At 39.3% G+C, this 144,179-nt stretch overlaps 10 protein-coding genes across 12 annotated transcripts; 4 read left to right on the forward strand and 6 right to left on the reverse strand.

Annotated features, from left to right (window-relative positions):
• The first annotated feature begins 5,083 nt into the window (after positions 1-5,083).
• LOC115927224 (collagen alpha-5(IV) chain-like) lies at positions 5,084-19,072 on the forward strand. Its single transcript, XM_030992760.1, has 6 exons — positions 5,084-5,195; positions 6,576-7,099; positions 8,599-8,798; positions 9,493-10,486; positions 12,025-12,219; positions 14,602-19,072. The coding sequence occupies exons 2-6, from the start codon at positions 6,682-6,684 to the stop codon at positions 17,394-17,396; spliced, it is 4,602 nt and encodes a 1,533-aa protein (XP_030848620.1). The 5' UTR covers positions 5,084-5,195; positions 6,576-6,681; the 3' UTR covers positions 17,397-19,072.
• Positions 19,073-26,987: 7,915 nt separating this feature from the next.
• Positions 26,988-31,716, reverse strand: LOC105438835. Its single transcript, XM_030992762.1, has 4 exons — positions 31,143-31,716; positions 30,079-30,260; positions 29,485-29,590; positions 26,988-27,182 (listed from the first exon to the last, which is right to left on the reverse strand). The coding sequence occupies exons 1-4, from the start codon at positions 31,710-31,712 to the stop codon at positions 27,138-27,140; spliced, it is 903 nt and encodes a 300-aa protein (XP_030848622.1). The 5' UTR covers positions 31,713-31,716; the 3' UTR covers positions 26,988-27,137.
• Positions 31,717-31,723: 7 nt separating this feature from the next.
• On the reverse strand, positions 31,724-36,888 carry LOC115927585. The gene is made up of 5 exons (XM_030993656.1): positions 36,766-36,888; positions 36,231-36,354; positions 33,356-33,676; positions 31,794-32,773; positions 31,724-31,747 (listed from the first exon to the last, which is right to left on the reverse strand). Exons 2-5 carry the CDS (start codon positions 36,259-36,261, stop codon positions 31,724-31,726), a joined length of 1,356 nt encoding a protein of 451 aa, XP_030849516.1. The 5' UTR covers positions 36,262-36,354; positions 36,766-36,888.
• Positions 36,889-41,824: 4,936 nt separating this feature from the next.
• On the reverse strand, positions 41,825-48,727 carry LOC105437088. Its single transcript, XM_030994072.1, has 3 exons — positions 48,633-48,727; positions 47,537-47,668; positions 41,825-42,279 (listed from the first exon to the last, which is right to left on the reverse strand). Exons 1-3 carry the CDS (start codon positions 48,700-48,702, stop codon positions 42,104-42,106), a joined length of 378 nt encoding a protein of 125 aa, XP_030849932.1. The 5' UTR covers positions 48,703-48,727; the 3' UTR covers positions 41,825-42,103.
• Positions 48,728-51,540: 2,813 nt separating this feature from the next.
• Positions 51,541-66,956, forward strand: LOC100890830 (very-long-chain 3-oxoacyl-CoA reductase-B). Its single transcript, XM_030992763.1, has 10 exons — positions 51,541-51,807; positions 53,465-53,511; positions 54,268-54,343; positions 55,006-55,181; positions 56,804-56,848; positions 58,721-58,755; positions 59,940-60,021; positions 61,277-61,342; positions 63,476-63,625; positions 66,655-66,956. The coding sequence occupies exons 1-10, from the start codon at positions 51,630-51,632 to the stop codon at positions 66,766-66,768; spliced, it is 969 nt and encodes a 322-aa protein (XP_030848623.1). The 5' UTR covers positions 51,541-51,629; the 3' UTR covers positions 66,769-66,956.
• A 5,287-nt stretch (positions 66,957-72,243) lies between these two features.
• On the reverse strand, positions 72,244-88,827 carry LOC100890369. Of its 2 annotated transcripts, none has more exons than XM_030992765.1 (4): positions 88,739-88,827; positions 87,751-87,971; positions 75,876-76,270; positions 72,244-72,601 (listed from the first exon to the last, which is right to left on the reverse strand). In XM_030992765.1, the coding sequence occupies exons 2-4, from the start codon at positions 87,968-87,970 to the stop codon at positions 72,452-72,454; spliced, it is 765 nt and encodes a 254-aa protein (XP_030848625.1). In that variant the 5' UTR covers position 87,971; positions 88,739-88,827; the 3' UTR covers positions 72,244-72,451. The 2 variants fall into 2 exon arrangements, with proteins under 2 accessions (XP_030848625.1, XP_030848624.1); XM_030992764.1 differs by having other exon boundaries at positions 87,673-87,971.
• Positions 88,828-97,868: 9,041 nt separating this feature from the next.
• LOC105442887 lies at positions 97,869-104,351 on the reverse strand. 2 transcript variants are annotated; one of them, XM_011675538.2, is made up of 4 exons: positions 104,247-104,351; positions 100,542-100,825; positions 99,108-99,400; positions 97,869-98,224 (listed from the first exon to the last, which is right to left on the reverse strand). In XM_011675538.2, exons 2-4 carry the CDS (start codon positions 100,822-100,824, stop codon positions 98,090-98,092), a joined length of 711 nt encoding a protein of 236 aa, XP_011673840.2. In that variant the 5' UTR covers position 100,825; positions 104,247-104,351; the 3' UTR covers positions 97,869-98,089. The 2 variants fall into 2 exon arrangements, with proteins under 2 accessions (XP_011673840.2, XP_011673846.2); XM_011675544.2 differs by having other exon boundaries at positions 104,192-104,351.
• A 23,102-nt stretch (positions 104,352-127,453) lies between these two features.
• LOC115927586 (protein enabled homolog) lies at positions 127,454-127,921 on the reverse strand. Its single transcript, XM_030993657.1, has one exon. The coding sequence runs from the start codon at positions 127,919-127,921 to the stop codon at positions 127,454-127,456; it is 468 nt and encodes a 155-aa protein (XP_030849517.1).
• Positions 127,922-129,539: 1,618 nt separating this feature from the next.
• On the forward strand, positions 129,540-130,597 carry LOC115927587 (zinc finger protein 420-like). The gene is made up of 2 exons (XM_030993658.1): positions 129,540-130,490; positions 130,565-130,597. The coding sequence occupies exons 1-2, from the start codon at positions 129,540-129,542 to the stop codon at positions 130,595-130,597; spliced, it is 984 nt and encodes a 327-aa protein (XP_030849518.1).
• A 16-nt stretch (positions 130,598-130,613) lies between these two features.
• LOC115927225 (zinc finger protein 91-like) lies at positions 130,614-138,013 on the forward strand. The gene is made up of 2 exons (XM_030992766.1): positions 130,614-134,891; positions 134,970-138,013. The coding sequence occupies exons 1-2, from the start codon at positions 130,620-130,622 to the stop codon at positions 135,027-135,029; spliced, it is 4,332 nt and encodes a 1,443-aa protein (XP_030848626.1). The 5' UTR covers positions 130,614-130,619; the 3' UTR covers positions 135,030-138,013.
• Positions 138,014-144,179: the final 6,166 nt, after the last annotated feature.

Raw genomic sequence — 144,179 nt, forward strand, 5'->3', positions numbered from 1 at the left:
AGTTACCTTTAGATTGGAAATATGGCATTATTTGTAAATCAATATTTCTGGACTTGGAGGCTGATCGAGGCCCGGCAGGGAATGTGTGTTTTGAGAGAAAATGTCAAAGGAGTTTGGTGACTCTGTGTAGGATGGGGATGGGAGAATATCGGAATGACCAAACATGGATATGCACATACGGGACTGTGGAGTGAATTTTTATATTAATCGTACAGTCTCGTTTACATTTCACTAGTTGAAGAACACAAATGTGAGACAGACCCTTTTGACAGAGTAGCACAGAATATTTTGAATCGTGTGAATCCCCTGGATAGTGTATTGTAGAAAAGGTGAAAAGGATAGAGGAGAGAGAGAGAGAGAGGGAGAGAAAGAGAGAGAGCAAGAAAGAGAGAGAAAGAGAGAGAGAGAGAGAGAGAGAAAAAGAGAGAGATAGAGAGAGGGAGAGAGGGAGAGAGGGAGAGGGAGAATGAGAGAAAGAGAGGGGGAGGGGGAGAGATATGGGGAAAGGGTGCTAAAAACTTTTTTTTCCTGTGGTATAGTTTTCATCCCTGCATATTGAAGGAGAGAGTCAGTAGTTAATATTCAAGATAAAAGGGAGGCAGACTGAAGAGGGAGGGAGAGAGGGGGAAAGAATAGGGATATAGAGACAGATAGACAGAACGAGAGAGGAGAGGAGAGGAGAGGAGAGGAGAGGAGAGGAGAGGAGAGGAGAGGAGAGGAGAGGAGAGGAGAGGAGAGGAGAGGAGAGGAAAGGAAAGGAACAGAGAGGGAGGGAAAGAGAGTGTAAAAATTGCATAGAGAGAGAGAGAGAGAGACAGAGAGAATGGGAAGGGAGGGAGGGAAAGAAAGAGTTAAAAAAGTAGAGATAGAGGGAGTCAGAGAGAGAAAGCGGAGGAGGAGGAGAGAGAGAGGAGAGAGAGAGGAAGAAAGAGGGAGATACAACTCGGTGACAAAAAAATCAAGTGTTAAAATATGCCAATACTTTGTCCATCCATGATGTCGCATGATAGTTTTGAATGTGATAATCCACGACGCAACGCAGGATGAAGAAATGCATACATGCATGGTTGGTCGGTACAAGCGTGGATGCATGCCCTCAGAGGAAAAAAGGGTCTGAATTACGTTTCATCCTGACTCATCTTCGGTTACTTTCTCCCGAGTCTCTCCCGGGGTCCGTTTCACAAAGCCCCTTTTCAATGACAAATGACCAAAATCAGTGACAAATCTGCTGATAACCAATCAGAAGCAAGGATTTCAGTAGCTTATAACAACAACTGGCATTTGGTCACTGATGACAAGTTTTGTGAAACGGGGCCCTGGTCGGCCGGCCCGCTTTGCATATAATTGTAAGTGTCGCTATTCCCCTTAACACTGCTTCTTCCTCCTCCGCATACAATGCGTAACTCGGTTGAGAATATGAATGCATAATTTGGAGGGAAATTGACTTGTAGTACGCTGCTCTGCATTGCTCCAAATGTCGTCGGATTTGAAAGATGATACTTCTTGGCCTTGGTATGCTTTTAATACTGAATGCTTTAATCAAGAAGTGAAATAACAGCATCGATGCTTCGAAGAGAGAAGCAACACATAATTTGGAGTGTACCCAGTAAATGTCCTCGAATCAGAATCAGAATAATTTTTTTTCTTGTCTATTGCTCTACTTGTCTACTAGAAAAGAAAGACAAAATTTCTTGTTCGTCCCATTTTTTCTCTTTCTTAGTGAATGTCTTTAAGCAGTGATATTACAGCATTTATATTTTGAATACCGCTGGAGAAGCGACATGGCTTTTCTTGTAGCGTTTCATTCAATATATGCCTTCAAATCAGAATATGAATGCATAATTTTGAGTTTTCCTTGTCTATGTTGCTCTACTAGTCTTTAGAAAAGAAAGGCAACATTTCTTGTTCATCATATTTTTCTTCTTTTTAGTGAATACCTTTAAGCAGCGATATTACAGCATTGAGATTTTAATTAGAGAAGCGACAAATACTTTGGAGTGTAGACTTTACTTTTCTTGTAGCGTTTCATACAATGCATGCCTTCGAATCCGAATATGAATGCATAATTTCGAGCTCTTCTTGTCCATTGCACTACTAGTCTTTAGAAAAGAAAAGACAACATTTCTTGTTCATCACATCTTCTTCTTCTTTTCTTATGCAAGGGTCACTCTGTGGCCTGGACCCACCCTCCTCAGAGGTCGCCAAATATCGACGTCGACTCGACGCCTAAGCCTGACCCTGACCTATTTGTTGTTGTAGTGAAGTCCTAACGTTCGTTTTTATTCATTGGGTGAAGCTTTACTATACAAATTGATGAAATGTGTGAAGCTTTGACGAGTAATTTGTTTTTTCTGGTGATGTGACATCGAATCCAATCGGTCGCCTTGTTTGTTCAGGTGATGTGACATCGAAGCCACTACCGGTCGCGTCGAAAATATGTCGAAATCATGTCGAAATCGTGCGTTTCAAAACAACTATTTAATTTTTATTCCGGTCACTCATGCACTCGCAGAGTGATCGTCCTGAGGTCACCGAACTTTTCTCCAGCGAAACTGATTTCGAGATTTCACGAGATCGTTTTCGAGTAGTCTACTAGTCTCCTACACATAACTAGTTGCGTGAGTATTCGCAGTATACGTGCCTGAAAGGCCAGCCTCAAGTCTGGAAACGAGACTAGTAGCCTACGAGCTGTCGGTATTGTACCCAGCATGCGCAGCGCAGATCGTGCCAAGTTTTGGCCCCAAGTTTTTGCGAGGCGAGTTGAAAAAAAATAGAAAGTTCAGAGTTTTCCGATCATTTTGAGACGGTACTGCTCCGACCCTGTTTTACGATTGATTATTAACGAAATCTGTGCATAAAACTTAGCCTATATTTTCGCGAGATTTCAATGTTGACGTATTCCACAAAGGTATTACGCCACAGCAGTGCCGTGCGCTCGAGTCGAAGCCTTACGAATTCTGCGGATATGCACTGTATACTGTGTACGTTTCATAGTAGTGACCACGACTAAGTAAGCAAAGCATTGAGTACACTTTGATCATGCATATTACTCTCTATAATTAATGCTCTCATTTCATAAATTCTCAGGTAATGAAGAGTTAACTTCTTTTTTGGTTTGCTTTGCTTGAATAGTTTCGGACCAATTATAATTAGTGTGTTATGGGCAAGGCTGAATTGTGTGGTCCATCATCAGGTGGTCGTACAATACCCGGCCAAAAGTTTCTTGAATTCAACTACAACAAATGAGGTGTAACCAAGCTATTGTGAATAGGAAATTTGATAAGCTAACATTTTATAAACCAGACCAAAAATGAGTTTTAGCTTGGTTTATCTACACTACAAAAATAATGTGACAGTACTGCATGTATAAAAAGAAATGTGCACTTGTGCAACTTCATTATTTTTATAGTGTAGTTTTAATGAACACAATGTCAAAATCTAACAACGCAAACCTGAAATTTGTCTGGAATGAACATTTTCTTTCATTTCCAAGTAACAGAGTTTAATAGGTAACAGGAGTTAGTGTTTATAGTTAACAAGAGTTAGTATTAGAAAACAAGACTTGTAGTTAAAACAACTTTTGTATAAACGTTTTAAGTTTCATAACAACATATCTGTAGAAACATTGGATTGACAAAATAAACATGTTACTGTATCTTTGAATTGAAACCTGGTTGACTTGGTACTTATTGAGCAGTATGGAATTACTATCATGACTATAGACCATTGCAGTCATGGTCTACTATTATAAGTAAACATTGGTGGAGCTTGATTTCAAAACGTGAAGCTTGAAATATCGATGTAATGGCCAATATGGTGAAACAGTGGTGAAGCTTGAACTATGCAAATGGCCAGTATGGTGAAACAGTGGTGAAGCTTCAGACCGGCCGAAAACTTACAAAAGTGAAGCCTCACCTATGGAAAACTGACACAAGTGAAGCCTCACCTATGTAAAACTGACAAAAGTGAAGCATCACCTATGCAAATAATTCAAAGGGTGAAGCCTGGACTAACACATTTGCTGATAAGAGTGATGCTTTGCCTTTGTTTTTTGTAAAGCACATGAAGTGATGGTGAAACCCTGAGGTTACAAATAATTGGCTCAGGTGAAGAAAGGTGATGACCTGAGGAGGGTGGGTCCAGGCCACAGAGTGACCCTTGCATTAGTGAATGTCTTTAGGCAGTGATATTACAGCATTTATATTTTGAATAGAGAAGGGACACATACTTTGGAGTGTAGTCACAGCATTCTTGTAGCGTTGCATACATCCAAATAATAATAAGAATGCATTATTTGGATTTTGTCCTTGTCTATTGCTCTACTACTGTAGTCTTTAGAAAAGAAAAACATCATTTCTTGTTCATCTCATTTTTTCCTTCTTAGTGAATGTCTTATAGCAGTGAAATAACAGCATTTTTCTTTCTTAAAGAGAAGCGACAAATACTTTGGAGTGTCAACATGGCTTTTCTTGTAGCGTTTCAAACAATGCATGCCTTCAAATCAAAATATGAATGCATAATTTTTAGTTTTCCTTTTATATTTGTTTAGAATTTTTAAATACGAAAGACACAATTTCTTGTTCATCACATTATGTTCTTAGTGAATGCCTTTAAGCAGTGAAAAAACACAATTAAGAAAAAAGAGAAGCGACACTTTATTTGGACTGTAGACATGGCTTTTCTTGTAGTGCTGCATACCATGCTTTAAAATCAATATTGAGTTTTGCTTGCATATTATTCTACATGTGTTTAGATAACAAAGACAAATATTTTTGTTCATTGTATTTTGTTTTTCTACCCCAATGTTTTCAAGCAGTGAAAATGAATGAATTGGTATCTTAAAATGGGAGGCAATACAAAATTCAGAGTTTAGACACAACGCTTTCTCATACAAAATCAGAATATGACATGCATCAAATTCAGTTTCCTTGTAAATGTATTACTTTAGATATAATATATATATATATATATATATACTGCGCCTAGTAACAAAGTATTAGGCGTGCTATAAACATGATCTACTATTATAATTACATATCTTTAACTTGAAAATCGAAATTCAGAAATTAACAATTTTCATTTCATTTTTCTTTGTATTGCAGATCCTTTTGATTGAATGAGAGGAATAAAGCCCAGCTGTGCATTGGATCCCATCGGATTAGCAAATAAACATAGACCATGCATTCTTATATTGAGTAAGTAAACTTGACATGACTAGGGGGGTGTTTCACAAAGATCCCAAGTCGAACTTAACTCTAAGTTGACCTAAACAATTATGGAGACGAAAGACTTCATGAATGGCTAATTGTCAACAAAACGGAGTTTTAAGTCTTTTGTCAATTCTGCTTGTTGCTATGGCAGGCAGCCAGTGAAAACGAATTTGTTTATTAAAATTATGGAAATGCAAGCATTACTTTAAACAGACGGGACTTTCTTATTCCTTTCTCATTTTTCCTGATTGAGGTGTCATATGAAAGCGCAGAAACTGAACTTTTTAGAAATGCAATTTTCTCTCTGAAATTCAGATACCGTCTGCCAAATGACTTTTTGGTTTTCTCTCTTCAAATTGATTTTAATCACTCATGCATGAAATATGCATCCATATGATTTGCATCACAAGAAAGAGGAGGATCTAAGCTTTACAAATATGTTTCATTTATTTATTATAATTGTGATTAAGTTATGATAAAATATAAAAAATTCTCAGTTTTTTTTTTTTTTTTTTTTTTTGGGGGGGGGGGGGGGGGATGCACTGTATAGGCAGTGAGTGACAAAAAGTGTCCCAAGAAATGACAAAACCTCCTGTTGCTTTGCATTACATAACTTTATTTCTCTTTCTTGCAGACATTTGCTTTGCTATTTACATCTCGTTGAACATGCATTCAGAAAGTGAACACTCAAACCGTAGAGTCATAGTGAGCGTCAAAACTGTCAAAAGAAATGACAAAAACTCTTGTTGCTTTGCATTTCATTACTTTATTTCTCTTTCTTGCAGACATTTGCTTTGCTATTTACATCTCGTTGAACATGCATTCAGAAAGTGAACACTCAAACCGTAGAGTCATAGTGAGCGTCAAAACTGTCAAAAGAAATGACAAAAACTCTTGTTGCTTTGCATTTCATTACTTTATTTCTCTTTCTTGCAGACATTTGCTTTGCTATTTACATCTCGTTGAACATGCATTCAGAAAGTGAACACTCAAACCGTAGAGTCATAGTGAGCGTCAAAACTGTCAAAAGAAATGACAAAAACTCTTGTTGCTTTGCATTTCATTACTTTATTTCTCTTTCTTGCAGACATTTGCTTTGCTATTTACATCTTGTTCAACATGCATTCGGATCTTGTTCAACATGCATTCAGATCTTGTTCAACATGCATTCAGATCTTGTTCTACATGCATTCAGATCTTGTTCAACATGCATTCAGATCTCGTTCAACATGCATTCAGATCTTGTTCAACATGCATTCAGATGATGAAAGTGACTCTTAGAAAGTGAAGACTTAAACCGTGACAGTGAGCGACAACAATTCTCGTTGCTCTGAATTTTAATTACTTTATATCTTTCTCTTGCAGACATTTGCATCGCTATTTACATCTTGTTCAACATGCATTCAGATGATGACAGTGACTCTTCATAGAAAGTGAACACTTAAACCGTAGACAGTGAGCGTCAAACATTATGTCTGAAGAACTGACAAAACTCGCCAAATTGGCAAACAGCGCCGCCGGGGACAGCGACCTGGAGCTAAAGCTCAACACCTCGCTCGCCTCGCCCAAGATGAGGGCGCTACACCTGAAGGATGAGATCGGGCCGCTCGGGCCCCCGCAGGGTCCGCCTCCGGGGCCGGGCCCGGGTGGGATGAAGATGGAGGACAAGATTCCGATGAAGATGGAGTTGGGGGGTAAGAACTCCTCGCAGCAGGGGATGATGAGAATGGACCACATGAAAGGAGGAGGAGGAGGGATGGATGGGGTCGTTGGCATGGTGATGAAGAAGGAAGAGGATGATTCAGTGTTTCTCCGGGATGGGCAGATGAACCAGATCAACAATCAGATGAATAATCAGATGATGAGCAATGGACCACAGGATGATAAAGGTATTGCAAAGACATTCCCTCAGGGTCTTACATGCTGTAGATGTAAACCCTTCAAAAAAGTTTGGAAACTTGAGTTTGATTGTGTATATCTCTCTTGTTATGGCACATATATTGCTATGATGTTTAGTATCATTAGAAAGTGTGTTTATTCCTCTTTAAAATGGTACCTCATTTGTTATGATATTTTAGTCATAGAATGTGCATTACATCAATATAAGGGGCAAGGTCAGAAGTGAACAGTTGCAGAATGCACTGCTTTCGGTTGGCTGTGCCTTTTTCTGTCGTTGAAGAGTGTAGGGCTGCTGTGCTAAACAATACAAAACAAAACAACCCTCCTGCCACCCTTCTCTCTTTACTCTTCTTCCCCTCCTTCTGTCCTTTACCTGAAATGCTTCATCAACAGGTCGTGGGTTACCCACACCCTCCCTGTTGGATATAAGGATCTCTTCTGCCCAATTCTTAGCTCCACCTCCCCTCGCTCTGTCCTTCATGCAACATACAGGCCTGATAAAAACCCGAATTAAATCGGTTCCCCAATTTTTTTTCTTCTTCCCGATTTAAAAAAAAAAAATCCAGATTTTTTTTTTTTCTTCTTTTTTTTTCTCTTTTTTTTTTACCAGATTTTTTTTCTTCCCTGTTTTATCATGATTTCCCGATTTTCCCCCTATTTTCTCTATTCTTCCCTATTTTGCCCTATTTTTTCCCAAATTTTCCCCCAATTTTCTTACTCGAAAGGGGGGACTGTTGTTAGGTGCCATTATTTCCCCGCGAATCCCTTCTTCCTTATCCTTAGCTTTGCAAGACATCCTTACTGCTCAATCTATTTATTCATAGGATCTTCATCATTCTTTTCAAAAACCATACCTTGCTCTAGTAGCCTCCGTACAGTACTTGTGGGTTTTTTTTTTTTTACAAAGACTAAGATCGACTTTAAGTTGGACTTAACTATGGCAGGTCGTTCATGCCACTGGTTGTTTGCTCTCACCATTTACTGGCATTGGTCTCTCAAGGGACATATAAATTGTCACAAATCTACAGAATTTACGTTCTTTGATAGTTCATTATTGAAGGACAAAATATTATCTAAAGATCATAATTGAGAGGCCAATAGTGAGAGCAAATAGTGGCATGAAGCACCCCCCTGTACTGCTCCATTTGTTTTTTATGTCACAAATATAAGAATCCAATCTGCCCATTTCTCCAACCACTTTGCCCATGTCTTCTCTCTCTTCTAGCTAGTCGTCTGAAAGAATCTTTGAAATAGAGGCCGAGTTCACACTTCAGCCTTAAACCGAACAGCCTTCTTCTTATCGAGTCGCTACACAGGTCCCGTCCAGTGGTCCACACAGGCTTTGGCATGGCAATTCACGGCTTCCAGGTCATCTTGGGTGCATGGCTCTGGCAGGGGTGGGCAGACTAGCAGGTGTTCCATTGTCTGTTCCTGGCCGCATTCACATGCTAATTGTTCAGTTTAATGATCTTTGACGTTTCTCTTGCAGGTATGAACATGCTTCATCGGCAGGTCGGGGGCTACCCCCAACATCCCAACTTCACCATGCAAGACTCCCAGCACATCTACACCTTCTCAACCCTCCTAGCGAACAGGGCAGCTCAGGCCGTCTACACCGGTCAGACCGACTCCATTCTGGCCTACCATCGTGTACAGTCCTGCAAGAGGAAATTCCTGGATCCAGAAGAGGTCTGTTCAGTAAATGATTTTATCATGGTAATATTTAAAAGGGAAGTCCACCCTGATAATCAAGTTTGTGTTTAAAAGAAGCAGAAATATTGGAGAAACGGGTCAGTGAAAGTTTGAAGGTGCAATCAGTTAAACACAAATTGGCAACTCTGTGCGGAGCTCGCAAGATACGTCACTGTGTTGCCAATTTGTGTTTCATTGATGACAATTTCAAAAATTCCGAATTTTCCTACTTTTAATCGGTTATTGCTCAGTTTCACTGACGTTTTACTCTCGTTTTTCTCCTTTCATTTAAACCAACCTAATATCAGGGTGGACTTTCACTTTAAACATTAAAAAAAAAATTGTTATAAATACCAAATGCTACATTTCCAATAACAAATCTGCTCTCAGCCAATCTAGTGTCATAATTTCAGTAGCTTATAACAGTTGTAGTAACTATCAATCATGCAATCCATTGGAACCTTGGCTGTATTTCATAAAACTTGTTATCAATAACAACTTCCACAGTAGCTTATAACAGTTATGGTACCTTGTTATTGATAGCAAGTTATGTAGAACAAGGCCCTGTTTTGCCCTTTAACCCTTTGCTTACTGGAACCAAGTGGTCCCTGTGTTAAGCCTATGGGAATGAGATAATTCAGTGGTCAACGGGTTAAAAATGAAACAGTATTTTTGTTCCTTCATTTCCCAGGATACCGGCGCAGCTCCCAACCACACTGGAAACACAGGTCCAGGCACACCACAACAGAACAATACACCACAATCAGTGGATGGGACAATACAAAGTGCCAATGGCCAGAATGGCAAGCCGGGGTCCATTGATAGTAGTATGGATGGTGCTAGGAAAAGCATTGATGGTATGAAGGGAAAGAACCCAGGAACACCACAAAGTGTCCAGGAAGGGGTAGAAGGGAGTGAGAACTCACGGAAGACACCGCAAGAGGGCGGCACGGGGGGAGGGGGTACAACCACGACCAAAGGCAACAAGAAACGCAAGAGACCAAATTCGTCGTCGCAACCGCTTCAGGCGAACCTTCAAGGTGGTGGCCCTGGGGGACCGATGCAACAGGGGATGCCACCGAGCGGGCCAAGCTTTGGACCGTATGGACCAGGCGCGTATCGACCTGGGTTCCCGCCGCAGAATATGCCGATGCGCCCGCCCATGTCGTCCCAGTCGTTCCACAATCAACCCTCCACGACGGAAACCGAGAACCTTGATCCCAGCGCGTTGTGGGAGAATCCGCCCAACGTGAAAAAGACAATGACCACCACCATGGCGCCGTCCTTCCCACCCGATATGTCCCACCCGTCACCGATGAGGATGGCATCACCTAACCCCGCCATGAGGTCGCCCAGTGCAGGACTCATCCTTGGGAACGATAACATGGTGTCACCAGGTATGCAAGGCGGTCCGCGCACGTTCATGAGTCCATCGCATCCCTCGCAGTCGCTCCCCGCGTCGCCGGTCAACCCGTACGACATGCCTAACTACAAGCCACCGCAGCAGATCGATAACCCCACGCCGGAGCAGTTGCGGCATCGGCAAGAGCGGCTGAGGACTCTCAAGGAGATGCAGAAGCTGCTCTTCCCAGAGGAACATGGCAGTATGTCTCCATCCCCTGGGCGAATGATGTCACCCCTCGGTATGCCTCCTCAACCGCAAGACCCCATGGGACAACCTCAAGGTAATTTCTTTTCCTTAAGTCCCACTGCACCACTTATAGCTATTTGTGCCATCAATATAGCAAACCATGCCTAATCATTGCCTCTTGGTCCTCCATGATCCCCTTTTTCTTATGCTAATTGAGAGCTGATTCGATGAGATAACCACCTGTCAGTTTCCTTGAAGGGAGGTCTGATCCCCCTAGTTTAACTAGTACAGACAGGCTTTAATCTCTCTTTTTTGAGGAGCTCATGTTATGTCCAGCGAAAGGTTTACAAGCATAGCTCCCAGCCATTCCTAATTGAAGAGTGATTTCTATATTGAGGCTTTCAGAGAGGTTACCATCAGCTATCCACTGGATAGGCTTGAACTGCCCTTGACAGTACATGGCCTATATACTTGCTGACATATAAACCCTCTCCTTTTCCAAAGTCTTCTTTCTAAATGCATACAAAATATCCTAAATCTTCTTTAGAAGGTTCGCAGGTACAGTTAATAACTAAGTTATTCATACCCTTCCCAAGTTTTGTAATTTGTTTAGTTATGTGAAAATTGATTTCTCCCAATTTAAGTATCTTGGTAATGTGACATGTTAAAGCTGACAAGTATTCAACTAAGTATTTCAACCAGTCCACCTTTCATTCTTGAGTTGCGAAAAAACCCACCCCCCCCCCCCAAAAAAAAATCAAATGTACAAGGGGTATGAATAATGTAGTTGTTCATTGTATGCACAATGAGGAAGAGAGATGTATCACTCTAGGAAGGCTTGAGAGAGAGAGATGGTCGTCAATTTCCATGTTAAGAAGGTCATAATTCACTGTCACTAGATTAATGAATGTAGAAGTCTAGTTTTTAGGTCGACAACCTCAGATTTTCGATGCTTTAGATTTTGAGTTTTCAGAGAGCTGTTTCCTCCTCTGACAGACACTAAAATAGCATATGATCGATATTATTGTAATCTATGTCTTTTATCGATATATAATTCAATTCAATTCAATAATGGTTTTATTAAAAAACAATGCCTCGCAGCCAAAATGCTGAATTGTGCATGTTTACATGTATACATGAGCTTCATTACATAACATTATATTTCATTTGTTACAATCATTCATTCAAACAGTATTGGTAACATTTAACAGTATTCATGTGTAGCATTTAAAACCAATCACTATATATTATTTACATTTTTTAAATCTATTAAACTTCACAATAGTAATAACAACAATTAATCAAAAGCAATACAATACATAACATACAAATAAGTAAAAAGCTAATACTGAAATTATTGCACCTGTGTCTTTAACAATTCATATTCATTGAAAATTAAAAGTCAGCAAAATGTTGCTCTATGTTGCCTGTTCATCAACGGTAAGTACATAATTATAAATTGATGTCTCTGTAAAACTTCATCTGTTTCACTTTTCACTTCTGATAGGGTCTTTAACGCACTCTACAACTTTATGAATGTAAGTGTCATATCAAGTCTAAATATAACATGTCATTTCATTGAACTTTCTGACAGAAATTAACACTCCCTTAAATTCTTGTTTACCCCCTCAGGCATGATGTCTCCAGGTGGGGGTCCTATGATGCGCCCCATGGGTCCGAGCGGTCCCATGATGGGCCCAGGTGGACCGGGGGGTCCACACCCTATGATGCACCAGGGTATGGGTCCTGGGATGCACCCCCGTATGCCCGCCCAGGATGGTATGAGGGGCATCAGTCCAGACCAACGCATGATGATGGCCAACTCTGGTAAGTCTTGCGGAACAACGAGTCCTAGAAAATAGTGGCATGAACAGCCTGCCATAGTTAAGTCCAACTTAAAGTCGATCTCAGTCTTTGAGAAACATTCACCGGGGGGGGGGGGGGGGGGGGGGGGGGGGGTGGATGTTTCACAAAGATCCTAAGTGGAATTTAACTCTTAGTTGGACTTAAACATTAAGGAGAGCCATTTGTAGCCTTAAAATAAAATATATTAAAAAGCAAAATTCAAGTATTTTGACTTTTTATAAATTCCAAATCAAGAACATGAAATTTCCTTGATAATAGAAAATATGAATGATTTGAATTATCATTTTATGCCTTTTAAAACAACTTTTACCAAATATTTCCAAAGATGCTAACGGCTTTCCATAATTGTTAAGTCTAACTTAGAGATATGTTGGACTTAGGATCTTTGTGAAACACCCCCCCCCCCCCCCCCCCCCCCCCCCCCCCCCCCCCGCCCCAGGGAGTGTTTCATAAAGCTGTGCGTAAGGTGCCACATGACTTTACGAATGACTTGAATATGAAGAGCAAAATGGGATTCTCAAATCCTTTTAATTGCATAAGCTTAAGTTGAATATGCAAATGTAGATTAACCTTATCATTATTTACAAAACATTTTAATGCAAAGTGTATTTCTGGCTACAATTTAATATATATTATCGGAAATACAGTCACATTTTGTTAAAATGTCAGGAATACTTTGGGTATTCCATTTGGCTCTTCATATTCAAATCATTTGTAAAGTCATTCGTAACTTTACACACAGCTTTATGAAACGCCCACCTGGGGAGTGTTTCACAAAGACTCGGATTGACTTTAAGTTGGACTTCACTATGGCAAGGCCGTTCATGCCACTATTTCTCTCGTTATCTACTGGCATTAGTTTCTCAAGGGACGTAACAATCGTGGTCACAAATCTACAGCATTTACATTGCTGCATTGTGCAGCATTTCATTTCTGACTTGCCCCATATTCTGGTGTACTGTACATTCCACAGGCCTGATAAAAACCCGATTTAAATTGTTTTCCCGATTTTTTTTTATTTTTCCTGATTTTTTTTCCCGAAAAAGAAAAAGAAAAAAAAAGAAAAAATTTTACCAGATTTTTTTTCTTGTTCTGCCCTCTTTTATTCTAATTTTACTGATTTTTCCCCGTTAGATTCTGTAATCTTCCCTATTTTGCCCTATTTTTTCCCCAATTTTCTTACTCAAAAGGGGGGAATGTTGTTAGATGCTATTTTTCCCCCGCGAATCCTCTTCCCTTTTTTTTACTCAAGGGGGGCGTGGTTGAGGGGAAAACAAAAAACCTATTTTATTTTTAGTGCTCACTATCACCCCATGATTACATGATCACTGCAAAGGGAAATAATCAGGCTTTTCATTGATACTATAGTCGAGTATGATAATAATGTATCAAGAGATAAAAACGCTCAAACTTTTTTTGGAGGAGTTTTATCTACAGTCTTCCCTCTTTTTCTCTATCTTTTCTCTCTGTATAGATTGCAAGTCATTCTCTCTCTAGATTATGTTTCATATATAATATAGGCTGTTAGTTTAGTTTAATTAATTGATAATAATAAGCCAGTTCACGGTTGCAGTCTGAGCATGAGCAGATAAAGGTCATTGCAGAACAAATTTTGAAATACATGGAGACGAAATACTGGATACGTGCTCATGAAAGTTATGTAACATTATTCATTCATGCACATTCAATGCACTCCATGGTACACAGGTGGAAGTATTCTTTGAAAAGGGGGAACAAAGGCTATTTAAAAAGCACCTCCATCGCTGTAGGAGTGATTATTTCAAAATGCACAAAGTGGGACCTCTTCATGTTTAGAAGATCTGTGGATATTCGGGGTCATTGCAGTAATGTGCTAACCGTGAACTAGTCTATTGGTTTAATCGAAGGCTGCAAGCATTTCAAGCTTCATGCTTGCGCTGTATCCCTCCTATGTCATGTTAATTGTAAAAATTAGTAATGTTCTCCTTTATATTGTCCATGTTCTATTCAGTATGAGTAGCATGTATTGTACTTTAATACTTAAATTATACAGTCAAACCTGCTTTAATGACCACCTACCTACAAAGACTACCTGTCTACAACAAGCAAATTTTTTGTTTCCCTTGAAAATTGTGTTTCTTGTTGAAACATTTACTAAAGGAACCTGTTTACAAAGGCCACTTTTTGTGTTTCCTTTGGGCAGTCGCTGTAGACAGGTTTGACTGTATCACAATGACGGACATTATGTATGTTTAAAATATATGTATGTTTAAAATATGATATAGAAATCAATAAATAAAATCAATTCAAATCAAATATTTATATTGTAGTTTTACTAATTGCAATTTTTTGATGTCTTTGCAGGTATGATGATGCCCCCACTACCTCCTGATTGGGAAAACATGTCTCCTGCTCAACGGGAGTGGTACAAACTACAGCAAGAATTCTACCTCGACAAACGACGCAAGATGATGGACGACCAGGGCAAGATGCAGGGCCGCATGTCAGATTTTCCACCGGGGGGCATGGGTCCGGGGCACGGACCAGGTGGTCCGATGCGAGGAGAACCGATGATGAGTCCGCACCATCCGGGCAGTGGGGGATTCCCCGGGGACGTGATGGGCATGAACATGGGCCCGCCTCCGCCTTATCCAGCAGGACCAGGACAAATGGTCGGGGGACCTCCAGGACCAGGTCCCATTCCGCACGGCATGCAGAGGAGAGCTAGTATGTCAGGGCCGATGCCGCCAATGGGACCGGGTGGACCAGGTCCGGGGATGGTAGGTGGACCAGGAGGGCCAGGCGGGCCAGGTGGGCCAGGTGGGCCACCAGGACCAGGAGGAATGGGCGGCCAGAATGCACCCTTCCCGATGTCACCGCATATGCCATCGCCACGCACGAACCGCTCCAGCTCGGTGCCTGGAATGCCCAGTGGAGCATCGCAGCCTCCGATGAGTGCAGGACCTGGACCCATGAATCCAAACACCATGCCTCCAGGGCCACAGCCTGGTCCAGGTCCTGTTAATTCTGCAAGCTCAATGTCCATGGCCAACACCATGTCACCTCACGCACCTGTTGGTAGTCCGATGAAACCAGTCTACAGGGCTCCTACCCCAACCAGTGTAAACACATCGGCTAACCAACAACCCCAGCAGAACACCGATCCCATTATGAGCTCCATGGTGCGAACGCCGGGAAGCGTTGGCCCCTTGGAACAGTCACCAAGGCCTAATCAAGGCCCAGGTACCCCTGCTGCTATGGACAATCCTGTAGTCCTGCCAAACGTCTCATCGGTCAACACTCCTAATACCTCCCAGCCTGGAACTCCAAACTCTGTCGTAAACAGCACGATGTCAACATCATCTGTACTGCCTCCTACAACAGCTCATAGTAAAGGGGCGCAGAGTAATGCAACAAGTGGGAATAGTAACGTTGGAAGTGCGCCACCTCCCCCAACCTCGAGTATTACCAGTGCGCCAACCCCTAGCAGTTCTGCAGGAAGCACAACCACAACAGCAAGTGATGCCGGGAAGCCCATGGATGTCCAATCCCAGCAGCGTCTTGTCAACTTTCCTCCAAGCCAACTGAACCGAGACAAAGCGCCAAATTTCCCGCCGCGTGGTGAAGACCTGCAGCAGTACGCATCGACGTTCTACCAAAAGACTCTTAAAGAGCCGCCCATGAAAGGCCCAGGGCGGTTACAGCATTTTGGGTCACCACCAATGAACAGTCCAATCAATGCAGACATGCCGACCATTGGCTCACCATCGAGTGGGATCATGTCTCCAGGCGTGATGATGACATCGCAGTCTGGGATGATGCCTCCAGGTGGGATGCCTCCAGGTGGGATGCCGCCGGGTGGAATGCCAGCCCAAAGCGGAATGATGCCTCATGGTATGGAAGGAGGACAAGGACCTCCACCTCCACAGCAGGGTGGTCCTATGATGGGCCCAGGACATAGTCCAAGTGGGCCAGTGATGGGTGGACCAGGACCACCACCTGTCTCGGCCTCTATGATGAATCCCCGTATGGCAGGACCGCAGCAGAGCATGCAGTCTCCTATGATGCAGCAGGGTCCAGGACCCATGATGACATCAGCGCGGATGCAACAGCCTGGCGGGATGATGTCGCCCCAGAACAGCATGATGCCTCATAACATGCCATCGGGCATGATGTCCCCCACCATGGGCCCAGTCGACATGATGGGACCGCAGGGGATCCCGATGTCTCGCGAGCAACAGATGATCATGAGACAGTCGCGTATGATGTCCCAAGGCCACCCTATGATGGACGGTGGCCCTGGGCCGATGCCGGGAGGTCCGGGCATGATGATGCCTCATCCGATGGATCGCGGAATGATGCAGGGTATGAACAACTTTGAACCTGGCATGAGTCCAGGGATGCATCCCAACATGATGAGATTCTCAGGGCCTCGAGGGATGCCTCACAGTGGGTTCATGGAAGGTGGTGGCATGCCCTCTGGCCCCGGTAGGACTAACATGCCACACCCTGGTATGATGGGTATGGGAATGGGTCAGGGTGGGCCTGAGATGGGCGTCATGGGGGGCATGGAGCGAAACATGGGCCCTGCGACATCGGGTGGCCAAGCCAACAGCCCTCTTTCGTTATTACAAAGTAGATTCTCCCCGCCGTTATTACCGGACGGAAAAGGACCAAAACAAACACTTCAGTATTTCCCAGCGAACACTAATCAAGGCGGTGGACAGGGCCAAACCGGCAACCCGCATGTCAATCCTGGTCCCGGGCCAACCCCGGGTCAGGGGCCCAAACAAATCGAGCTTCCGTTCCCAGTGGAGATGGTCACCGGGGGTATGAACCCCGGAACTATGAACCCGTCGTTCTCGCGCGGACCCGGTCCCATGGCACCTGGCCCTCGGATGTCACCGATGATGAACCAGGAGATGATGATGCATCAAGGTTACGGTATGGGCCCAGGAGGCGGGCCAAACCCAGGCGGCCCTCGGGGCCAAGTACCAGGTCCCAATCACATGGGTTACATGGGACCTAGGGGCATGCCGGGATACGGGGGGATGAACCCAGGAGGACCAATGGGCCCGGGTGGATCACCCTACGGGGACCCGAACTTTGGACCCATGGGCCCAGATCCAATGGGTCCCAATTTTAACATGCCAAAGTAAAAAAAAAAAAAAAAAGAGTCATATTATGATGAATGTATAACAGTGTCAACCAAATGCTTGTAATATGTACAAATGGTCATTTTAATATTGTTGTGAAATATGCAGGGTAGGTCTGCTAATGGAACCCTGCGTCGTCGTTCAAATTGGATCATGTCACTGATTAACTAGCTCCAAGCATTGTAAGACATGCCGTTAAGATGTGGCGAGTCAATTTCTTTGGAAGTATTCACTTTTTTGTTGGACTGTATCGAGCCTAATATGTAAATTAAATTTGTTTTGATCTGTATGAATGTTCGTCGGTCGCGCTCGATGAAATGTTAAATCACATTCTTCTACCTTAAGTTTTTATCTATGGGGTCTATGTTCTAACATTGAAGACCAGTTCCCATATGACACAACAACCGCCTTAAGAGAAAAGAAATATGAGAAGAAAAAAAAAAAACGTTGCACAGAATAAAAACATTCAAGGGCTGGTGGGGGCTTAAGAAAGGATTCATTCTCAGCAGAAGCCCATAAGATTGTCGTGTACTTGGTGGTTCAAGACATTGGAATTAGAAACGCACAACACTTATGTCATGTTACGCACGTTTTTTGAGGCGGTGTGAATGAGCCCCTTAAAGAGAAAAACGTAACTGAAAACAAAGGGATTCTGTGATGAATGCAGTTTGAAATAAGTTATGAATTGAAAGCTCACCAGTACGAGGAGTTAACATTATTTGAAGAAGATTCAATTTTTGTTTTTGTTTGGTTCATCTGAAATTGAAGTCACTCAAAGCATTATATCCTCTTGTAGAAGCGTAATGTGAACACTTTATTTTTTTTTTGTCATTCCCTTCAAGAGGCTGCTATGAAATTGAACCCCTCCAAATTTAAATGGAAGAGTCCTTGTTAGTTTTGAAAATCTTCTTCATGTAGAAAAAACAAATCTTGATAGAGGTTTAAGTTTAAAATAGCAATGCAGAAATTAAATTATTTCCTTTTCTTTTCCACATTAAGAGGGCACATTAAGAGGGCAAAATGAACGAATGTCGGGGGTAATCGTCCATTTTGAGCCATTGGGAACCTCGACTCTTTGTCAAATGAGTGGAGACTTGACGCCCTTATAACGCCAAACAGAAGAAATAGAATTAAGTGTGAAAGGACCAAATTGTAGTGTGAATATCACCTAACCCAAGGCTACCCTGTTTACTGCTGAATTTTCTCATTCCCCTAATGTGTGTCGTAAAACCTGTCTAGAAAGGCCACCTGTTGACAGTGGTCAGTTTTCCTGTTTCTCACCGGGTGGCCTTAGTAGACAGGTTGGATTGTATAATTCTGTCCTTGTCAAATTATTAGAGGAATTCCTAAATTGGGCTCAACCAAGTAGTTGGCGAAGAACACCATGTTGCGTTCTTTTGAAGGTAAAATTATAACTTGAAATTTTTTTTTTTTAACCGTTGGTATTTATTTTCTACAACAAATACAATGTGACACAATGAGATTATTTGTGTGGCATATTATAAAGAGTTGATACTGGTGATTAATTCTGGGTTCTTATAAAGAAACTTTAGTATTTTCAAGAGAAATTGCATCCTGAGGTGTTGATCCGAACATGTTACGTTTAGAACAACACGATCTTGGAGAATATGAAATGTCTTTTAAAAACAATAAACACTAAAAAAAAAATACACCAAGAATGACAAGCAAATATGGGACTCTTTATTTTCTCCTTGCAGCATTTCTGAAATTGCCTTTCTTGGCATTTATCTTGGACCACTGTTTGAACCCAATTCATTTTAGATACACTCTGTAGTAGGCCGGTCACTCCAAGCAAAAGACAATAATAATATAATAATGGTAAGTGCTTATCATGCAGACCAAACAAACGACAACCAAAATTAAATTGGAATTAAAGATTAAGTTGAGTTCTGATCATTCGATTGCATTGTGGAAAAAACGGTGTGGAATTGAACAGAAAAAGTTTATCGTGGAGCATATAAAAAGTACTACAAGGTTCTGGAATCATCAAAATGAAATGAAATTTGGCCCAGTCTTGATAAAAGTAACAAGCACTTTTCACAGACAGATGTTCATTGGACTACGCAAACTTTTGGCATAAAAATGTGGTCCTCAGTTTTAAGCTGTTACATATCATATTTAGAATATGAAGGCATTTGAAGAGCCATGCTTTTCAGTGTACATTTTTCTCTGATTTTCTTCCACACTTGCATAATAACGATGAAAATACGCTCACAAATTATTTGTCACCTCTCCACAGAACTCAACTTTCTCTTTAAGTATTTATTGTCCATTCATAGACCAAGGTGATTTTGTTAAAACTCAAATTCGATACCTTGTCCCATATATGTATATTGGTGTAAGTTTTGTGTTTTGTAGGGCCTCTTTGAAGATGCAGCATAAACGGTCTATTATGGAAGGTATTTGAACAGAGAAGATAATGAGATGTGTATATAAATGCAAATAAGTATGTGGTATATGTTATGTCATATGTGAAAAAAGATGGGTGACATCGAAATGGATAATAGTAATGAGCTTTATGGGTAAAGTGGTGAACGTATAAGATAAAGAGAGAGTCGGTTTTAGAAGACAAAAAAGGACACTTTGACCACAATTTTTGTTTGCTTTCTTTAGTTTCGATATAATTCATTTTGAAAAGTCGCTAAATGATCACTTTAGTGATATAAGGAAGGAACATGAATCAATGTCCATATTATAATTTTTTTTTTTAATTATTTATTTATTTATTTTTTATTTTTTTATTTTTTTATTATTTTATTTATTTATTTATTTTATTTATTTATTTATTTATTTATTTATTTTTTATTTATTTTTTTGGGGGGGGGGGTGGAATAAATGTGGCTAAAACGATAGATTGTCTGTTTTTGACCAAAATGACAGTCACTTGTATCATCACAGAGTTCATTTCCATTTAAGTTTGTGGATATAATTAACTTCTCTCGATTGAAGTTTCTTTGAGAATGTGACACATTGAAGCTTGCATCTAAAAGTATTCAACAAAGGCCTAATTCAACCAGTCCACCTTTCATTCTTGAGCTACTAAAAGACACAATAGACAACTGTACAAGGGCTATGAAAGATTTATTTGTCAACTGTTTATGTGCAGATTAATACGGCACTCTGATTGTACTTAAACGATCACCCAAAACAAAACTTTCATCCATTAATTGTATGACAAGTAGGCTTGAAAATGTTGACACAATTGCTATTTGATTTCTTGTAATACTGAATTGCCTCCCAAAATGCACAAGAATTGAGGTCTGAACATATAGCATATCTGTAATTAAAAAAAGGAGGGATCTAATTTTTGTCCAAGGTTTTTTTGTGTGGAAGAAATGAAAGACGAGACGAAGCAAAATCTTTGCATATTCTGTTCAAATTAACATGCTGACCCAAGAGTTCGACCCCCTTTTTTGTGTGTGTTGGGTAATGATTCTTTATCGTGAGTCTTCATCATGCCACACTAGGTTTTCTGTACTAATCTTATGAAAAGGCTCTTTATAGATCAAATATTATTGTTTTAAGGCAGGGTATTTTACTGACACTACTTTAGGTTTAGATATACTGCCATCTGCCGCTCACAATGTCCTGATTTGCTGTTCACAATGTCCACAATCAATCAACAACTGATGACGCGCGATTGATGATGTTTGGGTACAGGAACTGGAAATTGCTCTATGTACGCCTTCAGCGAAAGATGGCGCAATTGAAAATACATTACAGCTGTGGTAGCGATCTCGGTAAAATACCATGCCTTTAAAGGGTCAAGTTAATCCAGCATTCTTGAGCAGTTTTTGCTTGAAAATCTCCTATTTATCTGCTTTGATAACTATTTATTTGCTTATTTATTTTATATTCAATCATTGAAGTACGGTTTGGAGAGATCCATAACGATGCATGAAATTTAACAGGCAAATAAAATATTAATTGCATTATTTATGACACTATTTAAACCATTTCTTTCCAAAAAGAAGATCCCTAATTAATCTATTTTTACCTATGCCTTGTGGTTATAATAATAATAATATGTCTTGTTTACCCAGGGTAGCCTCATCAGTATTTTTACTGTTCTCCCTGAGGGCACTGCAACCATAACAAGTTGCATTTAAAAAAAAGCAATTTGATTTTCAATGAAGATGGCAGCACGGTTTTTTCTAAAGCTAAGCTTATGTTCTGGTTAAGTTCTATAACACCTTAACAAATCCAAAGAATATTCATTCATTATATTCTAGTTGCTAGAGGTTTTGATACTGTCCAAATTACATTTTCCACAATTTTTGTTTTAAGTCAAGTATATCACATGATTTAAAAATGATTGTTACGCATAATTCAGGGAACAACTAACTGTACACAATCTTGCGAATAAGGGGTTTCGCATGATTCTGTTTGAATCCACACGATTTGAAAGATATGAATACGATTGTGTAATGTAATCATGTATTACCTATTTGAAGAGTGATTGGAAGGATTGGTTCTCGCCACAACGTGTAAAAATAATTCTAATTAACAGTTACCAGCACAGTGTATTGTTTTGTACAGGTCGCGAAATATTCTGTTTTGGGAGGATATTCGCTAGTCTTTTGTTGATATGGTTCGGAAAGGAGTCGTCACAAAAAAGCATTTCTCTTTAAATATGTTATTTAAATATTGTACAATGTAGATTAATGTCCTGTTGTGTAGAATATTAGCGAGTACAGTGTATAAGACTAGTGTATGTGACTGTATGTTTGTATGTAGGCTAAATGCTTTGTAAGTTTTTTGAAAGGAAAAATGCTTGTTTTTTGTTGTTTTATGTCCAACTTTTTTTTTGCGATTTTTCTTTTTTTAATATGAGCTCCGCGATTCGGAGGTTATTTGTAAATAAGAGTATTTTGAAGAAAAACAAATCTGATTGTGTTCATGTTTCTCCTTTGTCATTATTGTGTAATGGGTTTCAAAAGAGAAGGTTGAGTTATGGGAAAGGTGAACAAATTATTTGTGAGCTTTTTCGTTCCTTTTTACATTAGTGTGGAAGCATATCATAGAAAGAAATATCCCCTGAAAAAGATGGCTCTTCAAATGACTTCATATTCAATATTTGGGAACATGTCAATAAGCCACTTTCGTAATGTAACCAAAATTCTGTTTCACAAAAATGCACCAAACACACCAAAATACACTGTATATCAAATCAGACCATGCTGACATCAATTCTGGATATTTTCAAGCAGTTTATTATTTTCATTGCATAGTCTCTTTATCAAATAATGCATACAATATTTAAAAATATAGCTTTTACATTTGCACTTAGTCATATCCATCTCATTTGCCAAAAAATATGCTGGCCAGAAGATATAAAACAACAAATTAAATTTGTGCAAGTTGGAAAACGTTCAAAATAATATAGACTTTGAATTCATCCTTACCTGAAGATATTCAAGAATAGGCTACAAAAATAATTCAGGCAAAGCTGGGCTCATATTATATAAAATTTTACTAATCCTATATTTGTCGACCAACTACAGTCAAACCTGCTTTAGTGACCACCTGTCTACAAAGACCACATATTTTATTTCCCTTGAAAAAGGTTTCTCATTAAAACATGTACAAAAGGAACCTATACATGAAGGCCACCTGCCTGTTTTTCTTGTCTCTCTTTGGTGGTTTTGAGAGACAGGTTTCACTGTCTATACTACAGGTATAGCCTATGTAATTAGTTGACGACTAGCTTAATCAGGAAGTTTTTTTCCTCCAAATGTAGGCCCAGGGGGGTGTTTCACAAAGATCCTAAGTAGAACTTAACTCTAAGTTGAACTTAAAAATTATGGACAGCCATTGGAGTCTTAAAATGAAATATATTCAAAAGCAGAAATTCAAGTATTTTAGACTTTTTATAAATTCCACATCCAGAACATGAAATCTCCTTGATGATAGAAAATATGAATGATTTGAATAAACAATTAATGCCTTTCAAAATAACTTTTACAATTTATTTTCAAAGATGCTAATGGCTTTCCATAATTTTTAAGTCCAACTTAGAGATAAGTTCAACTTAGGATCTTTGTGAAACACCCCCCAGATAATCAAAAAATTCAAATGTCATTTGCACTTGCTTGAACGTACACATATTCATTTTCAGCCTGTGAACTTTGTGCTGTACATATCAACAATTTTGTGGAATTCCTTTTGCACGAAATGGCACATCTTGAACATGAAAGGCATAAACGTATAATGTTCCTCACTGCAGTATTTTCAATACAAGGAAAATTAGACATAATAACACAAACTTTCATGATTTTGCATTAGGGGGGTACACACATATGGTAGATGGACGTGTACATAGTACGTCCCTAAAAAGAAATACTTTTCTAACATTTAACTGAAAAGTACAAAATCATATATGGTGTGAAAGTTCCATTTCAAAACGTGCTACATCCAATTTTTATCAAATCTGGCTGTATTGCGAGAGATGGACATATATTGGCGCATCCAAAAAGTTAAAGTTCTTAAAGTGAGAAAATGTACTGGCCTCCAAAGAGAGTGGTTCTAAAACTTGGTAAATTAATTTCAGTTCAGTTCCATAACTAACTTGCTTTGGGGTAACCTTGCTAGTCATAAGGACCACTATTCATAATGTGTAACTTCCTATACAGAGTATGTGAAGGACCGCTATTTATAAAATGCAAAGGGGGTCACTATTCATAAGGACCGCTATTCATAATTTGAGATGAGGGTCGCTATTTATATTCACATTGAGGGACATTTAAGGACTGCTATTCGTAATACAAAATCAGGGTCACTATTCATCTTCAACCTTCGCATATTATGAATAGCAACCCTCTTCTCGTATTATGAATATCGAGCCCCATAAATACAAGCCCTCTTCTTCAATTATGAATGATGACCCTTATGAATAGCGAGCAGACCCCCTTGCTTCATCCCTGAAAACGATGGCCTGCTCTGGGGAATGACCAATCACTGAGCAGCAGCATGACACGCATGAGTAAACATGCACTGACCATCGGTTTCAAATACAGTTGAAGGCGATTTGCTGCAACGTCTGATCAGCATGCGTGCACGAACTCTTCATATATGTATATACAAACAAAATGTATTATCCATACAAAGTGATATCATGTTCAAATAAATAACAAAATAATATAACCAATATATAAAGAATGTTATATAAACAAAATCTTGCATGAATATTGCATCAATACACAAAGACAATGTATTTGAAAGACGGTTCCACCAAATTATGAGAAATAAATAGATTAACATATATTCTAAATTATTTGAAAAAATTGGCACATACATAAATTGATGTTGGTAATAGTAGGTCTGTCCAATTGATAGTATCATTGGGTTAAAATGCGACTAGCTGGAATGCTCCCCAGTGAGTGGAGAATGTGCGCTGTAATGGACATAATAGTAAAGAAATCTAGTGACTGGGTTACTAAAGATAATATTGTTAGCACTTTGGTCAGTTAATGGTAAAGTACTTTATAAGAAACATGTATCATCGTTACTATGACATGTATAGTAAAACAAATGTTAATGTTAAATGTTAATGTTAAATCTTAAAGTAAAAAAATATAAAATATCTTGGACTTCCTAATCGAAACATTTGTATATAGTACTGATAAGTGATTACAAAATTGTATTAAGAATTAAATAGATAAACAGTTTCAGGAATGACTAAGATGGAATGTTTCCAATTTGGTTATAAATACATTTAAAATGAAGAAAGGAAATGTCATATGACATTAATGTTGTAACTTTAAGAACAACCAATAATTCCAAATTATTCTATAAGGAGTTACATAATGAAGGAGCATGAAATATATAAAAGCTGCCCTGTTAAATTGACTCATTTTACTAGCACCAACAAAGCACATCTTTAACTTCTTTAAAAAGGCAGCCCTATAAATTTGACAGTCATTTTGTATAAGCAACTACAAATGCATAACTTTAAAATACTTTAATTACATTACGCAGTTATATTTGTGGGGATCTTAGCTGCGGAGTGGAGGCTGATCTTATATACCAGGAACTCCAGAGATAATCAGCTGGCCCTGCCCAGCTAAGGTGCACACAAAAATTACTGTTTAACGTCCTTAAAAAGGCAACCCTGTTAATTTGATCGCTTGATATTGGGTGGTATTCTCGAAAGCAGACTAACTTTAGTCCATGGTTTCATCCACCAACCAAGTATGGAATGCCAAGTGTCCATATGAATATATTTTTGAATAATTTGATACGTCCCTAAATTACCATGATAACATAATTATATCACAGTTATATTGTTGTTTATTAATTATGTTATTACATTTTATTTTAATTTAGTGACACATTAAATTATTCAAAAACATATTCATATGGACACTTGGCATTCCATACTTAGTGGATTAAACAATGGACTAAAGTTAGTCTGCATTCGAGAATACCACCCATTATAAGCAATTGCAAATGAGCACACTACAAACTAGTCTAAAAAGCAGACCTGACATTACATTCTATATAAATAGAGCTTTTAAAAAAGCTAGCACAAACTATATTTACATGTATATTGCACAAACATGGAATGTATACTCTGCAAAATTGATAAACAATCGAGCAACATTTCATTACACGATATTTAGATAGATTTAAAAAATGAATACCTGAAAAATTAAAAATAAAGGTATAGTTTGATTTACAAAAGAGGGAAACAAATTGGAAGTTTTAATGCGAGTTACATGTAAGGTAGCTTGTGAGGTGTAGTGACACGAAAAGAAGCGTCTGGAAAGCAAAATGCATAATTATTAAAAATCATATTTGTATCACTCGGAGGTAGGACGTAGAAACACATCGTTAGGATATAGAGCTGGTAAATGCATGTACCATCTCGATGACTCTTAATGTTAGATAAACTTTAATGCAGATATGTGACAAAAGAACCTTTAATTAACAAACATTACTACCGTAACTATTACCAGTATGCATTTTGCTTGACGGACGCGTCTTTTGGTGACACTACATTTCCCTAAGTTACCTACCATGAAATGCAATCAAAATCAAAATGTTTGAAGAAAAACAAATTTACAATACAAGTATCCATTTCTTTATGATGTATAACAATGGGTTCTTGTGAAGTCTTCATGTCTGCATGGCACAATAGCCAATCCTCTTGTGTTACTGTGGCAGTGTTCCAAGGTTTTCTTTTTGTCATTTTACTTAGCCAAGCCAATTGCATGGCTGTTTCACTCCCATAGGCCTGTTGAAAAATTACTGACATAATTTAATTATTGAATACAGAACCTGGAGTGGGCTTTGTTGAAAGCCTTTGCAATTGTCTTTGGGGCCTTGAGCCTCACTTCACCTTTACCTTTACCCGAGATTCTGGAAGAATGCTGTGTTCTCAGCAGTCTGGCTTCCAGTTCAATTTCATTTTCTTCCTTCTCGTAGTTGGGTGTCTTCATCTTGGTCAGTTTGCCTGGCTCAGTTCTGTGTCAGGTAATCTACTTATATGGGGAGCAGAAACGCTTGTCCTTCCATACTCGATCCAGTCTGGCTTAAAAGGCATTCACCGTGGTAGCAGTGACTACCTCTTCAGGAATGCATCTTGCCTAATATTCGTTGAGCATCTTTGTTTTGATATCTTCAGACGGTGGCCTCTTGCTGATGAAGCCCTGTATTGCGTTCATCCGATCTGCACAAGGGGTCCAGATACCAGAGAACCATCGATGAGGAGCTCCTAGGCATTCAAGTAGTGCGGGGAACGTAAAATGTTCCATCAGACTCATTTTCCTGCAATGAGAAATGAACACAATTCTCAGAAATACGCAGAATAAGATGACACTATGACAAAACTTGTTTTACAGACACTCAGTAGTTAGCTCTCATGGGAAATTCAACACCGTTCAGCGTTTACCCAATAAGAGGTGCTGTCAATCACCAGAATTAACCTTCAGTTTTTTTTATGTAACGTACTACGTTCTCCACCCATTCCTCCACAAGGTAAAGTCATTATCTCACTTTTCCCTCACCCGGAGATCTCCGAGAGACGAGGGGGTATTTCTCGAATGGCCTACGGGTATGCTGTGTGCAGACCTTATACCTGTACACACGTTAATGATTTTTATCCACCAAGTCTGGTGTCAGCGAATTATGGCCTTCTGCACATGAAAACTGACGAGTGACTCCCTTTAAGTAGTGCTGCAGAGCGAGGATTTTTTAAAAACATATGGTATCTTGAGAACGGAAAGAGCCATGATATGAAAGATGTGTGGTGTGAAACTGTCTGATAGAGAGAACACAAGTGAGCTCATGGATAGGTTGGGTCTGGAAGAAACAGTGGTGGAAGTCAAGGACAAGTGGATTGAGATGGATGGGTCATGTGTTGAGAGGGAAGATGATGAACCTGGGAAACAAGCTTGGGATCTGAAAATGGATGGCATAAGAGGGAAGGCTGACGATCTCATGGTGAAGAAAGAAAGCAGTCAGGTTGGTCTAAATGAGGAGGATGCTAGATACAAGAAGAAGTGGAGGGAGGGAGTGTCATCAAGTCAGTAACCCTTTGTAAGAGGCAAACTGCTGACTTTAAGCCTGTCTGCACTAGTTTGGCCAAAAGAGATTAGATCTCCCTGCATGGTCACTGACAGCCTGTGACAGGTGGTTCTCTCATCAAATCAGCTCTCAAGTAACATGAGAAAAAGGGGACCAACAGGCACAGATTAGGCATTGTTTGCTATATAGAGGGCGCAAGTAGTAGTGCAGTGGGGATTTAAAGGTAATCTTGAGCTCCGGGTATGGGCATCGTATGTCCAGAGAACATGGCTATAATTCATTCTGGATTGTTTATTCTGCAGTAGATTGATTGTTTGAACCAGTAAAATAAAAAGAACCTCACAAAAACTTGCTGGAAATCATCTTCAATAAAAAAACAGAAATCTCATTTGTACATGGTGACCTGTGTTAAGCACCTGATATTAAGCCTACATACCTTGATTTCTATGCTCTTTACTCACACCCTATACATTTGTAACCTTGAAAATTTAGTGTAAGTTTTGTTGGATTCTTTGAGAATTTTTTTTCCATCATTACCGGAACTTAAGCTTATCTTTAATATAATGATGGTGGGCAAAGCCACTGGCATGCCAAGCTAATTGGTACATGCTTCTGGAAATCTAAAAAAAAATAATACGGCTCAACATAAATGTTGGTCTTGGGTTTTCAAAGATTATTTCTTTCTATCATTGCAATGTGCTTGTGTTCTGGATACCTTTTCAACTTACTCATGGCTACACTAGGGCCCTGGGCCGGTATTCAATTCAATACTTAGCACAAGTAAGAAATTTACTAAGTAAATGGCGAAATTAAGCAATTTACTTATCTCGTATTCAAATCGCATTTTAGACTTATACTTACGTAAGACAATATCTAAGCAAAATGCTTACTGAAAAGCATTGTGACGTCACACGGTCAATCAAATGTAATGCGCAATTGATGCATTGCAATAAATGCGCGCTGATATAATTGTGCGCAGGTTATGATACTGCGTAAGAAAACCATATGCCTGCCAATCAAGGCTTAGATTTAGAGTAAAATACTTAGCCAAAAGTGTGAATTGAATACCAAAGTTGGCTAAGTATTTTTTCTAAGCCAAATACTAAGTAAAAAGCTTAAATTTTAAGTGTTGAATTGAATACGGGCCCTGTTTCATAAAACTTGCTATCAATATTAAACAAAAGCTAATTTTCTAAGACATATTTGCTCTCAGCCAAATTAAATGCCACGATTTCAGTAGCTTGTAACAGTTATTGTAACTTGTTATTGATAAGAAGTTTTTCTGAAACAGGGCCCAAAATTCGACTTGTTGTCTATTAAAGCCCCACCACACTAGTTTGGCCAGGAGGGATTAGACCTCCCTGCATGGTCCGTGACAGGTGGTTATCTCAACAAATAAGCTCTCAATTAACCTAAGAAAAAGAGGATCATTGGGGACCAATGGTCACCAATTAGGCATTGTTTGCTATATAAAGGGCGCAAGTAGCTTTAAGTAGTGCAGTGGGGCATTAAAGGAGATTATGATGTTCATATTATCACTTACATTGTGCACCAAGACTCTCATTCTGTTTGGTGAGCTCTCGGCTACATTATTCTCCTCAAGGTACTTGGACAATGCGCCACCTTTACTTGTGCAGCAGAACCTGAATCTGAAGGAACAGCAAGACAAAATGAAGAAAATGGAGTTAGTTCAGTTCACGCCAAATGACATGCTACATCTAATTCAAGTTTAAATGGGCTACATATTTCTATTAAAGCCATGCTGAACTGATGAATATTCCGCCCAAGCATACCGTTTATCGCTTGGTGCCATTTGAGTAGGCGAATTGGTTCAGTCGGTAAAGCGTCTGCCTGTCGAACCAAAAATCTCGGGTTCGAATCCAACCCAGGCAGATGACTGTTTCAAGGGACGGACAAATCATGGTCAAAAATCTACAGAATTTATATTTAAAAAAAATTAAATTGAAGGAGAAAATATCATCTAAAGAAGATCATAATGGATGGGAGCAACTGAACAGTGGCATAAACGGCCGGCCATAGTTAAATCCAACTTAAAGTTTATCTTAGTCTTTGTGAAACACTCCCCTGATATGATAGATTTTCTGACACGAATGAGAGTGGATGGGACTATACTTACAGCACACCCTTGACCTTCATCCCTCTCCTGGCTGACTCCACGATAGATACAAGTGAGGGCTCAGAGGCATTCACACCACGCAGACCTAAGTGCTGTAACTCACGGAACGACGGGAGGACTTTGATGAACTCCAGACAACTGCTCTCCGACATTTCTGACGACTGGAATCTCATCATTCTGATCTGAACAGCGAGAGAAAAAAAGAAGAAAGTGCCAAGGTTACTAGGAGTGTCTGTGGATATTGCAAGAATCAGGAATGCTCTAATGTTGGATACCATCGGACTAAATACTGGAATTTCAGGTATGGGAAAAAACAAAAAAAATCCATTCACAATCTTATTAAACATGCGATTTGTTGATGATTTTGTGACCGTATCACGTAGCTATGTTTTATGGCTTCATCTGCTTCCAGTGTATTAAAATGGGGGGGGGGGGGGGGGGGGGGTTCTGCTAGATGAAATTAAAGATAAACTCCAGTTCTGGTAAAAAAAAAGAAAATGAATTCTCACAGAATCAAACGAAACTTACACTGAATGTTCAAGATTACAAATAAATGACATGTGCCAAACAATTTTGGAAGAAAATGTATACTGGCTGAGTAATGAGCATTGAAAGACAAGGAAATCAAGTATACTAGCCCCGACACCATGTGTTTTGTCCCATATATATAGCTTTCTGTGTACAGTGGTTGTTAATTTACCAAGACTCGGTCAAATTTATTATGATTTTGATGACTCCAGAACCTTGCAGTGCACACCAATACTTACATGCTATATGATCAACTGTTTCTGATCCTTTCCACACCTTTTCTTTCACAATGCAATATGGCATTACCAGTACTAAAGTTTATCTTTAATGCCTTACAATTAAGCGTAAATAAACTAAATTTGACACTAACTGCGTATCCCACTACCATGAGTGGCATGGTTCGATGCGCTATATCTGAACACTAATGAAATGCAGGTTTTTTTTCGAGGGGGTGTGCTGCTTTATATCTTAACAATCCTTACCTGGATGGATACATGGTAGGGTATGTGTATAGTTACACCGACATAAAAATTTACCTTGTTCTTAATGCTCTGGGGAAGCTTCTGGAGTCCTTGTATCGCACTTGGAGTAGCAGCATACAGACATAGGTACTTCTCCTGGAACATTGTCTCTAGGTGAACCTTGATGGCATCACTGACCTCAGGACATTCGTTCAAGAAGTCCAGAGCCAAGCGGAAGGTTGCGTTCTTGTTCGGCGGGAGGGGTTGGTCCACCCACAGTTGGCCTAGGAGGTGCTGCAGAACCTGTGCGCAGGACACTGCACCTAACCCGCATGTAAAACGCAGGAGGTTCTCATACATGTGTATGCCTTTGTAGTCCTTGATCTTGGATAGTGTCTCTTCCAGCGTTTCAGGCGGGAGAGATACCAGGTAGCTGCTGGCGATGTGCTCCTGAGCCAGTTTGTGGTAGAACTGTATCTCTGTCCTCTCTGCTTTCTTGCCCATCCTCATTCTTGTCTCCGTCACCGTTCGTTGCGACATGAGTCCCATTCGACAGGCTTCCTTTAGTTCAGCACGCACACACTTGAAGTCCTTCTCGGAGAAGACTGTCCTCTTGTTGTCCTTAAGGTGGAGGTCCAGGACCATCTTGCCTAGCTTCAAGAGCAGTGGCTGAAGCTCATCTTGAGATGCTTCATCATCACTGTGGGATGCTTCATCGTCACTGGCATATGCTGATTCCGCTTCATCACTGCTGTAGGAACTCTCTTCGTCCTCACTGCTCTCCTTCTTTGATATCCAGTGGTGCCAGAGAAACTGGATGACCTGGTTGAGAAGACCTGTCTGGGTTTGGACATCCTCAAGAGCATCCTGCTGCCAAAGGTCACACACCATGACGCAGAAGAGCGGTATCTGCACCAGCTGGCATACCACATGGCTACTGTCTAGGAACTGCCTCAGTTTCTCTCCAGATTCCCTCTGATCATGGAAGAATCCTCGGATATACCGTTTGGCGTTATCCAGCGTGAAGCCACGCAGCTCCATCTTCACGTAGGACTGACTTGCCTTCGTGAAGCTTCTCTGGTGGCGAAACCGGGATGTGATAACTGTTGGACACTCTTGAAGGCAGTGATTCCGGAGGACGGAAACAACGTCGCTCTTGATGTCCTTGGCCAGGATGTTAGCGATGTACTCATCGCAGCCATCAAAGACCAGCATACACCTGCTCTGGTTCTCCTCGATGAACGTCTTCAGAACTCCAGCTGAATACTTCTCCTCGTCTCCCACCAACAATTGGGACATGATGGCATCCTCTAGAGCTGTACCTTCCTGCAGAAGTCGCAACTTTATCACAAACAAGAGCAGAACGTCCCGCAATGGAGAGCCCTCTAATTCATGGGACCAGTCGTAGGCTATTTTAGCTGCTAGCATCGACTTTCCACATCCTGCGTTGGCTAGTATGGCAAAGCGGTAATGATGGTCTTGGACGTTACAGGCCATCTTCAGAAGATCGTTGAGTGTCCCGTTGTCTTCCGGACACTTGCAGTGCTGTCCTTGTTCGTACAGGTCTACATCTACAAAGTTTCTCTTGAAGCTTAGAGAAGAGTCTTTGTCCCAAGGCCGTAAAGGCAGATGACATAGTTCTTGTTTGTAGCGATTCTTCAGTTTCCTTCGCAGTTTTTCCACCTTCAAAGTATTTTCGTCGGTAGCTGATTGAAAATAATGAGAAATGTAAATATATCATCACCATTTTAGTAAGCTATGAAACAATTTTTTAATTTTTTTTTCACTGGAACTCTTTTTATAAATAGCGAAATGATATAATTTGTGTTAAAGTCTAGTTTGTGTATGACTAAAAAAAAAAAATCTTCATTTTCAATCTTCAATTCCATTGCAATTTTATTCCACAAATGCAAATCATATAAACCCTGTATATAAAAGTATTGACATTCCCAATAAAATACATACCGTGTTCAGTAAATAAGTGGAATGTTATAGAAAGAAGTTCATGTAAACATATTCAAAGAACAAAAGCAAATGCAGAGGGGATAGTCAGAAATAAAAACGGATTTGTCGTGGTCTACCCCACATTATCTCCTTTACAAACAATAGGCCATTTTCATCATTTTTGACAGGAATTAATTCATTGAAGTGCTAGAGCGCCGTAATGGCAGCCATGATAAAGCCAGGGTAATATTTTTGGAGCGCCAGGAGTGTCAAGACATGAGCACGATACAAGAACCCACTATTATTATCATAGTGTTTGATGAGAAATTGTTGAATTAACTGACCTGGTAAGTACTTCTCAGAGAGCTCGATCAGTCTTGCTTTTTGTAGCACCCTCTTCAGTTTAGGCTTGTCAGCTCCAGGAGTGCGTTGTCTCCATTCTGTTAACATATCCCGCGTCCCTCTGCAGCCCACACTCCCTGATAGATTATTGGTGGAGTGGAATCTAGTCCTGGCCGCTTGGTCAAAGCCAAGAGCGATCCCCAGGGCGTCCAGGTGGTCAACGGTCTCCACGTCAGCGGCCAGACTGTAGATGAGGTCATCGGTCACTTCGAGCGGACCTGCGGTTGATGATACCTCCAGAGATGACATCGGGGTAACGGTCTCTGTACATTTGAAGAAAGGAACAAACAGGCAAGACTGATCAAGAATGTTGAATGTGGCGATGTTGTGGTCTAGAGGATTATAAGAAACCGGATTGGCTGATTCCTAGACCGAAAGCTTCGATTCAGTCTCAGATATCGATGGTTGTTTCACTGAGACTATGTCTGGTCTACTGACCACCTCTATAAATGTTAGTTCTATATACCTTGATATGTATATAAATTATTCAGTGGGCTTTTTTTGCCTTCTAATGGATCCATACAACATGGCAGAACCCTAGGACCCTCTCGAGTTTTAGCAATTCAGAACCTATTAGATAACCGTCTTGAGCAATGGAAACTCACACTCTCTCTTAGGGACAATTTCATACAACAACGGGTTGTCCTTTCTTCGCTCCAGTGATCACGAGGCAGCAGACAGAAAGAAATTGTGTAAATGATAAAAACAAAGTCCACATGAGTGGTTGTTAGAAGCTTAAACTCTTTCCTACTGGGGCCAGGGGTCCGCCCTGGGCCCCTAGATAGCCATCGTGAGCGTGAAAAACTCTAATCCATCCCTTGAAAATTAATTTTAAATTGCACTGCCCCCATTTTGTGCTCTTTTCAAAGAGCACAGAAAGCCCTCCGATTTTAATAACATTCCATCTCATTCAGTAATAGCAGACACACCCTTAATACTGGACACAACATTCAATGAAATGATCCCAACATTATTGAGTTATCCATCTGGATAAATAGGATTTAATCCTTTACTGAACAGGTAATCTTGCTATACATTGTTATATTTCTTTGCTCCAGTGATCTCGAGGCAGCAGACAGCAAGAAATTGTGTAAATAATAAAAAATAAAGTACAAACGAGTGGTTGTTAGAAGCTTAAACTACATAAACTCACATTCTCCATTTGAGTTCTGGTCATGCGATTGCATTGTGAAAGAAACGTCGCAGAATCGATCAGGAAGGGTTGATCATCTAGCATATACTGTACATGTATGTATTGGTGTGTACTGCAAGGTTCTGGGATCATCAAAATGATGAGAAATTGCCGTTTTTGTGGAAATCAAATCAATAACTTTGGGTTGCTATAATTTGTTATTGAAAAGACATAAAAACCTCTCTTTTACACAGCATATTTTCCTTGTACGTGGGCAAATTCTTAAAAAGTTACGAAAAAAATGCACCACCCCGATTTTGATATATGGAAAATAATGGTTTTTGATCAAATTCAATATTCTGAAGAAAAAAAATCACAAAAATCATGTTTTTTTGCGATGTTGATTAATCCCAAATTTGTTAAAATTGGTATAAAAATGTAGATAATTCAATTTACTTTCATATGACACCAAACTTATGGTGGCTCAAGGTTCCCTTAAAATATTATTAACAAATTACCTTTTTCCGTCAAAAGGACGCCCCCTCCGATTTAGGGGTGTTTGCAACAATTTTTTTTTAAAGACCTCTGAAATATTTTGTATTATGATAAAATCTTTCAAATAAACAAGGTGTGCTTAGTTTATGTGGTAGTGGCAGGCAAACCTCTCTTTTCTGATTTTGGCCCTCCGCTTATAATCAAACAGAAAATAGTTTGTAGGTTTAAGCTAAAAATAGTCGTTGAATTCGACTTTGTTTATTAAGGCAGTTTAATAACTAACTGATTAGTTCTGAATCCTGGAATTACTTTTGCTATTACATGAAGATAGAATCAGGCATAGAAGCTCTTTATGATGTCCATGCTGAGAAAGCTTTAGGGGGTCTACTTCTGTGCCAACTCTTTCTTATGGTAATCACTCTTTTTGCAAGGCTTCTGCTGAACTTTGTAACAGACTACCATTAACTGTCAAAAACTGTCAAACTGTTAACCAATTCTAATCTAGTCTTAAGACACATTTATTCAAAATTGCTCTCGATGATTAACTAACTCTAGTCGGTTCACTTTGATGAGTATTCCATACAGGTATGTATTGTAATTTGTAGTTTTATTTGCACTTTTTGTTTTTTCAATATGTAATTGTTTATCAGTCTATTTTGTTTGTTATAGTGCTTAGAGACTTTGGTGGTAAGTGCTTTATAAGTAACGTTTTTATTACCATTATTATTATTTATTCTAGTGGACTCAAAATTGTCTTTGAAAGATCAAGCCTTGAAAGTAGACAGAAATAACCGTTTGGTATGGGTGATTCTTTAATAAAACAGACATTTGTCAACATTATAGAGGCGGTCAGAAGAGCCAAATGTAATCTCAGTGGAACAATCGTCGATATCAGAGACTGAAGCTAATCTATAAGCTGATTTTTGCAACTTTGCACACATTTAGCATCACTGGACTTAAAGCCCCACTGTCCTACTTGTAGCTACTTGCTCCCTCTATATAGAAAATTCCCCAATCGGTGCCTGTTGATCCCCATGATCCTCTTTTTCTTATGTTAGTTGAGAGCTGAGTTAATGAGATAGCCACCTGTCAGTGACCTCGCTGTGGCCCAGTAGTATCAACGGTCTTTAAGTAAAGTAAAGATTACAACAGAACAACAAAAATAAACAAATATATAAGGATTACATTACCACAAACAGCTGGAGGTGATTCCTTGGCCATGAGTGTTTTTCCTGCACATATTTTGTTGTATGATGCCTTGAAGGAGTCAGGGATGGGCGGCCGAACACTTAACAAACTAGCCTTGTCTGTTGCCTTCAGAATAAAAGAAAATATAAATCAAATTATAGCGCTATAAACATCATGAATATTGCCCTTTCATTTTATAATAATGTCCAACATAAGTTTTCGAAGATTTCTGAAATATCACTTTTATAAATTCTTCAACTTTCTACAAATTGCTGTTTTAAATCAACTGTCCATGGACACACAACATCTGTGTAAACTATTTACCATACATTAGACAGAAATAACCGTCTGGTATATGGATCGTTCTTTAATAAAACTGACATTTGTCAACCATAGAGGTGGTAGAGGAACAACCGTCAACATTATAAAACTCACAGATCAAGACTGTTATTTTGAATCTTTCAGTCTAACTAAACTTAGTCTAGATCACTCCAGCAAAGCATAGAGAGTCAATGCTAATTATGTGTATTGACCTACCTACTTTACTCTAATACACGATGTTGTAGGTCTAAGCCCGTTCATCGATCCAGGATTCTTCCATCCATGGTAATGGTTACTGCTATTTGTGGAGGGAAGAGATTGCATGTGTGCTACAACATCATGAACGTTGTTACTCGAGTCTAAATCAGTCAACAACAAAAATAGTTTTCTTATGAAATATAAGAAGGATGACATACATGCATTACAGGCATGGCTGACGAAGTCTGTTAACACAGTGCAATGGCATTTCACGCTGAATTCAGCATCATACTGTAGGAATTGCGATGGCCCGCGTATGGCGACTCTCCAACTCCAAGATCACACGCTGGCCTGGCGCATGTCGCTGCACTAGCTGGAACTCCCCGACCTTAGCTAGAGAAAACTGCACGTTGCACGGTCAGCGGTGCACGGCCCGGTTTTGACAGTAGATCCAGTGTTTGGCTCCGCGAGCTTCGGCTAGTTTCGTTTAGTCTACTTGGTGGCTTGGTCTGAGGATCAGAAAACAATATGGATAGTCGGTACTTGAGTCACAGATAACTTTTTTCTTAATAAAATCTTCGGATGAATGAACCAACGTGAACGATGACTGAATGCCACTGTTGTTATCTTGTATTACAGCCTAGCCCAGGCATTGCATGTTGTTTTAGTTTAAGGCGACGTGGGCGACGTCGAATCTACCTCGGCTTAAATAGTCTGAAAACATAGACCTCTATTTACTTTCTGTTCCTTGTCAGAGCGTAATTTGAACATGTTCCATCGAGTTTCAAAGTGTATCGTGTTCCACCTTCCCCATTATACATTTCGATGAGAAATGATGGATTTTCATATTGCTTCTGTAGACACCAACCAAGTAATTGTGATTGTGTTTTGGATAAAGCCCTTAAATTGGGCTCGAATACATATACTACCAATTAACAATGGGGAATTCCCGTTTGTCTCTTGATGACGTAGTGTCACGTGATCACTTACGTCAACTGTTTTCATCATGTATTTCATCATGATAATTTAACTGTAAAAAAAAAGAAGGAAGGAACTGTCAGAGTGCAGGAGGAAAACGTCTATTAATGACTTGTACAATTGAAATGATGTGTCTGTTTAAAAAAACCTTCAAAGCATGTTTACCTTTGCTAAGTTGCTATAGTACACTTGGCATAATGTCACTTGTTATTATTTTAAAGATACAAAGAGCTTTCGATTTGCTAATTAACATTCATTTTACTATCCTTGATAAAACAATAGGACCAGGATAAAAAGGATCAGCTTGTTTGGTTAAAATGATGATGTGTGTTTGGTTATAGAAACATTCTCCATATGTACCGTTGCTATAGGTATTGTGGGTCAATGTTACTTGCTATTTCAAGATATAATGCTATTAATGGAACTTTCGATTTGCTATTAATTTACAACATGCATTTTCCTATCCTTGGTAAAACAGAAGGATCCGGATGTTAATAATCCACTTTTGTGGTTAAAACAATGATGTGTTTGGTTATAGAAACATTCTCGATTATGTACCGTTGCTAGGTATTGTGGGTCAATGTTACTTGATATTTAAAGGCATTAATGGACCTTTCGATATAAGAAGAAGAAAAAGGAAAATAAGAAGCAGAAGAAGAAAAGGAAAAATAAGAAGAAAAGGAAGAATAAGAAGGAGAAGGATTGAGCAAAAAGAAGAAGAAGAAAGGGAAGAAAAAGAAGAAGAAAAAGAAAAAGGATGAAGAAGAAGAAGAAGAAGAAGAAGAAGAAGAAGAAGAAGAAGAAGAAGAAAAAGAAGAAGAAGAACGGTAGAAGAAGAAGAAGAAGAAGAAGAAAAAGAAGAAGGATAATCAAGAAATTGTGTATGGCCAAGAACCAAACCCTTTCGAATCCGCCTCCCCCCCCCCAAAAAAAACGAACAATATCCCAAGCTCATCAGACCTGTTAACATGCTACCATTAAACACCAAACAGTCAGCTACTCTGTAACATAATCAAATCAGAAGCATTATGTTGTTACTTTTACATATTCTCATGTTGTGCCTTTTAGGTCAGTCAGGAGTCCCATGACTTTGACAAGCCGATCGCCTGTCTGATTATCAAGATATTTATGATTGGAAATCGAAACCATTGCGTCTTCCTAACGGTTTTCATAACACTATAGTGGGAAAACGAGTATGGTTCAACCGGTCACTGGAAGATTTTTTTACTTTTTTGAGGCACTTCTTGATCATTTTGAAGCGCTATTTTTTTAGGGCTTCAATATTACACCATGGCATACCACAAACACTGATAACACGTAGGGCCGTGCATCTCAGATTTAACATTGTTAAACGATGCTTTTTAAATGAATTAATGATGTACATTATGTAAATGATGTTTAATACTAAATTCAAATTAAAAATTAAGCAACATTCCTCTAACCTAAACAGATTTCCTAGGTTTCCTATGACCTACGCAACCCGTCATGGCCGGACACAATTTACCCTATCTCATATCCGGCCATGACGGGTTGCGGTCCTTCCATCAGGAATTCTCAACTACTGACGTCTTCGGAAAAAAAAAATAATCGTAGAGATCAGTGATCTCAAATGATACAACATATCCAATTAAATTAGATGTAAAAAGTCATTACATCTTAAGGTTTTCAGATTGCTTTGTACAATGTATTAAAAAAAATGAAAACCGTTAGACCCAAGGTAGGCATATAGGCCTATTGCATTGTATACAATGCAATAGTTGGAAAAAACCCTAGTATGAACTTTCAATTGAGAATCAGATATTTATCTTTTCATAATTCATATAGAGTCTGATTTTGGGAGCGTTATGCCTGATCCAGTGTACAGTCTTGAATAATGTAGGCCTGTAAATGTAATCCGGTCTATTTGGGAGGTTCGTAATTCGGAATTATGAACCTCCAGAAAAACGACCAACGGCATAATGCCTATAAACAAAAAGAATGTTTAGCGTCTTGCCTTTTTGTGAAAAAAATTTGAAGGAGAAAGCCCTTTTTCAAACTGGCCGCTTGGCAAGTTTTATATTTAAAAAAAAAAAAATCCGAAAAAGATCATATTAGCTGTATGCATTTCGTGCTTTTCATAATGAAAAATAAATAAATAAATGCAGGCGTCCTCAAAAAAGAAAGCGGGTTGAGACACTTAACGTGGTTTATTTTCTTCGATCCAGCAGAGTTACTCTCACTCACAATCGGAATGGATCGCGTAGTAATACTTGCCACAGTCATAACAGCGGCGGAGTATATTGCAGATCGTTTTTACGCTGTTTTAAGAATACTTAATCACTAATAGCCGTATTGTTTTGTTTTTAATGTGTTCACATTGTGTGATAATTATTATTGTTACGTTGATGTGCAAGTGAAGTCGGTATTATCTTGTAACTCAAAAGTGAAGCCATATTCCTCTCCTCAGTTAATTTCCTCCTCGCCTACCTCATACTAGTACTCTTTAGTCTTCTCCACTCTCAGTCTCTCTCTCTCCATACCTGACAAACTTCAGCTAAAAGAGTTCCCCCTACTTCCCGAGTCTTCCATCTCTCTCCTTCTCCTTCTCCTTTCCCGCTCTAATTCTATAACCCCTCTCTAGCTCTAATCCGGATGTCTCTTTTGATCTCATTCTCCTATCCATTCTCTCCTCTTCTATCCCCTCTCTCTCTCTTTCAATCTCACTCTCTCTCTCTCTCTCTCTCTCTCTCCCTCTTTCATCTTTTCCTCTATGTTTTCTCTCCCCTCTTAATCTTCACTCTCTCTCTCTCTCTCTCTCTCTCTCTCTCTCTCTCTTTGTCTCCCCGTCTCGCTCTATCCCCTTCCCATTCTCCCTCTCAGTCTACGTTCCCCTATTTCTCTCCTCGTCTCCCTCTATCCCCTGCCCCTCCTCTTCTTCCCCTCTCTCTCTCTCTCTCTTTTTTCCCCCTCTCTCTCTCTCTCTCTCTCTCCTCGTCTTCCCCCTCTCTCTCTCTCTGTCTCTCACACACACTCTGCACCACCCAATTTCAAAGTTTTAGACAAGAAGAAAATTCAATTAACAACAGATTTCGTACGAATCAATCAGAATGAAAAAGCAAATGAGATAACAAAATAATAATAGTTGTAATAGCGAGTCAAATGTCAATATTCACTATGATATATTAGCGATATCAATCAAAGTCACATGCATGTGCTAAATAACGATTTAAACCGAATGCAAACTAAAACCAGGCCCATCATAATCACCCATACCTACAGGGCGCCCTCCGAAAAAGTAGCGTCTGTTGATGTTGCTGATGCTACCCCCAAAACCCCAGTGCCATTGCTTTGTTTTCTTAAATGTGCCAATGCCGTCTAATGATTTTCCTTTTTTTGAAATCCTGGATCGTCACGTGCATGTAGCCTAAGGCTAACTTGTCAATATCACCATCATTAAAATCTGTATTCTCAATTACCTATCCGTTCTTCTCAATAAATTTGTTAATCTATTTCATGAGTTTTGTCCGGGGCTGTCGTATTACCAAGCAATCTGCTTACAATAACATTCCTTCTTCCGCAAATAATTTTATGATGTTGAGGAAATTTAGTATTAATGACAGTTTATCATTTCGTTTTTGAAAAATAACAATTGTTATATGTATTTGCTTATTTATGATTCATTGTCAGAAAAATACTTATTGTACTTTATATTATCATTGTTTATCGAAAAACTGTATACTTATTATAAATGCAGAAGAAAATAGAATAAAATAAAATCAAAATACATATCGTTTCTATTTTCTGCCACTTTCTGGTCCCTTCTTGCTCTTTCTTTTTTATTCCAAACCTCCTCGATATATTTTATCATTCAAAATGTCTCTCTTCTTCTCTGAAATGAATCAATCTGAGGAAATCTATCTAGACAATTGAATTGACCAAAAGCATGAATATAATGCATCCTTATATAAGTTTTTTTCAGCCTCTGTAGTGGATATACAGATCAAAATATTATAGCATTTTTAAAACATTTTGTATAAGATCATGTTGAAATTGATCCAATAGTATTTTTATGTAGGGTCTAAAACTAGAGAAAAATATGAAAATCGCAAATAACGTGGAATCCCCACCCCCACAGTCCGGACGGGAAACTACATGAATCAACTTTAACTGGCTTTATTATATACCCTGTTCAGATATGACGCGGTAAAACCACCGCAACCGCCGCGTTTTTTTTTAAACATGCAAACAAATGGCAGCTGCACACAACAATGGTCCTGCCCGTGTGCATGCACTTTGCTTTGTGCTATAAGGTACCGAAATGTGAAGCGTATTACACTTAACGTCATCACGAAAGAAGTTGGAAAAAAACGCCGCGGTCACAACCGCTACACGGAAACTATTACTCCTGCAAAGCACCAAGGCAAACCGGATCGTTGCTCCCGAAATTGAAGAACTCGGGGACGCAATGGCCACAGTTGAAGACTCTGCACCGAGGTGGATCTTCGCGTCCCGGACACGAAGCGTTCGCACACATGTCCGCCGCACAGCTCACGGTCTCAGTAGAGCCGCATGTATCTAACGGAAGTGATAACGGAATAGAACAATCATAAATAATTATTATGATAATAATGATTAAGACAACATAATGATGATGATGACAATAATGATAATAATAATGATAATAATGTGACAGGTCGAAATGTTTCTTAATATTTGTTGCTGAGACAGCAACTTTTTAACATGGGAGAATGTGACAGGTCGAAATGTTTCTTAATTTTATTTGTTGAGGAGGTCCCTGAATGAAGGGATCTATGTCTCCGAATAAGGAGATCCCTGTAGTGTACTTCTGAGGGGATCCCTAACAGGGTATAGGGTAATATAGAGAGAAAGGATTTTTTGCCACATCACAGGTTGACAGGCGCGGATCCAGGATTTTCCAATAGGGGGGGGGGGGGGGGGCCGGAAATTTCAAAATTGCGCAGACCGTTTTTCCAAGGTCATATTAGAAGCACCATACTGGTACAATTTTTGACATTTTCATCGGGGGGGGGGGGGGGCGGGGCTATAGCCTCTTGCCCGAAAAAGTAATTTTCTGGTTTCACAATTTGGCTAGTGAGCGAAGCGAGCGAGCAACAATTTGATTATAATATTGTGAAAGTGTTATTTATCACCAAAATAAACGAGAAATTACCCATTACCCATTACGCGCGAAGCGCGGAAGCTTTGACCTTTCATTAATTATTTAGAGAAAGAAGACGATTTGTTTTACCGTTCTCGACTCGTATTCCCAGTCTGAATTCAGTTTTCCCCCTCCCGCGCGAAGCGCGGAAGCTTTGACGTTTCATTAAATTATTAGAGAAAGAAGACTATTCGTTGTACCGTTCTAGACTCTTAATCCTTGTCTGAATTCAGTTTTCCCCCTCCCGCGCGAAGCGCGGAAGCTTTGACGTTTCATTAAATTATTGAGAAAGAAGACTATTCGTTGTACCGTTCTAGACTCTTAATCCTTGTCTGAATTCAGTTTCTCCCTCCCGCGCGAAGCGCGGAAGCTTTGACGTTTCATTAAATTATTAGAGAAAGAAGACGATTTGTTGTACCATTCTCGACTCGTATTCCTTGTCTGAATTCAGTTTTCCCCCTCCCGCGCAAAGCGCGGAAGCTTTGACCCTTTATAGTTTTAAATTGAAATTATTAGAGAAAGATGATTCGTTGTACCGTTCTAGACTCTTAATCCTTGTCTGAATCCTGTTTCTCCCTCCCGCGCGAAGCGCGGAAGCTTTGACGTTTCATTAAATTATTAGAGAAGGAAGACAATTTGTTGTACCATTCTCGACTCATATTCCTTGTCTGGATTCAGTTTCCCCCCTCCCGCGCGAAGCGCGGAAGCTTTGACGTTTCATTAAATTATCGAGAAAGAAGACTATTCGTTGTACCGTTCTAGACTCTTAATCCTTGTCTGAATTCAGTTTTCCCCCTCCCGCGCGAAGCGCGGAAGCTTTGACGTTTCATTAAATTATTAGAGAAAGAAGACTATTCGTTGTACCGTTCTAGACTCTTAATCCTTGTCTGAATTCAGTTTTCCCCCTCCCGCGCAAAGCGCGGAAGCTTTGACCTTTTATAGTTTAAATTGAAATTATTAGAGAAAGATGATTCGTTGTACCGTTCTAGACTCTTAATCCTTGTCTGAATTCAGTTTCTCCCTCCCGCGCGAAGCGCGGAAGCTTTGACGTTTTATTAAATTATTAGAGAAGGAAGACGATTTGTTGTACCATTCTCGACTCGTATTCCTTGTCTCAATCCCCCCCCCCCTCCCGCGCAAAGCGCGGAAGCTTTCACCTTTTATAGTTTAAATTGAAATTATTAGAGAAAAAAGATGATTCGTTGTACCGTTCTCGACTCTTGATCCTTGTCTAAATTCAGTTTCCTCCCGCCCGCGCAAAGCGCGGAAGCTTTGACCTTTCAATAATTATTAGAGAAATAAGATTTGTTGTACCATTCTCGACTATTATAACTTGACTGAATTCAGCCACCTCCCCCCACCCTCCCGCGCGAAGCACGGAAGCTTTGGCCTTTCATAGTTTAATGAAATTATTAGAGAAAGAAGATGATTCGTTGTTTCATTCTCGACTCTTAATCCTTGTCTGAATTCAGTTTCCCTCTCCTGCGCTTTGCGCGGAAGCTTAACATTTCATTAAATTATTAGAGAAAGCATACGATTCGTTGGACCGCCATCGACTCTTTATCCTTGTCTGAAATGAGTTCCCCCCCCCCTCCAGCGGGAAGCTTTGACGTTTCATTAAATTATTAGAGAAAGAAGACAATTCGTTGTACCGTTCTCGACTCTTAATCCTTGTCTGAATTGAGTTCCCCTCCCCTCCCCCCTTGTCTGAATTCAATTTTTCCCCTCCCGCGCGTAGCGCGTAAGCTTTGACGGTTCATTAAATTATTAGAGGAAGAAGACGAATCGTTGTACCATTGTCGTCTCTTAATCCTTGTTTGAATTCAGTTTTTCCCCTCCCGCGCGAAGCGCGGAAACTTTGACGTTTCATTAAATTATTAGTGAAAGAAGATGATTCGTTGTTCCATTCTCGACTCAAAATCCTTGTCTGAACTCAGTTTTTCCCGGCCCGCGCGTAGCGCGTAAACTTCTGACGTTTCAATTAACTATTAGACAAAGAAGACGATTCGTTTTACCATTCTCGACTCCCAATCCTTGTCTGAATTCAGTTGCCCCCCTCTCGAGCGATGCGCGGAAGCTTTGACATTTCATTAAATTATTAGAGAAAGAAGACGATTCGTTGTACCGTTCTCGACTTGTCAGAATTTTCAAAAATGTTTCTTTGTCTGCTCCTTTTTCGTCCTATGTCATCTTATTGCCCCTACCGCCCGTGGCTACGCGCCTCCTTTAAAGGGAAAATGAAACAATCATGATTGTGATGGCACACAATTAGGTTAGTAGAAATGAAATGGAAAAAAGATTTATTACACCAACCATGGATAAATCACGGCCGGGAGCGTCATAGTTTTGTGTTATCGGGCTAGGGCCGCGGCCGGCCGGGGCGTAGCGACCAAGCGAGATTTTGCAATGTTGAATGCTTAAATTATGCATTCTAGAAAATCCCTGAGCCCAATATGTACGTTCTTTCCGCTATATTTCTTTCTAGCTATATTTCTAAATTTTCTGGGAGACGTGTCCCCCTATCGGGCCCAGGATTGCCGTCCCTATCCATGATTACTACCAACATGAGTTCAAATACAAGCACAAGCGAGTTGGTATGAGCTAAATCCAAATGAAGGGCAAAATAAAAGTTGTGAAGCGGCCCTACCGTTAATTTAAAATTTGACTGTTGAGTCAGGGCTTGTGACACATCCCTGGTTGAGTATATAACTTCTATTTAAAAGACACCCAAAATATTAAGAGTGATGACCTTTGTAGCGCAGGGGCTGTTCTTAACGTTTAACTTTGAATCCGCGGCTCGAGATTTTATGCAGCCGGCCCGGCCCCCCTCTATTCAATAATTTCGTTATCTTTTCTCTTTTTTCTTTTCTCTTCTTTTTTTCCTTTCTCTCCTCCTTTCTTTTCTCTTCTCCTTTTTTTTCTCCTCTTCTCCTTTCTTTTTTTCTCTTCTTTTTTTCCTCTTTTTTATCTTCCTTTTTTTTTGCACCGCCAATAGGGGGGGCCGCGGCCGTTTCGCCCCCCCCCCTGGATCCGCCACTGGGTTGAGAGGGATGAGCATAGACCATGCATCCACTCATGACTTATAGGCGGTTTGATTTGACAGAGAAGCTAACTCTGAGTAGAACTTTATACTTCGAAGTATTTCTGCAGCATCTATATGGTAAGTTCTGAGTGGAATTATAATGTATTTGACATGCATCATTAGATTGAAACCTCATAGAGGAAACTTGATTACATGTGTAGTTGACAACTTTTGTGTGTCTTATTGAGTTGTGAGTTGTGTTTCACATTCATTTGCTGTTATGTGATACTACTGTAGAAGAATCTATAAAGATACACTCTGTATAGTACCCAGGTGAAATGATGTCAATATTTGGAGGCCTATCATTAATTGCTTTTCATAATGAGTTGGTTTAGAAAACCTGTATCAGGCTAAACCTGATACGATTTGTGCTTCTCTGTATAAAGTATTGTGTATGCGAAAGAAGACCTGATATACAGTAATATAGCTATAGGTAAAGAGATAATTTGTATAATTAGTATTGGATATTTTGTTTTCAAAGTAAAAGTTGTTGAGATCGAGTGAAAGAAACAAAAGCTAATCTCACCCACCAAACAATGTAGGCAAGCTAAAATATTTTCCGGTGGGAAAAAATGTTTCGCTGCCTGAGAGACCTAGGAGTTGTTTCACAAAGAATAAGATCGACTTTAAGTTGGACTTTACTAATATATATGGGCAATATGGCAGACAGCTTATGTCATTGTTTGACTGGTATATAATTGGTCTCTCAAGAGACGTACAAATCATGGTCACAAATCTACAGAATTTAGATTTTTGGATAATTCATTATTGAACGAAAACATATTATCTTAAGATCATTATTGTGAGAGCAAACAGTGGCATAAACGGCCTGTCATATTTAAGTCCAACTTAATTAAAGTCGTTCTAAGTCTTTGTGAAACACTCCCCCTGTGCACATACTCATCAGTATTTCAACCAAACCTGGGTCCCGTCTTATAAAGAGTTGCGATTGATCCTCCAATCTCCTATCTCGTATATAGTTGCGCTTGATATCAACCAAGTCCTCTAATCAATCGCAAATTTGCAGTCTCCTATCTTTTATGTGCATAGTTGCGATTGATTTCAATCAAGTCCTCTAATCAATCGCAAGTTTGCAGTCTCCTATCTTTTATGTGCATATTGGCGATTGATATCAATCGTAATTAAATTAAAGGGACAGTTGAGTTCTTGTTTTAGACCGCAAAGGCCTTAAAAGTGCATGGCTATTGCTCTTATTCTTATATATGACATACATTTTACAGTGCCCTTTGACGACCTAAAATTGCTATGAAGGTTAATTAAGACCCCAAAATGTGTGAAACTTAGATTAAATCCGATTATACTATTCAGCTCTACTTTCAAAACAACACGGTTACCGTAATGAATGAATTAGTATATATATCCTTTTTTCTTCTTCAAATTAAAACATTATTTTGTGTAGAGCCCTCTATACCAAAACTCGACTATCCTTTAAGATTAATCGCAACTGGTCATAAGACGGAACCCTGAGGTAAGCCAATTATAATGCAATACAGATGGACAATGACCACTATATTTATCGGCTTGCATATCAAAAGAAAGCTCTTTCTTACCACAGTCAATTACATCGCCACGATTGTCCATCCATACAACCCCTCCTTCGCAGGTCCCACTGCAAGTAGTGCCGCCGCGAGGGGCCATCCGACATACGGAGTACTTGCAGGGATCATCTTCAATGCATGTATCTGTGAATAGGTTTCAACAGGCAGCGCATAATGATATAGTTAACAACAACATACATTAAAGTAACAATAATAAAGGTGACAATGTGATGAACATGACGATGATAATGATAATAATGATGATAATAATGATAATAATAATGATAATAAAATAACATTATAATGATAATGAAAAGGATAAGAAGAACAAAATGATAGCAATTATAAAGGTAATACAAAATGATAAAAACAATATACTACTACTACTATTATTAATATTATAATAACGGCAAAATAGTATCAAATATATATCTGTAATTACGTATGCGACGAATTTAAATGAAGGTTTGACGAAATTCGCTGCAAAACTGCGGTAAAATAATGACAGGTAGGCCTACTACTAGATAGGGACTGGTGATATTGGATAATAACTTTTATATTGAACAGTCTTTGAAGAAAAAGGATGCACAGTGATGGATAATAGAGACGAACAAAGTAAGAAAATGATGATTCCCGGCATTTTACCCCAATCTTTTTCTCTGTAATAAGATATCTTATTAGAAATGGCAGGCCAATTATGACGAGGAGAGGAAATAAGTGAGTTCCACGAAAGAAAAAAAAATGGGTAAAAATTAATAAATCAATACCAAACCAAGAGTGTCAAGTAAAATTGTCCGGATTTTCAAAAATTAGGAGGAAAAGTGGCCCCGTGTTATTTCTACCAAAGTTTGTTTACCTTTTATTTTTATTTTCTTTAATAATCTCTTATATGTCATTGAAGTACAGCGACTGAAAATCGAAATTGCTCTACAATAATGATTTCCGTTTCATTACACCATCTGAATTCCTAGCTTCTTTTCCTGTTCCAAAAATATTATAAAATTTTTAAAGTCAGATTGGGCAAACGAGTGAAAAGGGAGGCAGGGTAGATGAGACACAACTAATCAATTTTTTAAATTTTAAATATTTAATAGAAGTTCAACTTTACCTCCTGAAACATCTATTGCGCCGGAAGCCAGACCGACGAAGAAGAGGGCGATGAAGATCATTGTCTTCATGATGTCTGGTTGTATAGGGGTTCGCTTGATGAAGAAAACTGCCCCTTGAAATGATTTTCTAGCTATCGGAGAGCCCCATTTTATAGAACATATGGAAAATTAATTCTTGAAATGACCACAAAAATTAAATTTGAAGGTGATTGGAGATCCAAACAATTTCATTCAATTATTTTCCCAAACCGCACCATGCAGATGAACGGGTATAACCAGTGAGATGTGTTGGCCAGTGGTTGTTTTACTTCGCATGCAATATAATACATAAATATTGTTTGCGAGTGCATGGCGTACATTTATTATCAGTAAATTTTGTTGGGAAATCTTTGTTTTTCTCTCTCTCTCTCACACACAAATTCTCTCCCAAGAACAGTTTTATAGAATAAAGGGTTGTCTTGTGAACCATTTCTTTCTTTATAAGGGTGGGGTCCAGGCGCAGGGCATTTAGGGGGCGGAGCGCTAGCCCCAGAAATTCGTGCATTTTAACATTTTAGAAAAATCGAAATGGCCGTCATGAGCACAAGAATTTATAATCTCCTCCTTGAAAGTCACATAGCCCCTATCAGTTTATATTAGCGATTCTTTTTCTTTCTCGCTTAGACAATTCGACAGAACTGTAATTTTAGTACTGCATGTAGGCCAACTCATCGGGAAAGTTTTTTTTTTGTAGTAAATAGAAGTTCCGATGTTCTCTCTTTTTTTCTTTTCTTTTTTTTCTCTCTCTCTCTCTCCTTTTCCTCTTTCCCTCAATCTACTTCTCTATTGCATCGTTCTCTTTCTGTTCTCCTCTTTCTTCCACCGCTTTCTCTTTTTCCCATTTAATTTTTGAGGCCGCAAAAAAAAAGAAGATCTGCGGCTTATTCGCCGCTCCCAACCGCCACTGATCAAAACTTTTATGCAGGTAATACGCATAGCTTGCGGTGGGATTTGGTTTCCATCCTATCCAATACATTGCCGACCGCAGATTAGAGTAATCAAAATTAAAAGTTATCATCACTTTCCTTCTCTTTCTCTCCTATTCCTCTCTTTTTTTCTCTTTTAACTTATTTTCTCCGTTTTCTTCTCCCTTTTTCTTAGGCCGCCCAAAATGGGGGCCGCGTTCGATTTGGCCCCTACCTAGATCCAATAAGGCTACTCCTCCCCCACGCCTATCGCTTCAGTTCTTGTGGATAACTGATGACCTTGAAACCGGCTAGCGATAGCTGGATTAATTTCAGGTTTCTGTCCAACTGCCACGATGTCGGCCTCTAGAAGTTCTACCGTCAGGCGCGCCGGAAGCGGTTTCGGATGGGGGGGGGGGGGGGGGGAATTCCAGGGGGTTCACCTTCCTGGGGCAGTGGCGTACTAATGGGCAAAAACATTTGGGGGCAGAGGAAAAATCTGCACCACACAGACGCGTACGCAGGGGGGGGGGGGGGGGGTGAACCCCCCTCAATTTTGTTGTATGAGTGTGTTTCGGAGGAAACTCCCCCCCAAAAAAAAAATTGTGCTAAAGGGTGACAAAAAAGGTGACCTACCTTACCCCCCCCCCCCCAACTGAACGAAATGTCGGTTTAATGAAGGTAAGAATGGCCATCGTCATTACTGTCAAGAACAGGTACCAAGTTCGGGCCAAAGTTCGGGCCAAAAGACAGATAGCCTACCACAGTCAATAAATAATACATGATCAAAAACAAATTTTTAAAACTATTTTATATATTTTGCCCAATTCGTGACGAAAAATTTAGCGGCGAGTCAGCCGGTGAATAGGCGAGGGGGGGGGGGGGTAAGCACTCAGCCTTTTTTTCTTTTGCCAAGAAGGGGGGGGGGGGGGTTTGTTTAGACACCTAAAGCAGCCCCTTTTTGCCGAGGGGGGGGGGAGGTGTTAGATGTTAGATATACGCCAATGCACGTCACTAATCGGTGGGGAGGGGGGGGGGGGGTCAGGGGGAACTCAGGGGTTTTAGGCATTTATTTTCGGTCAGATGAACATATTTTGATACCTCTTTTGAGACACTGGTAGGTCACCCATTCTTTTTTTCTCTCTCTTTCTTTTTCTCATTAACATACTTTTTCAAAAAAATGAAGGTGGGGCCCCGAGCCCCTTTCTTCTGCAGGCCCTGACATGTAGGCCGCTTTAACATATTTGTTTTCGCCTGATGACTAGCTGTAAATTTCGAAATTTATAATTTTCCAAGCAACATATAAAAATGTATAATTTACAAACAAAATTGTAACCATAACGTTATCTTTCTTTTCTGGTCAAGGGGGGGGGGGGGGGGGTCTGCTGAGTAAAGAAAAAAAAATCCCCCCACCACTGCTGATGCGCGCCGGATATAAATATTAATGGAATATATAAAAAACAGTGACAAAAATTCAGTCATACTATTTACTTGATGGAAAGAACATGCAACCACCCAGATTTGTTGTAAAGTTGGTGCGTATTCGTATTTAAAAAAATTGTAATCATCATTAGTTGTTTACAGACGCGTAAGTCTGGGCCGACTTATAACGTCACGAACTCACGATCCGAAAGATTGACTCAGCTCAGCTTCGAACTGGGGTCCGCCTGAGCATGACGATTTTAGGCGAGTCCTTCTCCTTATCGATATCAAGGGCGTTTAATGCATAATTGCCTTTGTCCTGTGCGCTTGAGGATTTTAAAAATCATTTTCTTTGCCCCTTACAAGTTAAGGTTAGTCCTAGATTAATTTAAAAGAGAATATTTGTTTCTCCATATCATTCTCATGATGAAGGTTAGATCAGAATCTAGAATTTTAAAATGTTATTATTTAGATTAATCTGTACGACAACAGTGAAACCTATTTAATAATATTTATAATTTAATCCGCACATATCAAGGCTAGCAATTCAAACACGTTAAATCGTACGATCGGTCAGCCTCTTTTTCCTTCGACCGGCGAGAAATAGATTATAGACTCTAGGCCTACAAAATGAGTTCTTACGTGCCACCCACCGTCGTAATTAATATATTTGCAGTTATTGGTGTTATTGCAGCTTTGAACAAAATTCTGAGGGTATTGTGGTCTATTTTGAAGAATGTGAAGACGTTTATTTTGGCGAGACCGCTTGGCCTAGCGACGGACCCCAAACGGCATGGAAAATGGGCGGGTGAGTACCGGCGGCGCGGGGACCTGGGTCTGGGACACAAATATCGGCATAAAAAGGCAACACTGCACTGTAGTTACATCACTCTACAGCATAGACAGAAATAATCGTCTGTTTTGGGTCATTTCTTAATAAAACTGACATTTGTTGACATTCCCCAATACAGACAGTACAACAGAGATCTCGTAGTACCGTGGGGGTACGGGTAGGCCTAATCGAGGGCACAGCGGAACATCTCTTCGACTTCGTTCCTGACATTTCTCCCCCGATTTTCTTTATTTAAAAGTTAGATCTAGATCTAGTCTAGATCTAGACCTCTAGATCTAATTTTCTAATTTCTAAATCAGATGTAAAATAGGTATAGAGTAGTGTAGGTATAGATCTAGAACTTCTAAGTAGTGTTTTCCTACTGTATTGCTTGAAAAAAAGTAGACACATTAGGTCTACCACCAAGTCACACCAAGGTCTATGGGATAATGCATGCAGTCAGGCGTGACACAGTGTGAGAGTGTCTACTTTATTCCAAGCAATACTGTATTTACACTACATATTTTTGATTGAAATCTTATACAAATATGAAATTTTTAAACTTACTTAGTCTAGGGGCCTATACAAATGTCCCATTTTCGTCTCAGAACTGTGAAACCGTACGTTCATGCACTCGAACATAGGGCTATATGACCCGGCGGCCGATATATTTCCGGGTCAACCTACCAAAACATAGCCAATGGCCAATCAGAGCACTCGTTTCGTTGGTCAAGCCGGGCTGACTTGTACGTAGCTATGGTAGCTATTGGACGTTCGCAAAGAAAAAAATTATTATTCATCAACTAAAACCAAGATGGCTGACAACGACTACAAGACTTTCTCGGATTAGACTCTAATCATTAATTTTGGAGCTGAATAAGCAAACTATCGTAAGTCAACGTATATATTTAAGTTTTCGTTATTGTATAGATAACGGGGGCTGTAGAATGGCAGCACAATTAGATTTGATAAAGACGTAAAAAGAGAAAAACCTCGGAGCATTTGGTTCATCTCTGTTCGGTCACTCTACCCTCACGGTCCCCATAGGCCGTACTTCAGTCTCTATAATCGGAGGTCTAGTGTAGCCAGACGTAGTCTCAGTGGAACAACCGACGATTAGAGAGACTGAAGTTTTCGGTCTATCTACAGCACTGCCACTGTAAAGCCTGCTGTATTATTACGATACTTTCAAATGGGTTTAACAATTTAATAAACAATTTAATGAATCAATGATGATAACAAATAAGACACAAAAGAAACTCACAAGCTTTGTACTTGAAAATTTCCTAAGTTGGAGCCTAGAGTCTGCTTAGTCTTCAGTCTTAGATCTAGTACTTTAAGTTTTACTACATGTAGTTTTACCGATAGGGCCAACCTTCTTCAGCCATGTTCTGCCATTTTCTAATTTTATTACGTTCTTTCAAAATGAAGGGAGACCTTAATATACATGGCATTTGTTTATCGTTGCGATCGGTTGTTGACACAACTGCTTAGTTCCCTCCTGATATTGATAAAATCTAAAAGCGTGCATTGCGGAAACTTTATAGTTAAAAGCAGTTGCGCAATATCCGACGGTTGACTATCTATCTATCTAGCATTTTCTTATTTTGCTTTTTTTGTCTTCCATATACAGTTGTGACTGGAGCCACTGATGGAATTGGAAAAGCTTATGCTGAACAGGTAAATTATAGACAGACAGTCTCTCTGGTTTGCTGAGTTTTTAACGTTTGTCTAGTTTTGAGCCTCTTCCAGTCCTATTCTTGACAAGCATTTCACATTCCATTGTTCAGCAGAGCTATAAATTTTGACTCAGACCCCCAACAAATATTCATGTACCTGGGGGGTGTTTCACAAAGATCTTCAGTTGAACTTGTCTCTAAGTTTGACCTAACAATTATGGAAAGCCGTTAGCATCTTTAAAAATACTTTGTAAAAATTATTTTATAAGGCATAAAATGTTGACTCAAATCATTTTATGTTCTTGATGTGGAATTTATAGAATGTCTAAAATACATAGAATTTTTGCTTCGGAACATATTTTTTTTATGGCTACAAAAGGCTCTCCATAAGTCCAACTTTATAGAGTTCAACTTAGGATCCTTGTGATTTGTGAAACACCCCCCCCCCAGATTTGTTCAAAAAGAAAGGACTTAAAGCTCTGCATATATATGATGTCCATTTTGTTGCATGACCACACGAGTTTGAAAAACGATATTGAGCTTTGAAGTGCTTAAATTGGCAACACGTTAGGAGGGTCAACATCTTTATTATTTTATCAAAATTGGCAATTTTCCAACTTTTCAACAAAACATCTACATGTAACCATGAATGGCCTTTTCAGAGACATTTATTATTGAATAGAACAATGTAGCGTTATAAAGCAGGCCTGGTAATTACCCGATTTGAATCTTTTTCATGTTATATATCATATATTAGCTTGCAGCCAAGGGTCTTAATATCTATCTGCTGAGCCGCTCTCCAGACAAACTCAAGGATGTTGCAACACAGATTGGTAAGGCAATGAGAGGTTGATGATGTTGGTGATGATTGTGGTGATGATGATGGTGATGATGGTGGTGGTGATGTTGGCGATGATGGTGGTGGTGGTGGTGCTGGTGGTGATAGTGACTAATGCATACATGCCAACTGTTTAGATTAAAGAGGAACATTCCTCTTTTTGGGAGAAGATAATTATCATTTTAATGCAGGTGTTCCTCTTCCTGTACAAATTTGTCTGTAGTATTGAATAGGAGAGTTAGGATTGTTCCTCTTTTTTTTAAAAATAGCATAATTTGTACAGATTTCTGATTTTCAAATGTTGGCATGTATGCTAATGATGTTGATGATGATGGTGATGATGATGATGTTGATTGTGGTAGTGATGGTGGTGGTGGTGGTGATGATAGTGACTAATGGTGTTGCTGTTGATGGTGGTGAAGATGATGATTATGATAATGGTGAAGATGAATGACGACGATGATGATGATGACGATGATGATGATGATGAATGATGACTATAAAGATGACGATAATGATGGTGACAAATGATGTTGCTGCTGATGGTGGTGAAGATGTTGATGATGATGGTGATGACGACGATGAAAACGATCCTCCCGTTACTGATGCTGCTCAAAATACTCATCACATCCTCATCTCATCTCATCTATCCCTCAGAGCAAAGATACAAGGTGGAGACGAAGACGTTCGCTGTTGATTTCACCGGAGGAGGGGACATCTATCCATCGATCGGAGATCAGCTGACCGGACTGGACATTGGAGTCCTGGTAAACAACGTTGGCATGTCGTACAGTTTCCCCCAGTACTTCTGTGAGCTAGCCGATGCAGAGAAGGTAAAGATTTGGGACTTATTTCATGTTTTATCTTTTTTTCAATAACAAATGACAAAAATCAGCGACAAATCTACTGATAACCAATCAGAAGTAAGGATTTCAGTAGCTTATAACAAAAACTGTCATTTGTCACCGATGACAAGTTTTGTGAAACGCCCCCCCCCCCCCCCCCCCACCAGGTTTTCGATGACAAGTTTCCAATTAAAATGACAAAAATCAGTAAAAAATCTGTCGATAACCAATCAGAAGCAAGGATTTCAGTAGCTTATAACAAAAACTGCCATTTGTCACTGATGACAAGTTTTATGAAACGCCCTCCCACCGAGTACCCATTTCACAAAGCCTTTTTTCAATGAAATTTATGACAAAATCAGTGACAAATCTGTCCATAACCAATCAGAAGTAAGGATTTCAGTAGCTATAAACTGTCATTTGTCACTGATGACAAGTTTTCAATGACAAATGTCAAAAATCAGTGAAAAATCTGTCGATGACCAATCGGAAGCATGGATTTCGGTAGCTTATAACAAAAACTGTAATTTGTCACTGATGACAAGTTTTGTGAAATGCCCCCCACCAAGGACCCGTTTCACAAAGCCTTTTTTCAATGACAAATCACAAAAATCAGTTAAAAATCTGTTGATAACCAATCACAAGCAAGGAATTCAGTAGCTTGTAACGCAAACTGTCATTTGTCACTGATGACAAGTTTTGTGAAATGCCCATTTGATCTGATTTATTTTTGTTTGATCCTTAAAGAGGTTCATCTGATTGGTAGTTTCACAATCAAAAAGGTTGTGTTACCTGTGAGATTTTTGCCTACTGGTTGCTGCAGGCATCATCAGACCGACGTTTTGTCGCCACTAGATGGGATAGTACGAAATGTTTTTCTATTGGCTTTGATCTAACACTTTAATATCAGAGAATTAATATGTCTTGCCTCTTTCCAAAGTTTCCTTAAAGGGATCCGATAACTTTGTCTCAGATTTTGAAACTAAATCCTGGATTTAGCTCATGCTGCAATGATAATTGTTCACCTGTAGGTCAGTCACGAACCCCATGACTTTTACAAGCCGATCGCCCGTCTGATTATCAAGATATTTACGATTGGAATTGCAAATTTTGAAAACCGTTTGCCAAACATTTTTCATGATAACACTGCAGTCTATTAGGCAAAACGAGTATGGTAAAACCGGTCACTCAAAGATTTTTACTTTTTTGAGGCACTTCTTGATCACTTTGAAGCGCGATTTTTTTTAGGGCTTCAATATTACACAATATCACAGACACTGATAACAGGTAGGGCCGTGCATCTCAGATTTAACATTGTTAAACGATGCCTTTAAAACATACTTCTTCTCTGTAACTAATTGTGATTTACATATTTTTATGAATCTATAAAAAGTCTTTCATGCTTATATTCACATTGAGTAATTTTGTAAGTTGAGGTATTTCAAGATAGGACATTACCAGCTCCATATCCTAATGATGTGCTTCTAACTCTGTGTGATGACATTATGATTTTCCAACAATTATACATTTTGCGCTCCGGATGTCTCTATTCCTGCCACTACAATCTAATTTAAGACGCTTAATTTTTAAAATTTATTTTCTCTTCACAGTTTCTGCCAAACATCATCAACATCAACTGCCTATCTGTCGTAATGGTATGATAAAGTTCCTTTGTTTTAATTTTTCCTGTATTGACCTGTATATATAGCAGTTGGGAATTTTCTAAATGTCTTAAAAGAATCAGCTTTTCCTCCTCAAGTTGGCAACAGTTATTTGTATTTCCACCCTTTCATAGTGAAAGAATATTAAAATTTATATACCTCACTTAAGAAATCCAGCCATCTGATTGGTCGAATTGCATTCATAAACTTCAACTGTTCCTGTAAAATTCCCGGTAACCATGCATAAAACATTTCAATATTTTTAATAACCATGGTTATTAAAAAAATAGGTCAGTCTCCATGGTTACCCCATAGGTTTACATGTTAAAAAATGGTTTGAGCGATGGAGGATACCATACGTGTGCGAAAAATTGGTCGGCAATTTCAATACAATTGAATCTCGATCGATCTTACCGACAATTTTATCTTGCATTGTTGACATGAAGACGAAAATTAACTCTCAAAAACAAAAAAACAACATCTGCCGATAGATCTTGATCTAAGTTCGTGCCAATATGCATTGCATAAGTAAAAGAAGAGTCCGTATATGGAGCTTTTGCGAAGCATTCATCACACGCGAAGCCGGTTTCAATCCATTTTAATGTATATATTGGACAAAACTGCCGTGCATGTTAATAACGCGCGATGGCCGAGAGGTCTGAGGCGCTGACTATAAATACATCACCTTTTGTACGCAAGAGTTCGAATCTCATCTTCGACCAAAAAAAAAAGTATTTTTTATTTTTTATTTTTTAGTCTATTTTTTTTCGGCATATAAAAGTATTAATGACTGCTTTAATATTCGAGAAATAGTTGTTTTCATACGCTCTCGGGAAGGTTACAATTGGGCTATTCCCCTCGGCAAGCCTCGGGGAATAGCACAATTCTAACCTTCCCTTGAGCGTAATAAAACAACTATTTCTCTCAAAGCAGTCATTAATACTATACTATTGTAATGGTATGATGAAGGTCCTTTGTTATTTTTTTTCCAATATTGACCAATAGCCGTACAGTTTTTTCTACAGGTATTAAATGAATCAGCTCTTACTCCTCAAATTTGCAACAGTCATTTTTCTTGTCCACTCTTTCATAGTTAAAAAATAAAAGTTGTATTAAATGAAAGAGTGTGAATGTGAAAATATCAAAATATCAACAAGAAGTTGCAAATTTGTAATTTTGTGGACAGAAATACACATTTCACATGCGTTGTCAATTTAGAGACTTCAATCATTATTTTTGGATTACATCGCTTTTAGTTATGAATGACCTCGATGTACTGCAACTGCCTACATAAATGTATTAAACCTTTCCAAGTTTCCAGTGATTATTTCACTTTCTGTTCACATGCAATTTGTAATTTAGAGAATTGTGGGTCATAAGATCAAAATAAAACACCAAACTATGGTTAGGTAAATTATTCATAATTATGAGACGACAGGTATAACACAAGTTTTAGCATTGTAATTATTGGATACAATCCTTCTAGAATCTGATCGCTTTACACTCACATGTAATTATTGTATTAGTAACTGTAATAGAAATGATTATCTGACTTTTCGACAAAGATATTGTTGTTTTAAATCATTCTTTTTTTTAATCTATCTCGATTAAATTGGTTAGAAACTGGTTTTATACTGACTTTTCACCTGCCCATTGAATTTCATTACTGAGTTTGTGAACTCTGACTTTACTATTAACCATGATTTCTTCCTTTTTATCAAAGATCTGCTTCTTCTTCTTCTTTTTCTTCTCCATTTTGTTGTTGTTGTTGTTCTACAAACCTTATCAATTTCAATTTAATTTTTAAGTGATGATAACCTATTCTTTGAATTCACATATATATATATTTTTTTTCTTTACGTTTAGATGACCAACCTTGTTTTGCCTGGTATGGTTGAAAGGTAAGAGCAGACAATAACGAACAAATATGGTGATGATGGTGATGATAATTAATAATCATAAAAATAATGATAACGATAATAATAATTAATTTTTTTCTCGAGCCATCCATGTTTCCGCATCAAATGCATGTGGCTTTATAGACAATGCAAACAATGGATACACGCTAGGGTTCGCAGGGTTACTTGGATATGGTGGGAACCAAAAATATGTTCATTTGATGTACTAAACATCGAAAAATTACCTGGGTAGTGTTTCACAAAGACTAAGATCGACTTTAAAGGTAATACAAAGTTTTGGGAAATATTGAAAATTGGCTGGATAGTGATTCTTCACAATTTTGATATATTTGGATGCCCCTGTGGATGTAATATAAGCACTAGAAAATTTAGCCCCTAAAACACTTCTGCTTTCGAGAAAAATGGATTATAACAGATTTACCGGTGCTCCCGGTAAATTTTGATAAATTTCAAATAGCGCCTACGGCCATAAAATAGTAGCTGCGACCATGAAAATTTCAGAATATGTAGTTGTGATACATAATTTTCAGAAGGGAATAGCCAATCGGTCTATTTTAGTCAAGAAACATTGTTTTATAGCTTAATTAATATCTTGACCTTAAGAGGGAGCTATACAACAGAAAGAGTTTACTATTTACAATTTCATAACTTTAGACTCAATTTCAGCCGCGACAACGATCACTGAATACTGTAGATTCGCATTATGCTTCCAATATGTTAATTTGAACCAAATTCATGACCCCATACCAAAACTTTGTATTACCTTTAAGTTGGACTTAACTATGGCAGGCCATTCTTGCCACTGGGGGCTCTCACTATTGGTCTCTCAATCATCATCTTTAGATAATATTTTTTCCTTCTATAATGAACTATAAACAAAATTTAAGTTCTGTAGATTTGTGACAACGATTTATACAACCCTTGAGAGACCAATGCTAGTAAATGGTAAAAGCAAAAAATGAACAGCCTGCCATAGTTAGTCTAACTTAAAGTTGATCTTAGTCTTTGTGAAACACCCCTCCCCCCTCCCAGGAGTGTAAGAGGCTAATCACAATCCTCGCAAAAGATCTTACGTTTTGAGTTGTGAACCACTCACAATTTTGTATGTGTAAGAGCTCTCTAACATGTTTGTTTAAATTATATTATTTTTTCAATTTCTTATGCAGGAAGAGGGGTATTATCATCAATGTATCATCGGCGTCAGGCATGAACCCAAGCCCCATGCTAACGGTCTACTCTGCTACAAAGGTACTGGGCCGCTATTCAATAAATCATTTAATTAAACAAAAAAAATTAAACCTTTACCCAAAATTTAATTGACATTCACCTGTTATGTTGTATTAATTTAATTGACATTCACCAGTTATGTTGTATTAATTTAATTGACATTTACCTGTTATGTATTATTGTATAAGTTGTTTGTTAGTTAGTTGTTGCTACTGCTAGATACCGGTAGAAAAAAAACCATTAGGGCTTGCCCTACCTAAGGCCTAAAAATAAAAGAAGTTGTATTGCCCTTTGCGACTGACCCAAAATTTTTGAAATCTACGTTCGGCTTTACAAAAAAGTTTTTTAACTGTTTTTTAGTGAAAAAAAATATTAAAGCATTCAAAACTGAGAAAAATCTGCCCAGAGACAGAGAAAAAAAGAAGAAAAAAAAAGTTAATTTTTTTTTTTTTTTTAACCGACCGCCCCATTTTTGGCACCTAAAGGGCAATTTCCACATCTTTTTTTTTTAGGCCTAATAACAGGAATGTTTGCAATTTGCACTCTTCTTTTCTCAAGATGGATACACTTGGTGAATTTAAGAGCTTTTTGAAATTATTTCATCACATGGTCTTTGCTAAGGCTTGACCAGATATATAGCAAGGTAAATCGCTGAGAAAAAGCCACCATGGTTATTTTTATGTGTAAATAAAGGGTAACCGCGCCAACACAAGGACGTTGCGTACTAACTGAGATCTTTGCTTGTAAGAGATATATGAGATACAGCATTGTGAAGCATTTCACACTCTACGTCATCATACTTAAACCGCCACTGTTTTGCTGCGTCATATCTGAACGAACCCGTAAAGGCATCGTTTAACAATCTTAAATCTGAGATGCATGGCCTTACGTGTTTTCAGTGTCTGTGATATGGTGTAATATTAAAGCCCTAAAAAAAATTGCGCTTCAAATGATCAAGAAGTGCCTCAAAGAAGTAAAAACCTTTGAGTGACCAGTTTTACCATACTCGTTTTCCCCAATAGACTGTAGTGCTATGAAAACCGTTTGGCAAACACAAAATTTGGTTTTGATTTTCAATCACAAATATCTTTATAATCAGACAGGCAATCAGCTTGTAAAAGTTCCTGACTGATCTTAAAGGTATATAATTATCATTGCAGCATGAGCTAAATCAAGGATTTTTTTAAAGGATCTAAGACAAAGTTACCGGATCCCTTTAAGGAGGTCATTTATAATTGGTTTGTATAATGGGTACTGTTTTCTCTTCTCATCTTAGGTCTTTGTGGACTTCTTCTCGCGAGGGTTAGACGTTGAATACCGCTCCAAGGGAATACAAGTACAGGTAAGGAAATATATTTTCATCTTAAAGCCACTCCGTACTAGGAGCACGACCGTGAGATCCTCTATAGCGCCATCTCAGGTCAGCTGTGGTAGTATGGTCCCATAACTTGCTGCTCCCCTAGCTGCGCTGCTGGTTGCAAAGCGGAAATTAGGTGTTTGGCTACGCACTGTTGCCACGTTGATCATGAGATGGCGATGTGCAATAAACAATACGCTAGGGCAGAAAGTCGATCAGTTCGGTATCGCTTTAAAGAGAAGGTCGAGTTCTGGAAAGGTGCAAAACATTTTGTGAGCTTTTTCATTCTTTATATGTTAGTGTGGAAGAGTATCATAGAAAAAGAGCCCCTGCAAAGGTTTGCTCTTCAAATGCCCCAGTATTCAAAACATGACAATTAACAGGTAATGGTTGTGGACCGCACGTTCATGTTACCGTACATGTTTATGTAGTCCCATATACAGATTTCTGTGCACAGTGCATGTGACGATAAGTATAAGACTGGGCCAGTTTGATATCATTTCTATGATTCCAAAACCTCATAGTATGCGCCAATACTTATCTGCTACATGATCAATCTTCTCCAATTTCTTCTCAACAGTTTCTTTTGCGATGCAATCCCACGACTCACAACCAGAACTCATCTTTATCTTTTATTTCTCATTATTCAGCTCATAGCAGTTCAGTGTCTGCTTGAAACGGCCTTTTGATTTAGAATTCTAGGAATAACACATTGTACACGAGCAGAATGAGCAAAAATCACAAACAATTTTGAGTCCATTTCTGATGCAGTACACTGTGCCGTTCACGAATAAGAATGATTTGATTGTCCATAATCATTATAATCTCTAAATTGGCAATTTGGTGTGATATCTATAATCACTATTCTTGTGTACAAATCAGCAATTTTTTGTTGAATTCAGTTATCTTCTTTCACATTGGTTCATTTGATTTTTTGCACTATGTAGAAGATGAAAATAAGAATAACTGATGCCAATTTGAGGAGGAAAGAGTGATCTGTCTGGACCTTTGAAATAGAGGTGTTGTAGTTGAGTGGTTTAAAAACTTGACCGGAGATGCAAAGGTCGGGGGTTCAATCTCCAGCACAGCACTTGCGTTACAACCAAGCTCGCCGAGCTTAGGTCGATCGAGACCATAACCTTAAATCTACGGATTGTGTTCTTCTTAAGAATAATACATGTTGTTCCATGTTTTCTTATACATAGTCGGTAATGCCTTTCTGAGTCACAACCAAACTCAGCAAGCTCAGACGCGAAGCCATGACCCTGAATCTACCAACTGTTCTTTCCTAGAAATAATACATGTTGTTCCATGTTTTTATTTCTCATAGTCGGTAATGCCGTTCTGAGTCACAACCAAACTCACCAAGTTCAGACGCGAAGCCATAACCCTGAATCTACCAACTCTGTTCTTTCCTAGAAATAATACATGTTGTTCCATGTTTTCTTATTCATAGTGGGTAATGCCGTTCTGAGTCACAACCAAACTCAGCAAGTTCAGACGCGAAACCATAACCTTGAATCTACCAACACTGTTCTTTCCTAGAAATAATGCATGTTCAATATTTTCTTATTCATAGTCTGTAATGCCGTTCTGAGTCACAACCAAACTCAGCAAGCTCAGACGCGAGACCATGACCCTGAATCTACCAACACTGTTCTTTCCTAGAAATAATGCATGTTCAATATTTTCTTATTCATAGTCTGTAATGCCGTTCTGAGTCACAACCAAACTCAGCAAGTTCAGACGCGAGACCTTGACCCTGAGGGAAAGAACAGTGTTGGTAGATTCAGGGTCAAGGGTCAAGAACACTGTTCTTTCCTAGAAATAATGCATGTTCAATATTTTCTTATTCATAGTCTGTAATGCCGTTCTGAGTCACAACCAAACTCAGCAAGTTCAGACGCGAAACCATAACCCTGAATCTACCAACACTGTTCTTTCCTAGAAATAATACATGTTGTTCCATGTTTTCTTATTCATAGTCGGTAATGCCGTTCTACGTAACAACCAAACTCAGCAAGAAAAGATGTAAGACCATAACCCTAAATCTACCGATTGTGCTCTTCCTCAAAATGACATGTGTTTATATGTTGTTTAATGTGTTCTTTTTCATAGTCTGTAATGCCGTTCTACGTCACAACCAAACTCAGCAAGCTCAGACGCGAAACCATGACCATCCCGAGCCCCACGTCCTATGTGAAGACCGCCCTCGCGACCTTGGGGTCAGGAAATCGCACCAATGGCTGCCTTATGCACAACCTTCAGGTGTGTATTATATTTTTTTGCCTTAAAAGAGAAAGAATTCTCTTACTTCCATGATCAAATGCCAATTTCAATTTACTGTAGATGGCCTTTCATTTTATTTCATAAATAGTTTGTTAATGTATGCTTCTCCACTTTTTCCTCTCCCGGTTTTTGTACATCCATTTTCCCACTCTGCCCCCTCTTCACTCTCCCTTCCTGTCTCCCCCTCTCTCTCGTAACTCTTTCTTTTCTCTTTCTCACTCTCTCTCCCCCTCTCTCTCTCTCACACTTTCCACACTCCCTCCTCTCAATATTTCTTCCTCCATCACTCCCCCCTCCCTTTAACTCTCTATCTCCTTCTCTCTCCATCCACAACCCTCTCTCCTCTCAATCACTCCTTTCTTTAACTCACTCTCTCTATCTCGCTCTCCCTCCCATCTATCCCCCTTTCCTCACTTCCCCCTCTCAATCTCTCCACCTCGACCACTCTCTATTTTCTCTCTCAATCACTCCCCCTCTCTCCACTCCCTCTCTTTTTTCTTCCCTCCCCTCAACCCTCCATCCCCCCTCTCAATCACTCCCCCTCTCTATTTTCTCTCTCTATCTCACTCTCCCTCCCTGTCTCTCCCCTCCATCCCCCCTCTCAATCACTCCCCCTCTCTATTTTCTCTCTCTATCTCACTCTCCCTCCCTGTCTCTCCCCTTCATCCCCCCTCTCAATCACTCCCCCTCTCTATTTTCTCTCTCTATCTCACTCTCCCTCCCTGTCTCTCCCTTCATCCCCCCTCTCAATCACTCCTCCTCTCTATTTTCTCTCTCTATCTCACTCTCCCTCCCTGTCTCTCCCTTCATCCCCCCTCTCAATCACTCCCCCTCTCTATTTTCTCTCTCTATCTCACTCTCCCTCCCTGTCTCTCCCTTCATCCCCCCTCTCAATCACTCCTCCTCTCTATTTTCTCTCTCTATCTCACTCTCCCTCCCTGTCTCTCCCTTCATCCCCCCTCTCAATCACTCCCCCTCTCTATTTTCTCTCTCTATCTCACTCTCCCTCCCTGTCTCTCCCCTCCATCCCCCCTCTCAATCACTCCCCCTCTCTATTTTCTCTCTCTATCTCACTCTCCCTCCCTGTCTCTCCCTTCATCCCCCCTCTCAATCACTCCTCTCTATTTTCTCTCTATCTCACTCTCCCTCCCTGTCTCTCCCTTCATCCCCCCTCTCAATCACTCCCCCTCTCTATTTTCTCTCTCTATCTCACTCTCCCTCCCTGTCTCTCCCCTCCATCCCCCCTCTCAATCACTCCCCCTCTCTCTATCTCACTCTCCCTCCCTGTCTCTCCCCTCCATCCCCCCTCTCAATCACTCCCCCTCTCTATTTTCTCTCTCTATCTCACTCTCCCTCCCTGTCTCTCCCCTCCATCCCCCCTCTCAATCACTCCCCCTCTCAATCACTCCCCCTCTCAATCACTCCCCCTCTCTATTTTCTCTCTCTATCTCATTCTCCCTCCCTGTCTCTCCCCTCCATCCCCCCTCTCAATCACTCCCCCTCTCTATTTTCTCTCTCTCTCTCTCTCCCTCTCTCTCTATCTCACTCTCCCTCCCTGTCTCTCCCCTCCATCCCCCCTCTCAATCACTCCCCCTCTCTATTTTCTCTCTCTATCTCACTCTCCCTCCCTGTCTCTCCCCTCCATCCCCCCTCTCAATCACTCCCCCTCTCTATTTTCTCTCTCTATCTCACTCTCCCTCCCTGTCTCTCCCCTCCATCCCCCCTCTCAATCACTCCTCTCTATTTTCTCTCTCTATCTCACTCTCCCTCCCTGTCTCTCCCTTCATCCCCCCTCTCAATCACTCCTCTCTATTTTCTCTCTCTATCTCACTCTCCCTCCCTGTCTCTCCCTCCATCCCCCCTCTCAATCACTCCCCCTCTCTATTTTCTCTCTCTATCTCACTCTCCCTCCTTGTCTCTCCCCTCCATCCCCCCTCTCAATCACTCCCCCTCTCTATTTTCTCTCTCTATCTCACTCTCCCTCCCTGTCTCTCCCCTCCATCCCCCCTCTCTATTTTCTCTCTCTATCTCACTCTCCCTCCCTGTCTCTCCCCTCCATCCCCCCTCTCAATCACTCCTCTCTATTTTCTCTCTCTATCTCACTCTCCCTCCCTGTCTCTCCCTCCATCCCCCCTCTCAATCACTCCTCTCTATTTTCTCTCTCTATCTCACTCTCCCTCCCTGTCTCTCCCTTCATCCCCCCTCTCAATCACTCCCCCTCTCTATTTTCTCTCTCTATCTCACTCTCCCTCCCTGTCTCTCCCTTCATCCCCCCTCTCAATCACTCCTCTCTATTTTCTCTCTCTATCTCACTCTCCCTCCCTGTCTCTCCCTTCATCCCCCCTCTCAATCACTCCCCCTCTCTATTTTCTCTCTCTATCTCACTCTCCCTCCCTGTCTCTCCCTTCATCCCCCCTCTCAATCACTCCCCCTCTCTATTTTCTCTCTCTATCTCACTCTCCCTCCCTGTCTCTCCCTTCATCCCCCCTCTCAATCACTCCTCTCTATTTTCTCTCTCTATCTCACTCTCCCTCCCTGTCTCTCCCTCCATCCCCCCTCTCTATCACTCCTCTCTATTTTCTCTCTATCTCACTCTCCCTCCCTGTCTCTCCCTTCATCCCCCCTCTCAATCACTCCCCCTCTCTATTTTCTCTCTCTATCTCACTCTCCCTCCCTGTCTCTCCCCTCCATCCCCCCTCTCAATCACTCCTCTCTATTTTCTCTCTCTATCTCACTCTCCCTCCCTGTCTCTCCCTTCATCCCCCTCTCAATCTTTCCTCCTCCATCACTCCCCTTCTCTCTTTTTCTCTCTCCCCTCCCTCACTCCTCCACCCCTCCCTCCCCATCTATACCCCTTCGCTCAATCCCATTCTCTCTCTTTCTCTCTCCCCTCCCTCACTCCTCCACCCCTCCACCCCTCCCTCCCCATATATACCCCTTCGCTCAATCCCCCTCTCAGTCTTTCCTCCTCCTTCACCCTCCCTCTCTGTTTCTCTCTCACCCTACAGGGTTGGGTCGTTGGATCGGTGCCAGACTGGTTATTGGACAGCGTTCAGATGTCCATCCACAGCGCCATCCGGAAGGTCAGCCTCAAGAGACTAGCAGAGAAGAAAACCAAATGATCGCTACCAAACTTAAAGAGAAGGTTGAGTTCTGGGAAGAGGTGAAACATAATTTGTGCGTTATCATTGTTATTAAGAAAGTGTGAAAGAACAACGGATGAAAAATGTTCTAAGTACGGCATGTAACAGCATAAAAATTGGGATAGATTTTTATGCCACATGTTCGTGTAGTCCCATATACATCTTTCTGTGTACAGTGCTTGTAACTTTACAGAGACTGGACCACATTTCTTATCATTTTTGATGATTCCAGAACCTTGCAATACACACCAATACTGATATGCTAGATGATCGACCTTTTCTTATCGATTCCACACTATTTCTTTCACAATGCAATCACATGACCAGAACTCAACGTTATCTTTAACTCCTTCCAACAAAACAATCATTTCTCTTAAATGACAATGGTACGATAATATGATAACATTTTTCATAATAATGGGCAATGCAGAGGGTCGAAAAATGTTGTGCCAATTTAGAGAAAAACTAGTGATTTTTAATACTATATTTCTTAACAATTTGTTTAAAAAAATTACAACCAAAAAACTTACCAAATCAATGTTTCTCTCATATTCTAACTTGTTCATAATAATGGACTGTGCACAGGCAAAAAAAAAAATCTAATCAATGAAATTATTAGTGATTGTACTATTGTATAAATATAATTAAACTCTTCCAATAAAACAATGTTATTTTCCCAGTGAATAAGGTACTATTCTAACATTTTCTTTAACAATGGACTTTAAGAAATAAATAGTGACAATGCTATCATTCTGTCAGTGAATAGATCCTAGGAGTTTCTAGGAAATATGAAATTAAATAGTTGAAGTTATGTTAAATTAAATCTGTTGATCGTGAGACGATTCAATTTTGTTGAATGAACAGTTGACTCGAAGTTGCACAAAGCAAATTTCCCCAATTCAAATAATTGTTTGTGGACCAAACTATGCAAAACGTAATATTTACACTAATTCCTAAGTTGATTTTTTGTTTGCATATTGGAGATGTTTATGCGTGGGTATACAGTCATCGTGAAGTGGCAACTTGGCGATAACTACATTACACTGAGCCAATGGGTATTACACTGCCCTCTATATATATATCCTCGCTCGAGCAATTTTAAAGTCAAAATTTGTATGTGTTCCCAACAGCTTCAACTTATGAAGAGTTACCTGTGCATTTTCTTGCAGTTTACAAACTTTATATACATGGTATAGTTTTGTTTTGACTAATCATGATTTGCTTTAGACGTTGTTAAAGCACTGGCTTTATCTAATATTATTTAATTTAATTTCTAATTTGTCTGATTTCTGTATATCTTGTAAACCATGCCGTTTTGTGATTTGGGAATAAAATTTTCAAAAATGTAGTGCCATTTGTTTGTGTGTCATTATTGCAATGTTATACAATTTTGATTTTTTTAAGGGGCGTGGTATACAAATGATACTCGAGGATCTAGCTAAAAGCAAATGGATATATTGAAGTTTACATGGTGGAGGTATTGGATGAATGAAAAATAATGACAGGAGCGATGAGCAATTAAAGTGAACCAATCACCAAAATATGTATTTTGTTGCAAGGGGTTCCATGTCGCTATACTGTATTCAAAATATGAGCTTGGGATATTACTTCTACAAAAAGAAATTGCAGTTTGAATGCACTTTCAGTAAAAAGTATTAACTCATATCCTGCCATAAGGCTGCATGCATGCTACCGTTATAGTGCTTTGTACACGCGATTGGCTACTTAATTCACGCAAGCAAGCTACCGCTTCACTACTTCATGCATGTTTGCTCGCATTCGTAATAGCAGTTATTGTTCATGCCCATTGTACTATGCCGAGGGCTTCCCACGCGCTATTGATCGCACCATCAGATTATCTAAAAATAAACTTGGCACTGAGGGGATTTGTGGCTTGGCACAATGGGGATTAGCCCTGTGGCTCTGGGCTGTATTCATCATGGCAGGATAAGAGTTAAACACGACCTGACGAGTAGATTCGCACATAATTGGGAGCGCACGGAATCCAAATCGGACTTTGATTGGGACTAGCCTGTTATAGCCTTTGGCAGAGGACATTGTCTACCAAGGAATAGAGTGTTCTTGTAATACTGTGCTTGGACATTTAAAAAAAAAGAAATTTTTGTTTTAATTTTTTTTTACTGAATGACCAAAAGTTGAACTTGATACCTGTAGTGAGCTGTAATTTAAAGATTCTTTTCTTTCTTCTTATTTCACAATTTAAAACTGCAGTCATACTTGTCTATCAAAGCCATCCAAAGGAAACATAGACGAGTGGCCACTATAGACGAGTGGCCTTTAAAGAGAGGTAGCCACCAAGACAGGTCTGACTGTAGTTTAAAAGATTAAAAACCGAAATGTAAAAAAATGAAATTTGTATTATTGAGAAAAGAAATCAGTATCATTTTTTAACTGTGGGATTGAATATTGCGTAGTGACTTGAATTAAAAAGGGATAATTTAAGTACTTGAGGTATTTCAAAAAGTTTGAATAATAAAAATAAATAAATCACTGTTTATTATTTCCTTATTAATAAACATAATTCACACCTCTTGTAAATTGATGTGTTTTTCATAATTCAAAATTGAAGGTAGACTGGTTGAGTGAAGGGCCATTGTTGAATACTTCTAGACGTAAGCCCTAATTTTTTCACGTACTTAAACATTTGCAAATCTTGGTAAGGTATGAATAATTTAGTCGTTATTCGTTAATTATATTTAATGCGATAAATTTCACCTGTACTTAAGTCCCTGTTCACTCTCCAAGTGTGAATTTAATAAAAAGGAAAACAAGCATGGAAGTGCACATGTTATTGAAAGCTCTCTATTAAATACCATGATAATTTTGAGCAATTGCCTATTTTTGCCCCAATATAATTCCCATTTCTGAAGCAAAATGCATGAAGAGCTCCTGTTTATTAAAGTAATAATTAATTATTTAATACACCTGTTAAAGATATTATGTCCAAATGGACGACCTAAAAAAGATAACATTACCCCCCCCCCCCCCCCCAACGAAACGTAATGTCGAACGGTCAAATTTTCAAATTTTGGGACAAAAAAAAAAAAATGTCCTCTTACTCTCACCCCCCCCTCGCTTATTCAGCGGATATTACTAGCGAAAATAGATATTACCAGCGATGACCTGATGACCAAGTCATCCTTCGGGGCATTACATACAAGCAATAATCCACCGACTCTAGCCTGGTCTTTGTATATACAAGTAAACTGTTGGGTTAGAGAGTTCCGATTAAGAGTTCGTAAATACAACCTCTTCTTGTTTCTGAGTAGGTGAAACGAAGTACTCCGGTGTACGCAGTAACCCGGTGCTGCGGTGCCTGAACTGCCAAGACTGTACAACCTGACCGGTAAACGACCGCAACGGCTTTGACTTGACGACTTGATACGAGTACTTTGCCTGAGTGAGCGTGTCGACTACAAGCACATGTCCATTGATGTTTGCATAGGGTTATGGCTACGAGCCCAGCTCGTCCCTAAAAGAATTAAATCGAAACAAAAAAGTCAACCATCTACCAAAATAAACATGATAGCTATAACGATATAAATCCTAACAATTTACAACAATCATTTACAATCTCTAGAGCTTAACTTCACTGACATAAACCAATTAAATAGGCGACATTTATAAACGACTGTGTATGGTATCTTTCACCTGGAAAATATAAAATCACACATATGTCTTTACATGTAGTTATATATATAACTTTTCAGTACAATGCAATTGTAAGAAAACTAATCAAGGTTAAAGATAAACTTGAGTTCTGGTAAAAAAACAGACAATGAATTCTCACAGAATCTAACAAAACTTACACTGAATGTTCAAGATTACAAATAAATGTCAAGTGCCAAACAAATTTGGAAGAAAATGTATACTGGCATATTACTGGCTGAGTATAATGAGCATAGAAAGATAAGGAAATCAGGGTAGTACTAGCCCCGACACCATGTGTGTTGTCCCATATACATCTTTATGTGTGATTGTTACTTTACCAAGACTCTGCCAAATTTATGATGATTTTGATGACTCCAGAACCTTGCATTACACACCATTACTTACATGCTATATGATCAACTTTTCTGATCCATTCCACACCTTTTCTTTCACAATGCAATCGCATTACCAGAACTCAAGCTTATCTTTAACTCTTCCTTATTCAACCAGCAAGATAAAACAAAAATCCATTTTCCCATAGTACAAAGAAAATAGCTTTCTCTTTATGAAATATATGAAATAATCTTCCTTCCAGATTATTACAAATAAGGCAACGCATTTATTTCTGTAACTTACAGTTCAGATGTCCAAACAATGAGTAAAGATGAGGCGAGGGCTGATGAGGTTTCTACCATGTACGGCCTGTACGTGCTGCCTGGTCCTTGCCTGGTCCCATAACATAAGGAAAGTCTGCTATGCCAGCAGCCGCATGCATGTAGCCTGTGGCTGTAACATTCACCGTCGCGGCCAACACCCCTCATTCACTCCAAGATCAGACCAAGTTTAAGAAAGGTCTGATCCTCTCGAGATAAACTGCCCTAAATTTCCAACCCACTTTGGCTCTCTAAATAGTAACCTCCTTAACATTCTTCATATTCCTCTAATGCCAAAACTGTCCGTCAAAATTTCTTTTACTTAATCCTCTATACAAAACTTTCCTATTAACATTCTCCTCATCCTTTCCACACACACAGACAAAGACAGACACCTGCTCTACTAGAGAACCCCAGTTAGTTGACCTAGGCCTAGTTACTGCCTAAATTGCCGCCAAACAACATCCATTCAGCTAGCCCCTGTCTATGATTCTCTGCCTATACAACTCGACAGGGTCAGGAGAGTTTAGAATGAAAGAAATTCCAATCACATTGTGACACTCCTGTTTATTAAAGTAATAATTAATTATTTAATACACCTGTTAAAGATACTATGTCCCTTTTGCAGCCAACATCAATTCTGCTGAACTTTGCAGGAATTATGAATATGTCATGTATGTCCTATCTGTGAAATTTAAACGTTAGCAGTGTCCTAATATTCAAATTATGCAAGGAAACCCGTTTACTTGCTAGACTTCACTGTCGGACACTATTGAGTGAGTGACTGACTTTTTTTCTTCTTTGGTAATAAACATACATAAGATGAGCTGAAAAGGGTACATGAGCATTTGTCTACATCAATAACCCACTTCTTGTAATGGACAAAATTAAACTGATTGAATCTTTGCGCAGCACAAAACGTACAACCATTCAGTACTTACTGTCTTGGTAGCACTTCGATTTGACAACTAATAATCTTTTTTTTAGGTAAGTTCTCAATTAATATTTTCTTTCAAATGCTTTTGGAATTTAACCTTTCCATATTTTTGGCCTGCAAATGGGACATAGTACCTTTACTTCTCTGTGATGTTGTGACGAGCACAAAAAGGACACGTGTTGACTCAATCTATAAAAAGTATAAAAAGTATAAAAAGCTTTATTGCATTAATTTATTGCCAAGTAGTTTTGCCAGGTTGCCATTTAACGTCCTGCCCAAGGACATAAGTGCCGCCAAAGCACAAAAAAATGAGAGGGGGGGGGGGGGGGGGGGGGGAGAGGAGCACTTTTACATGACTCTGGAATTGCTTCATCAGTCTGTCATATCATCAAAGTTTTTGTCAGTTAGCTAGGATTAAATCATCCGCTTCGTCTATGAAATCTGCCAAATCTTCACGCTGCGATCGCCTCAGTGCCTTCTTAAATTTTTCCTTTGTAGCCTTGACACCATTGGTTTTTCGCCATTGTAGTAACATCTGGAAGATACATTCCTGCAGTAGAGAAACAACAAAAAAATGAACATTTTAAAAATAGACTTTTGTCTATGTACAATGTCAGCAGATAGGCCTTTGACTGCGCGCAGTCGAAAATGATGCCTCCGCCATAAAGCAATTTTTAATATTCAAGTTTGATTGTAATCCAACTGTCGGTTTTAATGATAATGCACTCACAAGCTATTTATAGGCATACATAATGAGCCCCATGACCTTATGACCCTAAAATCTAATCAGTTCATTGGCTCTGCAAGATACATATACATGTCTGAGTTTGATAGTAATCTGTCTATTGGTTCTTATGATAAAGCGATCACAAGCTATATGTGCATACATGTACATAATGAGCCCTCTGGCCTTTGACCTAGTGACTCCAAAATCTAATCAGTTCATTGGCTCTGCAAGATACATACATGATCTGAGTTTGGTAAGAATCCATCAACCGGTTCTTGAGATAATGCGATCACAAGCTATTTTTGCATACATAATGAGCCCTGTGACCTTTGACCTTCAACCTTGTGAGCCCAAAATCTAATCAGTTCATTGGCTCTGTAAAATACATACCGTACATGAACCAAGTTTGGCAGGAATCTATTGACCGTTACTTGAGATAACGCGATCACATATTGCTCCGATTGTCTCATTTTCGCTCGCGTGAACATTGCCAGCACAAACCACTGACCTCTACCTCCTGAACGGATCATCGCCCATTCCCATTCACTATACGTTACGTACTAAAAGGCTGTATTGTCTGACCGTTCATGAATATTCATGTTTTTGCTAAACTCGGCAAAATGTTTGCTTTTACTAAATGGAAAAATTACGGTGGGGGGGTTGGATGAAATGGACATAATGAAATAGGCAGAAGTGATCTATGATAATTCATGCGTTTTATGTTTCGTGTGCTCGACCTATAATCTTCAAATCGCTTGGTAAACTGAGTCCAAAGTTAGACTTGTTTCACATGTGTATTATAGGCAATGACGAGCTTGCAACCTATTTTGAAAAATTACGGTGGGTGAACTTTCAGTCAATGAGACATGAGCAGGGCTCAAATTAATTTTTTGCCCACGGGGGCTCTTCCAAAAAAAAAAGAGCCCCCGTGAGCCTTCTCACGGGGGCGCTTTTAGTGCTGACGGGGGCTCTTATTTTAATACAAATTTCCATTGAATTGGTACCCATGAAACTCCTTGGTATTTTATCATTACCATTTATTTATGTCGGTATTTTTCCTCTTAGAAATTTACTTGTTACATAGCTGTTATTGACTTTTATCCCCATGAGGACATTTTCTCCATTTCTTCCCGTTCTGCACATAATTTCCTCCTCATTATTCGGAGCAACCTTATTTACATTCTTTCTTTACTTTTAGTCTTTACTATATCCTTCCAAAACATAGGGGCGGATCAAGCTTTTTGCTAAGGTGGTGGGGTACCCCAAATACGATGTAGAGCATCGTCAACGAGCCGCGTAGCGGCGATGCGATTTTTGTTGTTGCTATTTTGAACCCCCGTTAGTGATGTTTTCCTGGCATCTACTGACATCTACTAATACTGTGTAGGTCTGGACACATGATAGCATTTTTATGTGCGCATCACATTTTTCCTTGGCAGCCCAAGGGGGAGGGGGGGGGGGGGATTAAACCTCCTAAACCGCCTAGATCCGCCCCTGCAACATCTTATGCCTTTTTCTTCTTCTCAATATTGATTTACTGGTCGGGTTACATTATTTGCTGGTCTTTAAGAATCACCAGATTTCAGAGGATTCAAACTTTCACAACGAAAAACTTCTCCATGTTTCAGTCCTTGGGCGATTGTCGATCTTCAGCTCCAGCAGATACTGGGCGTCAGCGTGCACACCGGTACTACCAGCGCAGTATAGCCACTGTGCTGACGGCCGCACCGCGAGCTTCCGTTGTTTGTATCGGAAATACTCGTAGAGATGGTAGAGAAAGCGCCATCTAAGTTCCATTTCATTGGTTTAAGGTTTGAAAATTAATACTCAATATTGTGTTAAAGTTATATCAGAAAAGATAATCTTAATTTTATAATTCCACGGGGGCGATTTTTAATTTTGCAATCGCCCCCGTGAGCAACCTGACGGGGGCGATTATGGAGCTCACGGGGGCGAATCGCCCACCGCCCCCGTGTATTTTGAGCGCTGGACATGAGGGCTCAAATGAAAGAGCTAGTGATAACGTACGTCGGGGTGGATGTGCTTTTCGTTTAAACAAAAAATGAATTTTTAACGATTTTTTTAAAAAACGTCCATAGGCTAACATGTTAGGCTGCTGACGCTGACCATGCTCTGACGGTAGGGGGCGTCGTGAAATGAGACTAAACGGAGCTATATGTGAGCTATTTTTGCATACATTATGAGACCTGTGACCTTTGACCTTCAACCTTGTGAACCCAAAATCTAATCAGTTCATTGGCTCTGTAAGATACATACATGATCCAAGTTTGGAGGGAATACATCAATTGGTTCTTGAGATAATGCGATCACGAGAACGGGACGTATGTACAGACGGATGTACGGACGGACGGACAACCAGAAAACATATTATGCCTCCGCATACTTTGTAGCGGAGGCATAAAAAGCCTTCCAGGGGTTGTTCTTTGCTACAAGTACATGAAACTGTAAAATCATACTCCAGAAACCAGAAAATGAGAAATGGGTATGTTCGAGATTCTCCCTTGCAAATACAAATGCCCTTTGAAAATACTTTCAAGAATATTAATTTGCAGTTTTCTATGTTCAGTGCATATTTTCATATATTTTGTATCCCTTCCATTTTTTATTGATTACAAACTCAACTAGAATAACAGTAGAAATAAAGATAGAATGAGGAAAAAAAAACAGAATAAAAAGATAAATAAAGAAAATAGAAATGAAATGCAGCACATTACAGGGATACATAAAGCCAATTCAACTGAAAGGTATTACATGTCAAAACTCCATTTACGAAAATGTATAATTTTACTATAATATTCTTTTTTGTCACTTGGCATTTGATTTTTTTGTTAAGCTCAAAAGCCTCAAAAATCGGGGGTTTTACTCTGAAATTTACAATGTAAATAGAGTAATGTGTATTTCAATGTAAGATATTATAAATGTATTGTCTTGATAACCAAACGTTTTACAACAAGTAGAGGTACCTTTTTTTGTTTTGTTCTTTGAGAGTTAATATGAAAGTACACATGAAAGTTAACAATACAGTCAAAATATTTTCAGTAACCTACTCCAAAACTTCATGAAAAAGTTGAAGTACCTTAACGACTCGATATTCTTCCTGCATAACCTCAATCTGAGAGTTGCCAAAGCCTAAATAAGTTCCAACCGTCCTCCACTCGCCACCAAGCTTGATGGAAACGTCCCTTAGCTTGATCTCCGTAATCTCATCGCTGGTTTGCTGGGGTATTCGCATGGGTACTGTGTCTGGTTGTTGAGGGGGATTGGCGACGGCTCGTATCTTGGGGCGGGAGGGGCAGGGTGCTGATGATGGTTCACTGGCTCCAGGCGTATTGGTCTCATGCCCTGCAGGAGTTTGGGAACATTGGGTTCGTTTTCTTGGGCGGGAGAGGTATGGTGCTGATGATGGTTGAAAGGGCTCCGGCAGGGATATAGGTCTTATGTCCTGCATCAGTGTTGGGGCCCCACCTTCGACTGCAACGAGAAGGGAATCAAGATCACTGGCCGGTATATTCATGAGTGTATTATTCCAGCTCTAAATGGATATGTTTAATTTAAAGATGAAGTTGAGTTCTGGTCATGCGATTGCATGGTGAAGGAAACGGTGTGGAATCGACCAGAAAAGGTTGATCATCTAGCATATAAGAATTTGTGTGTATTGCAAGGTTCTGGAATCATCAAAATGATAAGAAATTTGGCCAAGTCTTGGTAAAGTTCTAACACTGTACACAGAAAGATGTATATGGGACTACATGAACACGTGGCGTAAAAATCCTACCCTGGAGTTTTACGATGTTACATGACATATTTAGAATATGAAGGCATTTGAAGAGCCATGCTTTTCAGGGAACATGTCTTATCTGATGTTCTTCCTCACTTGCATAATATAAGAATGATAACGCTCACAAATTATTTTTCACCTCTTCCCAGAACTCAACCTTCTCTTTAAAGGGCCACTCTGACCAAAACGGGCTAGAAAATGAAGAAGAAAAAAGCCATGTAGAATAATTTTTGACAAAGATTTAGAACATGACAATGATTTTTCTTAGAAATCATCAATAATTCTGGAATCTAGCTTTCAGGGGTTTTTCAATTTGAAAGTCTGGTTTCTTTGATTGTTAATTAACCCCTATCCTGAGTATTTACAAGCAAAAGATTTTAGTTATCAGAATCGGGTCATATCCCCTTTTGAATGGTTTGACATGCCTATACATTTATATACACTAAACTCATTATAATTTGAGAAATAATAGCTTTGCAATTATGTTCATTCTCTATGGGATGTCGTCTGCTTGGGCAGTGTTGGTCCATATTAGTGACGTCATTAAAACATCATTATTTTTCTGGCGAATCTCTCGTACATCCCAGCAGCTATGGAGGTGGTTGTATTGGTATTTTTATAAATCACCCGATATGTAGTTGACCTAAAACTTGTACGATGGCCATCTGTTAGCTTACCGGTTTCTAGTGATACTTTAGTTGACATATTTGATCTTCTTTGAATTTCACCTTTAAGTCTGACCACAACGTTGAAGGCACGTAGCCACAGGGGAGGGGGGGGGGGGGGGGGCACGTGGGCGCAATTTTTTTCCAAGATCGGTTGAACTTTTTCAACGTGCCTGCAACGTGCCTGCAACGCTGCAGGCATGTTTTGATATGCTCTGATAAGGGACCTTTGGTCCTATTAGATCCACAAGGATTTTGACGCCCTCTATCAGCTGAGTCGCTTTACACTGATCAATGCTTTCCACAGTTTGCACTTCTCATTTAATGAATGAATCAAATAGTGACAGGAGAGCCTTTTGCCCATGCGCAGTTAAATACTACGTCAGTGGTGCCCCGGATGTAAATATAAGTTTACGTCCGGTTCATGTACGCTAATCTGTAAAAAAATGCTATTGAAATCAGTGATTTTTTTGATTTCTTACAATTTTTGGTTGGTGTGTAGCATATACTCATCGTTTAAGCAAGGGAAGTCACCACAAGAGCTTACAAAATAGTTTCAAAATTGTTTTGTTCTCCTATTCCCGTTGATTTTTGTGTGAAACCAACGACATTGTGATGATCACAAATCTTTCGTTTGCCAAATACAACTGTTCGTTTATTGTTGTGTTTGCATGCGTTTTTTTATAGGCATTGGAAGAATTGCTTTTTTTTCTTTGGTGCTCAGAAAATCTGTGGTAATTATGCGTGATTTCTTTGCATCATGACCACTATTGCCGTGCCTTTGTCTGCTCAAACTAGCACATGTACATGTAGTCCCGTAGACATTGGCGGGTGCATGTTCTTTTCAATTTATAGTTTGGTCTTGTTAATCCGAGAGACTGCTATTTTTTCTTCCCTCAGATTTTAACTTGATGTACTAGATATGTGTACAGGGTTATTTGAGAATCTAGGAATCAGGATAAACTAGATAGAAATTGTATTCCATTCCAGGTTCACAAAATATCGTCACCGTGATTACAAGATATTTTTCACATGTATGACCCTTTTATCTTTTACCTCATGACCCTAAAATCTAATCATCTAATCCAAAAGTAATTCAACCCTAACAAAATTCAAATATTCATGTAAACAGTTATTGTTTAAACGCATGATGTGCACTGAGTAGATTTTTCTGTACAATGTTCTGCCTGCGGTGTGTGTTGGTGTGTCCGTGTGCATGTTATTTTAATTTGCTTGTTTGTTTATTTTTGTACAGGGCCCCATTCTCACAAGCTTTGCTTATCTTGGGGTCTTTCCGATTTTGCTGTTCATTTGTTATGTACTGTTTACTTTGAATTTTAATGGAAATTAAATTAATGAATTGAATGGAATAATCTCCCCGTCTCTGTCCGTGAATCCCCAACTCTTGACACTTTTAAACGTAGACTTAAGACCTATCTATTCAACACGAAGTAATTGTCCATCATCATACCGTATTTATAACCACATGTCCTATCTTCTTGTAATCTATTTATTGTCTAATGTACATAATTATTGCAGTTTCATTAATGATACTTAATTATTGTATTTACATTTTCATTTTTCATTATCATGTTATTGTTATACATTGTTAGTTAAGTAATTCGTCCAAATTAAGCGCATTGTTTATTTCATGTTTCTTGTTGATCCTTATCACATATTTAGTTTAACCGTACTTTTCATTTCACTTGTTTTGTAAAGCGCTTAGAAACTGTACTTGTATACCAGCGCTATATAAATCTTAAATATTATTATTATTAATTGAATTAAGACTACCGGTAGGTTCTAAACGATTTGAAGGAGCAGCGAACAACCCAAAGCCGTGAGCCTGCTGTTGCGATTATGCAAGATTGCGCAATCGATCGCATCCAGCTGTCAGATTGTGGTGGGACAACACGCTGGGTTTTTGCATCAGCGCGAAATTCAAACCTACAATGTACAGTGTAGCAGTGGAAATCATAGGATCAAAGGGACTGCTTTGTCGAAAGTCCATTCTTAGTAGGTCCATGGTTTAATCCACTGATTCATGGTTCCCCAAATGTCAAACTCCTTTCCCCATTATTTTTCCCCAATGATTCTGAACTAGTTCAAATAAAGTTTGTTTCAACTCTCAGTCGCACAACTGGGACCTAACTTTGGACTCTCTGAACCTAAACTGCTGTGGAATAACCTTTCACAATCTATCAGAAGTGCCAAGATTTAGTGCCAACACTCCTAGCTATACGCTATACATTATCTCAAAAATAATACTAATGCCACCAAAATCTAATTGAAAATAATCTTAATTTGAAATGATGACCAACAGTGTGGGCGTGTACCACCGTTACAACGTCCTCTAACAATCAGGAGATATAAGTCACTTTTATTTTGCAATACATTCAAGTAAAGAAGACCAGTTAGCGATTTTCGAGTGTGCATGTACATGTATGCGCTCGCGCATGTATGTGCTTGTGTGCCTATGAGTAAAATTGTACGTATTTAAGAATTAGTAAGAGTCTTGTAGTTTTTTACTTCATTTAAATTTAAATTTGTAATTTATTTAATTTATGTGCCTATTTGCTTTGTTATTGTTTAAGGATAAGTATTTATCCTTTCTTTTTAAATCCCTTGATCCATTTACCTTGATGATCATTTTTTACACTATTATTTCATGTTATGTATAAAAAAAAAAAAAAAACTAGACATAATACTTGTTTGGAACAAGTATAGGTGGGCTGGTCAACTAAAATTTGAGACAAAATAGAGCAAAAATAAGCGAGATACTGCTAAAAAACAATGTCATTGATGTAATGATGTAAACGAAATTCACCTTCCATAGGCATAACACGCAACGTAAGAAATTTCTGATATGTGCCCTTTTTTGTAATTTTCACTCTGATGACGTGATCAAAATTAAAAAATGGTGTTGACTGAGCTTGTAGAAAATTGTCTCAGCTACATCATATCGAAATTTTGAAGAAAATCGATTCATATTTACAGAGATACAATCAATGTTACATACATATGCTGACGTCATATGCAAATTCGTATTTTGAGTTCCAAGGCGATTATGATGATGTCACGATACACTTAATGGCCAAATGAGACATGGAATCATATTTCCGACTCATACTCTATTTAAAAATGAAAAAACATTGAAGGTCACGGTTCATTCCAAAGAGCTATAATGGATTTTGTATAGGCATGTTTTTGCCCATATATGCTATGTAATAAAAGAGCTCGCGCGCACGGACATTTATCTTGAATTGACGCTCATCATCTTATTAATGGTCATAAAGAGATAAACAGGGTATCAAATTCCTCGAAAAAATATGAGAAATATCATGAAAGAAAAAAAATGGCGATTCTATGTTGTGTAATGGTGTTACGCGCGAAAACGCGCGCGCATGCTCGTGTGCGCGATTTTTTATAAAATGCTTAAAATGACCTGAAACGTATGCAAAATAAATTTGAGACGATTTTGAGCATTTAAAATTTTTGCGCGCGCACTGACGCGCGGACGTACGCGCACGCGCGTATTTTTTGACCGGAAATTGACCGGACTGATATTGACCTTGATCATGATAAATATGAATGAGAAATGAATTTTGGTTATGAAGATATGATCATGAGTTGATTTTCAGAAAATTTCACAAAATGGCGCCTAGATGACGTCATCAGTCAAGGTCAAGGTTGAAAACCTTACCGTGTTTTGTCCATATGCCTATACATACATATGTGTGCCAAATATCAAAGCATTTGATTGAACCATTTCAAAGTTATCTTGCTAACAAAAAAGTGGGTCAAAATAAGAAAAATAAACTAGATTTGTAATACTTGTTTGGAACAAGTATAGGTGGGCTGATCCAACAAAAAATTGAGGCAAAATGAAGGGTACATTTGAGATAGCTTTTTGTCTCAGCTACAACATACTCGAAGTTCAGCGTAAATGAAGCTAAAACGACGTAGAGATTGCTCGCGAAAGACGGGAATGTAGAATCAAGTTTTGAGAAAAAGTCATGTCCCATAGAGAATACACGCAAAATGTGAAAAATTGACATGCCTCCTTTAATCGCAAAAATACGCTATGATGCCTTTGTCAAAATGAAAAATTGTGGGAAATGGATTTGTAGAAAATTGTCTCAGCTAGAACATATCAAAATTTTGAAGAAAATCGATCAATTTTTACAAAGATACAATCAATTTTCCAAAAATATGCTGACGTCATAATATGCAAATTGAAATTTTGAGTTCGGAGGCCATTATGATGACGTCATGAGTTAATTGAGGGTCAAATGAGACATGAAATCATATCTCCGATTCATACTCAATCAAAATATGAAAAAAGAATTGGGGTCACCTTGCATCCTAAAGAGCTACAATGGATGTTGCATAGGCATGTTTTTGCCCATATATGCTATGTATTACAAGAGCACGCGCGCACGGAAATTTATGTTTTAACGGTCTATCATTCCGTCATTAATAGTCATAAAGAGATAAACATGCTATCAATTTGTTTGTAAAAATATGTGGAATATTATGAAAGAAAAAAATGGCGATTTTATGTTGTGCAATAGTTTTACGCGCGAAAACGCGCACGCATGTGCGTGTGTGCGATTTTTTATAAAATGCTTAGAATGGCCTAAAACGTATACAAAATGATTTTGAGACGATTTTGAGCATTTTAAAATTTTACGCGCGCATTGACACGCGGACGTACGCGCACGCGCGCGTTATTTGACCTGCAATTGCCCGGAAGGATATTGACCTTGATCATGATAAATATAAATGAGAAATACTTTTTGGTTATGAAGATATGATCATGAATTGATTTTCGTAAAATTTTACAAAATGGCGCCTAAATGACGTCATCAGTCAAGGTCAAGGTTGAAAAAATTTCTGTGTTTTGTACAAATGCCTATACATATGTGTGCCAAATTTCGAAGCATTTGATTGAGTAATTTCTAAGTTATCTTGCCAACAAAAAAGTGGTTAGAAATAAGAAAAATATTTAATAATAATAATAAACTAGATTTGTAATACTTGTTTGGAACAAGTATAGGTGGGCTGATCCAAAAAAAAATTGAGACAAAATGAAGGGTACATTTGAGATAGCTTTTTATCTCAGCTACAACATACTCGAAGTTCAGCGTAAATGAGGCTAAAACGACGTAGATATTGCTCGCGAAAGACGGGAATGTAGAATCAAGTTTTGAGAAAAAGTCATGTCCCATAGAGAATACACGCAAAATGTGCAAAATTGACATGCCTCCTTTAAAGGGATCGTTTAACAATGTTAAATCTGAGATACACGGCCCTACGTGTTATCAGTGTCTGTGATATGGTGTAATATTGAAGCCCTAAAAAAAATTGCGCTTCAAAATGATCTAGAAGTGCCTCAAAAAAGTAAAAATCTTTGAGTGACCGGTTTTACCATACTCGTTTTCCCCAATAGACTGTAGTGTTATGAAAACCGTCAGGCGAACGATTTTCAAAATTTGTAATTCCAATCATAAATATCTTGATAATCAGACAGGCGATCGGCTTGTAAAAGTCATGGGGCTCCTGACTGACCTTAAGGTTTATAATTATCATTGCATCATGAGCTAAATCCAGAATTTTATTTCAGAATCTGAGACAAAGTTACCGGATCCCTTAATCGCAAAAAATACGCCATGATGCCCTTGTCATAATGAACTAGATGGAATTTTGACTGCGCGCAGTCGAAAATGATGCCTCCACCATAGAGCAATTTAAACAAGTTTGGAGTTTAAATCTCCAGTGGTTCTTGAGATATCATGATAACAATCTCAATGTATGGAATTTCATAAGTTGACCTCTGTGACCCTTGACCTTTGACCTACGTGCTCCAAAATCTAATCAGATTGTCTTCCTATGGTGATACACACTATCATTAAGTTTGAAGTTTAAATCTCCAGTGGTTCTTGAGATATTATGATAACAATCTCAATGTATGGAATTTCATAAGTTGACCTCTGTGACCCTTGACCTTTGACCTACGTGCTCCAAAATCTAATCAGATCGTCTTCCTATGGTGATACATACTATCCTTAAGTTACAAGTTTTTACATCTCCAGTGGTTCTTGAGATATTATGATAACAATCTCAATGTATGGAATTTCATAAGTTGACCTCTGTGACCCTTGACCTTTGACCTACGTGCTCCAAAATCTAATCAGATCGTCTTCCTATGGTGATACATACTATCCTTAAGTTTGAAGTTTTTACATCTCCAGTGGTTCTTGAGATATCATGATAACAATCTCAATGTATGGAATTTCATAAGTTGACCTCTATGACCCTTGACCTTTGACCTACGTGCTCCAAAATGTAATCAGATTGTTTTCCTATAGTGATACACACTATCACTAAGTTTGAAGTTTAAATCTCCAGTGGTTCTTGAGATATCATGATAACAATCTCAATGTATGGAATTTCATAAGTTGACCTCTGTGACCCTTGACCTTTGACATACGTGCTCCAAAATCTAATCAGATCGTCTTCCTATGGTGATACATACTATCCTTAAGTTTGAAGTTTAAATCTCAAATGGTTCTTGAGATATCGCGCTAACAAACTTAATACAAGGAATTTCATAAGTTGACCTCTGTGACCTGTGACCTTTGCCCTACGTACTCCAAAATCTAATCAGATCGTCTTCCTATGGTGATAAATACTATTCCCGAGTCTTAAGTTTAAATCTTAAATGGTTCTTGAGATATTGTGATAACGGTCAAACGGGACGGACGTACGGACGGACAACCCGAAATCATGATGCCTCCGGCACCACCTTCGGTGGCGGAGGCATAAAAATCATGACGACTAGATTTGTAGAGAATTGTCTCAGCTAGAACATATCAAAATTTTGAAGAAAATTGATCAATTTTTTACAAAGATACAATCAATTTTCCAAAAATATGCTGACGTCATAATATGCAAATTGAAATTTTGAGTTCGGAGGCCATTATGATGACGTCATGAGTTAATTGAGGGTCAAATGAGACATGAAATTATATCTCCGATTCATACTCAATCAAAATATGAAAAAAATTGGGGTCACCTTGCATCCTAAAGAGCTACAATAGATTTTGCATAGGCATGTTTTTGCCCATATATGCTATGTATTAAAAGACCTCGCGCGCACGGACATTTATCTTGAATTTACGCTCATCTTGTTAATAATGGTCATAAAGAGATAAACATGGAATCAAATTCCTTGAAAAAATATGAGAAATATCATGAAAGAAAAAAAAATGGCGATTCTATGTTTTTTAATGGTGTTACGCGCGAAAACGCGCGCGCATGCTCGTACGCGCGATTTTTATAAAATGCTTAAAATGACCTGAAACGTATGCAAAATAAATTTGAGACGATTTTGAGCATTTCAAAATTTTGCGCGCGCATTGACGCGCGGACGTACGCGCATGCGCGCGTTTTTTGACCTGAACTTGACTGGACTGATATTGACCTTGATCATAATAAATATGAATGAGAAATACCTTTTGGTTATGATGATATGATCATGAGTTTATTTTCAGAAAATTTCACAAAATGGCGCCTAGATGACGTCATCAGTCAAGGTCAAGGTTAAAAACCTTACCTTGCTTTGTTTATATGCCTATACATATGTGTGCCAAATTTCAAGTTATTTGATTGAGCCATTGTCAAGTTATCTTGCTAACAAAAAAGTGGTTCAAAATAAAAAAAAATAAATAAACTAGATTTGTAATACTTGTTTGGAACAAGTATAGGTGGGCTGGTCCAACTAAAACTTAAGACAAAATAAATGGCACATTTGAGATAGCTAATTGTCTCAGCTACAACATACTCGAAGTTCAGCGTAAACGAAGCTAAAACGACGGAGATATTGCTCGCAAAAGACGGAAATGTAGAATCCAGTTCTGAGAAAAACTCATGTCCCATAGAGAATACACGCAAAATGTGAAAAATTGACATTTCTCCTTTAATCGCAAAATTACGCCATGATATTTTTGTCAAAATTAAAAATTGTGAACAGTGCATTTGTAGAACATTGTCTCAGCCAAAACATATACAATTTTGGAAGAAAATTGATAAATATTAAGAGAGATACTATCAATTTTCCAAAAATACGATGACAACATAATATGCAAATTGAAATTTTGAGTTCGGAGGCCATTATGTTGACGTCATGAGTTAATTGAGGGTAAAATAAGACATGAAATCATATCTCCAATTTATATTCTATCACAATTTGAAAAAAGAATTAGGGTGACCTTGCATCCTAAAGAGCTACAATGGATTTTGTGTAGGCATGTTTTTGTCCATATACACGTATTCTATGTAATACAAGAGCACGCACGCACAGAAATTTATGTTAAAAGGTCAATCATTCCGTTATTAATAGTCATAAAGAGACAAACATGGTATTAAATTGTTTGTAAAAATATGTGGAATATTATGAAAGAAAAAAATTGCGATTCTATGTTGTGTAATAGTTTTACGCGCGAAAACGCGCGCGCATGCGCACGATTTTTTTATAAAATGCTTAGAATGGCCTAAAACGTATGCAAAATGATTTTGAGACGATTTTGAGCATTTTAATATTTTGCGCGCGTATTGACGCGCGGAGGTACGCGCACGCGCGCGTTTTTTGACCTGCAATTGACTGGACGGATATTGACCTTGATCATGATAAATATGAATATGAAATAACCTTTGGTTATGAAGATATGGTCATGAGTTGATTTTCGTAAAATTTTACAAAATGGCGCCTAGATGACGTCATCAGTGAAGGTCAATATTGAAAACGTTATTGTGCTTTGTACATATGCTTATACATATGTATGCCAAATTTCAAGGCATTTGATTGAGCCATTTCCAAGTTATCTTGCCAACAAAAAAGTGGTTAGAAATAAGAAAAATATACTAGATTTGTAATACTTGTTTGGAACAAGTATAGGTGGGCTGATCCAACAAAAAATTGAGACAAAATAAAGGGTACATTTGAAATAGCTTTTTGTCTCAGCTACAACATATTCGGAGTACAGCCTAAATGAAGCTAACACGACGTAGATATTGCTCGCGAAAGACGGGAATGTAGAATCAAGTTTTGAGAAAAAGTCATGTCCCATAGAGAATACACGCAAAATGTGAAAAAATTGGCATGCCTCCTTTAATCGCAAAAATACGCCATGATGCCTTTGTCAAAATGAAAAATTGTGACAATTGGATTTGTAGAGAATTGTCTCAGCTAGAAGATATCAAAATTTTGAAGAAAATTAATCAATTTTTAGAAAGATACAATCAATTTTCCAGAAAAATGCTGACGTCATAATAGGCAAATTGAAATTTTGAGTTCGGAGGCCATTATGATGACGTCATGAGTTAATTGAGGGTCAAATGAGACATGAAATCATATCTCTGATTTATACTCGCTCAAAATATGAAAAAAAATTGGGGTCACCTTGCATCCTAAAGAGCTATAATGGATTTTGCATAGGCATGTTTTTGCCCATATATGCTATGTATTACAAGAGCTCGCGCGCATTGAAATTTATGTTAAACGGTCGATTATTCAATTATTTATAGTCATAAAGAGACAAACATGGTATCAATTGTTTGTAAGAATATGTGGAATATTATGAAAGAAAAAAAATGTCGATTATATGGTGTCTAATAGTTTTACGCGCGAAAACGAGCGCGCATGCGCATGTGCGCGATTTTTAAAAAAATGCTTAGAATGGCCTAAAACGTATGCAAAATGATTTTGAGACGATTTTGAGCATTTCAAAATTTTGCGCGCGCATTGACGCGCGGACGTACGCGCACGCGCGCGTTATTTGACCTGAAATTGACCGGACGGATATTGACCCTGATCATGATAAATATGAATCAGAAATACCTTTTAGTTATGAAGATATGATCAGGAGTTGATTTTCGTAAAATTTTACAAAATGGCGCCTAGATGACGTCATCAGTGAAGGTCAATGTTGAAAACGTTATTGTGCTTTGTACATATGCCTATACATATGTGTGCCAAATTTCAAATTATTTGATTGAGCCATTTCCAAGTTATCTTGCCAACAAAAAAGTGGTTAGAAATAAGAAAAATATATAATAAATAATAAATAATAAATAAATAAAGGCAATTCTAACGAAATTATAAGGTGGTCTGTACGTTATACAGCCCACCTGATAATAAATAATAAATAAATAAAGGCAATTCTAACGAAATTATAAGGTGGTCTGTACGTTATACAGCCCACCTGATAAATAATAATAATAAAGGCGATTTTAACAAAAATATAAGGTGGTCTGTATTAGATACAGCCCACCTGATAAATAAATAAATAAATAATAAAGGCAATTTTAACAAAAATATAAGGTGGTCTGTATTAGATACAGCCCACCTGATTAGTGCAACAACCTACCATTTTGGGCTATACTAACGAGGCTTTCTCTTTCGTGTCCATCATCTGATCTCAAAATTTCTTCAAGCCTCTCCCTACCTTTCGAAATCTCTGCCAGCACCCTCTGCGCGTTGGCTGGGTCTTCGTTGGAGTGCCATGTGTAGAGCATTTCTCTGGCGGCATCTGCGATCTTAATGAACTGTATGACCAAGTCCGTTAATGGGGTCCCTTTATGGAGGTTCCCAATGAGGCTCATGATTTCGGAACAGCTCAGCTGGTCGCCGAGATCCCGGGTATCTGGAGATGCCTTTGGCGCCATGCTAAAAGAAAATATATAGAGTCTACCGGTAGCAAAATTTAAGCTATTATCATTATTTACAAATCATAATTTCATATAATTATTAACTTCAACAGGGCTGTCAACTTTAGGGAACTGCTTCGAGGGAGATCTTGAGCACTATAAAAATAATATCTTTTTTTTTTACTCAACACCAAATAAACTCTCATCTACAAAATACAAATAGATCTATGGTCTCGTCTACGTCTGGTTCAATTTTCGATGACCCGATGATTTGATTTACAAGCGAAATATGCATCACTAAAAATGCAGTTGATTGTGATAGCAAATTAAAACCTAGACAGCAATAACCATCTGATTTGGGTCATTTCTTTAATAAAACTGACATTTGTTGTCATTCCCCAATACAATCGGAGGTCTAGTGGAGCCAGACGTAGTCTCAGTGGAACAACCGACGATTAGAGAGACTGAAGCTTTCGGTCTAATTCAAACCCTGAAACTAAAAAAGAAATGTTCACACCTCGACATCAGGAAATTCTTTTTTCTAAAATCTAATAGAGTAGTAGTAGGCCTAGACATAACTCCAGGAAGCTCCACCACCGGCGCCTCCGGCGTTGGATCTTCCTGGAGTTAGCCTAGACAGTGACATGGAATAGGTCTAACGTTAGGCCTACACACAAAGTCACCACACAACACACAGCTGATCTGACTAGAAAAATATGTCTAATTTATTAATTTGTACATCCTCAGTTGGATTCTTTCTATATCACAATGAATATCTGATCTCACCTGTTGGTTAAATCAGGGAGCTAAGGTCTCACCTCCCTGGTTAAATAGAATTTAAGCCTTCAAAGCCAGGCTTAAGACATCTACACAATATACAAATAACGCACGTCCCAGAGTGCAATAGCGGTGAATGCAGTACGCGCGAGGTTTCTTTAGATTGGTGCCGCTAGCTCTGTGCAACGAGCCGCTTGCGGCGAGTTGACAGTGCGAACCATCTGAAGAAACCGAGCGTTTACTGCATTTACGTTTTGCACAACAGGGTCAAGTGCGTTATTTGTTTTATAAAATAGCGACACAAATAGCAAAAACGAAACTTTAGATCTAATAAGTTAGAGTCTACGAGAGTTCGATCTAGATCTAGATCTAGAGTTATGAATTGGTTCTACTTCTAATTTAATTAGACTAAGACCTTGCAGGCTTACCAAAAAGTCAATGGGATTCATTGCCTTGATTAAAAATAAAATCCATACAGTGGGTCTAGAGACGAGTCTACATCAGACAGCTGAAATTCCTGGCTTCATTATAAAATCCAAAAGTCAAAACAGGCCTAAATCCAAGGCAAAAGTAAAATAAAAATTTGCTTTTTAATAATACCCCGCTGGCCGCTCTAGCTAGCTAGCTAGAGCTAGCTACGCGTACGTTGCGCTGGGGATCATGGTGGAGCGTACAATATTAGCTACGCGTAGCTAGCCTAGCCTACAATAATTGCAATGCAACTCGAGGGAGCGCGTACTACACGTACGCGCGCGCACTGGATCTCCATGGTCACGCGTACGCACCGTGCAATATAACTTTTTACTGCGCTTTTTCTGCACTCATTTCTGCAAAATCGTGCTTGCATCAAAATTTTTTCAATGTCATGTGACGCGTATTGACCAATCACGATGCTTAAAATACTAGAGCCATTTTATAATCGCGATTAACGTCATCAACGTCATTCGCGCAGGCGGCCGGAAACTCATAATGCAAATTAGCTTCAGTCGGTTTCTAGATTTTTCTGTAATAAAAATCTTCCTTTTTACGTTTAACCTTTACGTTTTATTAATGTTTGAAGAAACTATGTATTGAAACAACATTAGAGCGAATTTATGTATAAAAATTGAACTGACGACATATATAGACTGCCTGCGTTAATTTAGCATTTGAATTCTCTTTGCCTAGTTAAAGACTACTTATAAATATCTTATTCGGGGAATTCCCCGAATATGACGCAATGAGGAAAAAATGTACGTGCAAGTATAATATAGACCCCCCCCCCCCCACTACGAGAACGGACGGACCCCATGCGCGTTACCAAAATGTCTGGTAAAGGGGTACTTTTCGTGGGACAAAGTCCGGCCCGAGAATTGTAAAAAAAAGGGGTGTATTAACTTTTCACCCGGAGATTTCTTTAAAAAGGGGGTGTTTTTTCTTTTTTTCTCTCATCTCTTTGGACTCCTGAGAAATTATTCTGAATTTAGGGGGGTACATTGAGCATTTTTCATGATTTAGGGGGGTCTCCAAGGCAGGAAAAGCCCGCGAAAGGGGGTTCGTCAGCCGAGTTGAATAGAATTAACGTTAATCTTTCAACGAATGAAAATATTTGCACTATTAAACGAATGAAAAACATTCATTATTTGTTTTATACAACATCGAAGAAGACCTAATAGAACGTTAATCAACAAATTATGCTTTACTCCTTATAAAGATAAATTAAAGTTCGAGTCAAGCCTGCTCGATTACATGCAGATTGCCTTCGCGTCGATACACGCAGGGATACGCGCACATGCAGCAGAGAGGTACGCAGTCTGCATATAACCAAAAATGCACGGCGCATATAACCAAAAATGCACGACCGTGCAATATACCATCTATTGAATATCATGTGACCAACAATCGTCCAATCAAATGACAAGGATCCACGTAGGTGTTGTATAAAACCATATAACACAGACTACACAGTTATACCATTTATAAATGCGAGTGAGTTTAGCGAGGGAGTTTTGGCAGAAATTGCTCTTATAGTCGCTTTAAAATAGGGGCACGTAATAATGATGAGAAGTTGTTGATGTTGTTTTTGGGTTTTAAGGCTGACCAATCTAAAAAGATTATTTCTGCCTGGCTGTACTTTTTTTTTGTTTAGTTGTTCATCACTGATGATTAGATGCATGGCGCTGTTTCTTTTCCTCTTCAGTGGGTATCTTGAAGTAAAGGGATCGACACTTATAAACAGTTTTAAACACGCTCTAAAAGTCCTGTTATCTGGAGATGACGTTTAAGTGAACTTTTGGGGGTTTCTAGCGAAGCTAACCGTTTTTTTCCTATTTGCAAAATTATGAAATTTGGTTGACATGGTTATCGTTATATTCATACATGTAATGTATCCATTTTCAGATATCTTGTAAACAACCTAATTAAGTGTATAAGTTAAAGAGCAATTGAATGTAAATATGTATATAACAATTTTGGTATCCCGTGCGTTAAGCTATATCTGATTATTAAATGAACGTTTTTAAAAAAATTATTTAATTTGAAAATTCCATTCACCTATTTCTTGTAAATGAGCAAGGATGATTCTTGAATGATCAGTTATTTCATGGGGATACCAATTCATTTGTATTTTACCTGTTTATATGCTTGTGTATTTATCAATTTTGTTTTTGATGCTGTTATTTGTTTTATTATTACCAAACAGAGCCTCATGGAAGACCACCAAATTTGTGATATGTGCCACCTTGTATAAATATCAGAAATAAATAAATAAATAAATATAAATGATTAAGACACGTACCTATTAGAAAAGAAAATGACACGTGCTGATGTACAGAGGGTAATAATCAGAGGTTACAATGGGGCACGTACTTCTTATGTGCATTTGTTGAAAGAAAAGGGGCACCGATCAGGTTTGAGGGGGCTTTTATGTGAAGGGGGAAATGGCACTTATTCAGGGGCACATGTATTCAAATAGATTATCAGAGATTAAAAGGAGTAATTATGAGAATGAAAATTGACACTTTTCATAGGTGAATAGGGGCATTTATGAGAAGGGGAATGGAGATTTTTTTAAATAGGGGCACTTATCATAATGAAAAAGGGCACATGTGAAAATACAAGGTGCGCAAATCGGAGTTAAAAAGGGGTAGTTCTTAAAAGGGGAAGGGGCACTTCTTACAACGGAAAAGGGGCACCTCTCCAATTTGAATAGGGTAATTATTAAAGGTGAAGGGGCACTCATCAAAAGTAAAAAGGGGCACTTCTCGTACCTGAAAATGGGCACTTACTAGAAAATAAAAAGGGCACTTATGAGCATGGAAAATGGCAAGTTTTCGAAGGAAAAAAAAAGGGGGGGGGGGTTCTCACTGCTACTTAATTGGCCTTCTGTGCCGTTAATCTTTTCTAATGTGTATGTCCTCTCATATACACTGTATGGTATCTGATACAGTAAAACCTGCCTTAGCGACCACCTGTATAGAAAGGCCTCCAGTCTTGTAAAGACCAATGTTTTGTTTCCCTTGAATATTTTTCTTCTTAAAACCGGTTGTACTAAAGGATATCATACCACCTGCTTATAAAGACCATCTTTCATGTTACCCGCTGAGTGGTCTTAATATATAGGTTTCATTGTATATGGAGGTGTCGCGGTGTAGTGGTTCATTCACTTGACTCTCAATCCAAAGGTTGAGGGTTCGAATCCCAGTCTGGCATTAATGTCCTGCGGCAAGACATTAATCCATATTTGTCACTCTCCGCAAAGGTGTAAATGGGTACCTGGCAATCGATGGGATGATAGCAATTATGGCTCTCAGGAAGAACATCCTTGATGCTGATGAAGCTACTGCCACTATGAACATGACTGACAAAGAAAGTGGACAAAATATGCAGTTCCTCAGGTAGACAAAGGAACATCCCTTCACTGCTATTATGTAAAAAGGTGAATATGCATGTGACACCTGTTCTACATATTTTTACATAATAGCAGTGAAGGGATGTTCCTTTGTCTTCCTGAGGAACTGTATATTTTGTCCGCTTTCTTTGTCAGTCATGCATGTTCATAGTGCACGGCTTATGATCATCATTTTTATTTCAATTATCCAATACCATTTCTACTTAAATTTCAGGAGAGCAATTTAAGACAATTTAGAGTTAGTCTTTATCATTCTTTGTCAAACAGGACTGACCTGTTATGGCCTTTGGCAGATGACACCCTCTGCCACAGGGCGTTATGTTATTGCTGTGCTTGGGCAAGTATATTACAAAAAAAAAATGAATGTTGTGTCAATTTAAGGAAAAATTAGTGATTTTAATACTATACTTCTTTTAAAAAAGTGTTAGAAACGTTTCACCCAAATAAATGCTTCTCACAGATGATCATGGTACTATTCTAATATTATTTTATTTAATTTCTAATTGGTCTGATTTCTGTATATCTTGTAAACCATGCTGTTTTGTGATTTGGGAACAAAACTTGTAGTGCCATTTGTATGTGTGTTATTATGTTATACAATTTTGACTGATGCCATCAATGGTAACTACCATGGAAACCTTGATTTTGATTGGCTGTTGAGCCCTGTTACCATGGTAGTTACCGTTGATGGCAAAGTTACCATCAATGGTAAGTTTTATGCAGCGGGCCCCATCAGAAGACGTTTTGTTTTTGTTTGCCCTCTTGAGAAGAATACTTCCACCTGTGTTTTAATAGAATGTACCGTCAGTGCATAAATGAATAATGATTACATTAAACAAGGGAAACGCTCTCGGCGGTCTCGCCTGCATAACGCAATTCAATATGATAAACCAGAACGTCAATGACGTAGCGCTCATCCGCATCTCACAACAACAAATATCGTAAATTTTATGTGGTACACTTTTGAACCGGTCAAAAAATAGAAATTTGATGCCCTGGAAGGGACATAATTTCATTTCATTTGCATAAAGTACCATAAATAATCAATGGAGCAAAATCTCACAATTCTGTGTAGAAGTTTATTGTTCCAAATTTAACTCTACCAGATAAGGCAAAATCGGTCAAGAAATGAGGGAAAAGAAGCAATTTTTGTTATTTTTGGAATAAATTTGCATAAATTACCATAACTAATTAATGGAGAACAATTTCAAAATTCTGTGTAGAAGTTTAGTGTACCAAAGTTAGCTCTACGATATAAAGCAAACCAAATCAAAATCGGTCGAGAAATGAAGGAGAAGAAGCCTTTTTTGTGATTTCGAATAAAATTTGCATAAATTAGCATAGATAATGAATTTCACGATTCTGTGTAGAAATTTTAAATTCCCTCCTAGCCCTATCATATGAAACAATCAGAATCAAAATCGGTTGAAAAATAACGAAGAAGAAGCATTTTAAAAATCTTAATGTTGATGCCACAACAAAGTCTAAGTTTGTTGACCTTAAATGGCCTTTGACCTTAACTTAGTGACCTGAAATTCTACTCACATGATTGGGGAGACTTGATAACCCTATAGTCCAAGTTTCATTGACTAAGAACTTATACTTTCAAAATTATATCAAAAATTCAAAAACTTAACCTTAGGTTAAGTTTTCGATGATGATGCTACAACATAGTCCAAGTCTGTTGACCTGAAATGACCTTTGACCTTGACTTTGTGATCTGAAATTCTACTCACATGATTGGGGATACTTGATTACCCTATAGTCAAAGTTTAATTGACTAAGAACTTATACTTTAAAAATTATACCAAAAATTCAAAAACTTAACCTAAGGTTAAGTTTTTGATGTTGACGCCGTCGCCGCCGCCGTCACCGGAAAAGCGGCGCCTATGTCTCGCTTTTTGCTACGCAGGCGAGACAAAAATCATGAACATGTATCGTCTCGGTGGGATTTACAATAGGGACTTTTAGATTTGTGTGGACTGATACGTGCGACGTCCATTCAAGGCAGTGCATTAAAAGGACGTCGATCGTAGCAATCCCCATTGTCCTCGTGCGAATCTAAAAGTCCTTTAAGTTCAGTTCAAGTTACTCCCCATGCACAGATTGTATTCATAACAGGTTTATTGTCCTGGCTGAAACGAAGACTAATAATAACTCATGACACATTGCAAAAAAGGACTACTTGTAAAGAGAATTTAATGAGTACATTTACAGTATTTAAAAGAATATAAATTTAATGTAGTCTTTACATCTCATTGTTCAGACATGAACAATATTGAAGTCTCCTCCACCCCCTGACAAGAAAAAAAGAAATAAAAGAAAATCACATAACACATGTGTAATATTTCTTTTAACTCTTTCAGGATAGGATTTTTTCAAAAGGGCTTAATTGATCGCACATTCTTTCTCAAATTGGCAACACATTGTTTTTCAAATTGAAAATAATTTGTTCTTCTTCTTGTATTGCTCTTAGCTTGATGATGGATGAAAGAAGTGTCCCTTTATAGAGGGACACCAGCTGAAAGAACCATATATGGCGCCCCCAACTAGAAAACCGTGACAGGCTAATTTTTCAGCTTGCGATGGTTGACATCTTTCAACTAGTGCAGTGCAGCAAAATGACCAAATAAATCCAAACTTTGTAAATGTATTCAATGAGATTGATTGTGCTGATATCAGCGCACATATTGATATTGGATGTCAAAACCAACCCATCAATTGATTCTGACTGAAAACCTGGCCTGATTTTTGCAAAAATTGATACACATAGAGGGATGAAATCGTCTAGTCTTGTGCAGCACAAATATATAAATAAATATGTACTGTAGACACTATTCACAATAATTTTGCCAATGAGAAGAAAAAAAAATCAGTTCAAATGAGTTTTCAATAAATGTGTTGAACATGAATCCCTTGTGCCAAACAGGTGGTTTTAAATTTAAGTATTAATACTCTGTTTGTTTAACATGATAAACAATTACATGAATTTATAAAAAGAATTCTAATTACATGATTACAATATATACACATGTAGGCCTTACATGTAAATTCACTATTGTAAGATAATAAGCAATGTAATTCAAATGCTCCTAAAATAAAGCAAGATTGAATAAGTGTCAGAAGATCAACAAATCGTCCTTGTTTTCACGAAGTGACGGTAGTGAGGAAAATCGTAACGCAAAGTGAATGCAATTTTTTTCACTACCGTCACTTCGTGAAAACAGTGACGAAATATCTGATGACATCAGATAACATATTTTTATAGATTGGCTGGAAAGTAGCATAAAAGAGTATTCATAAAAATGATAAAATCGCTAACTTAAATGTTAAATGTCCACTGCTGTGAAATAACCTTTCACAAGCATAGTTTTAAAATCAAATATCCAGCAATGTCTCCTTATTAAAAGAAGGAGAAGAAAAAGAAAGAAGGAAGATGAAGAAGAAGAGGAAGGAGAAATGAAGAAGAAAACTAACAAGAAGAAAAAGCAAAAGAAAAGAAAAAAATACAAGAAGAAAAAGGAGAATAACAAGAAGGAGATCTTTTAGAGAGTTTTAACTCCTCAATGACAATATCATTTACACATATAGCAAGCCATAGAGCAGATTTGATAAAGATAATACATGTATTGCAAAATCAGGAACTCTTTAAAATTTCACAAACAGTCCAGTATTTCAAGATATTAAAATAAACATTGAATTACATCACAGAATCTTGTAATCTTGAGCCTTGGTTAGTACAGCTTGGTCTTTCAGTTTTGCATACATAAAAGATGCACTCAAAACCAATTTGAATTGAAGCCGCGATGGGAAGAAGGCCGGATGGCTCAGTGGTAGAGTAGTGGTGTAAATGTGCTCATTCTCTTCGGTAAGGCATTAATCCTTATTACCAAGTTCGTCGGAGAGGACTTAAGCCGTCGGCTGCCTGGTTGCTTACTTACAACTAAACATTTATGCTTTCTTAGCAGTCAGGTAAAAAATTACCACCACCACCACACATGCTTTCTTTATTAGAAGTCAGGTGAACCAGCAATTGATCAATCGTAATTTGAAACATGACATCAATGTTCATTTCATTACGGTAGGTGTAAAGAGCTCTAAAGACTTCCACATACTTTCTTTAATAGCAGTCATGTAAAACAGTCATCGATCAATCGTTATTTGAAACGTGACATCAATGTTCATTTCATGAGGTGTAAACAGCTCTAATGACTTCCACATACTTTCTTTAATAGCAGTCATGTAAAACAGTCATCGATCAATCGTAATTTGAAACGTGACATCAATGTTCATTTCATTACCGTAGGTGTAAACAGCTCTAAAGACTTCCACATACTTTCTTTAATAGCAGTCATGTAAAACAGTCATCGATCAATCGTAATTTGAAACGTGACATCAATGTTCATTTCATGAGGTGTAAACAGCTCTAATGACTTCCACATACTTTCTTTAATAGCAGTCATGTAAAACAGTCATCGATCGATTGTAAATTGAAACGTGACATCAATGTTCATTTCATTAGGTGTAAACAGCTCACTTGGCTTCCATAGGAAATGCCAAACTGGAGTTTTTCCCGTTGATCTTATCACGGTTCCAATATTTTTAGTGACTTGAATCAGATGTTTTCATGAACTGTTAGCAGCATGGAAACCTGCTGAAGAAGCGGTCACACTCACAGATGCTAATTAAGCCATTTCATACAAGGGGACGTCCACCCTGATATCAAGTTTGGTTTAATAGAAGCAAAAAGTTGAGAAAAATAGGTCAGTGAAATTTTGAGAAAAAAAAACAATCAAAAATCTGAAAGTTATGAATTTTTGAAAGTGAAATCCATCAAACACAAATTTGCAACTCTAACGTATCTTGTGAGCTCCCCTCGGAATCACCCTGTCCTTAGAAACTTCCAAGATCTATATTTTCCCTAAAGACAGTTTTCAGACAACCCCTGTGTAAACAAAATCTATTCCATCATAACTAAGAAAATGAAAGTTTTGCACAGAGCGAATTGGAGAGGAGCTTGCATGAAACACTAGAGTGTTGCCAATGTTTGTTTCACTGATGATAACTTCTAAAAGAACTTTCCTATTTCTAATTGGATTTACTCAAAATTTCACTTATTTGTTTCTCTCATTTTTCTGCTTTTATTAAAACCAAATTAATAATAATAATAATAATAATATTTAATTTTTATATAGCGCTTAATACAAATGTCTCTAAGCGCTTTACAAATATACTATTACCCCGGTCATTGGATTAAGTGCTTGCCCGCAAACAATGTGTGCACAATCTCCACTCCCTGGGGAGCATTCCAGCCAGGCATTACATGACCAGGGTAGACTTGCCCTTTAAGTTTCTTTCCAGTTTGGTGATTTCAATGATGTAGTCATGGTCCTCTTGACCTCCTACAGGAGACTCTGGAAAGGCTTCATCAGTCTGTCATTTCATCAAAGTTTTTGTCATTTAGCTAGGACTCAATCATCCGCTTCATCAATGAAATCCACCAAATCTTCACGTTGCGATCGCTGCAGCGCCTTCTTTAATTTAGTCTTTGTAGCCTGGACACCGTTGGTGTTTCGCCATTGTAGTAACATTTGGAAGATACATTCCTGTGTGGATAGAAGACACAGAACATACAAATGAACATTTCAAAATGACTTTACCTACAAATGTAAGCAGATCTGTTACATAAGGCTCGTTCAGATATGATGCAACAAAACTGCTGTTTTTTTTAAAACAATTACGTAAAATGTAGTACTCTTGAAATTTCTCAATACATGTATCTTAAAACACAGAGCTCATTGAATACTACGTGCAGCTGCCTTTCATTTTACACACACAAAAAAAATTAAAAATGTCTGAACATGCCTTTGAGGGGGTGTGACAACCCTCCTCAACAATTTTCTGTTGCCAACTTTGGTTTTAGAAGAGCATGGTCAGCAAACACAATCACTGATGACATTTTGTATTTTAAACATCCCTTTGCCAGTTTTTGCTTAATGGTACTTTGTATGCAATTTTGTAAGCAGCCCTACTATAGCATTACTATACCCCCTCCGACTTTGTCGGCGAGGGGATAATAACGGTAGAATAAAAAGATAAATAAAGAAATGAAAATGTACCCCATCCAGAGATACATATAAAAAGTAAAGCCATTTTAACTGTAAGTTATTACACATCAAAAATCAGTTTACAGAAATGTATGATAAGTTTACTATTCCTTTTTGTCACTTGGTATTTTTTTGTTGTTGGAAATTCGGGGTTTTACTCTGAAATTTACAAATGTATTAGTACTGTGTTTTTCAATGTAAGAAATAAATAATTCACAAATTAATTTTTTGATTACCAAACAATTTTTTTCAAAAGTAGAGAGTCTTATGTTTTTATTTTGGTTCTTCGAGAGTAATGATGAAAGTACAAATGAAAGTCAACAATAAAGTCAAAATAGTTTTCAGAAAACTACCCCAGAACTTAATGAAAAAGTTGAAGTACCTTAACGACTCGATGTTCTTCCTGCATAACCTCAATCTGAGAGTTGTTGAAGCCTAAAAAAGTTCCAACCATCCTCCACTCGGAACCTAGCTTGTTGGAAACATCCCTTAGCTTGATCTCCGTTATCTCATAGCTGGTTTGCTGGGGTATTCGCATGGGTAGTATGTCGGGTTGTTGCGGGAGATGGGCGATGGGTTCGTACCTTTGGGCGGGAGGGGTAGGGTGCTGATGATTGTTGAAGGGCTCCGGGGGTATAGGCCTCATGCCCGGCGGAACTGTGCGCCGACATTCGCCTGCAATGAAAGGGAAGGGAATTAATTAAGATCATTGGCCGGTATTCACAAGTGAATCATTCCAGCTCTAAATGGATATGTTGCCTCCAGAAAGTAGTACATAATTGACAAAACAATATATCCTGCTCCTTTCTGGAGACAACGTGCTGAACGTCATCGATGGATTCATGGGGCCAAAATGATGATGATGGCTTCTTTGAGTTCTAGTGTTCAAAGCACTTAAAGGCATCGTTTAACAATCTTAAATCTGAGATGCACGGTCCTACGTGTTATCAGTGTCTGTGATATGGTAGAATATTGAAGCCCTAAATAAGTTGCGCTTCAAAATGATCAAGAAGTGCCTCAAAAAAGTACAAATCTTTGAGTGACCGGTTTTACCATACTCGTTTTACCCATAAGACTGTAGTGTTATGAAAACAGTTAGGAAAACGCAAAATTTGATTTTGATTTCCAATCATAAATACCTTGACAGGCTTGTAAACGTCATGGGGTTCCTGACTGACCTAAAGGTTTATAATCATCCTTGAAGCATGAGCTAAATTCAGGATTTTGTTTCAGAATCTGAGACAAAGTTAGCCAATCCCTTTAATAGTAAAACCCCTTCCTGCATTGCAGAGCTCCTGATGAACCATTGACCAGCGCATAGACTGAGATCAGCCGACTGAGCTGTCCCGACAGAAATTCTCAGTTGCACTACTTGGGGTAGCAGAGCTTGCTACTTCCACATTCTATCAGGAGTGCTAATGTTCAGGCACTGACACCCCCCCATCCCCCCCCCCCCACCCCAATGACAAAAAATAAAAATTAAAGATTCTCACAAGTTGGGCAAAAAAAATATTTCAACTCTAAAATTGGCCACAAAAAAAAAAAATAAGGTGCTCGTAACTCCATATTTAGTCAAAATAAGTATTTGATATCAAAATGTTCAGAAAAATGTGGGCTTTCCAGGAAACACAACGACTTTATAACTCCACCCAACACCCCATTGAAGTCAATGGCTAGACTCAACTCCTTAAGGCCCAAGTGACACATAAACCACTTTTTCTCAAAACTGGCCAAAATGGAGTTACGTCTTTGGGTCACTGACCCCTCAACTACATGTTTTGTGGAAAATAAATTAAATTCAATAACAACAACTCACCCATGCGGACCTTCTCTCCAAGACTCCTCAGCTTTGTCTTCTCCAGAGCCTCTATCAGCAACTTCCGCTCTTGGGACGGATGTTGGTTGTTGTGCCATGTGTAGAGCATTTGACTGGCAGCCTGTTCTATGTTCATCATGTACTGCCTCTCCCAGTTGGCTAATCGGGTCTCCGTTATACCGAGGTACAGACCGAGCTTCCTCCAATCGTAAGGGCCCAGCTGCTCGCTGATATAGCTCAGCTCCAAGGCATCTAGAGGCGTGTCAGGGTTGAATGACGCCATGCTAAAAGAAAACATACAATATAAGCATTAGGCCTAAAAAAAAAGATGTATTGCCCTTTTGGTGTCAAGACATTTTTTTCTCCGTCTTTGGGCTGATTTTTCTCAGTTTTGAATGCTTTATAATTTTTTTTTTTAAAGCCGACCGTAGATTTCAACATTTTTGGGTCAGTCGCAATGGGCAATATAATTTTCTTTTTAAGGCCTTATTTACAAATCATAATTTTATAATAATGTTATCAACTCCAAGCTCTTATTAACTCTGCAGTCATATGGACTAGGCTTGAGTCAGTACGGTCGATCACACCTAGACCGTTGCCGTTGGGTCCCGGTTTCGTTTTTTTGAGAACCGACACTCCGAAAAACATAACGTAATATGTAAGAAATTGCAGTTTTGCACACCACTGAAATCAATCCACCTTAAAACTTAATTGTTACCAATCATATTCTAGCTCATCCTGAATCAATCCAAACTGTTGATATAAATATGGGTTGCAAGGCAGTTCGCCCCATGGGGTTGTTGTTGCCAGCTGCTAGCTAGCTACTGACTGTACTGGCCGGGTCTCTCGGCAGGATTAATAAATCGGGTTGAAAGAAACATTAATGTTTGAATAATAAAACGGCTTTCTAAAAAGTACTTCTTTACAACATACCGATCGAATAATTTTTAAAAGACAAAATATATATTTTTTCTTTGATTTTGAACACCGCATGCTTCTTTTAGAAGCTGAAAATGTAATTCGTGCCAGAACGAACCCAAACAAAGTTGTGATCGTAACGAGAAAAAAATCATTAAAAACTACGAGAGCACAATTGGAAAGACAACTACTCAAAATTATTGTAAGCAGATACATAACTTGGAGGAAGAAAACAATAGTTGTCCAAGAAAAGCCACATAAATAGTGATATTTAAGGAGTTACTATAGGTACAATCATTATCGGAAGGGCCTGCTGCAATATCCGAATTACACGGGTTTAAATTTAACACGAGGCTATACGAGGCAAATGCCGCCCTCTATCATCTGTGCGTCAAGACCTTATTAATCTTATTAAGGATAACCTCAACACAAAGCAGTTTACTCAATACTTCGAGTCTGCGCCTGCCCTGTTCTTGGAGTCAATGCTCTTTCTCCCTGCTGGACACATCAGCAGTAGTACCAAAACACAGCTGCATACACTTTTCCTTTATTTTATACGCAACCTTCACACAACCCGTCAAAATCTACTTAACGACCAATAGTCGAATTTATACCATTTATGTAACTTCGGCAGACTCACAGTGGCGACGATCTCCGACCTGAGCGGAGGAGGGATACAAGAGAGAGTATAACAAAGGATTCAAGTATTTGCAGCAGGCACCTTGCGAGAAAAATGTACCCAGTTACTCCTCGATTATCACAATTTCTGTTGCATTTCTTGGGCGGTTATTGAATTCTTTGTCAAAGTTATCTATCTGATTATGGTAATTTTGAGCAGTAGTTGTCTTTCCAATTGTGCTCTCGTAGTTTTTAATGATTTTTTTCTTGTTACGATCACGTCTTTGTTTTGGTTCGTTCTGGCACGCATTACAGCTAATTACAAGGAGCACTGCGCATTTTCCGAGACTAGTCTGAACTTGCCTTGCAACAGCTATCCGTATCGAAACTCTTGATTACCAAGTAATTTTCAGCTTTTAAAAAAAAGCATGCAATGTTTAAAATAAGAGATACATATTTATTTTGTCTTTAAAATATTCTATGATCGGTATATTGTACAGAAGACATTTTTAGAAAGCCGTTTTATTATTCTAACATTCATATTTTTTGACCAGATTTATTCAGCCTGCATAAATCAAAATGGCAGCTCGAATGTTGTCTTTCTATTTCTGCCCCAGTTTTTTTACTTTTAGAGGCACGAAAATGGCACTAAACATCGCCAATCATGGATGAAAATAATGTCAAATGGAAGAATATACCGATCTGAGCGGAGGTATGCATGTGTTGATTTATTTGATTGATTAAAAAGGTCACTTTTAAGGGACATACTGGCGATATGCGCTTTTTAGAGAGGCAAGTGACAAATCCTGCGAGCTGATTTCGGGACACCGGGTCCCGATCGGTACAAAGCCGTCGGATGCGGTTTATGAAAATCCCGACATGACTCAGGCCTAATATGGACCAAACAACTTGCTGATGTAGCTGATCTCCAGGGCATCGAGAGGTGTTTGAGTGTTCAGAGACACCACACTAAGAGAAAAGTGGCATATTATAAGCTCCTAGCTAAATTGACATATAATTATTATTCGTAATTTAATAATTTGCAAGGCAAGATATCATACAACCAGTCAGTACCACCTCTTACTTATAATTTTTAGGATATCTGCTCTGAAAATGACGATCTCCAGACCTTTGTCGGTAAGTTAGTAATTTTTTCGGAACGGACGCAAATGACCCCAAAATATACTGATCTTTTCATAATTTCACATCCAGTTCCAGAGAAAATTCTGTTGATGGGTAATTTTATGTTCCTCTTTCCATTGGTGATATCAGATTTTTGAAATCTTAACAAATGCTTGACTTTGAGATAGCCAACGTCAACTTAGGTCACGCGCAAATATGGTCACTTTGTCTTTGCCATCTCATTTGAAGTGCCCCAAAAAAGAGGAAATATCACCACTGGCAGTAAATACACAAACAACGTTAACTCATAATATATCTAAACATTGCAATGGGTATCCAACATTGTCCTGAATGTGTGATACATGTAGGTAGGTTGTTCATACTGTCCCTGTGACATAATTTTATTGATGTCGCATGTGTTTTGTCATTTTGTGAGTGGGTTCTGGAAAGGGTATCAAAATTGCAATTAATTTATTCCTCACACTAATGAAGATTTAAAAAGTGCTTCACTTATTTACACTTTTTTTAAAAGCCAAGAACCTCATCAAGACTGAACTTCTGAAGCTTGAACTTGAAGAATGAAGTGAGTCTCTGATTCGGTTTGAACTCATTTCTGTCCTACTCCTAGGCCTAAACCTGCTGAAACTATTTTTATAACTTAGAATCTAGATCTAACGTTAGAAGTCTATGACTAATTTGCCAATTTTTCAAATTTCTTCTTCTTCTCTTAAAATTCTCCCCTGGTATGGTCCAGATTGATTAACTCATGTGTTCTCAGGTCGATGTGGTGAAAACGTTTCTTGTAGAATTTGCCTAATCCAGACATTTTGATATTCGGCACACCCTAAACTTAAAACTAAAAATGGCAGCACAGTAATTTGCGAATGTCCCACATATTGAAAAACATGTCATGACATATTCTTATTTGATACAGAGACCAGAGTAGTCTACGGCGAATAAGAAAAATACGTAATTGTTATTAATTTACATACCATCAGTTGTATCGTTTCGATATCACAACAAATAGCAACGAATATATGAACTCACCTGTTGGTGAAACAGAATTTAAGCTTTAAAATTGATTAACTCCAAGCAAAACTAAGAAGAAATATATCATCCGCACAAATCGGAGAGCGCCACCACCTTCGTGCGCAAACGCAACTTAGCTACAGTCGCTTTCTAGATTTTTCTGTAATGAAAATCTTCTTGTTTTTACGTTTAAGCTTATTTCATATTAATTTTTGAAAAGAATCTATATCAAATATAAGACTATAGCAAATTTAGATTAAAAAATTGAACTAATGACATAGACTCTCTGTGTTAACTTAGCATTGAATAATCCCATTGCCTAGTTAAAGACTATTAATGAATATCTAATTTTGGGAATTCCCCGAATTTGACGTAATAATGAAATATGTACGTGTATAAGGAAGATGAAGAAGAAGAAGAAGAAGAAGAAGAAGAAGAAGAAGAAGAAGAAGAAGAAGAAGAAGAAGAAGAAGAAGAAGAAGAAGAAGAAGAAGAAGAAGAAGAAGAAGAAGAAGAAGAAGAAGAAGAAGAAGAAGAAGAAGAAGAAGAAGATGAAGAAGAAGAAGAAGAAGAAGAAGAAGAAGAAGTAGAAGAAGAAGAAAAAGAAGAAGAAAAAGAAGAAGAAAACGAAGAAGAAGAAGAAGAAGAACAAGAAGAAGAAGAAGAAGAAGAAGTAGAAGAAGAAGAAGAAGAAAGAAGAAGAAGAAGAAGAAGAAGAAGAAGAAGAAGAAAAAAGAAGAAGAAAAAGAAGAACTTTTTTCTCCAGTTATCCCCCAAAATACCATTTTTCACTTTGACTCGTACCCCTTTTCTTTTTCCTTTTTAACGGTGTACCTTTCTTTATAAATAAGAACCCCCTTCCCTTTTTCTTAAATGCCACTTTTCACCTCTGATAAGTGCCTCTACTTTGACACGATGTTCGTAATACTCATCAGGGATTGTTTTTTGTCTTCTTTATATTAGATGTAATTTGTGTACGATATTATTTTGTGAAACGAATGAATGATGAACGCTTGGTATAAAGCAACCAAATGCATTTCCAGGTAATCATCGCTTTTTTATCGTTGTTGTACCTGTATGTATTACGACTGTAACACATTTTTGTATTTTTACTTCATACAAAAAATCGCAATATAGGCCAACAGCGTGTCCCAGAAAAAACGAAACCGAGAATTATTGACGTTTTATCATAACTTAATCACGATTATAATCAATAAATTACACGTATTTGTAAAGCTTAGATCCTCCTCTTTCATTTGATGCAACTCATATGATGCATTTTTTTTCACGCATGAGTGATTACAAACAATTTGAAGAGAGAATACCAAAAAGACATTTGGTGGGCGGAATCTGAATTTCAAAGAGAAAATCACATTTCTAGCCAAAGTTCTTTTTCTGCCCTCATATGACACCTCAATCAGGAAAAATGAGCCAGGAATAAAAACGTTCTGTTTGTTTAAAGTATTGCTTTCATTTCCATAATTTGATTAAACGAATTCGTTTTCACTGGCTGCCTGCCGTAGCAACAAATAGAGTTGACAAAAGACTTAACTCTGTTTCGTTGACGATCAGCCATGCAAAAAGAAGACGAAAGACTTGATGCATGGCTGATCGTCAACGAAACGGAAAAAGCAGGTATGTTCCATGATTTAATTTAACCATTCAAAGAACCAAGCCCACTGCTTAAGGCCTATTCCTATAATCAATATTATATAATTAACATTTCAATACATTGACAATCATTGATAAGCATATCTTGATTAATATGATCGAGATGGTCAATAAAAGAATTCTTCAAAATGAAACAGAGACTTACCACTTGATGCAGGCCGTAATGATACTCCCAATTATGGAACATATCATTGTATCGAAGTCTTTCGGTAGAAAATATCAAGTTCTAATGTTTCAGTATCTTTCTTCTGACAGCATAGTTGCTTGTGAACTGTTGTCATTGATCGACCCTGTCATCTCCTCGTAATGCACCAATAAAGTACGTCGTGATACGCGATTCAGGGAGAACCCCGGTATACACGATTAAGGGAAATTCCCGTATTTAATATTGCGCACGGTACGAACCTTTGCGTTTTACCCCATGGAGCATAGAGCATGGGGTAGCATTCTTCTGACATTGCCTACTCCGTATACATAATTATGTAGGCGTCAAAACGTGGACGTTTGATAACCACTTCCTGATGGATATTTTTGAGAGTTGCCTGTATTTTGTAATCATGTGGTAACCATGGTATCAAACAATGATAAACGCAGGGTCATCGAACAATGAATGTCAGTGTTTGATATCATGATTACCATGGTTACCATGGTGGATGGTTATTTGGAAGAAAAAGAACAATGGTTACCAAAGTTCTTTTTTTGTAGGGGTTGCACAGGATAAAATCTAGATACAGGATAAAATCAACCCGACTTTAGGGTCTGAATTTTCTGACGGCTTCCGTTAGTGCGAAAACCCTGTTCTCACTTATCTGATGTAGGTAGCTGTAAAGGGTCCAAAATATTAGGGTATAATGGGAAGGCTCCTTTCACTTTTGGCCAGTAAAGAGCAATATATTTTTGAAATCTGTAAGAAACAATTTTCCTGTAATTGGAAACTCTATTTCTCCTGAAATATCCTCATGCAAGTCTTTAACATTATTTAAAAGAATCTTGAAGCAGTATCTTATATCTAAATATCAATGATTCGTGTAACAATAATAACATTATATCACGTTATCACATCGCTATTTTCACATTAATGATTTTTTCATGATTACTTCCATTTTTATTACCTGTCATGAACGATGCCCTTGTAATGTTTTGTCATGTACATGTATATGTCTTTTTTTGAGTTTTGTTTGTATAAGTAACTATACTGTCTCTCTTCCCGGTATAAGATGATTGATGCGTGCATATAGTTCCCCGAACAGTATTAGGAACCAGAGCATTATAACACCGAGTTCCCATAGGACATATAGTTATTCCGATGGTCATATCTCAGCCAATACTCAACATATTCCAGTGGTTTTCGACATTCGGACATTATTTTTGATGCTCCTTCGGAAAATTAAGAAAAAATTGAGAAATTATAAAAAAAAAAATAGATTGTTATGACGTCACAGCTTCGGTACTCTACACCGGGAGGAGAGACCCGAGGGTGAAATTGCTTCCGTTCGCTTTCGCCTTCCAGGCAACAGGTGACGCCAAATTCTTAATAATAATAATACCGGTACTTCCTAATGAAAACTGATCTATTTATTTATAGCTGACCTAACATCCTATATTTGCTATTATTATTGTTCATGAATATGACAAGGATGTATGAATCAAAATACTTTTCGTTCGGGTATTGACTCGTCCTTGATCGTGACGGATAAACAATAACCCATTGTTTACTGGAACCTGGTGGCTCCTGTATTAAGCCTATGGAAATGAGAAAAATCAGTTGTCAACGGGTTAAATGCGGGCAGCTAAAGCATAACGCATCCAGCCGATTCTGCAGTGTCAATACTCTTATTGTCCCATTTAATTCTTGATTTGTTTAGTCATCGGTTGGTGAGTAAAATTATCATGATTTGTTTAGTCATCGGTTGATGAGTAATCCAATTATTATGATTTGTTCATGATAACTTCCATTTGTATAACCTGCCATGAACGATGCCCCTGTCATGTTTTGTCATGTACATGTCGTTTTTAGTTTTGTTTGTAAATCTCATAACACTACTGTTCAGGGAACTAAACTTTTTAGTCGTCCGTTCCCAGGTCGAAAATCCCAAAACAAAAACAAATAAAAAACAGTTAAGGACTAAAGATTGTTTTTGTATTTTTTAACCAAAAAGTAGATACAAAAATAATAAAACATGATTTGAATCACATAAAAATTATATATCATTTAAAGAAAAGGAGAGTAAACAGGAATCAAATTTCCTAAACATTCCGCATGCCCCTATTTGTTATCATTGGAGGATTTTATAATAGCGGTACGCGCATATCATTGAAATATTGTGAGAGGATGGGAAAGCGTGTGTATTTTTCATTATAGGGGTGAGAAGGCATGAGCCCCTGAACACTGGCGTTGCCCTCAATCTAAATTGGAACGTGGTTTATTTTTAATTAGATATTTGATTTACAAATGTTGTTGAAATTACATGTTTTTTCGGAATTTTTTCTCAACGCTTTTTGTAAATTATCTTTGTTGGAAAATTACAAATTCCCAAATTTACAGTCAGGCAAAATAATATTTATGTACTTATTTAGAACCCTTCGTGTCAGCGCCTGCAGAACGGTGGGGCTCGGGGGCTCAGGGGCTTATGCTTATGTTATAGAGAAAGAGAAAGAAATAGAGAAATAACAAATGAGTGACCTACCAGCGTCACAAATGAGGTATCAAAATATGCTCATCTGACCGTAATTAATTGTCTGAAACCTCTGAGCTTCCGGTTGTTCTGCTTCCTTGACCCCGCCAAGGGCCCTAGGACGGGCCCTGTATGCTCATCTGACCGTAATTAAACGCCTAAAACCCTTGAGCTTCCGGGGGCTCTGCCCCTTGACCCCACAATGGGCCCTCATCAGGAGGGTCTTTGGATGCTCATATGACCGTTATTGAATGCCGCGGTGCCTACATGTAACATGTCAGAGTGGTGGTGATGCAGATTTGTCCTGCCCTCCAAACGTTTTTGCTCATTACGCAACTGCCCCTGAAGTTTGTGCCCCCTGGAATGTTTGCTCCAATCCCAAACTATTTCCGGCGCGCCTGCTGAGTAGTCTGCCGAAGTTCCATAAATGGATTTTTTTCATAGGTCGCCGGGGTAGGCCTTGACGCACATTATGATACGGCAGGGCAAATTGCAACAAGGTGTTCAACATCCTCTCACTCTGCCCGACACAGACGGCAGCATGCAGTCATCAGCTGCCTTCCCGTTCCTGACAATATCCTAGCTGATCATGACTTGGGTCAGGAAGACTTTGGCAAAACCAAGTGTGGTTGCACATCCCATACACATACGCCCGAATTCACAAAGGAGGTTTGTCGACAAACCTAGGTTTATGTGCGTCATAATATGACGCGTTTTGACGTAAAACGCGTCATATGACGCACATAAACCTAGGTTTGTCGAAAAACATCCTTTGTGAATTCGTGCCATAGGGTGTAGAACGTGCTTGACAGAGAAAGTATAAGTGTGGCACTCTAATAATGTTACAAATTGTGTCACTATAGAAATGGGTGAGAATTGAATAAAAGGCCAGACTTCAAGCCACACAATAAAGTCAAGACAATAATATTTTACAAATGTAAAGTTTTTCTAAGGTCAAGTCACTACGTATTTGTTGTGGAATGAAAAGTAGCAACAAATGCCTACATGTATGTTGACTTGAAAATATGAAGATATGGTTATACTGTTGAAACAAAAGTAGGTTATTATGCTTCACCTGATTTCGAAAAAGTCCTCGTACCTTGCTGGTCACCTATCCTGACGACCAGACCTGGGGGTGTTTCACAAAGTTGAACTTAACTCTAAGTTGGACCTAATAATTATGGAAAGCTGTTATAATTAGCGTCATTGAAAATATTTTGTAAAATTTATTTCAAAAGGCATTAATGATGATTCAAATCATTCATATTTTCTATTATCAAGGAGATTTCATGTTCTTGATTTGGAATCTATGAAAAGTCTAAAATACTTGAATGTTTGCTTTTGAATACATTTTATTTTAAGCCTACATATGGCTCTCCATAATTTTCAAGTCCAACTTAGATAAGTTCAACTTAGGATCTTTGTGAAACACCCCCAGGTCTTTCAACTTTCGGGAGTGTTCTGCTTCGGTGCAGGATCCAATGCCAAGTCTGTGGAATTTCAGTGATTGGTGAGGGACTTGGATAGGTGGATTTAGATCCTTTGTAGATTGAGCAGGGAGATCTTGCTCAATGAAAGCAGCTTTAATTCTCTCAACACTGATAGTTTCACGTTTACAATTGTAATCTACTATAATAGTAAAAAAAAAAAATTGTCAGAGCGTTGAATGACTCGAAAAGGCCCCTGTATGGAGGTTGAAGGGGCCCCTTGACTGCATCCACCTTCAAAAAGATATGGGATGAGGAATTCAATTCTTGGTATACCTATGTAGGGGTAGCTTGTTGCTTGCGGGTAAGGGTGAGGTGTAATTCACGCACCAGTCTCTTCAGTCTGTGGGCATAATTAGCTGGATCGCCAGCAGAGTTGGTCTGTGAAGGAGCCACAAATTCGGGTGGTAGCCCGCTCCCCCCCCCCCCACTCAGTGTATATAGGGTACGCGTATGCTCGTTCCCTCTTTTTGAAAGCACCCCCTATCTGAGGACTGCCAACATTTCCGAATTACCCCCCTTTCGCGGGCTTTTCGCGGGCTTTTCCTGCCTTGGAGACCCCCCTAAATACGGAAAAATGCTCAATGAACCCCCCTAAATTCTGAATAATTTCTCAGGAGTCCAAAGAGATGAGAGAGAAAAAGAAAAACACACCCTTTTTAAAGAAATCTCGGGGTGAAAAGTCAAATACATCCCTTTTTTTTACAATTCTCGGGCCGGACTTTGTCGCTCGAAAAGTACCCCTTTACCGGACATTTTGGTAACACGCATGCGGTCATTCCGACCCCGGAGTGGGGGGGGGGGGGGGGCGGGGGTGGTAGCAGGACAGTAGTACCAGAGACGAGTTCTACTGCGGAACTTGATCCCAAATCAGACTTCATAGCTGTATGTATACTTAGCTATGCCAAGGGAAGTACCTCAGTCCAATTAACGGACGTTATGCGTCTTAAGAGAGGCTTTGAGTTGCCTGTGAAACCACTCGACATGTCCATTGACTGATGGCAGGTATGATGTTGTGCGAATGCGTTTAGTGCCAAGAAGATTAGTGAGAGCAAGAGAGAGTGCTGACTCAAATTGTCTACCCCTGTCTGTAGTAAGAGTAGTTGGAGCACCAAACACCGCTACCGGCCCATCTGGTCACAAAAGTAAGGGCTACAGTTCCCGTAGTGATATGTTGTAACGATCCACACAATTAAGTAAGAAGTTGAGAGTTACCCTCTGAAGTTGGAAGCGAGCCTACAAGGTCGATGTGCACATGGGCGAAACGTGCATCAGGTCAAGTAAAAGTGCCAAGTGGAACTTTTGTGTGTTTATGAACCTTGTATCTCTGGCATTCGAGACATGTCCTGGCCTATTTTCTAATATAATGATTAATACCCGGTCAAACGAAACGTTCCGTAATGAGCTTTTGCGTGGCCCCGATTCTAGGATGGGAAAGTCCGTGGAGGGCGTCAAAATAACTGGTCTGTGTCTGACTGGAACAAGGGGTCTAGCAACACCTGTAGATCGAAACATCAAATAATACGGTAGTAAATAGAGAAATAGAAAGTGATATAGGCTTGAGTTGAAGCGAGGAGTCTTGTACCTCACCATCCTCTCGATCCTTTGCAATGGCCGCAAAATCTATGACCGAGGTTGAACTCTGTCGATATACAGACGGGAGAGAGCGTCTGCTGCTGTGTTCTCTCTGCCTGATATGTGGTGTATCTCAGATGTATATTGAGATATGAAATCAAGCTGGCGGATTTCCCGAGGTGCGTGTCGGTCCGGCTTTGAATTCAAAGCAAGGGTGAGAGGTTCGTGATCAGTGTAGATGGTAAATGTGCGTCCTTTTAGTAGATGTTGGATAGTTCCTCGGACTCCAACGTCGGATGCATCAACCAACAGGCATAGGAACATAAATTCTAGGATGAACTAGAACTGTAGCGTTAGATAACTGATCTTTACATTGATCGAAAGTAGACATTTCTTCTTCTCTTAGGGTGATTGGTTGGTTTTTCTTCGATCTATTTTTCAACAGATAAGTGAGAGGTTGCATGGAGTACTTCTGCACACCGCGAAATGAACCGTCTGTAGAATTTGATCAGCCCGAGGAACTCTCGTAGTTTGGTTAGTGATGTAGGTATAGACAAATCACGGATGATCTTCACCTTGTCACTAATACCCCATTCACAGTGGCCTCAAACACCGCGACAGCAGCGGGACTGTCCCGCTGCTGTCGCGGTGTTGTCTTCAGTGTGAAGGCTCGGACCCGTTATAAACTATCGCGGGATAACACCGCCTAGCGATAACGCCGACACAAACTATCGCTAGGGACGCCTAGCTACAGCAGCGGGACAGTCCCGCTGCTGTCGCGGTGTTTACTCAGTGTGAAGGCTCTCCGCTATAACACCGCGACAAACACGTGTGATTTGTTTACTTACCTATCACTGACCTCTTTTCTACAGCAATGGGGAACATAAAGTGAAATAGAAATAAAGTAACCAGTGGATTCAAATTGATTTTATTATTATGTAGGTATTATAATTATCCAAATAAAAATATTTCACACTTCAAAAAATTAAAATATTCTGACTGGAAGCAATAAAAATGCTAGTTTTTTAAAAAGTAATATGATCGAGGATACAAAAAGCAACTTGACATGTTTACCGCGCAATTTCAAGCAAGTATTTCCGGTCATATCGGGGTCACTCGCGGGTCATGAGCCATGCATACACGTGTTTGTTACGGAGGTAATAAAAATCACCCGCTGCAGCGTGAATGGGTACATGATATTTATCCCGCTGCTGCAGCGGGATAACTTTTCTACTGTGAATGCATTTGTAGCGGTGTTATGGCGGTGTCGCCGCTCCGCTACAACGCCGCTACAAATTTCAAAACCACTGTGAATGGGGTATAAGTGGCTGAATTCCTTCTGAGTCAACTTTATGCCCTAGAGAGGACAGTGAAGGTACTCCGAACTGACACTCGGAGGGGTTGAGAATGATTCCATACTCTTGCAGGCGATCATAGAGTAGATGGAGATCTGTCTTCTGTTCGTCTTCGGTAGAACTAGCTACCAGAATATCGTCCAGAAAAACACGGCACGAAGACCGCGATCGAGTGACACCATCCATCAATCTTTGGAATTTCTGGGCTGCATTGCGGAGGCCAAACGGCATCCTTACAAACTTAAATAATCTAAGAGGAATGGTTGTTTTGTGGATATCGCTAGGCTCGACTGGGATCTGATGGTATGCCCTGATGAGATCGATCTTTGAAAAGATTGTCTTGCCACTAAGTGATGCAGATAAATCTTGCAAATGAGGAATAGGGTATCTATCAGGAATAGTACGAGCATAAAGCATGAGACCATCTTCACAAGGTCGCCAGTCCCCTATTTCGGAACAACGTGCAAGGGACTTGATCGACCAGCTGCTATCAGATTGTCTGATAATGCCGAGTTCAAGCATGATTGTGTTCAAACTCTGCCTTGGTAATCTGCTGGCGATCCGGAGCAAGTCGACGAGGGTGGGCCGATCGAAGCAGGTGCATGGGCCTCGAGTTTGGATATGGTGGGTGGTTGTGTGCTTGACTTCTGAGTGCTTGTATGCTGGCCGGGTGATGTCAGGATACTCACGAAGAAGGGAGTGGAAGCGCTCCGAAGTATCTTGCTTGACATACACCGGGCTAATGATCCCTGTATGTGCCGAATCCCTGTACTGTTTCGAGTGGTGGTGGTGTCTATCAGCCGTCGATGTTTAGTATCGACTAATAGTCCATAGTTATCAAGGAAATCAGTTCCCAAGATAGGTGAAGGTATATCCGTGACAACAAAAATCCAACGAAAAAACTCGCCGCAACCCAAGATCAAGTTAAAGACCTTTGCCCCAAAGTGGGTGGCTTGTTAGCTTGCAGTTGGATATTATTTTGTTGCAACTAAAATAACATATTGCAGATTTTCCTAACATGGATTGAGGGAAGAAACAAACTTCGGCCCCAGTATCAACAAGGAAACGCATGCCTGTTTGTTTATCGTGAACAAAGATAAAGGCGACTGGGTTGAATGGTGCCAAGTGAAGTAGTCTCCGCTATTTCTTGGCGGGCCCGTTTCCCTGGGCATTAACCCGAGCGGCTCCGTCCTGCAGAGTATGAGCAAGGATCGACTCACATACTTCCGGACTTATTTGCCATGCTTCCAGTGGTACCAACGTTCAGTCCCAGCATATCTTGCTGATGCCGACTCGTGCTCCGGGAAGCTGCCTGGCGATGGCCTGAATTCTTAGGGCCTCGCTGTCGACAGCGACTTCTGTGGACCTCCTGTACGAGAACAAGACAGTCAAGGCTTGCACATGAGCAGCCAGTTGGGTAGAAAGTCGCTGTACTTTGGGCGTGGCGCAATTAAGCCTGAGTTTGCGCTGGTACTGCTTTAGGTAAGACATGAGAAATAATAGGCGGACAAGCAACTTTTGTCTGCTAATTAATGCCGTCAGCTCAACCAAGCTAACATCGCTTGTCGAAGCTTAATAAGCTGCATGTGTTGGCAGGCTTTGCAAAAATAATTGCTTCAGGAATCAAAATATGCTCATCTGCCCGTAATTAAAGCCTGAAACCCATGAGCAACCGGGGGTGCTCTAGAGCTTGCCTATATAGGACGGGGGTGCATGAGCCCCCCCCCCCAACTCCGGGGTCGGAGGGACCGCATTCGTGTTCCTAAAATCTGCGGTAAAGAGCTATATTTTTTCACGCAACAAAGTCCGGCCCGTATTGACTTATACAAGCCAGAGATGGGGAGGGGGGGGGGGGGGGGGGGGCGCATTTACTTTACAGACCGGAGATATATAGGGGGTACGTGTTTTCAAAGGGAGGGACATGCATACGCGTATAGGCCTACTCTATAGCACTTATGGGGGAGGGGGGGGGGGGTGATGCCTGTATACAAATGGATCCTTGTCGATCCCCGCCTTAAGATCACAATAAGACCATATGTCCTTAATTATAAGGCTAGCTTGTGGAATGTGATTCAAATTATGAACCATATATCCAAAACATCAGGACATCCAATTCATCATGCAGGACAATTAAGGCGGATGAGAATCCTAGGTAGGCGACTACCCCTCGGGACAACTACCACCCGGACAACTACCCCCTAGGAAAACTACCTCAGACAAGTTCCCCCTAGATAGTGTCCAGGGGGTAGTTGCCCTAGAGGATGGTTGTCGTACGTTGGGGGTAGTTAGGGGTAGTACGTTGTCCAGGTGATAGTTGTCTGGGTGGTAGTTGTCCGGGGGTAGTCGTCCGGGGTAGTTGTCCGGGGGGGGGGGGAAGTTGTCTCAGGGGGTAGTCGATCATCCCAGAGGGTGGTACGTTGCCCTAGGGGTCGTTGTCCTAGGGGGTAGTTGACTGTGGTGGTTATCTGGGGTACGTGAATGTCCAGGGCCGGGTGTCCTAGAACCGTTCAAGGAGTGTTCAAAAGGCTATTTTGAAAACCGATGATTTTTGGTTGCAGTGTAATTGCAGCTTTAATTATCTGACATTTTACCTAGCTGGCGCGCGCACCATTATATTTATAAGCGACGTGTTCGACTCTTTGGATATGGTCTATGCAACGTACCACGTACAGTACAGTACGACACTTTCGTTCTCTCTACGATCGCATCGCGCGTTCTCGGTATATTGGACATGTATCTTGCTTGGCCTGTCCTTCAGGAGGTGTATTATTAGTCGTCGTATAGCTCAAATATAGTCTACCACAATATATCCTTTCGATCGCGTGTTGAAACTAGAAGCTACTTCAGGCAAAAAGTATCAATTGCTTCAGACAGGTGAGTAAACAAACAGGGCCTACAGAGCTAGATGTGCCATTTTATTACCAAGTGTAGATACACCACACAACACAACACGGAAATTCTGTGTAGTATCTTAAAAACACGTACCCTATACGCGCCAACGCAACTATAGAACTAGCCTTTCGCTCAAACGACTATACAGTACAGCTTATACATACAACGGGGCCACGCATACTTACAACAATCGCATATTCATGCGAGGTTGCCGTGCGTTGGAGCTTGACTTCTGCACGATCTAACGACTGAAATTTTTTCTTTGTGCGAATTTACCGAGAGTTACCCTAAATTGGAGTCGCTAAACGTGGAATTCTAACAGGTATGAAATCACAGAATAATATTGACTATGTCGGAATTCATGCCAACAAATATGATGCTGGATAAACACTGTTTTACTTTGGTCATTTAATCGTTTTTTCCTCTTGTTCTTTTTGCAGTTGGATTGATCGAGCCGTGCCAAGGAGTGCGGTGGCGGCGACATACAGCCCGAGCGCTGTACACGTACAATACACATAACATGGTCCACGCACATACGCACCGGTGAGTATAGCACTAGGCTAGACCTACATAACATCATCTTTGCATTTGTCACAAATTCCCGTGTTATATCGTAAGTTATAAATGAAACACCACTCAAAAGAGAGATACAGAACATAAGGGTGTGATTGCTGTATTGGCTACTATAGGTAATACTCATAATCTGCAAGAATCTTCAGTATAAAGGAGGCAGATTATCATGAAGAAGAATCAAGACTGAACTGATTCAATCAAAGAGATATTGCTGTTATCCCCTTGATTCAATGCAGTGTATGCATACATGAAATCGTCCAGTTGCAATCATAGGTGGTCTATGTGACTAAAAAATAAATAGTGGAATTATAGCTGAGGCCTCATTCTCCCTCACTTCCTAGACCGATCTAGGCTAGACCGATCCACTGGATCGCTCCAGATGCAAAGGTACGCTTCGTTTATGTTCACACTGATGAGCTAGAATGCTCTTGTTGCTATTGTTGTAAAGCGCAAACGAGCTAGACCGCTCCTGTTGCTGGGGTAGCAAAGGTCAGCAGGTCAAATGTTTCGCGCGGAATTAAAAACCGAAAAGAGTTCCTCATCTTTTGCTATATTTATTTATTTTTTTAAATAATTCTATCATTTTCTGTTTTTTTCTTATGTTGGAATGTTTTTCCATTTTCAGTTTCATCTTTTCTGTTTGCATTTTCAATTATTTATCATTTTCTCTTTCTATCTTTCCTTATATTATTAGTCGTTGTTTTTCCTTTTTTCACTCCTTATGTTATTCTTCGTTTATTATTCTATCATTTCTTTCTTTCTATTTTTTTGTCGTGTTATTCTTTGTTTTCCTTTTATGATTTTCTCTACCCGGTATCTGTTTTTCTTCTGTTATTCTTTGTTTTGTCCCCATTTCATCTTCTCTTCCGTCTATCTTTCCTTATCTTATTCTTTGTTTCTTCCTTCTATCCCCTTCTCTAATGGTATTCATTGTTTTTATTATATTCTCTTTTTGTCTTTCTAATCGCTATTCTTTTATCACCTTCTCTTAATATGTTATTCTTTGTTTTGATCATTCTATCAATTTCTCTGTCTGTCTTTCCTTAATATGTTATTCTTTGTTTCTTCCTTCTACCCCCTTCTCTTATGTTATTCTTTGTGTTTATTATATTCTCTTCCCTTCTTGGCTATCGCTATTCTATGTTTCTTCCTTCTATCATCTTCTCTAAATATTATTCTTTGTTTTTATCATTCTATCACTTTTTATTTCTGTCTTTCTTTACGTTATTCTTCGTCTTCCTTCTATTCTGTCTGTAATGTTATTCTTAGTTTCTATCATTCTATCGTTTTCTATCTTTCTTTCCTTATACCGTGTGTCTCAAAAAAAACGTAACACTTTTGAAATGGTTGCCAAATTGAGCATATATAATTTTATGAAAAAATGTTGATATGTATGGAAAGCTAAAGGACCAACCTTTCATATGATATGAAAAAATTAAAAAAAAAATCATGCTTCGATGGACAGTGTTCACTTAAGTTAGAGGTATGAAAATGGGCCTGCGCAGGATTTTTCCTTCCAATTTTGGACAGGTAAATTACTTGTAACTTACAAAATAAGGTCGATATGAGATATTCATGATCGATGGATCAAAAGGATATTTTGAATCAAAAGGATATTTTGAATACCTCGAATACCATTCCTTTTTCAGTGTTATTTATCAATCCCGAAACACCACCGCCCACCCCCCCCCCCCCACACACACACACACACACACACTTCCACCCACTCCCATCTCATTGTATCATTGATCTGGTAGATGTGAACGGGATTAAGGAAGAATGGGAAAATGTTAAATTGAAATACCGTATTCAAAATCATAATTGACATTATGCAACCCACTCTCCTCCCCCCCACAACCTTTTCCCATCCCATCACCTACCCCTTGCCTTTTCTTTATCAGTTTTCTTCCGTAAGTTTGGTGGATCATCAATCACATTTTATTCAGGTTTTATGAATGACCCAAACATGTAATAGCTAAGTACATCATTCATTATGCATTGAAAATACCAGACCCCTTCTCTTTCCCCACATTTGAACTTGTTATCACCTGTCCATGGAATACCGTATGACATTGCATTGTTATTCTTCATTGGCCTGAACACTGAGTAGCCAGAAACTGTTACATAATCCTCTTTATCCAAAATCACTGTTTAATACTAAAACAAAGAGGCAAAAACATGGTATTACACATTACAGGTTTAAGAGTAAAAATAACTGCATTAAGTTGTTACATAGCCTTCAAACAGTCCATCTTATGCCATGTTGTCAGTATGGAACGACCCCAATTCACAAATCAGCAGCGTGCTTTCATGGTAACTGAGTATCATCGAACTAACAATGTTACAGCAGTCTGTCAGAGGTTCAGACAAGTCTACCCGGATGTACGCTGCCCTTCGCGTCTTACCGTGTACCGCAATGTCGCCAAGTACGAGGGAACGGGGACGAGCCATAATCTGAACCGAGGAAGATCAGGACGCCTCAGGACTGGACGATCGGCAGAGAATATTGAAGTGGTTCGTCAAGCCATTCAGGATCATCAGGATGGAGACATCAGCTGTCGGCGAAACCCTACAGATCTACCCCACGCCACCTTCAACAGGATCACGCTACTTGATCTTCACTACCACCCTTACCAGATGATCAAGAGACACGAGCTTCTCCCAGGAGATCGTCAGCGTCGCACAAGATTTTGTGAGTGGCTACTCCGAAGGCCGGCGCGATTCTTAGATGACTTGTTGATAGGGGACGAGTCCGGTTTCGCTCTCAATGCCCAGGTCAACACGCACAATCTTGTGGCATACCGGGATAAAGGGCATCCTCCAGAAGAGTTCGACTACCAAAGGAAGTACAACCGGTCCAAGGTGACGGTGTGGGCCGGTCTCACTGGCAGAGGGGACATCATTGGGCCCATCTTCTTTGACAACAATGTCAACGGTGAAGCCTATCTCCAGATGATAGATGGACATGTTGTCCCTGCCCTCGATAGAGTTGCAAGGTATCGCCGTGGCAGGAATGGACGGTTTCAACGCGTATGGTGGGCGCAAGATGGGGCACCTTGCCATCGCTCCAGGGATGTCACAGAGCGCCTCACCCAGCTCTTCGGTGATCGAGTGATATCCCTCAACCGCGAAGTTGAATGGCCTCCACGTTCACCTGACATGACGCCTCTCGACTTCTTCTTGTGGGGATGGCTCAAGGCCAAGGTCTACACCACACCTCCCGACACGCTGGATGATATCAAGGAGAGAATCACCCATGAGATTGATGTCCTTCGTCAAGACAGAGCCACAGTCAGGAGAGCTGTTCTGGACATGCTGAAACGGGCAAGATCGTGTATCGAGAGAGAAGGTGGACACGTCGATCATTAATGTGAAAGACTTTTATCTTTACCGGTACCCTTACTCAGTCGGTACTTTGAAAGCCTTGATATTCAATCAAGAAGAAAAGATAGCCATGTGGACTACTGAACTGATTACTTTTGTCAGATCTTTCATTTTAAGATGAACAAAGCAGTTTTAAATAAGAAAGAAATAAAAGAAACATGAAAATCTTTTAAAAAAAGATTTAACTTGTTTTTTGTCATGTCTGCCCTAATGTGTGTGTGTGTGTGTGTGCACGTGTGTGTATGTGTGTGCGCGTATATGTGTGTGTGTGTACGTGCGTGTGTGTGTGGTTTGTGTGCGTGTGATAATTGGTTTGAGCAATTGCTTGATGGAATTAATGTTTCAGTGATTTATCGATTGATTTCAATGATCAAAATGAGTGACTGGTTAATTTGATTATTAATGGAAAAAATGATCCACCAAACTTTCGGAAGAAAACTGATAAAAAAGCAAGGAGTAGGTGAGAGGATGGGAAGAAGGTTGTGTGTGTGTGTGTGTGTGTGTGTGTGTGTGTGTGTGTGGGAGGGGGAGGACAGTGGGTTGCGTAATGTCAATTATGATTTGGAATATTTCAATTTAGCCAATTCCCATTCTTCCTTAATCCCGTTCACATCTACCAGATCAATGATACAATGAGATGGGAGTGGGTGGAAGTGTGTGTGTGTGTGTGTGTGTGTGTGGGGGGGGGGGTGGGCGGTGGTGTTTCGGGATTGATAAATAACACTGAAAAAGGAATGGTATTCGAGGTATTCAAAATATCCTTTTGATTCAAAATATCCTTTTGATCCATCGATCATGAATATCTCATATCGACCTTATTTTGTAAGTTACAAGTAATTTACCTGTCCAAAATTGGAAGGAAAAATCCTGCGCAGGCCCATTTTCATACCTCTAACTTAAGTGAACACTGTCCATCGAAGCATGATTTTTTTTTTAATTTTTTCATATCATATGAAAGGTTGGTCCTTTAGCTTTCCATACATATAGACATTTTTTCATAAAATTATATATGCTCAATTTGGCAACCATTTCAAAAGTGTTACGTTTTTTTTGAGACACACGGTATATCATTCTTTTTAAAATTCTTGTACTAGTATAATTTCTTTCTTTCATTACTTTTCCGCCAAAACACACTCACTTCTGGTTGAAGATCGCTTCCTGGCATGTTGATGTTCACACTGTACGCTAGATCGGTCTGGGGTGATCTAGGAAGCTAACCGGTCCAGAAGACCACATCGCGAGGTGGTCTTCTGGATCGGTCCAAAAGGTGGCTTCCTGGATCGGTTGTCTGTTCACAATCACAGTTAGACCAATCTAGCTTGGCAACATAGTAAATTAAGAGTTACAGGTACATTGTAAATTGCCTTGTTCCCAAAGACGCACACTAATTAAGTAACATCAAAAAATTGCATGTGATCACGGTAGAATAGCCTCATCTCAATATCAAAAAACAGCCCTAAAAAGAAAAAAAACCACCACAAAGAGCACCAAAAATTGGTCTCGTGAGACCCCAGTCTCATACTCTGTTCATCTAAACCTCACGTCCTGGCAAAAGAAAAAAATTGTGACGAAGCTACCGATGCTGTCCAGCTATTTAAAGAAAGTACATGTAGAGTTTCAAGTGTTGCCAAATTGGGTTTGCACTTTTATTCAACAAGTTGCAAATGGTCATTTTTGCCTATGCACACAAAATTTGTCATATGTACATTATGTTGATTTGTACTGCTCTATGGAACATGACCGTTAGTAGCCACAAGCAGTGGCAGATCTAGAGGGGGGGGGGGGGGGGGGCGCCCTCCCCAGCTGGCCTCTCAAAACAGGTAAATTTAACCTTTTTTAAAATAAAAAGGAGACAGACCCTCTCCCCTGGCGTAAGGGGGGGGGGGGTTGGTGTTGATTAAAAGAAAATTGTGCTCACTACCCCCCTCATGCCCGTTGAGCCTCCCCCCAAACAAATTTAGTGCTCCTTACCCCCCCCCCCCCCCACTTATTCGCCGCTAAGCATTTTAACACAAATTGGGCCCCTATTTGGCCCCCCCCTTGAGGCCCTGGCCAGAAGGTCTTAAATTCCCATTTTGGCTCTGCGGAAACGGTCAAAATGTGAGTTATATGCTATATTAAGCACTACTGGTATTGGGTTTGACTGCCACTTATAATCCCCAATGTTCTCAGCCTATTGTAAATGGAGGAGTGTGGCACAATCTGATTAGTCTGCAAGCACAGACCCTAATTTGACACTTTATTAAAAAATCTAGTTACTTCTGGTTGTGTCAGGAGCAACTATAGTACATGGCCTATGGTAGTCTTAATAGTGCAGACTCTCTTTTACGACTGACCAGGGTTTGTGCCTGCAAACTAAAATCTGATCATCGCCTGGCTCTCGTGACTTTCGTCGTGCACATGGGTTTGGATTCCAGCGCCAAGCAGGAGCAGACAGAAATGCAGACCTGGGATCTGTTTCACAAAACTTGTCAACAGTGAGAAATGACAGTTGTTGTTGTTATAAGCTACTGAAATCCTTGCCTCTGATTGGTTATCAGCAGATTTGTCACTTACTTTTTGTCACTGGTCATTGATAAAAGGCTTTGTGAAACTGAGCCCAGATTGTCGCTGCTTACCTTGTAAGGGGGCCCCTCCCCTCTGTTCTCGATGCAGGTTCAGGTTTGGGTTGGGTTGGGTTGGGGGGGATTAAAACATTCCGTTCCTTGCACTAGAACATTACTGGAGTCCTTGTGTGTAGGAGAGTCACCTTATGCACATTAACGCTACACTTCTCACAAAGAGCAGTGTATGAGCCCGATGTTTAGTGTGCCTACATACAATACTGGTAATCTTTCTACGAATCTTCATGACATGCTGCATACTGCATAGCCCTTTGGAGATGAACATAAGAATAAGAAGACTCTACAAAGACAGTTCTTGAGTACAAAGACCATTAGGAAAGTCAATTGCATGCACTGTACAATAACAGAAGCAGCCATGTAGGCCATGTGCATTGGAACTTACAACATGCCTGTAGATGCATTCACTATGAACATGACCGACAAAGAAGGCGGACAAAATATACAGTTTTTCAGGTAGACAAAGGAACATCCCTTCACTGCTATTATGTAAAAAGTGAATATATACATGTGACACCTGTTCTACACATTTTTACATAATAGCAGTGAAGGGATGTTCCTTTGTCTACCTGAGGAACTGTATATTTTTTCCGCTTTCTTTGTCAGCCATATTCATAGTGATACTCAACTTGATTACAACTGTAAGACTACATGATTTTGGCAACTCCTCATGCATGGATGCATACAGTAAGTGGCAAAATATTCTTCTTCAGTCAGGTGGCGCTAGCTGCACTGCTGTGGCCATCTCAAGGTAACGCCATCCCTCTCTGTCAGCTTAATTTTGCTCTCGTTGCCTCTGACAGCTTTTCCCTGTCCATACATGTATGTGGATCTCTTTCAAACAGGAAATCGCAGGTCTGCCTCTTCTTTGCCTGGCTTCCACTGTTACAAGGGACTTTCCAAGACCATCTCTCCTTACCACATGGAGAAAAAATTGCAGTTTCCTTCTGGCAATACTCTTTCTGAGCAACATCTCTGTATCCAGCTTGTCCAGTACCCATCAGTTTGTTCTGTCTGGCCAGGGAACCCTCAGTGTTCGCAGATACACCCACATTTCAAATGCATCTACTCTCTTTTGGTCATGGCCCATGTCTCACTTCAGTGTGTAGCAATGAGAAATATAGATGTCAATGCTATCTTTAACTTTAAACTGTTATTTATTCCCTGGCTTCTCCAGATATTTCCCATTTTGCTGCTTGCAAGATTTGTAAACAAATCAACACCAAGTTTAATGGATGTGAAGCAATATGCACAGAAACAACAAATGTGGAACTTCTGGAAGGTGAGGCGGGACCACTTCACAAGCCTTATAGATTCCAGATTTGACAATATAACCTACTATGGGCCTACTTTATAGTAACCTACATGGAAATGCCTCTACTCAGCTCTGCACCGTAAGGCACAGTTCTGTAAGCTGATCCACCTGAATGATATGCCGCATATTAGATAGTGACACAACAAAGTGCCTTCTGGATAGGCGCAGAGACTGCAGAGATCATTGGGAAGAGCCTGTTGGATGGCACATCAAAAAGGTATTTACCTGTGGAAGCTTTGATGTCTATGGTGCAGACATGGACAGACAAAGTTACCTGCTGGTTTTACAATCTCCAGGTGATGCAGTTTTTTGCGGTCTCCACATCATCAAGTTCAAACAGCTGTTGACTGGTATGTCTTGATATGTATCTCTTTCCATGGTCTATACTGTTCTCTTCATCCAGATGGCTATGCGAATGCTCTCCCAGTCCTCGTCCCCGTCTTTAATATAAAGAGTTGATATTAATAAAAACTTATTTGCGATTGATATCAATTACGACTGTGTACATAAGGGACAGGAAACTGAAATCTTACGATAGATCAGAGGACTTGCGATTGCTTTGGATCAATGGCAACTCTTTATAAGACTGAGCTCTGGGCTTTTTCACTTGTAGCCATGTGCCGAAAGAGGAGGCTTTCGTCATTGTGCCAGCTCTTCCATCCTCTCCTGGGTATGGAGTGGCAAATGTAGCTTACCAAAGGACATTAGTGCGGTGACAGGGATTGAACCCACAACCTTTGCATTTCAAGTCAAGTGCTTAAACCACTGGACTACAACACCCCTACTAATACCTAGTTCAGGAGCATGTTTATTATATGTTGTCTCCCTTCTTTTTAGTACAGTAAGGCTGTGCATAACTGTGTAATGAGGTACTCGAGTACACTCCCAGGCTTACAGGCGAATACTCGAATGCTCGGATGCCATGTTTTTTCTAAATTAAATTTTTTTTTTTTGCCACAACCATACTATGGCTATGGCAGCAGTATCCCAGGTCCGCTTCAGGAAACTCATGCGATTTTACTTCGAATTGCAGTTGGAGGCGCCGATTTAATAATAATAATAGTAATAGTAAACAATGCTGTTTTAAAAACCAAAGATGACAGACTAATCCATTTTCCTCCGAGTCCAAACAGCAATCCGGACATTTGGTCCCAGTTTCTGAGTGGTGAGTTGACAGAGATTGAGCTGGAAAACATTTTTACCCACGGTACCATGACGGTGCTCTCCCAGGCGCTGGGCACGGGTAAGCGTCGGCCTGGACAGTGCTAGGTGTACGGGTGACAAAAAAATGGCGACCGAGTATTCGAGTATGAGGAATCGTACTCTAGTAGTTGTCAACAGTGCGAATACTTGAGTACTCGTCGCAGCCTTACTGTCCAGTGGTCACCATGCTCTGAAAGACATTGCCATTCTGTGTCCCCCCCCCCCACTCCACAATTCCCTACCCATGATTGATTTATTTCACATCTTTGAAAGCAGGGCAATTCAGTCAAACTGGTCTTTGGTGGAGCGCTGTTTATATAACAAATGCAAACAAAAGAATAAATACAAATAAAGAACATGTTTCAACTCGACAACATCAGCACAAAGGACTTAATTTCTACACAACGTATGAGAGAAACTGAATGTATTTTTTAGCCTTTTCACACAGGGGTAAATTTCTTTACAGCTGATTAGTTTAAAGAGCTTTAAACTAATCAGCTTTAGATACAACATTATTCACACACAGACAATTTTGGTGCAGTCGTTCGAGATTCACTGCTCTTTAAACGCTCAGTGGGGCCATTGCACATAATTTACGAGCAGTGACGAGCAATGACTCACTGCTGATACATGTAAATGCGTAGTGGCCCTACTGAGCGTTTAAAGAGCAGTGCCCGGTCTTAGCTCTGCCCAGTTAAGGATGTATATCCATTCACACACAAAATTTCTTGCTCTCTAGATACAGACTTTGTGTCTGCAGCCTGCTCTGAACGGCGTGTAGATCGCGACTTCGTATCTGTCCGAACATCGTATAAACGACGTTAACAAAAGGAAAATTTATTGAAAGCTGTTTAGTTACGGTATACAGCTTTATAAACTACATGTAATTAGCTCTAGATACAATGAATTTTACCCATGTGTGGAAAGGCTGATTAACAAGTTCTACAAAATGAAGAAGGAGGAGATGAGATACAGAGAAAAAAGATGTTTCATCTATGCTTCTTGCGGCCTTTTCACACGGGTAAAATTCATTGTTTCTAGAGCTGATTAGCTTAAAGCTGTTTAACTAAAAAGCTTTACAGAACATTTTCCCTGTGTGAAGGTGGTTTATACAATGTTCGATCAGATACAAAGTCACGATTCATATCAAGAGAGCAAAACATTTTGTGTGTGAACGGATATATGCAGCAAGCAAAATATGAATGTACTTCGGTTTGTAAATCATGCAAAGTGTTTGTGTTTTGTGTGTAAATCGCTGGTAATAGCGCATACAGCAGTGGTATGCTCCAGGAGAGTCCCAAGAGTAACAAGGGTATCTACCTACTTCAGCACGAGAACCAAGGAGTGAGAAGCAGAGAGAGAGAGAGATCAAAAGGGAAGGGAGAGAAGGGAACGAAGGGTGCTTGATTATTTAAAAAAATGAATGAAACAAAACCATCAATGTCGATATGAAAATGATGGACTCACTTAAATTAGAATTTTAAAAAAATTAAGAAAAGGAAAGTGTAATAAATAAATAACTAATAATAAAAATACCCAGAAAGCTGAAGAAAGAACCAAAGATAAAAAGGTACACAAAGCAATTCCCTTTTTTATGTGCATGATTGACCTAAATTGAATAATCACTGGAAGATCGAGGAAGTACAAAAGAAAGTCAGCTAGAATCACTTACAAGCACTGAGACTGGGAACCGAAGTCAGTTCTTCTCAACAAGAAAAACGCCTATTAAAGCGTACAGTACATGTGACATACAAAATGTACTATGTGAAGTCGTTTATTGAGTAAATGGACCAGTATTCAAATTTAATATGGATATTTCCTTCACAAGTGTTTGTGGTGATGAAGCATTTCATTCACTCGCTATTATCCTTTGTACTACAATTGCCAGAATGCAAATTGCATAAATAAGTTGGTGCTCTTCTGGTTTCTCATAGATGAAATATATGTATGAAAACTATATTTTAGTATTTTTTAAATGGATAGGTTACAATTGTTCCCCTGTTACAGACATGTATATCTTTTTCTCCAAATATGATTTTAATCTTCTCAGCTATGATCTTTCAAACATCTTTCCAACTAAAGTATGCTGTAGATACAGGTATGACTTCAACTGGCACGTCACATTTTCAAGAAAATGGCTATGCCCATGTCGTGCTAAATGGCATCACATCATGCCAAGAATATCTTCAATTATATATCTCTTATACAGAGGGCTTGCGGGTGCACCATGTGAGAGAGGGAGGATTGAGGAGTCCTGAAAAGGACTCTCGGTAATCTATCTTGAGGGTTTGTAGTCCTGAAAAGGACTGTTGGTATAGTCTTGGAAAAGACTGTTGGTTATCTTTCTTAGCTTATAGTTCTTAGGAGAACTATAGCGCTTGGAGAGGATGAGTGGCGGGAGTGGCTCGACATTTCGAAACAGGTTGACTATCCGTCGTCAGGAGTGGAAAATAGCTGGCGTGCGTGAGCTTAAGTCATCGGGGTGCGGACGTCGGGGGAAAAAATACATGACCGTGCGGGCTTGAGTCATCGGGGAGTGGACATGGATGGTCTGCTGGTCCGTCTGGCTGTCCGTCTGGGCTGGAGTCTCCGGGTTGCGGACGTCGGGGAGTTTCAAATCCATGAGTTGTGTGTGCTGTCGACGAGATGCTTTGTGTGTCCCCGACGTAGGCGGCATTGTAGTCTGCTGTCGTCTGCTGTGCATTGTAGCTGTGAGGCTGGCGGCTGCTTTGAGGGTTCGGCGGATGGTGGTGGTTGATGTAGGGTGTCTGCGGGGGTGGTGAAGGTGGTGGTGGAGGTGGTGGTGGAGGAGGAGTGACCGGGTACTTGTTGATGAGGGGTTTCCAGATGTCGTTGATGTATAATCCTGAGTCTTGGGGCATGGTGTTGTGGCGGTGAATTTCGATGGCTTCTCGGATTCGGCGTGTATGCCAGTGCTTCATTATGGAGATGAGATGACTGTTATCCCATTCGATCGTGTGTTCGTGTTGCTGGGCGTGTTTGACGAAGGAGGACTTATCCCAATCGCTGAGTCTTAAGCTGGTTCTGTGTTCCTTGAGTCTTGTTTCCAGATTTCTCCCCGTTTCACCAAAATAGACTTTTCCACATTTGCATGGTATTTTGTAGACTCAAGCTTACTTGTGGTTTGGATGCTTGTCTTTGTGGGAGTTGAGTTTCGAATGGAGTTTGTTGGAGGAACTGTGTCGAACTTGGATGTCTGCTGCTTGAAGGATACGCTGAATCTTGTGAGAGGCTTGACCGATATAGGGAAGAACAACAGTTTGTTTCAGTGGTGTAGCTGCAGGTTGGTTCTCTTCAGGGACGGTGTTGGCTGCGGGCTTGCTGGTGGGAATCTTGGATTTGATCTTATGTCTTGGGTATTTGTTGATGGTAGTTAGGGCTGTGTAGTTAGGACATGCTGGATTTCCTGGTCTAGATAGTCGGCATCGCTGAGTTGATGAGCTCGGGGGATGAGGGCGTTGGGGACTGATTGTAGTACTGATGAATGTCGACTCCCTGATGACTCAAGCCGGCACGGTCATGTATTTTTTCCCAGACGTCCACACCCCGGTGACTTACGCTGATGCACACCAGCTATTCTCCAATCCTGACGATGGATAGTCAACCTGTTCGAAACGTCAAGCCACTCCTGCCATTCATCCTCTCCAAGCGCTATAGTTCTCCTTAGAACTATAAGCTAAGAAAGATAACCAACAGTCTTTTTCAAGACTATACCAACAGTCCTTTTCAGGACTACAAACCCTCAAGAAAGATTACTGAGGGTCCCTTTCAGGACTCCTCAATCCTCCCTCTCTCTCTCACATAGTGCACCCGTAAGCCTACTGTATATCTACATCACCATGCAAGCCGACACTTACAAGCAGTATTTATCTCTTGTACATTTTTGTAAGGAATATTTACATCAAAGGGCAGGAATACATCTCATTTTCAGAATACCTACACTTATTCTTTGGACTGAGGTTTCCTTTAAATTCAATACAGGTTAAAGATAAATTGAGTCCTGGTCATGTGGTTTCATTTTGAAAGAAAAGATGTGGAATGGATCAGGACAGATTTCTATTTCACATCCATTTAGACTCTTTTTAGGCGATGTTCTTGGGTTCCCAATGAGTCATCGAATATTCGGTTATCAAGTTCATTATTCGACTACTGGCTTTACCGGCGGGTAGTCGATTAAACGTCTACTTGAAACGGGCTTAGTTCTGGAGTCATCAAAATCATATTAAATTTGGCCCAGTCTTGGTAGAGTAACAAGCACTGTACACAGAAAGATGTACACAAATGGTGTCCGGCCTACTTACCTTGATTTCTATGCTCATTACTCAGCCAGTATACATTTTCTACCAAAAGTGTTTGGCAAATGAAATTTTTTGTAATCTTGAACACTCTTGCGTAAGTTTCGTTTGATTCTGTGAGAATTCATTTTCTTTTTTTACCATAACTCAAGTTTATCTTTAAGATGGAATGACAAATTGAATATGAGCCAAATTCTTTTCTATTATCTATTTACTATTATCTCCAGGAATTTGGACTAACAAGATGGATCGACCTCTGAAGCAGGAGCCGCTGTTTGAAGGAGAAGGAGGTGAAACCGGTGATACAGGAGGTTTGTCGTTTTCCTTGATCCCCATCCGTGTTAAAAAAGAGGACAACACCTTCCATTCAGACAACACAGTGGCTAGACCAAGCATCAAACCTACTCCAGAGACTCTCTGGTTGGCCACATCAGGAGGTGCCACAAGTAGCCATAACCTGCAAGCCCCTGAACGTGAAGATGATGAGCCAGATGAGAGATCATCGGATGAAGGTATTGGGCGGTCCCCTGCTACATATGAAAACGCCATGCAGTCACATTCTGAGGAGGAAGCGGGATCATCTTCAGGTAGTGCGCAAGACACCAGGAAAGGTTCATTATTGGACACTCTAGCTAAGCCAATATTTTTCTGTGATGTCTGTAGTATGGCGTTCACCGAAGAGAACCACCTCGCCCGTCACATGCAAAAACACACATTTATTTGTCACTTTTGCGGCAAGCAATTTTCATCGGACTCTGAGTTGTTGCAGCACGAAGATGTCCATAAGAAGGGTCAAGAGCACTGCTGCAAAGAATGCGATATCATCTTTGAGAGCAAGGCCGCTCTAGAGGATCACTATGGAGATCATATGTATGCCTGCTCTCTGTGTCCGAAGACTTTCACCAACCATATTGCATTGTTGAACCACGAAAATGGCCACCAGGATCCAAAGCTTAGTTGCAATGGTTGCGGGAAGAGTTTCAATCGCTTGAGTAATCTTAAGGTTCATAAACAGAAACACTGCAGAAGAGGAAGCCAGGTCAGCAGAAACCTAAGGGCCAATAAAGGGCCAAGAGGCAGCGTTAGTCCCAGGAGTGCCAAGGAGACCCCTATACAGGAAAATGGAGAAGACAATGGGACACAGAATTGTGCTGAAGATGATGGTTCCAGGGAACAGGATGATATGGCTGTTCCGGTGAAAAATGCTGTTGCACCAAAGTTGGGAAGGGATCTGTATTTTCATTGCTCCGATTGCCCAAAAGCATTCAGCAACAAGGACGACTTTGCAAAGCACAAGCTTAATCATCAAGGTAATAATGGGACCATGACGAATGGTACTACTCGATCAGAAGCTCATGTAGGTCTGGAAACTTCAACATATGGCGATGGATTTGAATGCAAAGACTGTAGAACAACCTACCCTTCTTTAGGAGCTCTGCAAAATCATCTTTTAAAGCACATATATCCATGTCATCTGTGTGATAGTAGCTTCACAAATTTAAGACTATTTAAGAGACATGTGAACAGTCATAACCTGATCTACCCGTGCCCTCAATGTGAGCGAGAGTTTAAAAAACGATATTACCTACAGGTTCATGTGGCGAGAGTACACAGGCCTAGTGAAAGAGATGGAGCTGGCAAGAGTGGCATAAGCTCAACTGAGACTGTCCTGAAGGACACCAACGAACCCCAATCCCCTGTGCAACCAAGCTCCTGTGAATCCCCGCTGAAAGAAGATATTGCGATGAAACGTTCTCTTCGGCTTAAGTGCAGGATATGTGGGAAATCATATGCCAGGAAAAGCGACCTGACAAAGCACATGAATCATGGGAAGCATAATCGACCTCGTCTGCAGACCAGCAGTGGCTTAAAAGTGGAAACACCAAGCCGTCAACAGCAATCAACTAGTACTGGACATGCTAAGTCACCACCATCTTTAAGTGCAACATTTAAAGGTATTATTCGTCCAAAGACAATCTCAATACAGTCCAAACCGATCATGGATAGAAATTCGGGGACACAAGGAAATGATCGTTCAGTGCAAGATAGCAAGATGAGAGAGCCGGCCACTTCAGAATTCGAATGCAAGATCTGTTCAAAGATCTTTGCCCAGAAGCGATATCTTACTGACCACACAAAACGACAACATCAAGAGAAGAACAATGAAACCAAAGTTGAAGTGCTTGAGAAGTCTAAAAGTGTGGTATTTCAATGTAGAAGGTGTCCGAAAAGATTTCATAGAAAGTCAGACCTCACAATGCACATGAAGCGTGGAAAGCACCCAGCCATCTCCAAGAAAGGGAAACGAGTAATCAAAGATTCTGAGACAGGAGGACTTCCAAAGATTTCCAGTAGGAAAGAAACACTGAACTCGCCTTCTTCAAGTTCAGACTTGAGCTGCAAGATTTGCTCTAAGACATTCTCAAGCCAATATCGCCTTTCTGTGCACAGGACCCTTGAAAAGCATGATGATAGCATCAGTGTAAGACAGTGCAGTATATGTTCCAAGATCTTTAAACAAAAGAGATATCTCGCAGATCACATAAGGCTGTATCATCCAGAACTTAGAATCAACATAAAAGCAAAAGGAACAAAGAAGTTGGATGGTTCAGAAATCCAGTCGAAGGGAAAGAGTAACATTTCGATGCACCTAAAAGATGGAAAGCAAGGAGAGGTCAACCAACAAGGAAAAGATGCCGTGGTAGGTTTAGAGTTAGGAGGGCTTCCAAAGAATTTCAAGTGTAGTGAATGTCCAAAGGTATATAACAGTAAACTTTACTTTCAAAGGCACATCACATTAAAACATCCAGGCAGCAGAATGACTGATATGCTGAAGAAGTCTCAAGGAACAAAGTTCCATTGCAGGAAATGTCCCAAAACATTTCGTAGAAAGTCTGACCTCACAATGCATATGAAGCGAGGAAAGCACCAAGCCACCCTCCAGAAAGGCAAAGGGGCAATCAGAAAGTTTGAGATAGGAAATGATGGTTCAGTGCGAGATAACAAGGTGAGAGAACCGCCAACCACAGAATTCCGATGCAAGTTCTGTTCAAAGATCTTTGCCCAGAAGCGATATCTTACTGACCACATGAAACGAAAACATCAAGAAAAGAACAATGGAACCAAAGTTGAAGTGCTTGAGAAGTCTAAGAGTATGGTATTTCAATGTAGAAAGTGTCCGAAAAGGTTTCGTAGAAAGTCTGACCTCGCAATGCACATGACGCGAGGAAAGCACCCAGCCATCTCCCAGAGATACAAACGAGTAGGTCAAAGTTCAGACTTAAGATGCAACATTTGTTCCAAGACATTCTCAAGCCAATATCGCTTTTCTGTGCACATGGCACTAGGAAAGCATGGTGGCATCAGTGTAACCCAGTGCAGTATATGTTCAACGATCTTCAAACAAAAGAGATATCTCACAGATCATATGAGGAGGTCGCATCCAGGGATTAGAAGCAACATCACAAAAGCAAAGGGAAAGAGTAACATTTCTATGCACCTAAAGCATGGAAAGCATGGAAAGGTCCTCCAGCAAGAAAAAACTGACGTGGTTGGTTCAGAGTTGGGAGGGCTTCCAAAGAATTTCAAGTGTAGTTTATGTCCAAAAGTATATGGCACTAGACGTCACCTTCAAAGGCACAGATCAAAAATTCATCCAGAAATGGTGAGGAAGTTACAAGGAACAAAGTTCCATTGCACGAAATGTCCCAAAACATTTTGTAGAAGTTCAGACTTCAGCAAGCACATGAGTAGCGGAAAGCATGAAAAGGGTGAAGACATGAACCAAAATCAGAAACGCCAAGTTAAATATGAGCCTATAGAAGCTCCAGTTATATCTACAGAGTCTACCTTCGTCTGTACAAAATGTCCTAAAGAATTTGCAAGGAAGTGTGATCTTAAAGTGCACATGGATCGTAGTAAGCACGTAAAAACAAAAGAGGTTAGAATAGAATCAGGGTCGTCAAACCTGTCCGAATCGCTTGCCCACAAGTGTTCTTTATGTACTAATTCATATAGCAATAGATCAAGTTTGTTGAGGCACATAAAAGTAAAACATCCAGTGCATCAGTGTCAGATCTGTCTAAAATCCTTTTCCTGCAAACGTTACTTGACAGCACACATCAAATGCAGGCATCCCGAGTTGCTTAGCCAAAAGTCTAACGGAAAGGGCTCGTCAGTCGAGTGTCTCATATGCTTTAAGTCATTTTCAAGGAAATATACATTGACTCGGCACATGAAGAAGTGTCACTCAAGAGATGCCCACCTCAGGGTCTATCAAAGCAAGAGTATCTGTAAAGAAACGCCTACTGTAGGTCTCACCAATCACCAATGTCCTCAATGCCCAAAGGCTTTCCCTACTGCCTTTGGCTTGACCATGCACATCAAGCTCGGGAAGCACATTAGTGTCAAGAATCAGAGCAGAAATACATTTGGAAACACTCAAGTAAGGGGACCCAAAGATACATTCTACCAATGTGGGAAGTGTCCGAGAGTATTCAGTAAGCAAAGTGACCTGTCTTTGCACATGAAACGTGGCAAGCACCCGATCAAGGAGTCGGCGCATACATACTTACGATGTCCCAAATGCCCAAGGACTTTTTCCAGAAAGGAATATCTACTCCAGCATATGAAGAAGGGTGAACACATAAACCAAAATCAAATCATCAAGGACACTCCAAAAATGGACACTACCAAACAAGAGGGGTCTTCAGGTTCCAAAAGGTTCATGTGCAGCAAATGTACAATGTCCTATACAAGGAAAAATCATCTTCAGAACCACATTCGCTCAAAACATCCGCAAAGTGAGAGTCAAGAGGCAGAAGTGTCTTCTCAGCAAACGAGAGCAGTTGTTTCTGGGGAATCCAATGGATTATTACCAGATGGCAAGGAAGTACGAATGGCAGCCTCTTCGTCAGAGAAAGGAGGTTCCTCACAAATGGAACAAGAAGAGGCAGTGGTGTTTTCTCAGTCGGCGAGAACTGTTGTTTCTGAAAAATCCAATGGATTACTACCAGATGGCAAGGAAGTAGGAAAAACAGCAGCCTTTTCTTCAGAAATAGCAAGTTCCTCACAAATGGAACAAGAAGAGGTAGTGGTGCAGCCAGCGAGAACAGTTTCTGAAAAATCCAATGGATTATTACCAGATGGCAAGGGAGTAGGAAAACCAGCGTCTTCTCCAGCGAAAGGAAGTTCCTCAAAAATGGCATGGAAGTGTCCAGAATGTGAAAAAATCTTTGCAAGCAGGCCAGAACTAAATAGACACCAGGACACCCATGTCTTCATGTGCAATTACTGCAACCGATTTTACACAACACATAAGAGTTTGGAGGAACATGCCTGTGCGCAAAAAAAACGTGCTTCATCTCCTTCTCCAGTTGCTTCCAATGTACCAAAACCCAAGAACCCTGAGGTTGTCCACAAATGTGAGCTTTGTATGAAGTCGTTTCCATCTAACGCAGACCTTGAAACACACAAAGAGCAGCACACACTCAATGAGTTTAAAGATGATGCGACTACCAGTAGTGCTAGTGTGATGCCTTCAAAGAAAACGACAGTGATTCCGGATCGTTTTCTAACCTGTAGATTCTGTGATAAGGTGTTCACTTCTTTAGAATTGGTACACAACCATGAGCGGTCTCATCTGTCATCTATGTAAAACTAGATTGAAATTCAGGTGTTCACTTCTTTAGAACTGGTACACAACCATGAGCGGTCTCATCTGTCATCTATGTAAAACTAGATTGAAATTCAGGTGTTCACTTCTTTAGAACTGGTACACAACCATGAGCGGTCTCATCTGTCATCTATGTAAAATTAGATTGAAATTCAGGTGTTCACTTCTTTAGAATTGGTACACAACCATGAGCGGTCTCATCTGTCATCTACATGTATGTAAAACTAGATTGAAATTCAGGTGTTTACTTCTTTAGAATTGGTACACAACCATGAGCGGTCTCATCTGTCATCTATGTAAAACTAGATTGAAATTAAGGTGTTCACTTCTTTAGAATTGGTACACAACCATGAGCGGTCTCATCTGTCATCTATGTAAAACTAGATTGAAATTAAGGTGTTCACTTCTTTAGAATTGGTACACAACCATGAGCGGTCTCATCTGTCATCTACATGTATGTAAAACTAGATTGAAATTCAGGTATTTACTTCTTTAGAACTTGTACCCAACCATGAGCGGTCTCATCTGTCATCTATGTAAACTAGATTGAAGTTTCATACATTGGTTTCCAATTTTCTGCTCTTTTATTTGAGAATATTAGGGATGGTCGATGACATGGTTATCCACTTCGTCAATTGATCCTCGTGACAGATTTTCAACCTTGTTTTATTAATTTTTGTTGCATTTTTTTTTATCACTTGTGCCTTAACTGCAACTATATATTCTGTGTGTGTGTGTACGATATTTTAATATGGTAACGATTCCCCCATCTTCATTTTGACCTACACTTCCTAGTTAAATCGGTAACGCTTTTCGCTATTGACACTGTACTAGAATATGAAGAGTCATGTTTTTCATGGGTGTTTTTTCTCTGGAATTCTTTCACACTTGCATAATAACAATGACAACGCTCTCACCTCTCCCCAGAACTCAACCTTCTCTTTAAGTGAAATTAAATGTTGTAAATTCTGAGATATATGTGTATTTCTGATAACTGTTTGACCAAAATATGTATATTTTGAGAAAATCAGAAGTTTTTTGAGCTTGACTAACTGGACTTTTTTCTCCACATTTGAAAGGGTTCCATATGTATACAATTTTGAAGATTAGCACCCACCGCTAATCAATATTTTTTTAAACAGACATTAATTGCTGGGCTGTTGCTGAATGGGTGGTTTTCATATTAGGATGTAAATACAAATGGAATTCTTACGATGCTATTGTGTCATGTATGTTCATGAAAATGGAAGGATATTTTTGATAATAGACCAAAACTCATTGTGCTATTTTATATTGTTCGTCCATTCAAATACACATTTAGGGCTTCCGCAATCAGGTTGCCAAAATTTTAAGCATTTCGCAGCAATGTTCGTGCGCACCTGCGCGTGGCCAGCAGATGATGTGTTTACTACACACAATACTAGAAACTCCAGGCATTGTGCATATAACCAGCTGCACCTGCGCAGTTTCCGAACGTTCTCTATTCATTTATTTATTTCTAAAATACATTCCGCTGTTCATTATTGCTGCTAAAGTGCCGTCAAGATGCATTTGGTTGGCCAAGTGTCGTGACATGCCTGGTGAGCACGAGGCGTTATTTAGATTACGTAATCCCCTGCTCTAAGCAAGTCTGTGCAGACAATCGTGCATACGCCATTGCTTTCAAAGCATTGTTCGCACTGCCCATTTTACGTTTCCTTTTTTTTTAGTACGACAATGAGTACTGACAATGAGTCGTAGCCCCGCTGGTTTCCGTCATGCAAATGACGCCTCGCACTCATCGTACCCTGTAGATTTGAAGTAGCACGTGTTTACCATTATTTCATACGCATGGATCTTATGCTTTAGGTTTCTATTGATATGTCTGTAAATAATGTTAATTCTACTAACTTTAATTAGTAAATGTTTCATTGCTATAAGTATTTTTTTCTATTTTTACAGTTTAACCTGTCCATATTAAGATCAGCCAAGGGGGATAGATAAAGTAACCATTGTAGGCAAGTTACCTTTCTAGGCAGATTCAACAACACATTTATTCATTGAGGTGTTCACAAAGACATGTTTGACTGTGCACGTCTTTCTGACGTCCTCAAAATGATACTTGTATTAGTTCATGTCTCTAATCACGTGTGGAATGTCCAATGAAATTTACCTTTTATTCGAATTGACCTGATTATGAAAGAAGAAAACAAAAAAACCCAAAGGATTCTGAAATAGAGAAAGAATCCAGACCAATAATACGTACTCCACAGACTTGTTCGCTGTCCATACGGGTAATAAACGTTATAATAAGTAAAAGGGACTAAATCAAATGAAACTTGTTCGATGTTTGTGTTTCGTGACTATATATTAAATGAAATTGGTAAGTGTATTTGCGAAGATTTTATCATGCAATGGACCATTTTTGAAATGCAACCAAATTTAAAATACACATGTACGTCTTTGTAAATTGCCTCAAGACAAATATTTCATTCACCCGTAATGAATAATTGAATTTCAATGGTCAGAATGCAAAATGCATAAATTGTATGTTAAGATAATGTTTGTCCTACTTTTGAAATACACTAATATGTACTCGTAAAAGATGAATGAAATGTTTGTATCGAGGCACTTCACAAATACGCATGCATTACATTTGGTTTCATATGTTAGGTAGCCCAGTGATTGCGGGCAGTTTCTGTTAAAAATTAAGGGTGATGGATATTCGTCATGACTTTAGACGGGCATGGCTTAGAATTCATTCGATATTTTCATTGATTATGTTTTTAAATTTGCATTTGATAATGTTTTTTGCCGAATTATCTTGTACGCTATTCATATTTCAGTACATAAATTTCTTGGTGACTACTTTGGACTTTTACAATTTTCGAGTTTTTTAAAGGTTCTATGTATATGTGCTTCTTTGCTTAATTGTTTAAGTTTTACTAATGATTTTGGTTCAGTCAATGTATCAAACATGTATAAGAAATAATATAAATTGAAATCCGTGTTGATAGTCGATAGCAGAGCACTAGAGGCGATATTATAGGCCTGTTAAAGGTAAAGACCAGCATTGGAAACGCCCCAATTTCAAAAAATGTAATGGAAGCTCTTATTACCAATCATGTGAAAGAATATGTTTTGACTAATACATGATAAAAAAAAATTGCCGGGAAACCGCCTACTAATTGATATATTTGGTAAATTAGTTTATCTACATTGTCTGTGAGAGATAAACGCACGTGTCGCGCACGTGTGCGTATAGTCCCATATACATCTTTCTGTGTACAGTGCTTGTAACTTTACGAAGACTGGGCCATATTTCTTATCATTTTGATGATTCCAGAACCTTGCAGTACACACCAATACTTATATGCTAGATGATCAACCTTTTATGATCGATTCCACAACGTTTCTTTCACAATGCAATCGCATGACCATAACTGGTCTTTACCTTTAATTTGAGTTCGTGTTTTGGTGGTGACCTCATTTTTGCTCTTCACCTGATTTGCCTCGTAGATACATTTTTTTGCCTGTCAAATGGACACGTTGCTAAGCTATAACACGTATTTTGCTTATTCAAAGATGTAACCAGGATATTGTCATGTGGACTGTGCAATGTTTGCAAATAACCTCACTTTCTGTAAAAATGATGAACATTTGATATTGATAAACCGTGTACGTACTACGTTCCCGTCGTGAACACATGTCTTGTTTTGCATATGGGTGTGGGTGGTTTGTGTTTACTGTGGGGAAAAAAATCTTTATCGCCTATGTCAGTTTGGTTATTTTATGTGTAGTATATTTTTTATTTTCATTGATGTTCACTCATGTCGTTGTATATTGTGAGAGAGGAAATGATACGAAGTACGAAGGACACATTTTAGGGAGATATGTACAATTTGTCACACGCTGGAGGCAAGATGACCGAGTGGTATCGCAGTAGGCAGTGAGTCGTCACGTAACTAAGAGGACCTTGGTTCGAACCCAAGTAGAGTCACTAGCTAGTGCCCTTTGGTAAAGCCGTCGTTCCCTTTATTGCCTACAAGCATACACATGCTTTCTTTTTTTTTAGCACTCGGGATACCTAAACCATCGAACCAGTCAAACAGTTCGCTTATACCATACTTCATTAGCGCGTGTTCAAAACACGCACGCGGCTACACTCAACGGAGATCATCCAAATTTGACAAGACTGGGAACATGGCATCCAAGAGGTAGTAGAGCGTTCGGTCATAAGAGACTTTTAGATTTGCACGTCGACATAGTGAACTGCTACGTATGGCGTCCATTAGTGCCTTAAAAGGACGTCACCCGTAGCAGTCAACTATGTCGACATGCAAATCTAAAAGTCCCTTATGTCACATTGGGACGTTTTGTGAGACGATTCTTCAGACGTTTGTAGAGTGTCTGGATATTTATACGCAATACCTAATTGTATATATTCCTGTACGGTTCGTTTTTCTGAGATTAAGTATTACTCGAAATGTACATGTACTACAGTTATTTACCTTTTGTTCTAAGATTTCAACGTACATTGACACATGTGCATATCCTAAGAAGTAAATATACATGTAATTTGTATTCCGTATCCATGCACTCTTCTTCTCGTTTTATCGGCAATAAAGCAAACATAAGAACTTTACTTCGAACAGAAACTTGTACCGCATTGGTCCTTACAGAAACATACGTCTAATACAGGGATGGTCCTACAGTACTTTTGCTCCTGAGATAATTCCTCAGGTTAGGTGTGGAGTTGGGTTTTGTTATAGTGTTAGTGTTGGTTCCAAAGTTGGAGTTTAGAATTTGGTTAGTGTAGAAAAGTGACAAGGACAAAGATAGGGAGGAAGAGATAAGGGAGGGAGAGAGAGAGAGAGAACAACATAAAAGGGGGGGGGGGGTAGAGACGGAGCGAGATGCGGGAAGGGAAGGGAGAAGAGGACAGAAAGAGAGAGAGAGAGATGGATGAGTAGTGTCTGTGAGAGAGAGAGGGGGAGGGGAGAAGGCCTAGGAGAGGGAAGTCCTGTGCAAAAGATATGGTTGAAACAATGAATTCATTATTGGTACCACTTCAACCATTTTGAACACGACACAAATTAGATTCCGAGCTGTTAGTTCCGAGAAAATATTAAAGAAAGATATTTTGCAACTTGCTGTTGATAATAATTATGAGACCATAAATCAGTGCAGCAAGCGTGAACATACACATCTACACACAACACCCATCGACAAAACAATATATTAGGGCATTATCATCACTTATCAGTATATCCCTTACAAACAAAAACCATGGTAACAATGTGTTTTTTTTTAGTCCAAATTACCATCCACCATGGTATCAAACAACGAAATTCGATGAAATTATCATTGCTTGATATAAACCATGGATTGGTTACCATGGTGGATGGTAATTTGGACCAAAAATAAACCCCGTGGTGACCATGGTTCTTTTACAGTAGAGTACCCACATAAAAGTCTAAAGTACAGTCTAGGCTCTTGGCCAGTGGTTTTAATTTGAATCAATCGTGCAGATTCCCTTCGCTAGCGTGTAAATCAAAAATACGCATTCCGGAGGCGTATTTTTTATTTACACTTTAGCGAAGGGAATTTCACGATCAATTCATAAAGAGCATATTTCAAACCTTTATGTAGTGTAATGGATCGGTGGTAAGAACGGTTCAGAGACAAAATAAATTCGAAACCGTCAAACGGGCTCGGAAATACAGTTGAATTCCAATTTATTATTTATAACGTCGCTGCAAACTTAGCCGAAGTTCCAGTAGTTTAAACGAAGATTATTCATTTTATGGCATTTTATACTGACTATTCTCTCAGAGGCTGGGCGGCCCTCGACGATCGAGATAATTCAGCAGTACATCCTAACTCGAAAACGGCACAAACTAAAAAGACTGAGGTACGAAGTCGTGCACATGGCGCATAAGTCTTCATTCGCCCGGCACGGCTTCAATGTCACATGATATTACTTTCCAAATCGGAAGGGCCCTTTTACGAACACGACCAATTACAGAATAATAACAATAATAATAATAATAATAATAATAATAGCCTAATAGTCCACTCCAAATTTTATTAAACCGAAACGGAATTTTTTTTTTGCCCAATTGATCGTGAGCCCGGCAGCCACTGAGCAGCGCCAGATCGACGTTGCTCTATCCCTTATTGTTGAACGTCAAACAAGGTAGCAACAACTCCCATCTTTTAACGTCTTTTGGTATGACGCGGCCGGGGTTCGAACCCACGACCTCCCGGTTGTGAGGCGGAAGCTCTACTGACTGAGCCAACACTCCGGTGTAAGATGTAAGAATGATCCGTAAACGTCACCCAACCTCGAGATTAGTTTTATCTACGTGCCAGCCAAGAGACTTTATACATTTAATTAAATATAACCAATGACAAAGCACAATAAATAACAGTGCGTCCTAGAAGAAACGAAACCGAAAATTATCGATGTTTAATCATATTTTAATCACAATTTTAATTAATAACTGACACATATTAGATCCTCTTTCATTTGAAGTAATTATGTATACTTCACGCATGAGCGATTAAAAACAATTTGTTTAAAGGGAGGGTACCAAAAAGTTATTTGGCGGGCGGTATCTGAATTTCCAAGGGAAAATCAAATTTCTAGAAAGTTCCTTTTCTGCCCTTTCATATGACAAAACTGTTAAAACTCTTATTTGTTTGTATTTTCCTAACCACTTTGTGCAATACATATTTTAACTTATTACCACGTGAAAATTGTAAATCGATGATTTACTTCTAATGAACAAACTTATCTTTTATCATTCCAAAGTTGAGTTTTTAATTTGAAATATAATCTTTTGCAATTTCTCATCTTGTCTTTAGATGTTTACAATGGATTTGAATAATCGCTAAACACCTGATGTAATTTGAACAACCCATTTTTCTGAAACTCACATTTGAACTTTTTGGTTTTCTGTATATATTTGATTTTAGATTTTTAATTCATGCCAATCTATGTTCATTGTAATTGATATGTATATTTTTTAATTTTGCATGTTTTTATCTGTGAATGGTATGGCAATTCAGCCTTTTACGGCTGCGTAGATATTTTTTGATAAACCTTGAATGGGTTTGAATTCAATTGAATTGAAATGAGCCAGGAATAACAAATTTCTATTTGTTTCAAGTTAATGCTTGCATTCTCATTATTTGATTAAACAAATCGTTTTCACTGGCTGCCTGCCGTAGCAACACACAGAGTTGACAAAAGACTTAACGTGCGTGCAGTGTATTCATATTACACTTTAACTTGAACAAACATCAGTCCTTACAGGAGGTGAAATCCAAAATGTTAGGCCGACCATGATATTTCTATGTACTGTCTCTATTCATGATTCAGGATATATCTATGCATATCAACCACAGCATCGATATAATCTCTCTGGTTCTCTATCCCCTCTCTCTTTCTCTTTCTATCTCTGTCTCATTGTCTCTGCCTGTTTGTCCCTCTCTCTCTGCCTTCTCTCTTTTTTTCTTTCTTTCTGTCTCTCCCCCTCTCTCCATATGCCTATCTCCGTGTCTCTCTTGCTCTTCCACCAACGAACCCCTCCCTCCCTCCCTCTTTCGAATTCCCTCTCGTCATCTTCCTCCCATCTTCATGCTCTCCAACATTTACCCTTGGTCTTTTGTTCTGCGTCTATATATCATTCATTATCTTGTCTTATTTATTTAACCTTGTCTTCTTTTTACTACCCTTGGTCTTCTTCCTCTTCTTTTTACTTCTTCTCTTTCTTCTTCTTAACGTGTGTCTTCCTCTTACAGGATGTCGTTTTCTTCTTTCTTTCTTTTTTTCTCAGTTCAATTGCAAGTCTATTCATGAATGAAAAATTTGATATTATATATTAATATTAGCTTTCGGTAAAAATCGACCTTCATCGTATTTATTAATTAAAAAAAAAATGATATAGTGACGTCGTAAATTATGTAGGCCATTTTCTTTCAAATTTGTCCCCTCTCTTTTTTTGTTGTCGCATTTTAGCATTTCAAATTGGCCTTGAATGGCGGAAATTGTTTTCTAATGATTGATACACGCCACTATTCCTATACATTATTATTGACTTGCGCTTTCTCAACACTGCACTCAACAGTTCATGATCACCTACTTATCCTACTCATAGTATGATTAAGTTCGTTTTTCAACAATTATAATAATAGCGGCGGTGTTAATGCCATGGCTCGTTGCATGGATAAGGATGATATATTATTGTCGTGCACAATTCATTGCACTCCTGGTCGCCATGGCGACAATTCTTTTTCATCTCGTTTCTATTTGTAACCAATTATGCTGGGATATAATGATTGAATATTGGCAGGTTTGCAGTTTAGTAAACACTTCCCCTTTTAAAGGTATATCATGTTTGGGTTTTGTCAGGAGGGGGGGGGGGGGGGGGGGGGGGCAAGGGTGTCGATTTGTATCCGTGGTTGGGGGGGGGGGATGATAGGTGCCAAAATATTTTCGGCAATGGATCAAAGCAATAAAGGTAGAAGCGTGTGGCAAGTTGCACCCCTCCCAAGCGCGTAGCCAGGATTTCATTTTAGGGGGCGGTAGTGAGCACGCAAAGCGCGGTCCCTAGGGGGGATGCGTGCAGGGAGGGGGAGTCCCCCCGCGAAGCGCGGAAGCTTTGACGTGTCACTAAATTATTAGAGAAAGAAGACGATTTGTTGGACCGTTCTTGACTCTTAATCCTTGTTTGAATTAAGTTCCCCTTCCTCCGCGCGTAGCGCGGAAGCTCTGACGTTTCATTATATTATTAAAGACAGAAGACGATTCGATGTACCATTCTCAACTCTTAATCCTTGCTTGAATCAAGTTCCCCTTCCTCCGCGCATAGCGCGGAAGCTCTGACGTTACATCAGATTATTACAGAAAGAAGACGATTCGATGTACCATTCTCGACTCTTAATCCTTAATGTTTGAATCAAGTTCCCCTTCCCCATCTGACGTTTCATTAGATTATTAAAGAAAGAAGACGATCCTATGTACCATTCTCGTCTCTTAATCCTTGTCTGAATTCATTTTCGCCCATTCCTGCGCGAAGCGCGGAAGCTTTCACATTAGAGAAAGAAGACGATTTGTTGTATCGTGTCCTTCATGAATTTAGTTTCTCCCCTACCGCGTGCGAAGCGCGGAAGATTCGATGTACCATTCTCGACTCTTAATCCTTAATGTTTGAATCAAATTCC

The sequence above is a fragment of the Strongylocentrotus purpuratus genome, unplaced genomic scaffold (assembly GCF_000002235.5).
Source record: "Strongylocentrotus purpuratus isolate Spur 01 unplaced genomic scaffold, Spur_5.0 spur5_scaffold_20, whole genome shotgun sequence".
NCBI classification, from domain to species: Eukaryota; Metazoa; Echinodermata; class Echinoidea; order Camarodonta; family Strongylocentrotidae; genus Strongylocentrotus; species Strongylocentrotus purpuratus.

Coding starts and splice junctions, on each gene's coding strand:
- LOC115927586 (XM_030993657.1), bottom strand. CDS start 127,921: ATGAAGCACTGGCATACACGCCGAATCCGAGAAGCCATCGAAATTCAC.
- LOC100890369 (XM_030992764.1), bottom strand. CDS start 87,970: ATGGCGCCAAAGGCATCTCCAGATACCCGGGATCTCGGCGACCAGCTG. Junction 76,271..87,672: donor CGTTAGTATAGCCCAAAATG/GTAGGTTGTTGC, acceptor TTCTCGTTGCAG/TCGAAGGTGGGGCCCCAACA. Junction 72,602..75,875: donor AAGAATATCGAGTCGTTAAG/GTACTTCAACTT, acceptor TCTCTACTGCAG/GAATGTATCTTCCAGATGTT.
- LOC105438835 (XM_030992762.1), bottom strand. CDS start 31,712: ATGGTCCTGGACCTCCACCTTAAGGACAACAAGAGGACAGTCTTCTCC. Junction 29,591..30,078: donor ATGAAGGTCAAGGGTGTGCT/GTAAGTATAGTC, acceptor CTGTTCCTTCAG/ATTCAGGTTCTGCTGCACAA. Junction 27,183..29,484: donor TGAGAGTCTTGGTGCACAAT/GTAAGTGATAAT, acceptor TTCTCATTGCAG/GAAAATGAGTCTGATGGAAC.
- LOC105442887 (XM_011675538.2), bottom strand. CDS start 100,824: ATGGCGTCATTCAACCCTGACACGCCTCTAGATGCCTTGGAGCTGAGC. Junction 99,401..100,541: donor TGGAGAGAAGGTCCGCATGG/GTGAGTTGTTGT, acceptor CTTTCATTGCAG/GCGAATGTCGGCGCACAGTT. Junction 98,225..99,107: donor AAGAACATCGAGTCGTTAAG/GTACTTCAACTT, acceptor CTATCCACACAG/GAATGTATCTTCCAAATGTT.
- LOC115927585 (XM_030993656.1), bottom strand. CDS start 36,261: ATGGCCAAGGAATCACCTCCAGCTGTTTGTG. Junction 33,677..36,230: donor ATCACCTCCAGCTGTTTGTG/GTAATGTAATCC, acceptor TCAAATGTACAG/AGACCGTTACCCCGATGTCA. Junction 31,748..31,793: donor ATGAAGCGGAATCAGCATAT/GCCAGTGACGAT, acceptor AAGCATCTCAAG/ATGAGCTTCAGCCACTGCTC.
- LOC115927587 (XM_030993658.1), top strand. CDS start 129,540: ATGGATCGACCTCTGAAGCAGGAGCCGCTGTTTGAAGGAGAAGGAGGT. Junction 130,491..130,564: donor AGGATGATATGGCTGTTCCG/GTGAAAAATGCT, acceptor AAAAGCATTCAG/CAACAAGGACGACTTTGCAA.
- LOC100890830 (XM_030992763.1), top strand. CDS start 51,630: ATGAGTTCTTACGTGCCACCCACCGTCGTAATTAATATATTTGCAGTT. Junction 58,756..59,939: donor TTGCCTGGTATGGTTGAAAG/GTAAGAGCAGAC, acceptor TTTCTTATGCAG/GAAGAGGGGTATTATCATCA. Junction 63,626..66,654: donor GCCTTATGCACAACCTTCAG/GTGTGTATTATA, acceptor CTCACCCTACAG/GGTTGGGTCGTTGGATCGGT.
- LOC115927225 (XM_030992766.1), top strand. CDS start 130,620: ATGACGAATGGTACTACTCGATCAGAAGCTCATGTAGGTCTGGAAACT. Junction 134,892..134,969: donor CCTGTAGATTCTGTGATAAG/GTGTTCACTTCT, acceptor ATTGAAATTCAG/GTGTTCACTTCTTTAGAACT.
- LOC105437088 (XM_030994072.1), bottom strand. CDS start 48,702: ATGAAGACAATGATCTTCATCGCCCTCTTCTTCGTCGGTCTGGCTTCC. Junction 47,669..48,632: donor CGCAATAGATGTTTCAGGAG/GTAAAGTTGAAC, acceptor ACCTATTCACAG/ATACATGCATTGAAGATGAT. Junction 42,280..47,536: donor TGGCGATGTAATTGACTGTG/GTAAGAAAGAGC, acceptor CACTTCCGTTAG/ATACATGCGGCTCTACTGAG.
- LOC115927224 (XM_030992760.1), top strand. CDS start 6,682: ATGTCTGAAGAACTGACAAAACTCGCCAAATTGGCAAACAGCGCCGCC. Junction 8,799..9,492: donor AATTCCTGGATCCAGAAGAG/GTCTGTTCAGTA, acceptor TTCATTTCCCAG/GATACCGGCGCAGCTCCCAA. Junction 12,220..14,601: donor CATGATGATGGCCAACTCTG/GTAAGTCTTGCG, acceptor ATGTCTTTGCAG/GTATGATGATGCCCCCACTA.